Source organism: Tachypleus tridentatus, chromosome 9 (genome assembly GCF_004210375.1).
Source record: "Tachypleus tridentatus isolate NWPU-2018 chromosome 9, ASM421037v1, whole genome shotgun sequence".
Taxonomy (NCBI): Eukaryota; Metazoa; Arthropoda; class Merostomata; order Xiphosura; family Limulidae; genus Tachypleus; species Tachypleus tridentatus.
Genome location: NC_134833.1, coordinates 121,033,835 through 121,176,894, shown reverse-complemented (window position 1 = coordinate 121,176,894; position 143,060 = coordinate 121,033,835). Strand labels below are relative to the sequence as shown.

Here is a 143,060-nt window from a genome sequence, read left to right as displayed (position 1 = left end):
GTTTAACATACACAAACAACAATTGATTACCCCCAACCCCTTGTTTACTTGTAGTTTAACATACACAACCAAACGTACACACGTAGCCAATTCGTTCGCTTGAAACACTAAATACAACAAAACGTAATAAACAAAACGATATAATAACAAATGAACGCACACAACAAACTTGCTTGCAAACAATGGAATTAGACATTAATACACACTGTTCGCCTGTTCTAGCATTGTCACATGTGAGTCTGATTTAAAGCATATATTATTGTGTATTTACAATTATGACGTATGTGACTTTATGTTAGCCTTGCTGTGTACTTGTAACGATATTTGTATCTTTAGTTTGTTCAAATATATATTTGTTTTTATTTATTTTCTTATTATCCATATTTTTTCTTTAAGTCTATTTATCATTTTGTAATCTATAAATATTATTTTTTCATTTAACGTTTATTATTTTTATTAATAACGAACTGAGCATTTAATATTTTAATTCATCTGACTATTTAATTGTCTCTCCAAGTGACTATATTTACATATGCCTGATAAATCATCCATCTCTACTATCTTGTTAGACGTATCTATCTACTTTGTTTTCCTATCATATCTGCGTATTTTTATGCTTCCTTGTTTTTGTTTTTCTTCCTATCGTTGTTCATGTGTTCGTATGTAAACTCTCTGTCTGTTTATATGGTTCGTGTACAACTGCAGTTCATGTAACTTAACTGAAGTGTTTTATCACTTTGTAATATATAAATCACAAGAACGTCCTTGGACACTTTTCGGTAAAAACGCATTTCAGTGCAACAATTATCTTGAATCCTGCAACTGAGGTGATAGGTGTCACCAGTGTCAACACGATCTAGACAGAAAAAAATAAAGTAAAAAATTGTAATTTGTTCAAGAGACACGTTACTTGCTAAGAGAAAATATGTTAAATATCTATATAAATGTATATATAATATACATAATAATACTATTGCCTATGAAAACAATTACATATACTTAATTATTTCTTCACTTTTATTATAATTGGAGAGTTACATATTTCAAGTCAGAAAGCTAGAAAATAGCCATCTCTTGTATGCTACAAGTTACTGTTTAGGGGTCTTTCTGTCAATACCAGAGAGATAGCTGTGAAGGACGAACGTGAAACAAAAGAAACCTCCTACAGTCTAGCCTAATTCTTACTATCGTTGATAAAACTGTTGGTCCCGTTGTTAATGTTGTTTAAGCTACTCGATGGACTCTCTGTTTTCTGTCCGTCGCGAGGAATTGTACTTGCTCACTTCAATTTTGTAAACACATCTTTTAACGTTATGTAAGTAATGTAATGTCATCGAGATTTGATTGCTTTTGGAAAAGGTATAAGTTTTTCCGAAGTAAAATATTTGTATACGCAGATTATTATGGTGAACTCAGATCGAATATTTACAATTTACAAAACTGGAGTATTACTTGTTCGTAACGTCATTGCAAACAAAGGATTATGGATCAACTTGGAGTACTGGGACCATCTACAAAGAAACCTGCAACAGTATCGTACTCTAACTAAGGTAAGCAAAGTTCGACGCTTTGTAACAGATGAGAATCCACGAATACAAAGTTCGATGGAAAAAGCCGTCCACGTACAATAGGTAACAGTGCGCAACATATTCAAGAAGAATTTTCATCTGTAAAACAACAAAAGTAACGCGTACGCAAGTTGCTTCCACGACATATGTGTTCAACTTTGGCCTTCCTCAAGCAGCTGGAGAATAAAATGAGTATTCATGTTATTTAATAAGTGCGATTGAACTGTTGAATTGGGTGCTGGGAAATTGTCGTCTTCCCATATTAAATGGGTTATGGAAAACGTGCTTGTTCGTTTCTTTTGAATTTCGCGCAAAGCTACACGAGGGTTATCTGCGCTAGCTGTCCCTAATTTAGCAGTATAAGACTAGAAGGAAGACAGCTAGTCATCACCACCCACCGCCAACTCTTGGGCTACTATTTTACCAACGAATAGTAGGATGTACCGTCATATTATGACGCCCCCACGGCCGAAAGGGCAAGCATGTTTGTTGTGACGGGGATTCGAACCTACGACCCTCGGATTACCTGTCTAGTGCCTTAACCACCTGGCCATGCCGGGCCGGAAGTATGCAGGGAGGAGTTCTGTGTATCAGACATTCCAGCTTCACAACAGAGATATTCACAATGGAAACTACACTGCAGATTATTGTCTATATAATCAGTCGTCAGACAGAACAGGACTGGACTTGACAACATGGACGGTAACGACATAATTAGGCCCCAAAACCGTTTTAGTATAATCCATTCAATTTCTGTAGAACCGGAAACATTATCGGCCGAAACTATTGTAAACAGTGATGGTATCCAACTGATGTACGAATACATCCTAATCTTTATAAAAAAAGAACATGAGAAAAATACATTTGAATATTCATTATCATGTGAAATTTTAAAACCTCTCTGTGTAAGTGGCTTCTTCTGAGAGGGAGGTAATATTAATTATTGGTTCTATATATATTTCAAATCCCCAATATGAAAATGTAAGTCAACACAAAGCATAAATAAAACATAAGAAATCATCAGAAGATTAGATTTTAGTTTTCTTACGTCAGTAAGACGGCGTTACAGTTTCAAATCTTTACGCTTGTATCGCATAAGTCTCGACAATATATATACGTGATTTTCCCATAAACTGTCTAAGTGATGGGTTTCATAGACGTGACGTGAGGTCTAATAACGTTTAAAGTGAATATTATAACAAGTAATATGGCAAAAAGCCGAAATCAGCAGTTCGAAAGGCATCTTCATTTTTTCTTCAATTTGTGAACTTCAAAATATAAGCTTCTTTTCTATACGATAAAAACAAACAGACACTAATCTTGGATAATAACAGATATAAGTTTGTTGTTTGCTACACGAACTACGTTAAAATACAGCTTTTGTTTGTTTTTGAATTTCGCACAAAGCTACTCGAGGGCTATCTGTGCTAGCCGTCTCTAATTTAGCAGTGTAAGACTAGAGGAAAGGCAGCTAGACATCACCACCGACCGCCAACTCTTGGGCTACTCTTTTACCAACGAATAGTGGGATTGACCGTCACATTATAACTCCCCAACGGCTGGGAGGACGAGCATGCTTAGTGTGACAGGGATTCGAACCCGCGACCCTCAGATTACGAGTGGAACCCCTTAACACGCTTGGCCAAAAACAGTTTTTCTCAAATCGTATTTTTCGTATAAATATACATTAAGAGAAATAAAAAAAAAAAGTCTGCGATATTTCACCAATAGCTCATTGAGCTTTCCAAGTACTCCACAAAATAGTTATTAGAGGAATCAAGAACTTATGATATAAAGGAAGAGCTAAATGGGTAGGAATAGATAAAAATGAGAGTTAAAATAAGTAGATTATCCAGAAACCTTGTTTAGATGCTCTCGGGATAACGAAAAGTGTTTACCGTTGATTCAGTTACGTGTATCCATGAGATTAAAAGTAACGAGAAAAGATGACGAAAATTAATTATCAATGTTAGAGTAATCTGATTTACCCCTGTTATTGACTTCGTATTAATTCCATGTGAAGAACAGGGTTTCATTACATTTATCAATTTTTAACCTGTACAGAACGAAAACAGTTCTTTAGTAACGCTACGTAACAAAATGTTTACTTTTTCTAGTTTCTGGGTAGAGAGTGTTATTTCCCAATTGCTTATGCCTAAAGTAAACGGAAAAGACCTATTTTTCTCTTCAAGCTTTGCTTTTGTTACATGGATAATGAAAATTTTCAAATTTACCCATTTTCCAGAACATTCCAGGTAGATTCAGCGCTGAATAGCTGATATAGAATTTTCTCGAACTTACAAGAATTTTCTAGAATGTTGTAGAACTTTTAGAAATTTCTGGAACTTTCCATAGTGATATATATATATACAGGGACTCACCACTCACCACTTCAGTTTAGTTCTAGTTGCCTAAGTGAACACATAAACCTACCTGATTTTATCATAGATGGTATCAAGAAGCTAAAAGCATTCTCCATACGCATTCTGCTATGTATGTGGTAAATTTATCACAACGGACCGAATTCTCTGTGGGGAGGCCAATGTCAAGTATGAGCCGCCAGTGGACCTCCAAAAGGTGTTGTTCCCACCATTGCACATAAAATTGAGTTTTATGAAACAATTTGTCACAGCTCTTGATAAGGATTTTGCAGATTTCAAGTACCTTCGAGACTTCTTCCTTAAGCTGTCCGAGGCAAAGGTCAAAGCTGGTGTCTTCGTTGGACCACAAATAAAGAAGATCCTAGAGTGCACAGAATTTCCCAAAAAGCTCAGTAGGAAGGAAAAATGTTTGGGGCAGCTTTGTCACGTTGGTTCGGGGCTTCTTGGGAAATCACAAGGCCGAAAATTATGTGGAACTGCTTGAGGCTCTGATGAAGAACTACGGCAAAATGGGCTGCAGAATGTCCCTGAAAGTCCATATCCTTGACGCGCATCTTGACAAATCCAAGTAGAACATTGAAGCATACTCAAAGGAGCAAAGTGAGCACTTCCACCAAGATGTACTGGACTTTGAACGGCGCTACCAAGGAGTGTATAATGAAACCATGAGGGAAGACAACATTTGGAGACTGATACGTGAAAGTGATTTACATTATAGTCGCAAATCTCGAAAAACTACTCACTTCTAAACATTTTTGTTCATTTTTTTTATATAGCTTTAGTATAAGTACATATACATTTTGATTTATATGTTGTTTTATTCAAACCTTATGCAAATGATAATGTGCAAATTTGCCCGTTTTTGGAGTTTCGAAGCAAAACATATTATTTAGATATTTTCATTAGGTTGGTGATAAGATGTTTGATTTACTAACAAAATAAGTTTACTTTGAACATTCAGGCGAAATGCTTTACTTTCCCCACGCCCATTCTCGCGAGCTTGTGCAAATGTGCATATCGAGTCGAAAATTCAAATCAAACACACTGTTTTCAACACGGTCGTAATCGTAAGCTGATGTTGAAGAGCGTTCCACTCACGAACTACTATCTGGATTGTAAGCTAGACTGAATACAAGTTAAAAATCATTAACATCACGCGTATGCCTTGCGGATTTTTCTTTTTTAAACGCTGTTTCTTAGTTGTTTATAATTCACAATATACCCGTGGTCATGGTATTAGTTATGATAAACAACGTGCAAGTTAAATTAAAATAATTAATACTTAATATAATTTATAGTGTCGGAGTTAAATCATAGAGTTCTGGGCTTCACATCATTGCATTTATTTTGTTTTTTTTAGAGCTAAGCCATATTGAACTATATGCTGTATCCAATTGGATTTTTTCTTAATAATTGTAATACCATAAAAACTTTTATCACAAGAATGAAATATTTTTTCGTTTAATGTAAACATTTATATGAGATCACTGTTTTATCCATATTTAGGTAAATCCATTAATCTGCCCTGATTTGTTGTCATATCACGAATAAACAATCAAAAACCTTTTTCGCGGTTTATTTTGAGTTAGCATCTTCAAAACTAATTTAAAAGAAATCAGAATCTTTTAACCACGTCTTACAAAGGATAAAACATGACAATACCCATTAACAGATAAAATATATAAAAGACCATTTCGTTTGTTTGTTTTTTAATTTCGCGCAAAGCTACTCGAGGGCTATCTGCGCTAGCCGTCCCTAATTCAGCAGGGTAAGACTAGAGGGAAAGCAGCTAGTCATCACCGCCTACCACCAACACTTGGGCTACTCTTTTACTAACGAATAGTGGGATTGACCGTCACATTATAACGCCCCCACGGCTGAAAGAGCGAGCATGTTTGGTGTGACCGGGATTCGAACTCGCGACCCTCGGATTACGAGTCAAACGCCTTAACACGCTTGGCCATGCCGGGCCAAATACCATTTAGAACTGAAAAACATGAAAATACCTTTTAACACAGTAAACAATTTTAGGCACGCACATACAATGACACAAGTAAACTTCAGAAGAAGAAAATAAAATCCAGAGACGCACATCGTGATGATCTGAGAAGGTCGAAACGTTGTTCTGAACTCTCATTTAATACAAGCTGTAATAACCAAACCAGCCATACCCCCGCTGGTACAGCGGTAAGTCTACGGATTTACAACGCTAAAACCAGGGGTTCTATTCCCGTCGGTGGACTCAGCAAATAGCCCGATGTAGCTCTGCTATTAGAAAACACATACATACACATACCATACCAGTCGTCTTGAGATACCAGAGACTCATTGTCCAGCACTAAAGTGGACATTTCACCGTGAGAAAATTAATCACAACACTGGATTAAAAACAGAAACGATACCGAAAATTATTTAATAGTTCTTGGCACTGGTTTAATTTTATTTAATTTTCAACTTTACCAAAGATGTACGCCGATGTGGTACTGCTTCTTCAAACGAAAAAGGGCAGCACAGCACGACAGCTTATTTACTGGAATCAATTAAAATCATTAACAAAATGACAAAAACAAAACACAATAACATCAAATTCATTACAAAAAGTACACGCGAATGATGTGATAATACAAAACAAACAAAATAAAAACAAAGTTTTGTTAGTATACCCGCACATGTACAAGCAAAATGATAGAACATCAAGTTCAATACACAGGCTCGAACCAGAATTTTGAAGTGGTTTCTAGTTTCTGAGCTCGATCAGCAAAGAAATCATACTAATGCCACTAGAGGTATGAGCGAATATTCTCCACCAGAAAATGTATAACGTATGAGTGCTATGGGGTCAAATCTGGAAGCAATTTTGCATGTTGATATAGCTAAAACAATTACACGGCTATTCACTTAAAATCGACAAAGATCCAACAAAAAGTCAACAAATCACAGTTGGGTTTATCGTCGACTAACTAGTGACACATTGATAATAATATTAGATTTGCTTGTAATATTATTGCTGTGGTTGAAATTACGGTGTGAACAATCATTTACGTTCACTCTTAGTGACGTTAGCTCTTTACAGCGTAGTTCTTCTAGAGAGACACCAGAAACAAAAACAGGGGACTCGGCCAATCCCCCTCTGAGTATTTTAATTTCATTCCTTGTTCTTCCTCTCTCTTTCTCTTTCAAACACACTCATTTGTATGAAGAACGAAGGTACCAACAAAATTTACTACTATACTATATTTTGTTAAGCCTCACTCGCCTATAGCAGGCATTCGTGATTACAGAGGAAGTATTGCTCTAAATTAACATAAAAAAATGAAAATCTATACTGAAAAAATTACCGAAAGGAAGAAAGAAATTATAAAAAGTACTAGTTCTGTTAAATCCTAAACTTTGCATACTTTCTGGAATAACTCAGTTATCAGATTCGAATAGCGAGGCAAGAGCCATATCTGTTTCTAACTTGGAGCTGTAAACTACATTGGATAGGTTGGTAGAAGATCTGATATTCTTCGGTGTTCTCTGGTATTTCCCTCTACACCAGACCAGGCATGTTAGATCTAGCTGTTGAAATAGTCAACGAGACAGGGAGAATTTCAGAGGTTCACTTGGACTTTAAATACCAAAAGTCCGAGTTTGAACATAAAGATGAGCTGTGTTCCAACTGGTCAGAGGTCAATTTGAGAATGTAGATTAAATTAGTGGTTCGTAGTGTCTATTTATAACCGAATCCTGGTACTGGTCGAACGATATGTCTTCAAGTGTAACGTGTGCTCACAATCTTCTTTGCTTACAGAATATGTGGCTGACGAAATAGAGGACTTTCCAATCACCCCACTTTCCAGAATATTTATCTGGTCATGCCACCCACTAATGTACCTACCAGATAGACGATAAATGATGCATGCCAAACTCTTTCTGATGCAGTTTTCCATAGCCTACTGTTTGGTGTCCTGCTGACAGAGCTTGGACCCACAAGTAAGAAAGGGTTTAGGCTTCACGGGTTTGGATATACAAATATTAACTTTGACCATTAGCTTTCACCCACGTCTCTCTTGTATTTTCTTGGAAACTTTCACCCATTAACAAAGCATGTAATAGTTTTGGCGCAAATAGATGAATTTTCCTCTCCTTTATCACAGTTACAACTAGTACTTCCATGCTTTAAAACTGTATTTTGAAATAGAACCACATTGAGAAATCATTAAATATTGTTTGTTGATATAAAACATCAATTTGTTTTCTGAAAATCGAGTTAGAAGAATTGTCATTAATGCGTGAAATTCACGTAAAATGCTTTAACATCCTATTAAGTATACACATGTTGCTCACAGTGTTTTATTTCATTGTGATAGGATATCGAACCATTATCTGTGAATTTGTGAATTCCTCTAACTCACAAGTATTTCAACTTGATAAAAGTTAGAGTACCTTTACAACATGCACTTGAAGCACAACAGGTAAAACTATGTTATTGTAAATCATAGCAAACCTATAACACGTCTCAATATTGAAATTTTAGCATTTATCACACAGCCTGTATGAAACTTCTACATTTGCAGAATACCACACAAAAAAGTTAAGTGACTTCTGCACACCACTATGTACGTCTGCTGCTATTACATTACGTTAGGTTATTCAGTACTTACAACTCACCTTCAGCCTTGGCACCCTAATAGTGTAAAAGTTATCAGCCAAGGTTAAGGTCGGTGCCGATGGTAGTGTCATCTAGAGATTGTCAAACTCTACTTCATGAAGCCTGGATCAAAAGGGTAAACAACCATTAGCAAAACTCGAGAAATCAAGATTTTTCAGCTAAATAAACAAACAAAAACTGGACTTCACTCTCAACCTATATTTGGTATCTCCCCCCATGAAGATCAGTGTAGAATCCAAAGAGCTCTAGTTGATACACTCACAAAATTCTTATCACTCGGCCAGAACTTCTTTCCTTTTCTTTTGTTACTTTTTGGATTGATGATGACCGTCGTTCAAAGTTAACAAACAAAATATTCTGAGAACTTGTGAAGCTTGTGAGAAACACTAACAAACCAAAGCTTACAATTCTTGGTTTTTTCCCTGTATCTTTGCTGCTATAGAGTACATGTAGTAATTTTCGATGATATACTTCAAATGAACAACTTTAAAGTTAAAAACATGTAGGATACACTTATGCCCATTTTACGGAAAAAAAACTTTTAATAATATTATTGAAGCATTTACAATTATTTCCATATAAATTATACAATATATCACAAAAACTGACCAATTAACAAACAGTAATTTAATATGAACTTTAGTAAATCAAAGTGAAATAAATAACATGAAGTACTTTTAAAACTGTGATATTCAAAAAGTGGAAAATAAGGGGCTCGATATTTTAAAACAATACTACAACACAACAGGAAACATTAAATCTCAATTTGCCTCTATTTTATGCAAAAAAAGAAAATTAATATTAATTCAAAAGTACTTGAAAACTCCTAAGACAAGTTAACTTAACCAGAAATGTATGCACTCACAGACAAACATATCCTAGCAGGAATTCTGAGAGCACAACTGAGAATTTGAAGTGTTGCTGAATTGTTTTAAAGAGTAGGGTTTCAAATATGTTTTCCGAACGAGATACTTGAAAATATAATTGGTTAAAATGCTTCTTAAATGGTTCAATGAATAACTCTTGTCGATGTCTGAGAGCACCCTTTAGCAACACAAGAAGAACTTCTCAAAAATACTTTTAAAGAAACTTCTGTTACATGTCAAATACAAGACACAGAATTGCTAGTAGTTGTCTATTGATTTAGAACGATGCAAAGTTTTCTAAGCAGTATCGTACAAAGGACATTAAAAGGACAGAGTATAACTGAGAAATAATAGCACTTTCAAGCATCGTGAGACAAGACTTTTCTGTGTATATGGAAGGGATATTTGGAGGAAACTATGGGGGTTGTGAGTTATTTCTGGTGCACATAGTGTAAAAACTAATAAGAAGCAAGCAGATCCTCATTTATTCCTATTCAGTCAGTCTTATCAACCCCTAAAGTCTAAAACTTAACAGTGGATTATAAAATGTTAACGTATAATAGTATATTACGTTTAGTTTTTACTGTAAATACCTAAATCTATTTTAAAGCTGAAACACTTTTCATTTCTAACAAACAGCAAGGAAGGTGTTGAAACAGGTGTGTCTTTCAATTATTGTAGAGAAATATTTATGGCTGAAATAAAGGTACCTTTGAGACATACACGGAGGATGGCAGGAGCTTGAGCTCCCTCCTCTCTGCACGTCATTCTTTCCCAGAAAGATTGAAGTTCTTTATGTTTGGTTCATTAATGTCAAAGAAGTGGAAGTTAATTAATGTGTATTCACTAACATCACTAAAAATAATATTTAACAATGTTGTATTCATGTGTGTGTTTGTGTTTTTCTTATAGCAAAGCCACATCGGGCTATCTGCTCAGCCCACCGAGGGGAATCGAATCCCTGATTTTAGCGTTGTAAATCCGGAGACATACCGCTGTACTAGCGGGGCGCATGTTGTATTCACTCAGGCGAAGAAAGATAAATTAATTACTGTGTTCAATAATCCTATAGAAAAAGAAATCAATGTATTTTACACATAGAATGATACTAAGGATGATAAATTTCATTAATGCTGCCCCCAGTGGCACAACGGTATGTCTGCGTACATGCAACGCTAGAAACCGGGTTTCGATATCCGTGGTAGGTAGAGCACAGATAGCTCATTGTATAGCTTTGAGATTAATTTCAAACAAACAAACACAATCATTAATGTTAAGGCGTTCGACTCGTAATCTGAGGGTCGCAGGTTCGAATACCCGTCCCACCAAAAAACATGCTCGCCCTTTCAGCCGTGGGGGCGTTATAATGTGAGGGTTAATCCCACTATTTGTTGGTAAAAGAGTAGCCCAAGAGTTGGCGGTGGGTGGTGATGACTAGCTGCCTTCCCTCTAGTCTTACACTGCTGAATTAGGGACGGCTAGCACAGATAGCCCTCGTCTAGCTTTGCGCGAAATTCAAAGCAAACCAAACAAACATTAATGTTATATTCAGTGATTCGTAGAAATATTAAGTTGATTTATTGTATAAACATTAATTTCATTTGTAAAGTAGTATTGTCCTTGTAATGGGTGTCACAAGTAACACTATCATATACATATTGATTTTAAATAAGTTCAATAATTTCGGTAATGTTTTATTTAACCAATCAAATGAATATTAAATTGATGACTGTTGTACACATTCGTATCAAGTCTGGCGAAGTTACTTAGCGTTGGTGAGTTTATTCAGCCCACGGAAAATGGAAGTTAGTCAAACATATATAGAAATAAAAAAGCGAGTAACACTTGTATCACATGTTGGATTTAACATAAATTAAACTGGATATAGAATGTTGTAACTTTATTACCTTACCTTCCTACGAAAAATGTCTCTTCTATATTTAGAAGCATCTGCAAGCTGTTCCATCCTTATTTTTAGCTAACGTAGCATCAAGTGACTTGGGTTACAAGGGCACTCCAAGAGAAGTAACTCTAGCGTAATAAGTACAGAGGGTAATTTTTTTTATATTAAATAGGTTTTACATACGTTGCAATACCTGATAATGCTTTATTTGGTGGATGAACATCTTACAACAGTACTGTAACAGCCATACAACTGTCACGTCCAAAGGTCACAATGCCTCCCTGCACTTTTTCTATAATCCTTGTACTAGAATGCGTTTTTCCTACGCCATCTTCAGGAGTCTAACTAAGCAAAAAAGCCAATAGCCCTGCATCTAGTGACTTGACCAGTATTTCTTTTTTAGTTGCTTAAAGTGTACAAAAGTTGACCAGTGGGTATGACTGAAAACATTATTAGCGTAAGCACATACTCTGTTGGTATAATTTTCATATGGATATCTTTCTGGATTGTATTGCATACTATTACCTGGGATGCATTAATGGCTTTTGTTACTGATTTTTAAATTTGTGGATTCTCACAAGAGGCTGCATTTTACTTTTCTTACCGTGTCTGGGGTGGCTATTGAAATACGAATTACATCGATTATTGTAACTGATAGGAGGGAAAGCAGGTATTGGTAAGTGGTGTAGAGGACCACTTTGGTAAACGAGAACTTTTATGCAAGAAGAGGCATTCTGTTGAAACCATTATGGATTATGGTAAACCATAGGAATAAATAGAGCTGGAAGATTAATATCTTAAAGCACCTTATTCTTCTATCACTTATGCAAATGTACAATTCCTTAAACACAAACAATAACCCGTCCATGGACTTGATATTGTAAGTATCATAGCTGTGTGAGCCGAAACACAACAAGACGTATGACATTACTATCGTTTACAGGCCCCTATTTAGTGAGATGAAGAAAAATATTTTATAATGTTCAATAGTATAGCAAAGAAAGTTTTCTTAAATGTTTCAGGTAAATCATTGCTTGGAATGGCTGGCCATATATATGGGTAATGTGCTGTGTGATAAATAACTTTTCATTTGATATTAAGATCTTGGAAGTGAATTATCATAGTTACTGCAATGTAAGTATGGATGAGTAGCGCAGATGTGAAGGATGATCTAATTATCTAAGTATTAGAGGTAATGACGCTTTAATGGTAGAAGTATCATAGAAATCAGGTTTCAAGTATTAACTTTTACAATGTTTGAGTAGAGAGAAAACCCCCAAACAGCAGCTGGACTGGCTGGACTTCAGTCACATCTTCATATAAAGTTTTAGTTCCTGCAATGGCTTCTCAGTAAAACAAACATCAAGTATCTTCACATAACTGATCTAGACACCAGTAAATATCTATGAGTTTCTTAATGTTTTCCAATGATCATTGTACTTCAATAACTACTGATAATACTCTAGTTACCACTCTAGATAGCAGCTCCAAGGCATGCACGTTTTTAGTGTGTTGTTTGGCCATTATGAACAGACTAAATACTTCTTGCTAAGTGAGAAAACTCTTCATGAAATATAAAAAAAATAAAAGCAGGCTATGGTTGTCACTGCTCTAACTCCAGAAAAAAATAAGACAAGTTAGTCGTTTGGCCTCCAAACTGAGGGGAAGTAGTATACTGGTGTAAGGACCCAAGTTTCTGATCGGAGTGGGAGCCATAAAAACACTATCTATCTTTGTCGAAGGACTTTGTGAATCCACATAACTAGCCACTTGCTACTAATTGCATTCTAATAAATAATAATCAACTAGATGTAGATGGAGAGGGATGTCTTGTACACCATTTTGGTGCTGTTACCCCCCAGAAATTCTATAGGAATTGTCAGCTGGTTTTACCACCAAATTTTGCATGTAAAACATCTGAATTGTCCAAGAACTGTGGATTGTTCCGTAAAGGAGAGTTTTACAGTAACTCTGAATGTACATGTAATATTCTGTTTCTGTTCTGTGGTGCACTGCATATTCAATTTTGTATGTTGTTGCTGCCCGGCATGGCCGAGCGCGTTAGGCGTGCGACTCGTAATCCGAGGGTCGCGGGTTCGCATCCCAGTCGCGCTAAACATGCTCGCCCTTTCAGCCGTGGAGGCGTTATAATGTGACGGTCAATCCCACTATTCGTTGGTAAAAGAGTAGCCCAAGAGTTGACAGTGGGTGGTGATGACTAGCTGCCGTCCCTCTAATCTTACACTGCAAAATTAGGGACGGCTAAGGTTTCTCCTCCTGGTTGGGGGTTGTGCGGTAGGCTAACAATCTGCTCACTTAAAAAACCAGCCTGTTAATGAATCCGCAAGTGATTGCGGCCCTATGTTCCTTCATGGAATCGAGAGGCAAAAATAATAATAATAATAATGTTGTTGCTATCTCCTAATGGTACCAATGCTCGAAACACACTATTTATTACTCATCTGATGAAATAGTCTTGCTTCTGATCTTTAATTACGAACATTTGTCTATTCAGCATTTCATCATAATGGTGAGTAAAATAGAAATAGCTGTACAGTTAAAATTACTTTGGTTCCATCATATATAACTAGCAAATGTATGACTACCAGATGATAGGTTGATGGTTATTCACGCGATTTGTATTCAACATAGTAACGAGATTTCCATGAGTAGCTGGTTGAATGTACTAGTTTGCTTATGAAACCATGTTTTCATTTGAGTTCCAGACAAGTATAGCTCATCATATATAGATACAGGTATAATGATAACTTCCCTGGACAACTAAAGATATAGCTAGAATCATGTAACCTTCATAAAATATTTATTTGTATCCAGAGGTAGCAACTAGAGAAAAGGAAAGTACATTAAAACACTATGTTGATTTTAGATGAGTAGACACAGATACTAATATCGATGCCTTCTGCTACTATGGACGGTGTCTCCTGATTCACCACGTTAGACCTGATTACGGATACGGGTCATAAGAGCTGGACAATGAGAACATGTACAAAATAAGTTTTGTTTCTTGGGATGGCTTGTACGAATTACATGTAATGCTATTTGGGCTGTACAGCATAAATGACATATTTGAGTGGCTGATGGAGCTTACACTGATAAGACAATGTAAGAAAAAATGCTTAGTTTATGGCAATGACGTGTTGATATTTGATTACAAGTTTCGGCCTGCTGTTGAAAATATGGACAAGGATAAGAAAGACAGATATGAAACTTATGTCAGAGAAGCGGTTACTTATGTTTGTGCATGTGTAATGACTCAGACATATTTTGGAGAAGAGTGGAATTCCGATCACGCCTGAAAATACTTCAGTGGTCAGATACTGGCCATGACTTATAATTATATAAGAGATGGACATATCCCTACGTTTAGAGTCATATTATTTGTGGATAATTTCTCTAAGACGCACTAATTAAAACTAAATGCATTTGATACAGTGGCTTATTTTTTCAGTTGTATTGAAATTCTCTTCTTGTCGACCTTTTTATTTACAGGTAAGTGTTATTCTGCATTAGGTACATTCATATTGCCTGTATGAGATGAACTGATAATATAGAACTTACCGAAATGTTCATGTAGTTTAGTATTATATAGGTTTCAATACAAAACGCTTGGTCTAGAACCGTTTGAGTTTTTCCATTCAGGCGTGACTTTGTTTCTATATTTTCATTCTTTGGATCGAATTTCCACACTCACTCTCGTCTTCCTGTGGAAATGCGGTAATGTCCTTCCGTAGTGAATCTCAGTTATTACCGTGCAAGATAGACCAGTCACGAGATCACGCCATTGTGAAAGATCCAAACGAAAGTTTCCTATTTTAATCAATGCTACTTGAGTATCTTCTCCAAGACGCCATGATTTGGTTTCTAGCTAGAAGAGTCTCTTTTGTGTGGCATAGCGGTATGTCTGCGGACTCACACCGCTAAAAATCGGGTTTCCATACCCGTGTGGGCAGAGCACAGATAGCCCATTGTGTAGTTTTTGCTTAATTCTAAACAAACAAACCATTGTTTCCTGATGAAGGTTTCGGTAATGTGGCCAAAAGCTTGCAAATAAGAGTATTAAATTTAACGTATAGGAAAGTCCATGTATAATTTCTACATACAAAGTGAAAGTTTTGGTAAAACAAAAACGTTAAAAAACAGTCAATGCGCTATTATTAACTGTACATATAGATGACTATACAAATAATTGCTACATATATCTGAAAAATTAGAATATAAAGTTAACATATCAATTTAAAAATGTGTTTCAAGTGACTGTTGGTAGACAGAATGATACAACTGTTCTTACGAAATAAAAACGATCAGTTATCCTAGTTACACATATAATACAAATATGTTACATTCTTAGCTTTAGTGTTGCTGCTTCGTAAACTTAATAACAAAAAACGAAGAATCACATCGCATGCTATTAGTATGTATTTATTATGTAATTTTAGCCAAAGCTCAAACTGACCTCGAAGTTACCAGTAGATAAAAAATTGTGTTTAAAAACTGCTATATAAACTCATAACAAGCAGAATCAATCCATAAAAATACTGTCAGTATGTTAAAGGCTCAGTTTAAAAACTGTCACATAAACTCATAAACAAGCAGTATAATTCATATAAAATACCACTAGTAGTTGATAGGCACTGCTTAAAGAACTATTATGTAAAGTGTTTCTAACAGTCTAAAGTAAAGGCCATTCCTATAACACACGTAACAGTGTTAACAAAAGGCTACTCCAGTAAAAGAAGGGTATGCTCTAGTCCTACTATATAGAAGGTCAGTCCCTATAACCCATAATAATATGTCTGTTTTGTTTTCCCCATTACACTAGTGTGTTTAAAATTGAAAGTCAGGTCTCTTATTTATGTGGATTAAGCAGAAAAATAAGTTTGGAACCAAAGTAATGTTTTAACAATAAGAAATGTTTATCACTTTAACAAAATTATCCATCTTTTCAAAGGAATTAATTTAATATATTTATTATTTCTGTGTATTTGTAGTAGAAAAAAATAGAGTTAGAAAACTTCAGAGAGGACCGCTGTCTCTTCCGTAGAGAAATTAGACGTAAACAAAATTTTGATAATATATAAAGAGCAAATGATAAGAAATGAAAGTTTCTGTTCAAATATTCAGTTTCCATAAATGACAAGACCTTTAACAATTCGTATGTATATATATATATATATCTTGTGCCACAACCTTCAACGATATACATACAATGAGAAAAAATATATCTGTTATATTTTATACAATAAAGTATGGAGCTCATGGATGAAGATACATTATATGTATTATTGATTAGAGGAATTCAAGACATATAAGATCATCTGTAAAATAAATATTTGAAAGCAACACCTCAGTAAGTGAGTAACCTTTGGTAAACACAACCTTCATCGTTACACCATGGACGCTTGAAGAATAACAAATGGTTGTGGTATTTATTAGTCACGCCAATCTCACAGAACTTAGAAATCTATCATTATTCAGAGAAGGCAAAACGAAGAAAACAATAGGCGTGATTCCAAAACAACCATATCGTTTGGATGGTAGAGTAAATATCTTCAAGTTGTCTAGTGTATTATCTTCTATAGTATATTCAGATTCAGAGATGTTTGTATGATTATTGATTTTATGTGACTTCGTTGTAGACGTCAATGTTTGAAAGAACAACAGATACGAGACTCCAAGCTTTTCATCGAGCAGAGATCAATAGGTAAAGAAAAAACAAAACAATGTTCACTGAAATGTTCTAGAAACATTGTCACAAGTTGACAAATAGGTGGGTAAGATATGTAGTTATAAGCCCGTGAAACTGTGTTTATGAAAATAAAGAATTAAAAGTTAGAAAACCAAGCGTGGAAAGCAAAATATATGTATTGTTAAGTGGAAGATACGTAAAACTATGTAATTCAGGCGTGGTTTCAAGAAAAGCATATATATATATGCAAGAAATCAGGCGTGAATACAAGAGCAACATATATATATATAAACATACATGTATATAAGTTACTAAACATAGTGTAAAAGAGAAACCATTCCCTGTATTTATTAATTATATATAAATATTCTTTACAGAATAGTTGTAGAAACATTTTAAACAATTCATTAAAATAAATAAAATATAAATAGATAAAAATGTTATTTGGAACTAGAAACAAGGATAATATAATTATTTAAAATAATACAAACAGAAACGATAGTGAACAGACGTAGCTATAAAAGAAATCCTCAATTTTATACAAAATGGGAGAATCAGTGACTGAGACACAGAGTGAAGAAACACTCAAACCTTATTTTAAAAAAGAATAAAAATATCTCAGCAAAATGTTAACAGAAAAGCATGAAAAGCGGTATCGAAGACAGAAGATTAATCTTAACCACAAACTATATTGACAAAAAGCAGGTTGCAGTAACTCTACGGATTCACAACGCTAAAATCAGGGGTTCGGTTCCCCTCGTTGGACTCATCAGATAGCCCGATGTGGCTTTGCAATAAGAAAAAAACACAAGCGCACAAAGGAGAAAAAACAATGTTAGAAACAGTATGAAAACGTTGATGGGAGATAAAGGAAAATAATTCGAAGAGAAACACTATTATAGAACGTGAGGTAAACGTAGATTAAAAATCAGACATATTGAAACAAGCGGCTAGAGAAATGTATCATACAGCTGGCCTCTGCTGTGTACTGGTTTAGAGAAATGTATCATACAGCTGGCCTCTGCTGTGTGCTGGTTTACAGAAAATGTATCATACAGCTGGCCTCTGCTGTGTGCTGGTTTACAGAAAATGTATCATACAGCTGGCCTCTACTGTGTACTGGTTTAGTGAAATGTATCATACAGCTGGCCTCTACTGTGTACTGGTTTAGAGAAAATGTATCATACAGCTGGCCTCTACTGTGTACTGGTTTAGAGAAATGTATCATACAGCTGGCCTTTACTGTGTACTGGTTTAGAGAAATGTATCATACAGCTGGCCTCTACTGTGTACTGGTTTAGAGAAAACAAAAGTCTTGCAAGCTATATAATTCTTCATTCCTTTCATATTCTGAAATAACAGGTGTATTTTTTTTATAATTATGAACATAAAACTAATTTTCTCGCCAAAGCTCAATCTTAGCTTGAAGGTACCAATAAATAAAAAAACAAACAAACTGGTGATTGGCTTATACTGGTTCTATCTGATTGACTGATATTGGTTCTATATGATTGACTTCTACTAATTCTATCTGATTGACTTATTACTGGTTCTATCTTGTAACTTGCAGTGTACAAATACTGATGTATTGTAATACTCGAAGGCTGTTTAAACTCAGTCGTTCTGCCTGAGGAACTTGATACACTAGGGCTATCAGTATTCACCAACGAGAGCATTAAGGAGCACATACTATAGTGAAAAATCGTTTAAATGAAGATATATTTCTCGTCAGACAACTTAGCAATTCAAATATATAGATTAGGGATAACTCTCCCAAATTCTCTACAAAAACTTTTGTAGCATTTAATAGGGAAAATGTGAACACTATGAAATTAGCCTAAAAACTAGCTGTTCAAAAGTTTAAGACCATACTGAAACGAAGCGTTAATCCGTAAACACGTAACGAAATTTAGTCATTTGTGTTCAATCTTTAGTGTTGTCAACATCTCCCACTAACATCTCCTGTGTTACATTTGGTAAAAACATGGCAAAGGCTAAAAAGTTGACAGAGTTTGAACGTGGCAGAATTGTCGAGCTGCAAAAGTAAGGTATCTCTCAACGTGCCATCGCTGGTGAGATTGGGCAGAGTAAAACTGCTGTTGCAAGTTTCTTACAAGACCTTGAGGGATACGAAACGAGAATTTCAAGTGGTCGGCCCAAGAAAATTTCGCCGGGGTTGAGCAGGAGGATTCGAAAGGTTGTCTGGCAAGACACCAGCCGATCGTCGAACCAGATTAAGGCTCTTACGGACGCAGAATGTAGCTCAAGAACAATAAGACGGCATCTACAAAAGAAAGGTTTTAAAAACCGTAAACATCTTCAAAGGCCACGCCTTCTTCCACACCACGAAACAGCTCGGTTAAACTTTGCTGAGAAGCACCAAACATGGGATGTAGAAAAGTAGATGAAGGTTTTGTTTTCCGATAGAAAAAAATTAACCTGGATGGTCCAGATGGCTTTCAACGTTACTGGTATGATAAGGATATCCCACCAGAGACATTTTGTACACGATACAGTGGAGGAGATTCCATCATGATCTGGAGTGTTTTCTCCTTACATGGAACAATGAAGCTTCAGGTTATCCAGGGACGTCAAACAGCAGCTGGCTACATTGGAATGTTGGAGAGAGCATCCTTATTGACTGAAGGTCCTCGCTTGTGTGGAAATGACTGGATCTTTCAGCAGGACAACGCTGCAATCCACAATGCCCGCAGGACAAAGGACTTTTCATGGCGAATAACGTGATTCTTTTGGACCATCCAACGTGTTCGCCCGAACTGAACCCCATTAAAAATGTTTGGGGGTGGATGGCATGGGAAGTCTATAGGAATAGACGTCAATTCCAAACAGCGCATGATCTTCGTGAAGCCATCTTCACCACTTGAAATAACATATCGACCACGCCAAAGCGAATGTTTTCAGTTATTCGCAATGACTGTCGTGCAACTCACTACTGAGACCTTTTATTTGGCATTTCCTACCCTGTTTAGGACTTCTTTTTGGTATGGTCTTAAATTTTTGACCAGCTAGTATTTAAGCTAATTTCATAGTTTTTACATTTTCCCTATTAAATGCTAAAAAGTTTTTTTTTTTTTATTTTCCTTTTCTTATTTTCATCTTTCGAAGCTGTACTCAAATAAGTGATTGAGTCTACCAATGCAAATGCATATTTTTTCTTTATGTTCATTGGCCTTAAAATTTTGACCAGTGGTGTATATGTTATCACTTTGACATAAGAAACTATAAAAAAAGTAGGGCATAAAGATGTCTATCAACATATTAACACTTCCGTTACACCTCAGTACAATGTATAACCTCATATGTTAACATTATAACACATCAATTACCAGACACCCACACACATGTGCATGCAAATTACAATATTGTATGCTTATTTCTTAGTGTGCATTAGTTGTATCATACATTTGAGTTAAAACATTACCCGCTTACCCGGCATGGCCAGGTGGTTAAGGCACTTGACTCGTAAGCTGGGGTTCGCGTGTTCGAATCCCCGTCACACTAAACATGCTCGTCCTTCCATCCGTGAGGGCATTATATAGTGACGGCCAATCCAACTATTCGTTGATAAAAGAGTAGTCCAAGAGTTGGCGGTGGGTGATGATGACTAGCTGCCTTTCCTCTAGTCTTACACTGCTAAATTAGGGATGGCTGGCGCAGATAGCCCTCGTGTAGCTTTGCGCGAAATTCAAAACAAACCAGAACCATTACAATTATAATGTGTCAGTACCTCAACTTTTTCACACCTTTAAATTACAACAATGATATGTCAGTGTGTTAATACATCAGTTGTTGAGCACATTTAAAATAGAACAGTACACGCTAATCTGTTAGCACCTCAATTGTTTCACACATTTAAATTACAATAATATATGCAACCAGTTGTTTAGCACATTTAAATCACAACATACAAAATAAAAGTATGACATTTAGCAACAGGCGCATCAAAACTTTGAGGTCTTAAGCTGTTTGAAAACTTTAAATCTTCTACCCGCTAACTGAATATAACCTGTAAGTGTAAAAGAAATACCATAGTTCATATTTCATATAGATGTAAATTAAAATGTCCCTATGTTACTCAAAGTCAATTTTATTCAGTTGCATACCAGGAAAATGAGATAAATTAATGTAATAATAAGAAACAATGAATAATAAAAAAGCTAGTTCTAAATGTTCTTCTTCTTACATCACATTATTAAAACTTAAATTTCCTTAAGAGAACAATGTAACGTAATCAGAAACGTTTATAGTTATAATATATTCGTTACATAGGAGGTTTAAAATATAAATTTATTCTTCTTGTAATTAAACATAGTTCACGTGCACTGTTCTAATATATCCAAATCACATGCTAAGCTATATAAAGTAAGTGAGCAGTTTTGTAATTGTTGAGAGAAATTTAATATTTATATCTTTTTTAATGAAAAACAGGAACTAACAAAAGCTTTAGAATTAATAGTAACAATAAACTCGCATGTCTTTGAAGTAGGTGGATTCCTTTTCTATGTTTTAAAAACAATTCAAATTGTTTAGTTTAGATTAGAAAAATATGAAAAAGCAAAATAATTAATTCAAAATCTTGTAAATGAAACGAATAATAGATACGATAAATTTAAATTCGTCTGAGCATGACTAAGATTTATAAAAATAAAAATTACACACTTGGGTAAAATAAAGTATGGTACTTACATCCGTTTCCTTAACACATGTTTTGAAAACACTTGATATAAATATCTTTCCTCCACCTCGAAACATATAGTAATTAAATTTGAACTACATCCTCGTTCTCCCTAGACAAACATAATAATTACACTTGAACTATATCCTCGTTCTCTCTAGATAAACATAATAATTACATTTGAACCATATCCTTGTTCTCCCTAGAAAACATAATAATTACACTTGAAGCACATCCTCGTTCTCCCTAGAAAAGCATAATAATTACAGTTGAACTACATCCTTGTTCTCCCTAGACAAACATAATAATTACAGTTGAACTACATCCTTGTTCTCCCTAGACAAACATAATAATTACACTTGAACTACATCCTTGTTCTCCCTAGACAAACATAGTAATTATACTTAGAGCACATCCTCGTTCACCCTAGAAAAGCATAATAATTACCGTTGAACTACATACTTGTTCTCCCTAGACAAACGTAGTAATTACACTTGAACTACATCCTTGTTCTCCCTAGACAAACATAATAATTACACTTGAACTACATACTTGTTCTCCCTAGACAAACATAATAATTACACTTGAACTACATCCTTGTTCTCCCTAGACAAACATAATAATTACACTTGAGCTACATTCTTGTTCTCCCTCGGTACACATAATAACTGTACTTGAACTACATTCTTGTTCTCCTCGATACACATAACTGTACTTGAACTACATTCTTTTCACTCCTTTCTAGATGTGCACATAGAATCATTTTATAAAATTCTCAACTCTTCTTGAACAGCCAGGAAACATAGCCGGAACGTTACAATTAACTTAGTTTTGTTTTTCTCTGTAGTTAGATAAATAACGATCTGCTCTGATCACTGGTGCTCTGAATAATCTATAAAAATACTTTAGAAAACACCATGGTACAGCAACCTAAAAAAATTATTTAGAATACACCATGGTACAGCGCCCTATAAAATACTCTAGAATATACCCTATTCTAATTATTGAACTACATCCTCGTTCTCCCTAGATAAAGGAGGGGACTAGTACAGTGACTAGGAAAAATATACCATGGTACAGTGACCTATAAAATATTGGGATACACCATGGTACAATGACCTATAAAATACTATAGAATACACCATGGTACAGTGACCTATAAAAACACTATGATACACAATGGTACAGTGACCGATAAAAATTCTAGGATACACCATGGTACAGTGACCTATAAAACACTAGGATACACCATGGTACAGTGACCTATAAAACACTAGGATACACCATGGTACAGTGACCTATAAAAACACTAGGAAACATCATGGTACAGTGACATATAAAAACACTAGGATACATCATGGTACAGTGACCTATAAAAATTCTTTAAAATACACCATGGTACAGCGCCCTGTAAAATACTCTAGAATATACCATGGTACAGTGACCTATAAAATATTGGGATACACCATGGTACAGTGACCGATAAAAATACTAAAATACACCATGGTACAGTGACCTATAAAAACACTAGAAAACATCATGGTACAGTGACATATAAAAACACTAGGATACATCATGGTACAGTGACCTATAAAAATTCTTTAAAATACACCATGGTACAGCGCCCTGTAAAATACTCTAAAATATACCATGGTACAGTGACCTATAAAATATTGGGATACACCATGGTACAGTGACCGATAAAAATACTAAAATACACCATGGTACAGTGACCTATAAAACACTAGGATACACCGTGGTACAATGACTATAAAAATACTAGGATACACTGTGGTACAGTGACTATAAAAATACTAGGATAAAATGCACAGTTAGTTGATTAATAAACTGAGCATTTAATAAAAGAAGATACTCCACAAACTTTCATCTGAGATTCTAAGCACATTTGGCTTCACTTGGACAACATAAATTATCAGGTTTCTAGTAAACTGCTAAAAGATACTGACATTCACGGTATGAAGTCTCATAATTAGGAGTGTTTGGTCACTAGGAAACAGCTGAAAGAGAAATTACAATACTCACTGTGTGAATTCTGATAACGTGTTTTGTCAGGTCACTATGAAACAGCTGAACCAGAAATGACTTAAAATTCACGGTGTGAAACCTGACAATGTACTTTGTCAGATTGCTTGGAAATGGTTGGACAAGGAATCACTAACATTGACGGTGTGAACTTTAACAATATGCATTTTTAGGATATAAGTAAACAGCTGAGCTAGAAATTTCTAATATTCACGGTGTGAAATCTTGCAACGTGTTTTGATAGGTTACTAGTAAACAGCTGAAAGAGAAAGTACTAATTAATATTCATGATGTGAAATTTGATAACGTGCTTTGTCAGATTAATATTGAACAGTTGAACTATATCGCTTACTTTCACGGTGTGAAACCTAACAACGTGCTTTGTTAGGTCATTAGTGAACAGCTAAAAAAGAAAACACTAATATTCATGGTGTGGCTGGTTTGGTTTGTTTAGAATTTCGCGCAAAGCTACACTAAGGCTACCTGCGCTAGCCGTCCCTAATTTAGCAGTGGAAGACTAGAGGGAAGGCAGCTAGTCATCACCACCCACCGCCAACTCTTGGACTACTCTTTCACCAACGAATGGTGGAATTGACCATCACATTATAATGCCCTCACGAATGAAAGGAAAAGCATGTTCAGTGTGACGGGGATTCAAACCCGCGACCCTCAGCTTACGAGTCGAGTGCCTTAACCACCTGGCTATGCCGAGCCTTTCATGGTGTAAAAACAGACACCAGATTGTCAGGAAACATCTTAAGACCTAACAGGAAATTGCCAGTCTTCATGGAATGATAAACCTAAAACAGTTTATTCACGTTTATTAGTTCCACCGTGGTTCTAGCGGAATGAATCGCAACATGTCCTTAAGTTTGTTTTTGTAACACTCGAAACACTCAATGTACTCTTATTGACAATACATCTCTTGCTGTGACCATCGAGCAGTTTATTCTTTTCTTGTTGTTTCTATAATTTATTTGTACTGTTTAATTACTGATTAAAAGCGTTTCAGAATAGCACTGATGTTATCACGTTCCTTCCTATTGAACAATTATTGGAATAATTATGTTGTATTGAATACCATCCTTTACCGGACGTGTTTGCCCTTTCACCTGTGGGAGCGTTATAATGTGACGGTTGGTAATGCTGACAAGCTGTCTTCCATCTAGTCTATCATTGCTATATTAGGAACGGCGATTGAAGATAATCCTCGAGAAGATTTACGTGAAATTCAAAAACAAACAAACAGACAAGTATTGATTACTTTGTGGTTCAGGTGATATCGATCAAGCAATGGATTAGTAAAATCAAAGTCAAATAATTGACTAATCATATACACCTCACTGCAACAATCAAATTCTGAAGTACATAGATTTAAGCCTCGATTTTATCATTTAGCTGCCGGGGAACACGAAAAGTAGCATGAACCTATATATATATAATGGTACTGTTTGTTGTATATCCATGTAACTAATTCTTCACAGGGTGTGGATGGATTTTCACCCAAATTGGTATGGCTGTTCATTAGGTTCATGCGAGAGTACATACAAAGTTTCAGTTTTGCATTTTAGGTTTTGCGGTTCTTATGGTTGTTTTTGCGTTTTTAATTGTTACTTCGCCCCCTGTAGATGGACCTTCAAGAAATTTAGTGTGGTGATTTAATGGGTCCATGGAAAGGTTCGCACAGAGTTTCAGTTTAGTGTTTTGCAGGTTTTATGAGCGTTTTGCGTGTTTAGAATTACATATAAGGGAAGCAACTTTTCATGTCCTAAGAAAACCTTCCATTAATCACGAATTTAAAGAGGGAACGGGTACTCCAGCTAACAACAAATAAAATTCATATTCGCAGATAAACACTAGTGAGCATAATATTCCCAAGAAAAACCTTTTGAGAGTTAGAGGTAAAGTTAGTTAACATGTATGTGAAGAATAAACAGCAAATACCTGAACTTTATTCTCGACATCTGTGCTAGTAACATACACACACACACATTCACTATTTATTTTATGTGTGTGTGTGTGAAATAAACGTTCGTAGTTTGGTTGTAGAGATACAATAAGTTATTCAACTCGTATCTACCGGGGCCTGGCATGGCCAAGCGCGTAAGGCGTGAGACTCATAATCCGAGGGTCGCGGGTTCGCGCCCGCGTCTCGCTAAACATGCTCGCCCTCCCAGCCGTGGTGGCGTATAATGTGACGGTCAATCCCACTATTCATTGGTAAAAGAGTAGCCCAAGAGATGGCGGAGGGTGGTAATGACTAGCTGCCTTCCCTCTAGTCTTACACTGCTGAATTAGGGACGTCTAGCACAGATAGCCCTCGAGTAGCTTTGTGCGAATTTCAAGAAACAAACAAACCACCGCTGGTTTGCTTAACGCTAAACTTGTGGATTCGATTGTTTGTTTGTTTTGGAATTTCGATGCAAATGACTATCTGCACTAGTCATCCCTAATTTACTAGTGTAAGACTAAAGGGACGGCAGCTAGTCATCACCACCCACCATCAACTCTTGGGCTACTCTTTTACCAACGAATAGTGGGATTGACCGTCACATAATAATGCCCCCAAAGCTAAAAGAGCGAGCATGTTTGGTATGAAGGGAAGACAAATTTTCATCAGAGAAAAAATTATTAAATGCTTCATATTAATCGATGTAACATACATACGTATTTAGACCCTTATTAAAAACAAACTGGTTGAAGCAAGTAACACATTAGCAGAACGAAAAACTGAGGAATGACATAAAAAAGGAGATGATTATTTTGACATACGACAGTTTTTGTAGAACTGATTTACCAGAAGACTTAACTTGAGTTTCTTATCATTCCAACTACATCTATTACTACAGACAGCAACTTATCTGTTCATTCACTCAATAAACTAGAAAAAATAAAACGTTGAAATTAGTTTAAGTTTCGGCCATTGTGTAGTTAATAGAATAAAAATGGGAACAGATGGCTAACTTAAGTTAGCAATATTGTATTTGACTAGTGTTCGTGTAATTAGTAGGTGTTGAGGTATTCAACTGGTTTAATGTATTTAATAAGTATCACTGTATTTATCCAGTGTTTATGCATTTAGTAACTGATGCTGTATTTAACTAGTGTTAAAATATTTAGTTAACATCACTGTATTCAACTAGCATTAAAGTATTTAATTAGTGATGCTGTATTTATCTAATGTTGATGTATTTAGTAAGTGTCGCTATATTTAACTCGTATTCATGTATTTAGTAAGAATCACTGTATTTAACTATTGTTAATGCATTTAGTTAACATCACTGTATTCCACTAGTATTAAAGTATTTAATTAGTGATGCTGTATTTATCTAGTGTTGATGCATTTAGTAAGTGTCTCTGTATTCAGTTAGTATTGATGTATTTAGTTACTGTCACTGTATTCAACTAATATAAATGTATTTAGTTAGTACTGTTGTATTTACAGTCATGTGAAAAAGTTAGGACACCTCATGAAAACCTGTGTATTTGTATAACATTTTTGGATATATAGATATTTAATCTCAATTTTAACAATACTGAGAGATTATAGGAATATAACTAAACAATTAAACCTGAAGAAAAGACTTTTCAGGATTTCTGTAAATGTAATTCTACAAAAATGCATATTCTAACTGAGGAAAAAGTCAGGACACCCCACATTTATTCCCACTTCAAATGGCTCAGCTCACACACAGGTGTATCACACCAGGTGCACATTATTAGAAGATCGTTACTCAGCATTTTGAATGAGGCTTGCCCTATTTAAACCTCAGACATTTAGTTTGGTGTGCTCCTGACTGTTGAAGTGAGAGTGAGCACCATGGTGAGAGCAAAAGAGCTGTCTGAGGCCTTCAGAAAGAAAATTGTAGCAGCTTATGAGTCTGGTAATGGATTTAAAAAGATCCCAAAAGGTTTTGAAATCAGCCATTCCACTGTCCAGAAAATAGTCAACAAGTGGAGGGCTTTCAAAACAACTGCCAACATGCCCAGGTCTGGTCGTCCAAGCAAGTTCACCCCGAGGGCAGACCGCAAAATGCTAAAAGAGGTCTCCAAACACCCTAGCATGTCATCACGGTACCTACATCAGGCTCTGGCTACTATTGATGTGAAAGTGCATGCCTCTACAATCAGAAAGAGACTGCACAAGTTTAACTTGTATGGGAAATGTGCAAGGAGGAAACCTTTGCTCTCTGAGAAAAACATCAAGGCCAGACTGAAGTTTGCCAGAGAGAATGTAGACAAAGTCCAGGACTTCTGGAATAATGTTCTTTGGACAGATGAATCCAAAATTGAATTATTTGGACACCAGAACAGAGGACATGTTTGGCGTAAACCAAATACAGCATTCCAGGAAAAGAACCTCATACCAACTGTGAAGCATGGAGGTGGAAGTGTCATAGTTTGGGGTGGACAGCTCACAATAATAGAATCCACCATGAATTCTACTGTGTATCAGAGGGTGCTTGAGGATCATGTGAGACCATCTGTACGAAAATTAAAGCTGAAGCGGAACTGGACCCTGCAACACGACAATGACCGAAAACATACCAGTAAATCCACCAAGGACTGGCTGAAAACTAAGAAATGGAGAGTCCTGGAATGCCCGAGTCAAAGCCCAGATCTTAATCCCATTGAGATGCTGTGGGGTGACTTGAAACGGGCTGTACATGCAAGAAACCCCTCAAACATCACACAGCTGAAAGAATTCTGCATTGAGGAGTGGGGCAAACTTTCTTCAGACCGATGTCAGAGACTTGTAGATGGCTACAAAAAGCGTCTCACTGCAGTTATTTCAGCCAAAGGGGGTAACACTAGCTATTAGGGGGTAGGGTGCCCTAACATTTTCCTCAGTTAGAATATGCATTTTTGTAGAATTACATTTACAGAAGATCTTGAAAAGTCTTTTCTTCAGTTTTAATTGTTTAGATATATTCCTATAATCTCTCAGTATTGTTGAAATTCAGATTAAATATCTATATATCCAAAAATGTTACACAAATACACATGCTTTCATAGGGTGTCCTAAATTTTTCACGTGACTGTATATACTGTTTCTTAATGCGGCGCGTTGGTTTGTAAGCGTTAAGCGAATTTCTAGAAATTTCAGCTGGTCCAACAATACTAACGATGCATTACATATACGTAAAATATATATTGTTGATTCTTACACCAAGAATCTTCTATTAATTTAGCGAATAGGCGGAAATTTCGTAAATCACATTTAATCGTAAAAGTTACGTGTATTTTTAAATATACATATAACTGAAACAAAACATCTATTTTGAAATTAAATATACAATAGTAAATCCGTTGTACACACCATTAGTCATTTCAATATGCAAACGGACAACGCTAATAGATAGACCCCCACAGACCCGTTTATTTGCGAGTTTTAACGAAAAGCTATTTGCTTTGTGTCTGCCGTGGGAATCATGCCTAAAATTTAAGTTTTATAAGCTCTGAAGCTTACCACCAAGCCAATGGGTCGGTGGGTGGGGGAGTGTTAGAAAGATACAAGCTAAATATAAATAAAGTATGTTATAAGACTATTTGGTGCTTGTTGCTGATCTGCGATGCATATATATATATATCTTAAGTCTTGAATATCAACTTGGAACTGAAAAACAGAAACATCCAACGGTTTACCATAAATTTCTATAACAATAAAGGAATTCTATTTGTGACTTGTTTAGCTTCAAAACTGTTATAAATAAAAATGTTTAAAAGTTTAAGGTCGTTATTTCTTTTAATTTGGGGTATTTGATAAACAAATGCTGAAAGCAATGTTACTGGGTTGTAATCCTACCTGATTTATGTGTGTGGGGAGGGTTTTGTAGCTCTGTCTACCGAGAGGAATCGAACTTCTGTGTTTAGCGTTGTAAGTCCGCTGTCCCAGCGAGAGACGTCTGATTTTAGAAAAAAAACAAAAAACACTAGAACTTGCGACTGGAAGACCGTTTATGACGCCGGTTTGAGCGCGTGCATGATGTAGATTTTAAGAGCTTTTTTTCTAACTATTTAATCTCCTTGAGTGAATAACAGAAATCGATCAACTAAGCAGAGATAGAAGAATTTTCTTGTACAAAGTTTAACTTTGATTTCAGGTTGCATGTTTTGCTTTAGTGATGATAAGTACTAGACTCACGAGTTCTATACGACTGATGATTCTTTGTTTAAACATCATTTTATTCGTAAGTATAAGTTCTTAACAACTTATTGCTTAGCACTAAATTTTCTAAAGGTACAAAACTCTATTGGGCGTTCCATTATATAGTTGATTCTACAACGGCTGTAAGTCTTTACATTTTTATCAGTTGTATTGACATATTTTTAAGGCATTATATACTAAATTTAGAACTGATCGCTTGTATCTTAATCGAAATATTGAAATTACAAAAGTTTAATAGTTATGAAGTAGCTGGAGTTGAACGAACTAAGTTCGTTTGAAAAACAATTAGTGTGAAATTCTCTGTAACGTTCAATTCTGTGCAACGTTGAAGGTCATGCAGTTATTTGTTTTGTTCACTCACAACTAACAACCTAAAGTACTCTAGGTGTGTCATACTGTCGCGAATAATTATTCAGCGAACTAAATGGTTGTTTATCTATTTCTTTGTTCTTTATTTTTCTTCAACAGAAAACGAACTGCAGTGAAGAAAAGGTGACGGAGAGGCCTATTTTTTCTGCTAGAACAAACTAATTTCACAGTATTTACGGCTGATCAGTACTGAATGGAAGAGTGGAAACAATATGTACCTCTACAAAGTAGCTGTGGTCTACTCTAGACAGCACGAGAATGTAAAATACAGCTTTATAGACATGCGCAGAGAGTACAAACAGAGAAATAAATGGACCAGTATGTAGAGTATAAATTGAAACGTGGACTAACACAAAAGAGTCAAAGAAGTAGAAAGCTTTATAGAATTAGGCAGAGAAATGTACAGGCATATGCAAAATAGAAAGACGTATAAATGCCAGACAGAAAATTTTACATGCACATTAATAATAAAAAGAGAAATAGAAAAATATACAAACAGTCAGAATTACGAAAAACGATTTTAGGTACACAAACAACCAGAGATTAACAAAAGAAAAATGAAAAAGATAGATTGAAACACAGGCGATTATAAAATATATCTGACTGTTAAGTTTACTTGTTTTTAAGCACAAAACTACAGAATAGACTATCTGTGCTCTACTCACTACAGGTATCGAAACCTCATTTTTAACGTTGGAAGTCTGCTTACATACCGCTCTGCCACTAGGAGAGTCGGAGTGTTCAAGAAATAGACATTTATAAACTAACACACAATTAACGAGTAGGCAACTCTCTATATGAAATGGTAGCCATACTTTACGAAAAGAAGAAAATATAAGATAAATAAACAAATGGAACTACACAATCAAAATATTAAGTAAAAAGTTATCTGAATATTAACAGATAAAGTTTACAGTTATAAATAAACAGACAATATATATATTTATATAAACAACTGTTTATATGAGATGAAATCCAAACATCAACAAGTAATGTGTAGATAGCAAACTAAACAGATAAAAATAAATTGTTAAACGGATCCTTATAAGAAATGACAACCAAACAGTAAGAGTACCCACATAAATTAAAACAGAAAGAAGTTCACAGATAAACAAAATACTAATTAAGAAGGCCCACAAATAATAACAGATGAAAATCTCTCAAGCAGAGAGAGTTACAAAGCATGAATAACTTCTCATCTAATAAGATAAAAACCGACTATAAGAAGTAAGCATGTTTTCTCGTGCGCAACGTCATTGAACAAAAAAAAATCGTTCAAAAATCAAAAGGTTTTTAAGCGAAACAAAAACCCCAGATAGCCCACAGTGTATCTTTGTGCTTAAACTACAAACAAACAAATCGATAGAAATATCTAATAAAGATTTTATCTTTCACTGTGCATAACAAGTTGTTTTTCTTTCTTACTCTTAATGTCACTAATATAACGTTCTTCCTGGCAGCAGACGACTTCCACCTGTCATGTAGGCCTAGCAAGGTACCCCTAGTTTACAATAAATAAACTTTCCTTTATTAAAAGTTTAATATTGTATGATCTGGATGAAACTATTTTGAAATATTTGATCAAGTTGGGGTGGTTGTCGTTTAAGAATACGTTTGCCTATGTAAATAAAATTAGATTAGTTTGTCTGGTTTGATTTAAATTTTGCGCAATGCTAGACGAGTGCTATCTGCGCTAGCCTTCCCTAATTTTGCAGTGTAAGACGAGAGGGAAGGCAGCTAGTCATCACCACCCACCACCACTCGTTTACCAACGAATAGTGGGATTGACCGTCACTTTGTAACGTCTTCACGGCTGAAAAGGTGAATATGTTTGGTGTGACGGGGATTCAAACCCGCGACCCTCGGATTACGAATCGAGCTCCCTAACCATCTAGCCATGTCGGGCCTAAAGAGCATGAGAACTACCATCTGTGTGTTAATACACGATCCTGAAACACATGTGGATATAGGTAATAGATGATTTAAATATCATTTATAGTTTTCATCTGTGGACAAAAACTTCTATTATTCTTGAAATTCAGTATAAAACTTTGTTTACTTGAATACTGAACAGTAAAGCTTTTTCTTATGATATACAGATGTAAAAAACTGATTGCACAGGCCTGCAATGGTTTTATTGTCTTGAAATTGTGTACGTTATACAGCAATGAATGAATCCGAAAATTATATCTATTTTTATCCATCACGAAAGATTTTTCACAAAACGTCGTATATGTAAACAAGTAAATACTTTCCATTGAAATTTGGTCACATTTTGTTATGCTTAAAATGTTGACAGCCACTGTCTATAGATTTCTCTAGACTAAATGCGACGTGAAAGTTTTATCGATCGTTCTAGAACCGAAGTATAATAATACAAAATGTTCATCATATTGTGTGTTTTCTTATAGCAAAGCCATATCGGGCAATTTGCTGAGTCCACCGAGGGGAATCGAACCCCTGATTGTAAATTGTAAATACGCAGACTTACCGCTGTATTAGCGGGGAACGTTCAACGTAGTAAACGAAAAAAATAATTTGAGCTGATAAAGAGGTTTGTTTCTCCCGATTTATAAAAAAACATTCTTGTGTAATAGAAAAAACAACATTATTTTTGAAATTTGCTGAATTATGGAAAATCCTTCACTAAAACAAAAAACAACATTATGAAGTTTACATTTGTGGGCCTGTATTATCTAACTTGTTGATTTGAGTGCCAGCAAAAGGCAAGTTACCATTTTTCTTAATTTCACAAATAAAATTACTGATAGCATGTTTGAATTTGAATAATCCAAAAATCTTTTGATATGATTAGAGCTTCGAACGAGTTAAACATACCTTTAACCTTTAAACGGCGGTCAGTTCAAATAATTACTAAATTATTTCTCTCAGGAATGAAAACTTTGTATTCAATGATCAGCTTTCTGACAAAATAAATGACGTAGCAAAGAGGTCACCTTCTGGGTCAGAAAACTGACCGCTTAATACAAACCGGCTTCATATTAACACTTAATTCCTCTTTACAAAATGTCAGAACTTCAGATTTTAGAATTCTTTATGTACATAATATTTTACTTTTCTCAATATAGTTTGCTTTAGATGGAATATGTACATTCCGTAACGTTCAACAATTAATGTTTGTTACCGTTCATACACATGTAAAATGTTTGTTGATGTTGTCGTCTTACTATTGTTCATCACCTAATCTACTCAAAGTCTGATCTGGGTCGATATTTTGATCGTTGAGCGCGCAACCTGGGAGGGCTTGACTCAGTTCAGACCTTCTTCACTGTGTTTATTAAAATATCAAAATACCATAGAGTTACGGGGCTTGAACACATCGAGCGAAACACTGCTTCTACTTCCCTTTTTAGGGACGTCTAATCAGATTAGATCTCTGGATCGAATTTTAGACACTTTTATCAGGTTTAAGTTACACACTTGTAAGTCACTGATAGAAATCACTTGAAGTAGGTCTGCCAAATTTGACTTCGACCAAAAACTAACATCTCAGTAAAAGACTCGCGTTTTTACTAAACTAGAAAGCTCAGCAATCGAAAATAGGAACATATTCGCATTTTAAGCCAGATAGTGTTAAATCTGATGATAATTGACAAGATACGCAGAAAAGCAGACAAATCGTCGTCCATCTTTGAATCTGTTGGTCAATTCGCTTTCCGAATGATAAATTAGTAGATTATTTGCATCTATAATTACAAAGGAAGTTTGATATGTATGTCTAATAGTTTTACTCCATTTCATACAGACTCGAGTCTGTTTATTTAGATACAGAACTTTTTACTTTTCGAATTGATTAAACGCTGCTCTCTGATAGAAAACAAAGATCCAACAACATTTAGGAAAAGAACTCACAAACAAGAAATAGCACTTTAATCGTCGGAACAGATTGAAAATTGTATCAAGACTGAAATATGTCATGTTTCCTTTTTTAAAGTGAAAAAAAGTTATGTAGTTGAATAAAAAATATAATTATATCACACACACACATACATACATACATACACTTAAAAGAAGTGCAACGTTAAAATAAGTTATTAAAAACAGGAACCAGCAGTACAGGAACCAGTCGTACAGGAACCAGCCGTATAGGCACCAGCCCTAGAAGAACTACATGTTTGTGGTTTTTTTTTTATATAATCTTCAGAAGTAAAGCTGCTACCTCGTCTTAAACACCCAGAGTTTATAAAACTTGTGTCCAGTACTTAGTTTATTCTAAACCTTTTTGTTCCGCACAATATCTGTGTTTCATTTTCTACTTTTTCTCCGACATTTCTACACTTGGTCTCTAGTTGTACAAGTCTAGATGGTGTCAATAATATATAAAATAATAGTGCTGTTATTTATGTCTTGATCAAACGCCAACTTTTGCTTATGAAAATGGTGGCGTAAGAACACTGTAAGATGAAGTACTTTTGGGGTTGGTCTCTGTTTTTAATAAATTATTTACTGTGCAAAGTTGTATTTCTTTTACGTGTACGTATATATGTGTGTGTGTGAGATTTACCTATCCGTTCTATTCAGGTATATAACCTAAGAATTCTTTCACTTAAAAAAACAAAGACAAAAAAAGGAAAATCTTTGAAAGTTCTTGAAATCTACATTTAAAAAATTAATGCAAAATATTATTGAAAATATACGCATCATAACTGAACATTTGGAACTCTTTATTCAATAAAAGAATGTGTTAACAATTATTGGAGTATAACTCAGATAAATATCCGACAGTTACGTTTTGTGACTCTCTACAACCAAAAGCGACTTTCTTTACTTCCAAACTAGAGTACAAAATATTTGTAGTACCTATATTATTCTATTAACTAAACAAAACAGTTTAGTTTGCAGTTTGATATATTGTTAAAACGCAAAATGTTTAGTATATCGTTTTGTAAATAACAAAACGTACATGTACACACCTAAAGTAACTACACATTTGTAACTGAAAAAAAAAATCCGCTTTTGTTTAATAAATTAAAAAACAAACCAGTTAGCGTTAAGACTATAGAATATATTGATTAAAGAGTTCGCATGAAATTATACTACAATCCAATCTAAAAGGCACACAACTTATTTTTAAGTAAGCTTAAAGAAACTTAAACTTCTAAATTTATTAGTCCAGTAGGAATGTTTATAAATATTAAAAAATACCCAAAAATAGTGCCGGTAAGTATAACAATAAAAAAGATGGCGACTAAAAGATGGGGAATCAAAGATGGCGTTGAAGCGAGTGTAGTGATGACAATAATTATAATAATTCAGGAAAACACAATGTTATTATACATCATACTTCACTAAGGAGTCTATAACACAATGTTACAATCCGTGTTTAATTTAGGAGACTATACTACAATATTTATCTAAATGGTCACAATTAAAGTTTTTATTGTCTTCTACAGTATTACTTTCGAGGTTTTGGTCGCCAATATTGATTTTATATATTTTAGTCGCTGCATTTTGTTAAACTGTTTAATTCGTTCAAAGATCGTTAACTTTTAAACAGTGGAATACACAAGTGACTGTCAGAGGAATATCATACCTTGCTGTAATGAACAAAGCCTAAAAATACATATAAATACAAGTGTGAACTGTAAATACATGGATTTTGCACGCACTTACATACGTGGATCTACCACGTCAAATAGCATTTGGCTTATTTATCAATTTAATGTACGCCGTACAGAGAAGCTATAAACTACCTTCTAAGGGACATAGTACAATACTGTATTTATACCACATAGATTGTAGAACATCTTCTGCAGTGTTAGGCCTAGACACTCTAGTCCATTGAAATTCGATAAAATTCACCTGACGACAATTTAAAAATTAATGTCAGGGGAATTCCTACAAATAATTTCACAACGATCCCATTTAATATTTCTCCTACAAACCTGAATGAAGAGTATACCTCAAAAATCAGTTGTTTTATTGTAATAGTTAAACGTTGTGTTTGTTTCTTGAATTTCGCGCAAAGCTACTCAAAGGCTATCTGCGCTAGCCGTCCCTAATTTAGCAGTGGAAGACTAGAGGGAAGGCAGCTAGTCATCATCACCCACAGCCAACTCTTTTACCAACGAATAGTGGGATTAATCGTCACATTATAACGCCACCACGAATGAAAGGGCGAACATGTTTGGTGTAACGGGGATTCGAACCCGCGACCCTCACATTACGAGTCGAACGCCTTATCCCACTTATCGTTGTGTTTAGTTTGCACTAAAGATTGTACAAACATAGCGTTACAAGTATTACAAGTAAAGCTCCGTAAAATTTGATGCGTAGAAAAAAACGATGAAGAAAATTTGACCAAAATTTGTATCAAAAACTTTAGTTTTTTAGCCTTCACGGAATATTCTTCGAATTTGAAATACGAGATAAGCAAACTAAGAGGTAATACAGGCGACAAATTGTTGGAAGAAGCACAAAGGTAAAGGTAGCCTGAAACCATATTTTGTATATCCCTGTAAAAAAACACATTATATCATCTAAACTCTAAAGCGTTGTTATTGATACATTGACATCTCTTGGTTAGACAGTAACATTTCATTTTTACCAAGATTGCGCAAAAATAACTTTCAAAGAGCTTTAAAAGTTTACTATTGAGAGTACAAACTTAAATAGATTAGAGCAGTGGCGGCCTGAGGGGAGTGTGATAGGGCGGTCCCCTGCGGGTGACAATCAGGAGATTTAAGATTTTAAATTAAATGACAAACTCCCCAATGTAAGAATAAACATTTAATATTCAAACTATTACAGCAGCTTAATATTAACTTCCATTATAAATGTTCATTTTTATTGGCAATGCGAAATTCACGAATAAAAAATTTGATTAAAATATATATCGATAGACGAATATTTGTTTACGTTTCAGTCATTAGGTTGTGGAGCACAGCCAGCTGGTTGTACCTACATTTTAACTGTATTTTATTAAGTAATTATGATAAAACAAAGTGCTAATGTTTATAACAATATCATGGTACTAATGCTAGTGTCCAGTAATTTTTGAAAATATGATATCACAGTGATGTTTAAAAATACACCGTCGTGATGATATAGAAATTCGCGTTCATGAAAGATGGTCCCAGTGTTCAGTAAAAACAAGACACAAAAATGTCACACTTTGCACTAAAATTTAAAGTCCACTTCCCTCCCTCCAACAATGACGATTTTTGTAGATTTTTTTTTAATGATGATGTGTAGGTGGCGAGATGATTACTTTTTTTTGTTTTTTAATGGAACTACATGATGTTAAGACAGGGAGGATGATATTGTAACTGCATGCAAGAGGTATTTACACTTAACACCATTTGAAGTTTTCACCAACTACAGTACTATTCTGGATTAAATAAGTACTACCGTCTATTGATTTAAAGTTATTAGTTCCAGCAATTTCACAACACGTACATTATATACACGGGGTTACAGTTAAATCCCCCGTCCCATAAAATAAGAACAGACACTTTGTTCACTCAGTGAATTTTAAATCGTATTAGTTTAAGTTTGTTATGAATGTTTATATTTTAACTTTTGCAGCAAACATCCATATGTAGCAAAATCAACCCAGAACGGCTGATATGGGTATTAAACGCTTTTAGTAAGAGAGCAGAGAACAACGTTTTGACCTTCCTAGGTCATCTTCTCCTCAAAACAAAGAAGCCGCCGCGGGCACCAAATACTTCAGGTACGCCCCTGGATCAGAGCAATTTTTTCTTAAATATAGATGAGAGTTATCAACTAAATATATAGTTTTCTAAAGTTCACAATTAAAATAATTGAAGTTTTATTAAGGTATAGAACACACAAATTTAAAATACTTCAAAACAGTTACTACATCCAATTTCAGCTTATTAATAATAGAAGGAAGTTATTCCTAAAGTAACAAGAATAATCATCTTTAGTGACGACCCCTCGACGTCGACAGTTCGCATCTCCGCTAAGAAACGCAATAGTAGTGCCATCGTCTTTGACGACCCCTCGACATAGACAGTTCGCATCTCCGCTAAGAAACGCGATAGTAGTGCCATCGTCTTTGACGACCCCTCGACGTCGACAGTTCGCATCTCCGCTAAGAAACGCGATAGTAGTGTCATCGTTTTTGACGACCCCTCGGCGTCGACGTTTCGAATTTTCCCTAAGAAACGAAGTAGTAACACAGTCATCGTTGACTTCTAATAGACACATTAATATTTCGTATAGAGAGAGTAGATAGGGTGGTCGCCTCACCATCAACTACTTAGCGAAGTTTCGTGTGGAGTTTATCACATGACTGTAGCATGACTTTAGGAACAAAGCACCTCATTATTAATTTACTAGAAACAAGCTTATATACATAAAAACAAACAAAACAATAACACCATACAAATTAAAAGCTTACTTCCCATTATCATTATGATAATATAACGAAGACTTTTAATAAAACTAATTTAAAATGAACCACAACAATACAACTAAAAATTAACACATTCATTATCTCGTCATCCGGTATTTATAACACGAGCGTTTGATTTATCCTAGAAGCTTCAGAATTGCGCATGCTCAGAAATATGCAATTTCATACGCTAACGAGAAGAGTCCTAATATGAGCGCAAGCATTGTTTAATAAAGGGAGAGAAAGTGGATTGGTGATCTGCCGTAGCACAAGTAGGACCTCTCCTATATGAATACAGGAAAAAAAATTCAAACAATATTCAAATTATTTAATTTACTTACTAAATACCTTATGTGTCACTTACTTATTATTAAGTATTTTTAATGTAACTCAAGGTGCATAAAACATAAATTCACGTTATGTAGATTTATTGCTGTTGTTTGCTTTAGAACAATGTCGCTTCAGACTATCTGCTGTCTTCAGCGTATAGAATCTGACGCCGCAATTTAGTGTTGGAAACCCTTAACTTTGCCACTTATCCACAGAGATGCAATTCAGTATATAATTAAAAGGCATTGTATAAATTAATGTAATTTATGAAATTAAATGATACAAACTATATGACTCCGGTTCAAGATAAGTTTGAAACTTACGATATAATAGTAATTAAAAAAAATATGTTAAGTCACGAAATTAACTAGAAATTTATGTTTGAAGTGTAGGAAACGTTTGGGTTCTGAAATGACAAAACTCTGCTAAGTGAGCTCTGACTGGAGAAAAAATATACAACGCACCTACAGGAAGGAATAACTAATACTGTGTTTTATGAAATGTTTTAAAAACACGGGAATATATTTTCCACCCGAAAATACTGCATAATACACTTATATTATTATGAAACATGCTTTATAGTTCGTTCTTTGTTTAAGTACCTCAATATGTCAGTAACATACAACAACCGTTTCTCTGGTCTTCTATTATTTACCTAAAGTTCAACAAATTTATTATTTGTCCTTAATGAGTATTTACATTAAAAGTAGTTCCCTCCCCCCAAGTAGTACAGCAGTAAGTTTGCAGACATATAACGCTAGAAATCAGGCCAGATAGCCCAGTGTTCAGCTTTGTGTTTTATTACAAACAAATAAACATTCAAAGTAAACACTATTGAAAAATTCCTTGGACCTGACATGGTCATTTGGCGAGAGCGCTATATTGTAACTCTGTGTATCGTGGATTCGAAATCCCTATCATCGAACATGCTCGCCATTTCAACTGTTCGGACGGTATTAACTTTAGTCTTACACTCGTAAATTAGGGACAGATAACGCAGTATACCTCGTGTAGCTTTGCGCGAAATCAACAAAACAAACAAACAATTTTTCATTTTCATACAACTTTTAGGTGGCGAGTTAAAATAAAAGATATATATAATTTCCATAGAGCTATTGTGGTTTATAAGTTAACTAAGTGATACTAATACAAGCTAGCATAACTGTTGTTTATATTGTTAAAAGTACACATCTTTCCCAGTCCTCTACTCTTTTTGATTTGATTTCACTTAATATTTGAAACCTATCACTTAAAGCTAGTAGTAAAACTACGAGGAGTTCTTGTTGTAAATAAAATCAAGTTTTTGTTTATTTATGAAGAGCTTAAGACTTTAAAAGAACACATGACAAGTTGTAGATTTTAGAAAAATCGAGAACATCTATTTCAAAGAAAGACTGTAGTGGTCTTTAAAGTTACTAGAAACAAAAAGTATACTGGTCTATAGAGTTACCGAAAACAAAGAATCCACTGGTCTGTACAGTTATTGATAATAAAGAATATACTGCTCTGTGCAGTCACTGAAAACAAAAAATCTACTGGTCTGTACAGTTATTGATAATAAAAAAATATACTGCTCTGTGCAGGCACTGAAAACAAAAAATCTACTGGTCTGTACAGTTATTGATAATAAAGAATATACTGCTCTGTGCAGTTACTGAAAACAAAAAATTTACTGGTCTGTACAGTTATTGATAATAAAGAATATACTGCTCTGTACAGTTATTGATAATAAAAAAATATACTGCTCTGTACAGTTATTGATAATAAAAAAATATACTGCTCTGTACAGTCACTGAAAACAAATAATCTTCTTGTTTGTAATTATTGACCACAAAGAATCTACTGGTCTGTACAGTTAGTGGAAACAAGGAAACTACTGGTCTGTATAGTTATTGGAAACAAGGTATATAGTGATCTGTACAGTTACTGAGAACAAAGAATCTATTGGTCTGTGCAACTATTAGAAACAAGGAATCTACTGGTTCCAGCAGTTATCGGGAATTAATCTCCATCTCTATTTGAACCACGTGTTTAACTAATCAAAACAATAAATGATAGATATTAGTGCATTGAAAGAGTTTTGCAAGGATACTATCCAATATCAATCTATAAGTAAAGTGGTTATTAAGTTTTTCAACAGTAACAACCTGGAGACAAATTCGTAGAAAATGAGGTCCTATTAGTGTCGTTCTAGAAAATGCATTACTAATACCTTCTGACTATAACAGTGATATCTTAGGTGGAAGATAAAATGAAAGAAAACGTCCTTTGGCAGCTAATTACTGCTTTCCAAGAGAACAGTTATGAAGCTAAAATTTGTGATTCTGTATAACCAAAAGCAACCTTCATTCTTTCCACACTATGATACAAATATTAGAAGTGTTCCCGTTGGTTTAATAATAAAAAGCAAATAGTTTCGTTTAGTTTGTTCGATTTATTGTTAAAATGTAAAATGTTTAGTAGAATTTATTGTGAATAACAGAACACATATCACACTTAATTAAGGTAATAAAGCTTTGAAATTGAATTGTAGAAAATCCGTGTTTTTTAAGAAATTGAAAGACAACTAATAATATTTAAATATATGAAGTGTTTAGAGGTAAAGTTCACATAAAGTTATATTCAAGGTCAGTTTAGAAAGTATACCACTTTCACCGAAGTAAACTTATAGAAACTTAAGCAAACTTCTACATTTGTAAATTTATTATGAGTGTCTATAATTATTCATTACCAAAGTCAATTATATAACTCATTTTCACCAAAATTACCTAAAGTACTATAGTAACTAGTCTTTAGACGACCATGTAATTATTATTTATTTTTACTTTTTGTCTGTTTTTGAATTTCGCGCAAAGCTACATTAAGGTTATCTGAGCTAGTCGTCCCAGTTTAGTAGTATAAAAATTAGAGAGAAGACAGCTAATCATTACGACTCACCGCCAACACTTGGGCTACTCTTTTACCATCGAATGGTGGAATTGATCGTAACATTATAACGCTCCCACGGCTAAAGGGGCGAGCATATTTGGTGTGATGGAGATTAAAACCCGCGACCCTCAGATTACGAGTCGAGCGCTTTAACCACCTGGCTATGCCGAACCGTATTCTTCTTTAACCACCTGGCTGTGCCGAACCGTATTCTTCTTTTTATTCCATGGTGGATTAGTCGTAAACGTAAATGTTTATAAAGCTAAAACTGGAGTTTCGATCCCAGTGAGGAAAGGGAATGTATAGCGTATTGTGTGTATTTGTGTCAAAACTAACACAAATTTTTTTTTCGTTTTGAGTTTACTCACTGATAAAGCTGTAAATTGTAATAGAATCTTCCTTTTTTTCCCAATTTACCACTTTATTAACATTAGAGCATCATTTCTTATAACTTTCATATTTTTTCTTCGTTTATCACAGTTTGATTTTATCTGCCATCATCACATACATACTTTTTATCCCAGTTTCAGTGTTCACAATAAATTTTGTTTCACCTAATCCAATTACTAAATTCAGATAAAAAAACCTAATATGCTATTTCCAGTTTATCTCAATAGCAAGTTAGATATCTAATTAGTGCTTCGTATCTTGTAATTGAATCATCTGTGTAGTTTACATTTTAAAAGAAACTCTCTTACCAGAGATTAGAATAACCACCTTATCATTATCCTAAAACATACATAGATTCATCTATAATGCAAGATACAGTGTGTAACAGATTTACTGTTGTACACTTATTTTAGTGCCTACGTTTGTTTCAGTGCAGTTTTGTGTTTTTTTACCTATGACGTATATTGTTGGCTGTGTATTGCGCAAGACTCACCTGTTCTCGAAATTTACAGAGGGTTCTTGAGTCTAAGAATCATCAATACTTGTTCTACGAAAACGCTGGCGTGCTCGATCATTGTTCAAAATTCTAGAGTCTCGTACTAAGAGACAAGTAAGAATATTATTATTGGTCAGCTGGAATCAGTGTGCTATAGGCTTTGGAAGCTATAATTAAGGCCCGGCATGGTCGGTCAGGTGGTTAAGGCACTCGACTCGTAATCTGAGAGTTACAGTTTCGAATCCCTGTTACATCAAACATGCTCGCCCTTTCAGCCGTGAGGGCGGTATATGTGACGGTCAATACCACTGTTCGTTGGTAAAAAAGTAGTCCAAGAGTTGGTGTTGGGTGGTGATGACTAGCTGCCTTCCCTCTAGTCTTATACTGCTAAATTAGGGACGGCTAGCGCAGATAGCCCTCGTGTAGCTTTACGCGAAATTGAAAACAAACAGTTATTTATACAAGGGCATCAAAAAGTAAAAGTCAGCTTATAAGCGGCGTTAGACCAACCGAACCAGCTAGCTTAAGCGAGATGTTTGTATCAACTTAAAATTAATAAAAAATCATATCTTAAAGCATCTGTGACCACAGGTATGAAAAGCATCTACTTAACCATCACGTTGTTTTGTTCGTTTTGTGTTCTCAATTTAAAAAAAAAAATCAGCAACTGGTTTTTGTCGTTTAAAAATATTTATGTCTATCGTCACGCTTTTTCCTATTAAATACTTTCCTTGATTTAGTTAATGTCAAAGTTCAAGTTCATTCTATAATTAAAAATTCTGCCAAAACCAATGTGCCCAAGAAATACCACAAATGCATAAAACATGTTTTGAAAAATTTTACTTTAGAAAATATCTTAAATATTTGTTTTTTTTTAATTTCGCACAAAGCTACTCGAGGGCTATCTGTGCTAGCCGTCCCTAATTTAGCAGTGTAAGACTAGAGGGAAGGCAGCTAGTCATCACCACCCATCTTAAATAAAATTGTTCGAAAAAATATATATATACACAAATTAGACGACTCGAATACAAATGATTTTTTAATACCTCAAGTGTTTGCTTACAACGCTAAAATTCAGATCTCGATATCCGTGGTAGGGTCTTATGTGCTTAAAGGTAAATTTTCAACAAATATAGTTAGGTATAATTCCTATGTGGTTGCCATATTTTTAAACACTTTAGTTTTTGAGTAAAAAATGAAACAAAATATGTGGGTTCTCGAACTCAAGTTCTTCTCGGTCGTTCGACTGTTTCCGTGACGTTTTACAACTATGACGTAATAATTGCCAAACACACTCCGTTGCGCGCCGACCATTTTGTTCCATTCAGTGCTGGTGTTTTATGTAAATCTTTCGGTGCTTTATTCGGATTACATACTTTGTGAGACTATTTTTTCTCTTGATATTGATACTTTATGTTTGTTTTATGATAGCATGGTTTACTGCGTTGCTTATGGTTGTATAAACGGTTCGGCATCGGGCAAAAACTTCCTTTCGTTTCTGTGCAAAGAGAAGGAACCGGCAAGGTGGCGACAGTGGGTGCGGATAGTCAATAGGAAGAACTGGACTCCTTCGCACCATGCAAAGCTTTGTCAAGATCACTTTGAACGCTCATGTTTTGTGTAGAATCCCACTGTTTTGGATTCCGTGGGTTTCAAGCCAGGCAGGTTGAGACTGAAAAACCATCGGCAGTAGACAGGATTGTCCCCACCATCTTTCCTCGTGTAGAACTGAGGACTGGTCTCACTCTCTCCTGGTTGGCATCTGCTCGCATAAACCACACCTACACCTTGCACAAACGTACGGAATATGTCATATAAGTTATACATTTATGGTAAATATTAAATTAACTATTAAGACTGCTACATCTAGTTTGATTTTCTAGACAGAATTATGACGTATAATTAAAATTCATTTTGTTACGAGTCATAAATACCCGGCACAATGATTGTGGAAGGGCCGAGTATTAGTTACTATAGTCGGCAAAGTATAAACAAATAAAACCCAGTCTGAGATACCAATAATTTATAAACACCAGACAGGTTTCGAGATGCTTAAAATTGGACGTGAAATAATACAGACCATATTTATTGTCATGACTTAGGCTTACCATTCTTCCACTGGAGGTATGACCGACTCGTAACCGGCCTAGGCGCTATCAGTATCACTCACAGTTCCGCTACTCTCGCTCGTGGAACTGTCCTCATCACTATAACTTGTCAGATTTGTATCTAAAGTAACTGTTCTAGGTTCGTTCAGAGTGTTCGAATTGATATAGCGCTACTCGATACTGTTCAGAACACAAAGTCAAAACAGACTCCTCGTCTGTTTCTCCGTATGCACCGGCCATGTTTATTTACATTCAATGCGCTGGCGTTGGCGGTTTGTTTGGCAACTATTACGTCACAGTACTTTTCCTAGCGGCAAATGTAAAACTAAAACATTCGAATTGTCGCTCGGAAAGGGCTCTTTCTGCACCAAGTTCTATGTTTCATTTATTAGCAAATATTTTTTATAAAAAATGTGAACCTGCAAAATTAATCAGTATGAGTAGTTCTTTTGACTGCAAAGTTTACTTTTTTCTGTAAAATTCACCTTTAACAATAAACCAACCAATAAACACATGAAGTATGTAAAATAAACAATAAATTAAAGACAGTATAAATCGTGATGCTCATGATATAATAAACACAGTGGAAAGTTCGCGAATCATGGAAAAAGGAGACAAATGATGTAGAAAAACATAAAATACAAGAGAAATTGGTTCTCAGTTACCAGTTTTGACATTTCACATGATAACCATATTTTATTTTACTAAAAACAGAAATACTGCTTTTAAGATAGGCTGTGATACGTTTAGCCCGGCTGAGTTATAAATTAGGGGGAAGGCCTTCTGGATAAATAACTAGTAACAAACAAAGAATAGATCTGAATTGGGGTAAAAAGAATTTTGATTACACTGGTTTACTGAACAGTGTAGAGTAAAGTTATAAGAAATTTGATTGCACTGGTTTACTGAACAGTGTAGAGTAAAGTTATAAGAAATTTGATTACACTGGTTTACTATGTTAAACCGAAATGTTCATTTAAAAATGGTAAAACAAAAGAAGATAATTAAACGTAACACAGAATGAACATCACTAAAATAGAAAATAGAATTCATATACACATATTCATGGGCTTGCAAAGAAATAATATATACGGTTACCCTGTTCCCAATAAAAAAATCCATTTTTAACACATTTTTAAAAAAATAGTATGATGCTTATTACCATTGTAACCAAGCTAGAAATAACATAACTTTTAATTAATGTAAATATACCCAAGTTGCGTTTGTTAGGATCTTTATGTGTTGTGTTTTAATTAATGTGAATAAACTCAAGTTGTGCATATTAGGATTTTTATGTTTTGTGTTTTAATGAGCGTGAATAAACTCAAGCTATGTTTATTAGAATCTTTATATGTTGTGTTTTAATTAGTGTGATTAAGTTCAAGTTGTGCTCATCAGAATCTTTATGTTTTGTGTTTAATGAGCGTGAATAAACTCAAGTTATGTTTCTTTAGAATCTTTATATGTTGTGTTTTAATTAGTGTGATTAAGTTCAAGTTGTGCTCATCAGAATCTTTATGTTTTGTGTTTAATGAGCGTGAATAAACTCAAGTTATGTTTTCTTAGAATCTTTATATGTTGTATTTTAATTAGTGTGATTAAGTTCAAGTTGTGCTCATCAGAATCTTTATGTTTTGTGTTTAATGAGCGTGAATAAACTCAAGTTATGTTTTTTTAGAATCTTTATATGTTGTGTTTTAATTAGTGTGATTAAATTCAAGTTGTGCTCATCAGAATCTTTATGTTTTGTGTTTAATGGGCGTGAATAAACTCAAGTTATGTTTTCTTAGAATCTTTGTTCTGTGTAAATGTTTCTAACCATTAGGGCTAAACCTCTTATTTCCAGCTAGCTCAATGATACATATAATACTATATTTTAACTTAGGTATAGCTCTGACCATTTGTTTAGCATACCACCTTGTGTATGTATAGATATCACTCGTCTATTGATAGATATATAGAAGTCTGAATTGATTTAACAGACATACGCTTATGATCACGAGTTTCTAATAACTGGATGTATTAAAAGTTGAGATTGGCCTACACACAACGTTATATCACATCTCTTGATTTTTAAGATTGTTTTCGTGTTCCAGCAAGGATGAGAGTGAACCTATTGTTCATGTCGCATCTGACTAAATCGATTTAAATTTGAGGGACTTTTTTTATATTCGTATAGATTTTTAGGTTTCTATTAGGTCGTGCTTATTTGAATTTATATGACACACATCTTATAACTTGAATGATATTTTGTGCAGTTCTTAGACCACCAATGCAGCTCAGCCGACACACAATATTAGAACACTAATTAACTATACGGTTTGAAGCCCGACACTAGTCTCTTTCACTAAAAACAAACACTGAGTCTCTCCAATTTCTAAATGGATAAATCCAGTGTTGGAACACTGTAGGTCAAGGAGTAAGAGTTAATTACTCTTGGTTTTCGATTTTTTAATAGTTTGGTTAGATCAAGTTTCGCACATATCAAGTTGAAATGAAATATGCTGGTATGTTTAAAACATAACCTCCCTTAACTGTTTGTCTTTGCTACTGTTAATTGTTTCTTTGCTAGCTGCTACGGAGAGAACACAATGTGGTATTTTGAAGGTAAACAACCAGTATCGTATCATAATAAGTCCTGAGATATACATACATATGGCACTCCATTATTTACCAGACTATTGCAACAATTTAGGGAAGACATTTAAATCAGTAAATAACTTAATACGTTTGATATTTCTTTGACTGCTTTTGAAAACTTTCGATTCAGAGAAACTTACTACAGCAAGGAACTGAGTAAGTCGGAAAACACCAAACTGATTGATATCAAATATGGCCCAGAAAGGTTAGAATTTGTTTTCCTTTAAGGTCTCTTCAAACTGTGTGAATGCATCGACTCTTTTCTCGTTTTGTATTATCAAGTTCACTTCATTTTCTACCAACTTTATTTTCAGTTAAAAATTACGTAACAAAAGCAATCGAAGGTTTTCATACGACTTTAGAAACAGTAATAATAACTTCCGCATCTTTTAGTGTTTGTGTTCATGTATTCGTTTTATCCACGTTACCTGAATCACATCCAACATAATCATAGCTAACATGAATCTTATACCTTCTTGGCCTGAGGACTGCGGGTTCGAATCCCCGTCCCACCAAACATGTTCGCCTTTTCAGCCGTGAGGGCGTTATAATGTAACGATATCAGTCCCACAACTCGTTAGTGAAACAGTAACCCTAGAGATAGCGGTGGGTAGTGTTGACTAGCTGCCTTTCTTCTAGTCTTTCATTGCTAAATTAGGAATAGCTAGTGCAAATATCTCTCTCGTATACGTTTGCGCCAAAATTCAAAACAAACCAAAACTTGCCTAGTGGCTTTGTTTGTTAAAAATTCTTCACCAGTATAATTTTACTAACTTATCGGTAAGGAGCAAGATGCAAACCACGAGTTATTACAACATTACTTATTAATTGTTATTATTAATTCATTATGCATTATAGGTATACAGCTGGGCAAGTCTCTAATTATACATATGTTCTAGTAATTAGTGGTCATTGCTCTGTTTCAACAACATCTTGATGAAAGCTGTCAAGATCCTTTTCTTCGTTATAAGATGCAAGCGCATAAACTTAGATGATAGCCAAAAACTGCTTAACAATAATTAATGTCTCAGATAGACTAGAAGCCTCTCACAGAGTTTAATTCATCTTTCACTTGAACACTCAGATATTAATATCGTCTAGTTCACAAGCTTTCTGTTTGCTTTTCCTTTTTAATTCTAATTTCAGTTTAGTTAAGAAAAATAGAACTTAGTTTAAAATATGATTACAGTAATTGACAATAATTAAAAATAATAGAAATAAACAAGTAATTGAAATAATTGCTCTTAGATACATTTAAGAAATTTAATTTTAGAAACGTAACTTTTCGGTTTTATGTCTATAATAAATGTAGTAAATATGTGTAATATTGTGGGATGAGGTGGAAATGCACGTGATATCTTTATATTTGTTAATTTCTTATCATCTCATTTGATGCATAACATGGAAGAAGTTAGACCCTACTACTGCAAATACCTTTATACTATACAATAATGCATTCTATGTTCTGATTCTGCGTGTAGTTATTTTTGTTCTATTTTGTACAGTATAAGCTCGTAAATATATATATATATACACGTAAACACATATAATACTAGTTAGTTTTTTTATTATTAGGAACAAACAGATAGATAGAGAAATTGCCAAGCAAGTTTGCTGTTGTATATACTTTTGAGTTTATAAGTTTACCCAGAACTATCGCTGTTTCGTTATACCGTAAAGCTTGCTTGTGAAATTGTTTATTTGTGTAAATGTTTTTCGAGTGGTTGGTAATCAAATAAAAAAGTCCAAGAGAAAAAAAAACCTTACAGAGAAAACTGGAAATAACATAAAGTACCACAAACAACGTTGACGTGATTCGTATTGAATTCTAACAGACAATATTCCCTATTACCTAAAGTGAAAACTTACACAAGAATAATATAAAAGAAAAATCTATAAATTCACAAAGTATTACTCCTAGAATAACTATAGAGAATCGAGAGAGCACGACACCATGCACGTGAAACTACTCGCTGATGTAGCTTCAGAGTTAACAACTCCGAAGACAGTTCGACAAATTGACAAATGTAAAAACTAAAGAAATAACACAACAAAAATTATACATTTTGTTTAAAATCCTTGGTATTGTAACTGATCGTTTGTTTCTGTTAATTGAAAATTTAAACAGTTTAAAATATTATAAGTTTTTTATTAAGGTATCTCTAGTAGATTAATAGTTTTCATATCAACTTTTGGGTTAATCTAAAGAAGGAAAAGATTCATACGATACTTTTCACTTCAAGTAGAATCGTGATAAAATTACGTTTAGACACGGCAAAGAAATGTCTAAAAACACGTCTAAAAACAGTAATTGTAGATGAAACAGCCTTCCGGTGGTGATAACTGTGAACAAACTAAAGATATTGTGTTTCCAACAATGTAGTAACCGCGAAAACTGAAGATGACGTGTTTCAAACAATGTTGTAGCTGTGACCAATCTCAAAATGATATGATTCCAACAATACGTCATCGTCCTCTGTATATAAAGGAACATTTCTGTTAGGAATACAAGACTCTATAAAACATCATGTATACTTTTATATATCGTATTTTGGTGTCTTTCCTATTATATCTCACTGTGAATTACTTTTACTGAAAGTTTTCCTTTCCTTTCAAAACAACGAGCTATATATACAATTGTTATCCATAGTGTTTGGACGAATGGAACCATTTATTTCCCTTTGTAACAGTAGTCTATATACTATACTTATCATTAGTATCTGGACGGACTGACACAGATGATTTAGTTCCCTTTAAAAAACAAAAGAACAGGCTATGTACTATCCTTACCATTAATGCTGTTAAAGTGAGGGGTGGTTCTAGCGATCAGTTTGTTTGTTTTTAATAAGAAGTGTCACCACGTTTGACCTTCATAATTTATTCTAAAGAATATTGTTTTGATACGCTATGGTAGTGTCCATTAACCGAATAATTGGAATGTTAAAGTTCAGTATCCTGAAGATATGTGTTACCAATCGTGATCTGAGAAATTGATTCAAGTGATCAGTTGTCCTGTACAATGTGACGTGGCATAGTTCTTGACCTGAATAATTAATTGTAGTGGTCACTGTCTTAATATGACCTAAGTAACTGCTGTTATTCTGTGTGAGATGTTTTAATAAGTTAATTGTCTGGTGCAGTTTGACTCGGTCCAGTAATGACGGGTTAGAAGAGTGGGATCTGATCTTTAGAAAAACTCAATGGTTTCAAACTTGTTAAAGTCTGAAGTTCATCTTGGCATTTTGAAAACAAGCACGAGTTACTTGCACTTTATTGGAGAAGCATTGTCTCCAGATGAAACAGCACATTAGATTGCTAACCAAAAATCTCTGCCATGGTCCATGGAACGTGCTAATGTAAGATCACTTTTATGCGTGGACATATAGACTTGCAGAACTTTCGCAGATGCACCTAATGTTCAATGTCCAGATAATGTTCCACATCATACCACCACCAGAGCTCTACCCAGATGTTACAGTACAATCATAATCAAGTTACTTAGAAAACTGTTTCCAGACCTGTATCAGATTATCGCTACAAAGTGGATGAATCACCTTTTATCACTCCACAAAATTCTCAACCATTAATTTATGTTCCTGTGCTGAAGTAATGAAGTTAGCGCAAACAAAACGATGCTAGGTATTCTACGTGTGGTGTAAGGTTTGTATATCTACGCCTTTCAACGTATAGACGTACTCTGTGTAATTACACCTTCTATTTAAAACACTATACTTATATTATACAATTACTGTAGTATATTGTTTAAAACAATATACAGATATACTGTATATAGTAATACTATCTGCTTAAACTAAAGTGCAGATAAATTGTACATGTATGTTAATACCCTCTGTTTCAAGTAATTGGCAGCTATACTATATATACTAATAGCTCAAAATCATATACGCTTACACTATGTGTTTCAGATAACGTATAGCTGTAGTGAAATTATTCATACTTATATATATGTATATATTCATTCTTTCTCTCAAAAAAATAAACTCTAGTTTATCCAGTCTTAACTTATTCTTCGTTAACCTTTAACCAAATGGAGATATAAATATCTCTACATGGATATATATATCAATCAGCACTAATTTTTACAAAATGTCAAAGCATTTTTTTGTCTGTATAAATCAGTTTCTAAGGAATAATCTACAGTCAATCATCTACCGTAATTGTTTTTTTGTTTTTTATAATTTTGTGCAAAGCTTGTTTGTTTGTTTTGGAATTTCGCACAAAGCTACTCGAGGGCTATCTGTGCTAGCCGTCCCTAATTTTGCAATGTAAGACTAGACGGAAGGCAGCTAGTCATCACCACCCACCGCTAACTCTTGGGCTACTCTTTTACCAACGAATAGTGGGATTGACCGTCACATTATACGCCCCCACGGCTGGGAGGGCGAGCATGTTTAGCGCGACGCGGGCGCTAACCCGCGACCCTCGGATTACGAGTCGCACGCCTTACGCGCTTGGCCATGCCAGGCCGTACGTGCAAAGCTACCCGAGGGCAATCTGCGCCAACCGTCCCTAATTTAGCAGTGTAAGACTAGAGGGAAGGCAGCTAGTCATCACCACCCACAACCAACTCGTCGGCTACTCTTTTTAACCAACGAATAGTAGGATTGACCGTCACATTATAACGTCCCCACGGCTGAAAGGGCGAGCATGTTTGGTGTGACCGGGATTCGAACTCGCGACCCTCGGATTATGAGTCGACCGCTTTAACCCACCCATCTACTATAAAAGGTTAAATAATGAATTATATTACGTTAGATGACACAAAATATTGTTTTGCACTTATTAGAAATTCTCAATTCAATTTTATTTGGTAAGCAATAAATAAACCAGGCGAATAGAGAAAAAAATGTTAGCGGAAGTCGTACAGAATAGTTTCTGCTTACATCATCTACTTGGTTTCTTATGGTCATTCAAACTATCATAAAGTTGACAATATTTTAAGGAATAAGTGGTGTAACGGAATTGCTGTTGTACATTTATTTTAGTTCCTTGTTTCGGTATAGTTTTCTTTTTACACGTGATGTATGTTCTTGACTGTGTATTATATAAGTCCCGCCTGTTTTCGATATTTATATAAGATTCTTGACTGAGAATAAAAAAAAAAAAAAGTACTAGATGTGTATATAATACTATTGTCACCAAGCGAACTTTGGTGAATGTTCTAGAGTCTAGCGTGATCGGTATATAAAAACTGACGCACCGAGAGACAAATAAGAATATTATTATCGGTCAGCTACAGTCAGTGTGCAATAGGCCTACGAAGCTATAACTGTGGTTAATGCCTATTAATCGGAAAACTACAGAGTTTGGTCAGGAACGTTTATAGATTTCGAAAATTACAAACCTTTCAACTTCAGTGAATTACTTTGGACGTTAGAATTTCTATGAGTACATGAAATATATTCATCAGTAAGAAGTGAACTTGTAAGTGGCGTGAGGCCAATCAAGAAACTCCAGCCAGCTGGTTTAAGGGAGGTGTAACAATATAAATTCAGAATTAATTTGCTCGTCACAGACTACGATCGTCGATAAAGTATTCAGTTCTAGACTATATATAAGATTCGGTACCATATGTAATTTTGTAAAACTCTTGTATATAAAATATCATTTGTAATAATCGTAACTATAAATTGTGTTGTTTTCTTTTGTATGTTAAAATAAAATTGTGTGTATCAATCTTGTTAGTAAATATCGCAAAGTTAGTACTTATCAACATGTAATTAACTTCTAAATTCAAATTAATATTTCTAGCTATTTGAAATCATAATATGTAATGTACGTAACATAATAAACTGGGTGCTCATGTCCGAGATCTGAATCAGAGACAAAATTCGATCTAAATTAAAATACAAATCTTAATTCAATTTATATTAATCAGTGCCAACAAGGGTTGATCATGTCTGATTATCAAAGTTTTATTGAATTGCCCTCCTCAAATAATTAGAAAAATATAACAAAAGTGAATTACCTAAAACTGGCAAAATTTTAGAATTAGAAATTTAAAAAATCAATGAGAAAATGAACTAAAAAGTGCATTGTTGAAATACTAATCGACTATGATTTGTTGTCTGAAGAAATCGTAGAGGAATACTCTTGTGTCTCCACTAGCCAGTCAGAGTTGAGTGAGAAAACCAACTTAGAAATCCAATTAAAATTCAACACATCGAGCTTGAACAAGCTCTTATTGAAACCGGAAAAGAGAAAGAACTAGCCTGTATCGAATCATAAGGAGAAAGTAAACCTTTCGAGACTAAATAAGCCTGTATCGAAGTCAAGAAAGAAATTAGGATGAAAGAAATGGAAATTAGACTCAATTCTGATTGAGCAAGGCAACATGACAACTTTGAACTCAATCGATATATTAAGGTAACACCATTTAATGAAGATGAAGTTGCTATTTCCAATATTTAGAGAAAGTTGCCCAACCATGGACGTCTGTCTTCCTGGAGCCACAGTATAAAAAGGTATAATGTACAACAGATTTAAATTATTGGATGGAAAAGAATTTGACTACAATTTCGTGCAAGATCACTGATGATCGTGACTACAAACAGCGATGTAGTCTTCGTTACGTTATAGGAACGTCCATTGGTTCGGGGAGAAACAATGCTGCCGAAATACAAAAAAAAATATTGATGACTTTCGAAGTTGACGCAACCATATCATAATGCTGTTGTATCGCATGGTTTTAGACATACGTTCTGGCTTATATATTTCTTTAAATTTAAATCTCAAATGCAATGGTTCCTCCTTCAAACCTACAAGCAACACCAAAGAGAAGAATCCAAAAAAATGTAAAGTTGGCCAATAAATTAAAACAGTAAAATGTATCTAATTTTGAAATAAGTTGATCATTAAAACAAATAAAGTATCATAGTGTTTATAGAAGTTTTATTTATGTTTTATTATCGAATTCATTATGTATAAAATTTGAAAAGTAATATGTGATCAACATGCCTAGAGTTTTCAGGGAATGGGGGCCCCTTAGCTACGCCTCTGGATCCGACATTTCCATACGTTTTTTTTAATTAAAGATAAGATAGTGCTTCGAGAAGGAGAAGGTATTTTGTTTAGCCTTTATCAACCATATAGTAATGGTGTGTTATGTTTAAGTTGTTTTTCACCACATTATTCCTGTATATTCTTTAACAACATACATTTAGTAAAGTTACACTTTCTATCCACGTCCTCATGTTGAACCGATGGATCAGAAAAATAAGCAGCAAGTCGTCATCATCGTTTGTTTTGAATCTCGCGCAAAGCTACACGATTTAGCAGTGTAAGGCTAGAGGGAGGGCAACTATTCATCACCACTCACCACCAACTCTTGGGTTACTCTTTTACCAATGAAAAGTGGGATTGACCGTCACATTATAACTCTCCCTTGGCTAAAAGGACGAGTATATTTGGTGTGACGCGGATTTCACCCCGCGACCCTCAGATTACAAGTAGAGAGTCTTAACCACCCGGCCATGCCAGACTCCCGACATTATCGTATGCCAACCCTTTAATTACGTTAACCATATACTGAGAGTTTACCTTTATTTTTATCACACATCCACAGCCCCAAAAGGTTAGAGCAAATTTTTGTTTCTTTTCTTTTGTGTGTGAGTGGCAACTAGACGCGAGTCATATATTCTTGGATTCACAAAATGTACACAAACCCTTAGGTTGTGTCTGAGGTCACTGATGAAAGTCAGTATTCCTTGGAATTGACCTTACCAAGTGACGGGTGTTGCTTCAAATGATGAACAGGGTTTAATGTTTCTTTTTCACCGAAACTTATAATTTGATGGAGAGAGAAAATTTTCATGCTGGTATCTATGCAGTCCTGCCATCTAGTTTACTTTAGAAGTACTAACTTTCCTAACACCCTGGTATCAAAAGAAGTTATATTGTTTATCCACTTTCACTGCTTCATAATATATAACACAATTAAAAAAGCAAAAATAATGAAATATTACATGATCCATTTTTATTATCAACTAATCATATCATTGTAGATATCATACATGATTGTCAATATTGTTCATTTCCAAAAAATAACAGAAGTAACTTGTATATGTTTGTGTTTCCGACAATACTTAACACATCTCATAATCCAAGAATATATGTTTCTGCACTTACCATTATCTTACATGTTGTTTGAAGCTATTAGTGATTACAGAACCTAATGTCAGGCTTATAGAGGAAGAGTGTCCATGAATAATATTTACTTAGGATGTATTTGTACAAACGATACATTAACAATACAAATAAGTAAAATTATTTGAATACCCTAAATGATAACTTTAAGTAATATTGGGTAAAATACTTGAGTATTTCATATTTATTTAATTACCTAGTGAATGTGATATTTTGATGTAAAAGAATATACTTTGCCAAAGTTAAAATAATATATCGTAAGATGGCAGCACAACTGCAAAGCTTAATTTTATCGGGCGGGTAACCAAACGACTCGCAACCAGAACAAGACAAAATTCAAAACATATTATTCATGAAAGTCTCTCTGAAATTATTAGAACATTTTACATCTTTATATATTTTATTTGTCAAAACAGGATACATACGAACCCGCTTGGAAATAGACCAGTGTTTTTATGTTGCAGAAGGTTGGAAATTCGGGGAATAACCCTGAAAATTACACGCCCATAAGTCTAACAAGCAATCTAGAAAATTACTTGAAAAAATCATAATTAGTAGACTTATAAATTACCTTGAAATTAAATTAATTATCCCAGAAATACAAAATGAGTTCCGAAAATTAAGAAAAAAAACATATAAAAGTTATAAAAAATATTTTAAAAACTTTAAAAAAAACAATGTACAGTCGCATGCGTCCTAGATGTGAAAAAAACGCAAGATAAAGTATGTCATAACGGACACAGGTACAAACTGTTCAAAATGGGACTTCCCACGAAAACTGTTCGCTGGGTTTCTAACTTTCTGGAAGTTGTTGTTGTTGAATTAAGCATAAAGCTACACAAAGGGCTATCTGTCCTCTGCCCACCACAAGTATCGAAACCCAGTTTTAAGCGTTGTAACTTCGTAGACATACTGCTGTGCCACTGGAGGGAACTTTCTGGAAGATGGGAGGCATCAGAATGAATGTTCAGGGTACCTACTCCAAGTGTTACACTCCGGAGGCGAAGGTTTCTCAAGGAGGAATATATAGCCCTACTCTTTTTATCATGTATGTCATAAACATGTCTCTCAACTACCCAAACCACACTTGTTGCTCACAGTTTGCAGATTATGTTGCAATCTTAAAGTGTCCCAAATCCAACTATAGAAACATGCAATATACAATCACTACTGAACAAAATAGAATTGTACTGCAAAATGTGGAGAATTAAAAGTTAATATTCACAAAACAGACGTCGTATTATTTACAAAATCATACAAAACAAACAAATTAATAATGCAGTTACATGTACACTGGACTCTCTTACAGTTAGCAACATCAGATATAACACTTGACTCAAAACTAAACTCGATATCACACTTTAATAGCATAAAAAACAAGAATATGATAAAGGGCGAGTTAACCTAGGGAATTTGAATGGCAACAAAAAAGGAGCTTCATCAAAAAACGTATTAAGATCTATAGAACATACATACATAAAACAGTCGTAGAACATGCCTATACAACATGGATAAATATATCAATAAACACATATCAACAAACTACAGAAAACACAAAACTATATTTTAATGAAAGCACACAGAGACCCACGATTAACAAACTGGATATTTCTACACAACTATTTAAACATGATAACACTATCAGACAGACTCCTGGATAACTCGCTTCAATATTATAAGAAAAATCTTGATAAAAATAAACTGATGAGCAAACTAAAGGGTTACATAATGCATTATATAAACCTAGCTCCGAATACCCCTTCCCTCTAAACATTTTACAGAACAAACAGTGCTAGGTTAACTGAATCCTGGCCACGAACATAGTAACTCCATTTTAAAAGGGTTTTGTATATAAAAATAGGATTATGTTTGTGTGTGTGTATGATTGCATAAATGAAACTAGTGAAAATATACGAGTTAATATTATCACACAAACTGAATGTGGCAAGATAAGGGTGCATTAATTAAAATTGTGGACAATGGACAAAATTTAACAAACTCTGAGTAACGCAATAACAACGTAACAAGGGTTATCACCACGGATTCAGTAAGAATGCAAACAAAATATCGATTCCAGAGAGGAAAAAAAAGAGGTCAACCTGAACCCTTCTGGTCCAAAACACGGACCGAATCCTGATGAATAAGAACGAAAACTTAGCTTAATTACAACTTTGTTCAAGCAAAGAAGATAAGGCGTAAGCTAATGTAACCAATGCAGCTCGTACACTGTATTATTGTGCATTTTATGTGGCACAAGTATACGTATTTCTATCTAGGTGTAACAAAACGAAATTTCCTGATTTCGTTTTATTTAACACCAAAAAATCACCTTGGAATGACGTCATCTATTTTGAGAATATATATAATAAAACAACGTGTGGTGAGAAGGCTTTTTTCATTTAATTATAAACAGACGTATTTTAATTCGTTATTTTGCGTCACACACACACACATAAAACACACGCTTAAACGTTTTTTGTATCAAGGTGAAGGTTAGACGATTAAAAGATGGCAATGGAACAACAGAACATTTACTGTAGTAAATTATTTTTCCAATGTTTTCATACTGAAGAAAGGAATATTAGGCTTAGAATGATTTGTTTTGAATTTCGCATAAAGCTACACGAGGGTTATCTCCGTTAATCGTCCATAATTTAGCAGTGAAAGACTAGAGGAAAGGCATCTTGTCATCATCACCCACCGCCAACTCTTGGAGTACTTTTTATCAACTAAGAATGGGATTTACCGTCTCATTATAACACCCCTACGTTTGAAAAGGTGAGGATATTTGGTGTAACAAGGATTCAAACTCACCACACTTAGATTGCGAGTCGAGCATCCTGACCAACTAACCATGCCGGGCTGCTTATAACAGAAAAAAAAATCCTCTCAAGGAAATAAACACAATTAGCGTTCGAGGCTTATACTCTAAAGCCAGAATAATTACAAAATATATCAATTTTGTATTGGTAAAACAAGATAAATGTATAGAAGGTAAATCGCAGAAAAATCGTCGCTAAATAACGTGGAGATATGTGAGAACAGGTTGCTTGTACGTTTACTACAGCTGTTACTTTCAAATTATCCAGTTTATCATTTGTAATTTCTTGTGCATGTTTTTCTATAGCCCAACTTCTCTAAATGAAACGAGTCGTGTTTGCTGCTTAAGTAGATGAAACAACAACTTATAAGTATTAGAAACTTATACAGTGTTTATGTATTAACCACGGAGGAGATGGCAAGTCTGGTTAAATAATAGATGTGACAGATCTGGTTCACCTCGTGAAGTTCAGCTTGTTAAAAGTAAACTGATCCTTAAGCAATAAAAGAATCCACAGATCTCTTCGCTATTTAAATATGCACTCCCAAAAGATGGACTGAAGAAAGTACCAAAAGTTTAATTTTGCAAAAATGGTGTGTTATGATAAAATAGAGACCACAGAATGTACCAGCTTCAAAGGACAGGGCTGTAGTCTATCAAATTATTGTTCCACAAGTATATTTTTCGGAAATATTAAAAGTTGCATATAACATCCCATGCGAAATCACCTAGTTATTAACAAGACATGTAACAAAATTATGAGGTATTTTTTGCCCAAAATCAAGAAAAATGTTTCTCACCTTTGTTTTTTTTTTTAATTTCGCGCAAAACAACACGAGAGCTATATACGCTGGGTGTCCCTAATTTAGCCATGTAAGACTAGAGGGAAGGCAACCAGTCATTACCATCCATTGCTAACTCTTGTGCTACTCTTTTTATCAACGAATAGTGAGATTGACCGTCACATTATAACGGCCACACGGTTGAAAGGGCGAGCATGTTTGATGTAACAGGGATTCGAACCAGCGACCCTCGGATTACGATTAAAGTGCCTTAACCACCTCGCCAAGCCAGGCCTACTAAAGAGTGAAAATGAATATTTCGTGATATTCAGATGCATGTTGGATCAACTGTAAGAAAAGTTAGAATCAGAAAAAAAATCCAAATTCCGATATTCGGTGCACTATAAAAAATGGGCAATAGTTGATCAAGAAAACATTTCTGAAAGTGCTCAGAAAGAAGTGATAATATCCTGAAATGTTTTGAAACGTTTAGATGAAAATAAACTACGAGCTCTAAATCTAAAGTTTTGATAACGTAAATAAATGTATTTTGTGTTTTTAACATAAAAGTGAAACGTAAAATGACTAATCTAGAATAAACATCTCAGTGCTCTACTTGTCTGATTTAAACTAAATACACACAGATGTATATTTAGTGTTACTTCTGAAGGAAAATATATTTTCTACATCATCAGACATTTATAAAGCTTCAGTAGCTATGGAATAAACAAAGAAAACATACACTTATTAAACATACAAGAAAATGTAACATTAGCTGAGTGAAGAAATATGGTTTCTAGCAAAAAAAGAACGCGTTTAAACCGGATAAGCTCATTCGTGTGTTTCTTTTTTTAAGAAACGGAACATCTTTTTATAAGCGACCTTAATCACACCAAAATGGAAGTAAATATGGAAATATTATATGCATAGTCTGTGTTATAGTCTATTGCATAGCAGACAAAACAGAGGCAGTTTATAGCACAGCTTCACGCGAAAGCAAAAAAGAGCAAATACAGGATGTTCGGAAAGTCACTGTGCACTTACACATTTATTAACAGACAAAACTGCACAGCGACTTTCCGAACATTCTGTAGTATTGAAAAATATCGGTAAAACATAGGCTTCTTCATGTTCATGTGTAAAGTACGTGTGTTAAAACACTGTTTTTAACATAAAGAACCTGACATGATTCGTCATACCTTGCCTGACTTCTTCATGTTCATGTGTAAAGTACGTGTGTTAAAACACTGTTTTTAACATAAATAACCTGACATGATTCGTCATACCTCGCCTGACTTCTTCATGTTAATGTGTAAAGTACGTGTGTTAAAACACTGTTTTTAACATAAAGAACCTGACATGATTCGTCATACCTTGCCTGACTTCTTCATGTTCATATGTAAAGTACGTGTGTTAAAACAGTGTTTTTAACATAAAGAACCTGACATGATTCGTCATACCTTGCCTGACTTCTTCATGTTCATATGTAAAGTACGTGTGTTAAAACAGTGTTTTTAACATAAAGAACCTGACATGATTCGTCATACCTTGCCTGACTTCTTCATGTTCATATGTAAAGTACGTGTGTTAAAACAGTGTTTTTAACATAAAGAACCTGACATGATTCGTCATACCTTGCCTGACTTCTTCATGTTCATATGTAAAGTACGTGTGTTAAAACAGTGTTTTTAACATAAAGAACCTGACATGATTCGTCATACCTCGCCTGACTTCTTCATAGATGTTTAACTAATGTTAAACGGTAAACATCAGGAAATAAATAAACGAAAATATGGATAAGCAGACAATAAAGTGAACGAAACATTCTGAGGGTTTTTGAAAGATGTATTTGCTTCTGATTAATGAGCTGATGCTTTATAAAGCTGACCTAATACAGCAGTTCAGTAAACAGATTCTCCAAGCCACTAGTGAAAAAATAAACACTGCCTCAACTAGCAGCTTATAACACCGTCTCCAAGCTACTAGTAAGGTAACAAAACTGCCTAAATTAGCAACTTATAACACTGTTTCCAAGCTGCTAAAGTGATACAACATACACGGTCTGAACTAACAGCTTATAACACCATCTCCAAGCTACTACAGTGATGTAACAAACACTGTCTGAACTAACAGCTTATAACACCATCTCCAAGCTACTACAGTGATGTAACAAACACTCTCTGAACTAACAGCTTATAACACCATCTCCAAACTACTACAGTGATGTAACAAACACTGTCTGAACTAATAGCTTATAACACCGTCTCCAAGCTACTAAAGTGATGTAATAGACACGATCTGAACTAGCAGCTTATAACACATGTTCAAGCTACTACAGTGATTTGACAAACATCGAAGGCTAATATCAATAGGTAGAATTATGAAACTATGACTCAGGGGTAGGTTGGATGCTACACAAGACCTTTGTAGGGAGTGAAGGGCACAGTATGTCTCCTATAGTTTGTATAGGTTAAAGTTTACAGAATGTTACATATGGATTATAAAACGTATAAGAAACAGAACAGATCAGAGGGGTTAAAAAATACAAGTACTAACTATATACATTTTACAACTTGAAGGATAAAAATTCACTCCATGGATTGGAAAAGCTAAGAAGTGTTATGTATACATTGTACAATCTGAAAATTTAGCAATAACTAACCGAACTTCTGTTTCAAAATCAACAATATTAAAACATTAAACATAAAAAATGTAGTGAAAGTATATTGATGAAAAACTTCTAATCTCTTCAGATAACGTATGGTAATAATTAGATGCCAGTGTAACATAACATGTAGAAACATTCGTTCCAAACGTTGTAAGACAGAATTGCTGTTTATTTTTACCAAGTTTATTGAAGACAGTTAGCTGTGATCAATCACTCTGAACTATACGTAATTAACATTCTGACTTAGATATACAGACTACGTGTTTGACTGCGTACAGGATACGTACCGAATATGTGAATATATAAAACATCGTACTGAACAAAATGTCGTGTAATCTTTAGCACAAATCATCTATTATATTCGACATATATATGCATAAAAGATGTAATGACATCACAACTATAGAATGCTACTACATGTAATAGTCGTTTAGCGTTTCTCGTTCATCTACTATTGGAGTTTCTTCACTGCAAACGTAAGTTGGAATAGAAATGTGTGTATATAGTACAAAGGAAGACATTACGTTAATATCTTTTATTTACACCATACGTATCTACATACAAACAGTAGCTCAACACTAATTAATAATATTAAAGCGAAGGTTTGACGGCCATTAATTAAGTCATTAATTTTCGTCCCTTTAACTTCATTTTTCTATTTAGTAAGCTGGCTTTTTATATTCACCACACCCATTCTGATCACATCAGTATTTACCCTAACATGAACTAAGAACATCGGTTTCTCCAATATCTGACCTAATATAATTACATATGAGTTATTCTTTAACTGAATGACGTTGTTGTCATTTTTTTGGAATTTCGCGCAAAGCTACACGATGGCTATCTATACTAGCCGTCCGTAATATAGCAGTGTAAGACTAGAGAGAAGGCAGCTAGTCATCACCACCCACCGTCAACTCTCGGGCTACTCTTTTACCAACGAAAGTGGGATTGATCGACACATTATAATGCTCCCACGGCTGAAAGGGGGAGCATCTTTGATGCAACGGGGATTCGAACCTGCGACCCTCAGATGACGAGTCGCACGCCTTAACACACCGGACCAAAACTGAATGAACAAGAGTAATAAACTCTTAATTACATTTATACATGTTTCACAGAGAAACACGTTTTTCCATTTTATTCTTCTTTCTTTCTTCTTCCAAACTTTTTAACCATCCATCATTCTTTCATATCTCGGTGGATTAACTTGAAACTTGGTACGATTATACCTTAATCCAATACACCCGTTTGTTAAACATCAAACATATGGATATTTTGGGCTCCTGTGCGGTCATGTTTTGAGCAATCAAAATGAATATTGGCACAAAAATACGTATTCATGCTTCCAACGCATTGACATGCAAAGAAACTGGATTCATTCGTTTAAGCCTTTTAGGAGAAGTGGTCAGAGCTCACCCAAAAACATAATTGTGACGATTATAGTCAATTACTCACCCATATTTATTTATATAGAAAGACAAGTTGAATGAATGAAATAGCGCAGTTCACTCAGTAGTAAAATCATGAGCATCAGCTGTTTGTGGTCTTACACTTGGATTGTGGCTGCTATGACCATATAATTGTGTAATAATGTTATCTGTTGGTTTCAGATTTAGGTTACTGATGGATTGTGTAAAGAGAAGTTAATCGACACATGACAAGCAACTGACCTATCTGCTATCTGCACTAGCCGTCCCTAATATAGCAGTGTAAGACTAGAGAGAAGGCAGCTAGTCATCATCACCCACCGCCAACTCTTGGGCTACTCTTTTACCAACAAACAGTGGAACTGACCAAAACATTATAATGCCCCCATGGTTGAAAGGGCGAGCATGTTTGGTGTGACGGGGGATTCGAACCCACAACCCTCAGATTACGAGTCGAACGCCTTGACCCACCTGGTTCACAATATTATACTGTGTACTTATTTAAAGTATGAACTATAAATACTGAGCCTGTATCGTATTGATAGGAGAGAAAATACTCGAAAACAATTTGTTTTTGCCACATGTATTTCTTTCAGATAAGGTTATTTAGTCAGACTAATGTTTCATGAGTTGCATATTGTCCCCCGCTGGTACAAGGGTAAATGTACGGATTTACAACGCTAAAATTAGGAGGTTCGATTCTCCTCGGTGGACTCAGCAGATAGCGTAATGTGACTTTGCTATAGGAAAACATGCGAACGTTACAATATTAGTATATTATCAAAAAACGGCTTCATTATCTATAAATACTGAAAAAATACACTTTTAATTGAAGAGGCAACATTCACGGGCGAATGCAAAATGTTTTCGCACCCAATCCCAACATCACCAATTTTCATACCAGAAAAATTGTGAAAAAAGTTCCCATGTAAATTGGCCGAAATACGATGGACTAATTATGAAATTCTTAAAACCTACGTTTTTTGTGCCTCTTATAATTACAAAGGTGGTCATGTCCAACATTTTTCTTTAGAAAGCGCTACTGAACTTTTACTCATAATGTAGATATCCGATTATTATGGGGGAAAAGTACATATTTTATGTTCGTATGTAAACTTCGAGCCACAGTCCTGTTTATTTTGTAATAAAGATATTTCGGTCCTTTTGAAATACATTGACTCCTAAAAATGGTTCCACTAAGCCACTTTCTGTTTTCAATATCATACAAAGTAATGCTGGGTAAATCCGGGAAAGTCTACAAAGGTTATGTTAGATGTTGTCGTATCATGAAATTTTGTAGTTTCCCTGCAGCTATTGGGTTTGCTTATCATCCTTTCTAAACCATCTTCAATATGTTGAAAACGTACAAACAGAGACGGGGCGAAAGTACAGAATACGTAGAAAAATAAAATATTTACCAATCTCGTACATGTCACGTACCTCTGAAAAACGTCAGCTAACGGCCACACACAATTTACCTAAAGCTATTAGTCAGACGTGATTCAAGTTTATAGATCGTGTTTTCCTTCTTTTTTTTTTAAAGGAGGACCTAAATACATTTTTTAAATTCTTCTGTACACTTGATGTAATATTCGTTTGAAATCGCTGTAAATAAATGTTATGAATATTTCTCAAAGCCTAAAGTTTATCTAAATTGATGATAACATACGACTCACGAGGAATTGAGGAATAATTTTGATATTAAAACAATACAAAATTTTGTGTTTTATTTTATTATTTACATTTTGTCTTCTTATGTTCCAGAATAATTTAGACCATGAAGCAACTGTGACCTCGAAATCCCATCACAGCCTCTGATTTTGTAGCTTATATGTTATCAAGACAAACAAACTACCCAGGTAAAAATAAATATTTAACTATATTTACCCTTAAGTAATGCTTAAGTAGAGGGTATAACTTTTGGCATGAACAAACACGTTTGTCTGTGATTATAATTTTTATCTCCAATCTTTTGTAAGTGTTTCATTAATATAATACACCATCAAACAGTCATAGAAATACTTTCAGATATCTGTGAATAATTTAAGGAAAATAGTTGTTGTTGTTTCTTGCGTGTGAAAACAGAAAATTACTCTTCTCAAGTTGGTGCTTTCTTTTGGCATGCGCTCCCTAGTGGCACAGCGGCAAGTCTCAGGCTTAAGATGCTAAGAATCGGATTTTGTAAACAGCAGAGAGCCCAGAGCAGATAACTCAGCTCATTTCATAAATTTGTGCTTAAAAACAAACAAACATTTAGCATGTATGAAAAACTGTTTCAGACCAAAACTTACCCTAATTGCGCACCAAAAGACAGAGAACTTGTTTCAAACCTTAAATTCATTTGCAGATAAATTTACAAATGAAAGTTATGTTCTGAACTAAAGTTTTGGTTTGTTTTTAATTATGCTCAAAGCTACACGAGAGCTATCTGCAATAGCCATTCCTAATTTAGCAGTGAAATACTATAAGGAAGGCAGCTAGTCTTCACCACCCACAACCAACTCTTGGGCTACTATTTTATCAACAAATAGTGTGACTGACCATTATATAACGCCTCCACGGCCGAAAGGGCAAATAAGTTTGGTGGATCGAGGTTTCGAATGCAAGACATAACAACCTGGCCATGTCGGGCCTGTGAAGTAAAGAAATAAATTTCAGGCCATATATATTTCCAAGGCCCAGGAGAATCGAACTTTGAATTTTAACATTGTAAGTCTGTAGATTTACCGTTGTCCACCGGATGACTAAAATTCTTCTAATGATATACTATTTCTACAATATGTGCAGATTTTAGTTTTTATAAATATGCAAAAGGATGAAAGAGTGTGTAACTTAAAGCAATTTGTTGTGTAGAAGCTGCAGGAACAATGATTTGACTCAGAGGGTTTAAAGAGTTCAATGAAGGAGAGGACCCCATTGCTACTTAACCTGACCAATGCAATAATAAGAAAGAACATCAATCTAGAATTTTGCTGGCTGAAAGACTTGCAACAACAGATATTCCACATCCCTACATACAGTTGTTGGTATTAAATGAATTTGATTAGCAACTAGGATGGTTGTAACACACACACACACACACAAATGGCGTCTTAATCCTTACTTTGTGAGGGTTTAGATGCTTATGTGAATTGTGAAGGTGACCTTTTGGATAATTTAAAATTAGCTTCTTTTTTCTGAATGTTTATTGACCACGAGATATATACATAATACAGTACCACATTTCCCTTTTGCCATGATCTGCACTAGAAAGATATGTAAGAATGAAAAAGTTTCCAACAGCAAATGTGTATCTGAACATAATTTTATTATTAAATTGTGTCTACAAATAACAACGTAGTCGGTGAGATAGCTAGTTGGGTGTGTATGATAGTAGTTGGCCAAGGCAATAACTTTTAAGCTTTAGAGTCCTGTTACTGTATTCACGTTATCTTTACTCTAAAGACTACACTTAAGAAACACTAACGAACGAAAGTTATTGCGGTAACACTTGGATTTTGACGATCATTTTAATTTTATTCTTGATAAAATAAAATGTTAGTACGTTTTTGTTTGTTTGTTTTTTAAATAAATCAGCAGTTTTAAATAATGTGTTTTATTAAACTGCATTACAAAAAATATCCAATTAATATACTATACCGCCCTGCTTTTTTTACATTACTGTGATATTAATGCCAAAGAAAAACAAGAAGTCAGCTACTATGTATGCAGCGGAATCAGGAGTGAAAAAAGGTTGGAATCTTATATAATCTTTGATCCTTTCAGATGCTCTACCAACTGGAACATCGAGTAACACTGGACGAAACTCGTGTCTGCCAGATGGAATATACAATAACACTGAACTGAACCAGTGTTCTACCAGTTGTAGTATCCAGTAACACTGAACTGAACCAGTTTTCTACCAGTTGTAGTATCCAGTAACACCAAACAGAGCCTGTGTTCTACCACAAGAGTATCTAGTAATACTAAACAGAATTGGTGCCTACCAGTTGGAGTATTGAGTAGCATCAAATAGAACCGGTTCTCTGTCAGTTGAAATATTCAGTAACACCAAATAGAACTGGTACTCTACCAGATAAGTATCTAGTAATACTAAACAGAATTGGTATCTATCAGTTGGAGTATCCAGTAACACCAAACACAGTTGATACTTTACCAGTTCTAGTATCCAGTAACAATGAACAGGACCGATGTTTCATTTTAAAAACCAAAATAGGAGACTAACTATGTTTGTTTTTAATGTTGTATTTGATGATTTGTTCTATTGTGTAATTCCTTATGTTCCTGGCTTATAAAATACGACAAAAAAAGACTGTAAATAAATAGAAAGGGTGTTTAAACTTCCAATTGTAGGTAAATATATTTTTTTAGCAAGAACAGAGTTGGATATAGTCTTAAACCAACTACTGTTGAAAAAAAAGAGGTTTACAATGTAGAATACATGAATTGTGATAATCTCTATACAGGGGAAACTGGTAGAAATTCAAGTACTAGAACAGTAGAACATGGATGTGCTCCATCATGTCTACCAACATTTTAAAAATATAAAAACTGTATAGAAAATAAAATTGTTAAACTTATATGTTGAGGAACAAGTATTAATAAATATAAAAAAACTATTTCTATACAAAAGTACAAACAATAAATAAAATACAAGGAGATAGTTTACACATAGCTCACGGTTATGTTTGTGACGTTACCAATTGGGTGTATTTAAATGTAATGTACAATTATGCTGAGAAGCTGATGATACTATGGGTGGCGAAGTGTTGTTTTTAAATCATACATTTTTCTATACCATTTCAGTTCTTTTCTGAATTATAATACTTTAAAACACAACTGACAACACAAATTATTCTTCCCTCCTCTGTTAAATTACGATACTCTCTGTAATAGTTTACCTTAAAAACTGTTACAATACACTTATTATAGCTAAACGCATAATCACACAGTTTATATCCATCTATTTAACTAAGTATCTGAAACTACATTTTGGATACGCATATATAGCCTGACAGAGGCCTAGAACATTCTACACAATACAACATATTGTGTTGCAATACAACTCAATTAAAACAACAAGAAAACTTAAAAGGTTCTAATAACATGATGCAATACTACAACAATTGCCAATTCACAACAAATGAACTACACCACCTACGATATGAAAATAGACAAGTAAACATACTTGCGATAAGCTATCACTTCTAAACATAAGTAAGTTTAACACACACGCTCTACTTAAATTAAAATAGTCGTGTATAAATAGCAATAAGGTCCTCTTCAAGAAAAATATTTGCAATGTGTTTATACTATATACAAATACTGTTTTCAGTTCATGCACGAAGTCTACTTGATAGTCCCAATGCAGAAGTGTTAGTTCTAGAGATCAATGCCTACTTCATGATCCTTACACTGTTAATTTTACACTTCTTGACCATATTGGATGGTAAATATTATGGCCAGGTACTCTCGTTCAATCAAAGAGTAATTCTTCTTATTACTCGACAGCTTTTTATTGAGGTACATTATAGGAAACAGTCCATCTACATGTTTTTACAAAAGTACTGCTGCAATTCTAACATCTGTTGCACCGGCCTGAATGGTGAATGTGTGTTGAATCTGGCATTCTAAGAACTGACAAACTCACTAACACGCGCTTCAGCTTCTGGAATGTCATCTTTTGTAGTCGTTCCCAGTTTACGTTGTTGGATTAGCCTTTCTTAATCAGGTCAGTCAGTGGTGCAATGACTTCAGTGTCTTTGGGATGAACTTCCTATAGTATCCTGCTAACCTCAAGAACGATTTGACTTGTTCCTTGATCATTAGAGCTGATGAATCTTGTATGTGGGTTAATTAATCCTCATCCATCATTATCTGTTGATCGACCATCTTGTGTCCAACAAAGTCCAGTGCAGAATAATTGATATAGCACTTAGATGATCTGATGGTTAGACCTGTTACCCTCACTCACCCAAACAGCTCTCCGAGTTTCTCCAGGTTGTCTTTTTATCTGATCGTGTGATTCATAATGTTGCCCACATAATGTTTGATGATGGAGCTTTGTAAAACATCTTCCTCATCATGTGGTTGAATGTTACTACTATAATGGCTAATCCAAACAGCATTCTCTTGAACAAGTATCATCCACCTGGTGTTATAAAGGCTGTCTTCTCTTTATATTCTGTGTTTATCGAGATCTGACAATAATCTCACTGATGGCAATCTTGGTAAAGAACTTGGTTCCAACTAATTTCACCACGAGATCATGTGGGTTGCTCATAGGTTTGGAGCCCAGCTTTGTTACGAGGTTCAGCTTCCGGAAACCTATTAAGAAATGGTTTGAGCCATTAAACTTCTTCACAACTACCATTAGCGAACATTTGGCTGAATTTAAAGGCTCAATGATTCTGGCTTTTAACATTACCTCGACTTCTTGCTTGATCAGGTCTGTCGTTGCATATAGCATCTGGTAGGGTTTAACCCTGAGTGTATCCTTCACTGTAGCTTCGATTTTGTGTTGTGCAAGATCTGTCTTATTTGGTCTATCTGCGAAGATCTTGTAGCTCTTTCTTCTGCTTGTCAGTCAGTTCATCATTAATGTTGACACCTTTGTACATCTCATCTCCACCTTGTAGTCTTAGGTATTGCATGTCTGCCTCTTCTATGATAAAGTTACCATCTACTGGTTTTGTGTCTATGCAGCCATATCATAATCGTCAGATATAAGTTTTTCTTTAATGAATATGTTTATCTTGAATATTTAAACATTTTCCACATTTGATCAGTGTCTTCAAACAACTCAGATCCCCAGCTCACAACTGATAGTTTTTGTCCCATCCTAAATGCTACACTCATTAGATTTTCTTCGCTATTTAAATACTTCTTCAATGAACTGGTGTGGTAGATCTAGGTCTTCCCATTCACTTTCACCTTATTGTTTATTCTTTGACCATTTCTTGCACTTTAAAAGATTTTTTCCACTGTAGAGTGAGTTTTTTGTTGTCTGTGGTTAAAATCAAGACCTGTCCAACCTCGAAACGGCCCTAAGCTGCACACAAACTTTCCACTCAGTTAACAGATCTCTTTACTAGGTTTCTGAGGCCTAAAACATACTGGTCTGCATTGGATTCATTGGATGCTTGTGTTTTCTGCCTACCGTCTTTTCCGTTCGTAGATGTTCGCCCACAATCGCCATTTGAGTCAGCTTCATCATTTGAGTCCGGAACAATTATCTGTTTAACGTCACCAATATAATCACATTTATAGATCCAGTACAACACTCACTTCCAGTCCTCCATTTGATATATCCTTTCCCTTTTGTATCGTGCTCGGCATGTCACCTTTCAAGACTTGCAGGGGGCTTGATGTCTTGCTTGCTTTCCTTTTATTGAGTTCTTGTGGTGACTACAGATGCCTCATCACTTCTCTTTCTGTCTGATTCCTCCAAACTCTACTATCAGATATATTGCAAATTACCAAGTCATAGATGGGTGCCTTCATACATATGTCCTAAAGATCTCCTACATTGGAAGAGTGTTCACCTTTTTTTTTTTTTTTTTTTCTGTGGGAAACGTTCTCACTGTCCCATCAATCAACACACACAGATGTACCTTGCCTGTCATATGGTCATCAGATACTAGACTGGTTTTCATTGCTGTATCTACTTCACGTCTTTTGATGCTCTCTTCTTTAGAAACAGTAACATGTCGGTTGAACACCAGATCATGAACTATTAATGTATTAGTAGATCTGTCATTCTTTCAAACCTATCTTCACACTTTGCCATGTGAGTCCACCTTGTAAGATATCGTTGTAGATATGGCACAAACTGAAAGAGTGTTTAAAATATTGGGTTTGACTTCGCTGAACATTCAACGAAAACCTTCCTCAGTAAATTCATAACATTTCAGGAAGGCCACTTTCAACTTGTCATGGTCCATGGCATCATCTGATGTCGTGTTCACATACACAATAGGCCTTTTCTTGTGAGAAGAAGACTGAGACAGACTGTCCAATTGCCTTTGTCCCAGTTCTGACTTTGGGTAAATCTTTCATATCTCTCCAGGAAGACATCCATGTTGTCTTTTTTGTTCACCAAATTTGGGTACCTTTGGTAAGCTGGTCCTGACTCCATTGACATTCTTGTGTTCTACATCTTTCTGTTACGTGAGCTCAGTATCTCAACACAAATTGAGATTGTAAACTGAAATATATTAACCAAAAGCTACACCATAAGTTAAATTGCCTGAGTAAGACGATACACATTGAATAATTATTATATTAATCGAAATAAAATTATGAATTAAGGATGACTACAGAATGTTCTATTCAAATGATTTTGAATATGCAAATTGAGAAATAGTACAAATTAAATTCCACAGATAAAGTATCAATATCAAGTATCTTGATAAAGTATCAAGATTTTATATTAAATAAAATTTTCAAAAAAATTAAATATAGAAAACAAACTTACAAAGAAAAATTTCAAGCTGGCTCGTTGTTAAGCATGGTATCTCACAGTGCTAAATTTTTGAGCAAAGGAGATAACTCATTGTGTAGCTTTCTACTTGACAGCAAATAGATATGATAAATTATTGTGCTAAACTTTTATACAGTACATATTCTATCCATAAAACATTCTAAACACAACACCAGGAAGACGAATGATTTAAAAACCTTTTCTACAAGAAATATTCTCCAATGATTTGTTCTAATTATAGTAAATGTATCACGTAATTATATTTTATAATGTGATTTACATTTATAGTAAAATATCTAATTATCCTTCTGTAGTGTAGCTAAACTTCACTATTTCAAAACACTTTACAAAATATAAAACTGCACCTGGTTTCCATCCACGCCAAGATCCTACAATACGTACAGACACTGAAATAAGCTTTTGAATGTACGGTGTTTGATAACGTCAAACAAGCCTGTTGAGAAACTACTTAATATCTGTGAAGAAAATCAGATATGGAAAAGGATTTAACATAAACTTAATTTACTCGATTTAAATTTCGCGAAATTTTAGCTTCAGTTGGGAAAGTGCTGCGAATAAAAACATTGTTTGAAATTAGCTTAATAGTATATTGTTTACAAATTCAAAAACATTCACAAGAAATATTATTGTTCAAAATACCAATTATTTGATATAACGTTGTATTTTACTGTCGAGTGCAACTTACTTTTAAAGTTGGTTCATTATTAACGTTTCAAGAATGTCCAGATAATTCGACGTAATCTTAGAATAGAGAAAAAAAAATTGAGTTTATAAGCGCATACTACCGTCCATCACGTAGAACATACTCTAAGCGTAACCTATAATCTCGTAGATATGACTGAAGTCATTGGAATTGTATTAAATTAAACAAAAAGTCTCCCTAACAGAGAGAAATATTTCCAACATAAAATATAAATTTGAGAGTGTCGATGTTTTAATTTTTAAAGTTGACGAGGATATGACGTCATATCATTGAAATTTAAAAAAAAAACACAAAAACTTCGTTGTTTTTATATTGCTCAGGAATAACATACTTGGATTTTATCGTATTTGCCACCTGCAACTCACCTGGTTTCCGTAATGCTTCAGCAACAGTATTACTCTACATTAAACTGAAATTGCAGTAGTAGAACATTATTATCATGTACTCCTACAGAAATATTTTCAAGGAAGGCCAAATATGTACATAAAAGATCGGTTTTTACAGTGTCAGTCAACAGACGAAACGGATATGTTCTGTGTGCTGAAACGCAAACAAAATTTACATTTTTCCTTAAAATCACTAAAAAATACATGTATTTAGTTTAATTATAATGTTAAGTTTACATCATAATATGTGCAATTTTTTTGTGAAATGTAAGGGGCAAATGTCCCTCTTGCCTTTCCTGCTAAGGCCCATGATTCCTTTAGTAACTTACAGAATAGTCATATAACATAAAATATTAAAATATCTGCAAATGCATTCAAACAACAAATGATTAATTATTTTAGTGAACGTATGCAGCTTAGCTAATTTAATACAGCTGCTTTATGTTATTCTTATCTTTATTCGCTAGCCTAAAGACAACAATAATGGTGGCAAAACCAGTGGATTTTTTAAAACTTTTAAATAATTTATACACTATAACTTCTTTCAGGATTATGGAATATCCAACTGTGAGAAAGTTCGTTAATGTTAATTATTTGAGAAAATTTCAGTTATCATGCCTAAGTGTTTCTATTTCTCGAATTTCTTAACAATAATTACGCCCGTGACTCAGAAATGAGTTTGCAAACTACAATGCTTATATCGGAGTTCGATATACACGGTTGGTGCAGCACAGATAACCCATTGAGTACTACTGAATATAAACACAAACGTTATAATTGTAAATAATGCTGCGTGTTATTTTTTATTTCGGATGAGTCTCCGAGTTATTATGTTACATAAGGTAACGTATTAATATTTCAAATAACCAGAAATTTGAATTTGAATTTAGAACGACATTTAAATGTTAATATGCATAAAATTTATAATATTTACCAACAAGATTGATACACACAGTTTCCATTTTTAACACAAATATATTTTAATATACAAACATAAAAACAATGCAGTTTATTTTTACGGTTATTAATAATTGTTATTATGAATGATGGTTTATATACAAGAGTTTGTTTTTTACAAACTTACAAACAACAATGGTTCTTATATCCGGTCTAGAACTGAATATGTTATCGATGTTCCAGGTCCACGATAAGCATATTAATTCTGAGTTCATAATGTCACACCTTGCTCAAGCTGTCGTTTCTTGATTGGCCTCATTCACACCGATTAGAAGTTCACTTCTTACCGATGAAGATATTTTATGTCGTCCTAGAAATTCTAATGTCCGAAGTAATTCACTGAAGATGAACAGCTTGTAATGTTCGAAATCTATAAACGTTCCTGGTCACTCTGTAGTTTTCTTATAAATAAACGTTAATCACAATTATTGTTTCCGAAGCCTCTAGTATACTGTATGTAACTGTCTAATAATATTAATACTTTGTCTCTCGGCTATCCGCGTTTTTAACGAATTATACGAGTTTGTAGAAAGTTAAAATGTTCTAGAAAGCTTTCGCAAAACAAATATAATTGATTCTTACTTTCAATTATCTTCTCTAAACTCAAGAATATGTCACATGCAAAAAATACTATAAGAAACAAGCGTAGCAACTAACATAAACGTATAACGGTAAATTTATTACAATAATTTTCCACGTTAAAAAAAGGAAGAAAGAAACTCGAATTTAAGATAAAAATAAAGCCTCCTACAAAACAAACACTTGTAACCCCTCAACTTTAAGAATTGGCCGTTAGAGAAGTGCTGAAAATGGACTTTTCAACCTCAACGACAATTCTGAGCTACTGATCAAAAGGGAAGGCAGCCAGACAGAAACATTTATCACCACAAGGGTTCGCCTCTTTGAGCCAAGAAACGATTTACTTTCACTTTCACAACAAGTCCACGAATGAAGACGTTCTACATTTTCAGCAATGTGACGTCTTGAGCTCTAGACCTTTCTATATGCAGTCCAACACGATAACTATTAGGCTACAAGCGACATAATAAAAGTGCTAACAAAAGTATTACTAAAAATAAAACGACAAGAAACAGAAGTTTATTTTTGTAATTTATTTAAAAATAATGAATAAACGAGTAGAAAAAGAGATAAAGAAACGCACTAATAAGTATTTTTTCCTTAGAAGAGGAGATACATAACAATGTTGCATGTTATTATTAATACTACTGAACACGGTCATATATAGTGCTTTGTCAGTATCAACCCGCAATAGTCACTTTAAGCATAGTATTACCGATTGGTTTTGGTTATCACAATACAGTAATGTTTTGAGAAACTATATTGAAATAAATCTTTGGGTCAGGTTGTTAGAGTGTTCGACTCGTAATCTGAGGTTTGTGTGCTCCCCTTTTCAGCGGGGGTGACTTTGTCATGTTCGGTCAGTCCCACTGTTCGTTGGTGAAAGAGTAGTCCAAGAGTTGGGGGTGGGTGGTGATGACAACCTGCCTTCAGTCTAGTCTTACACTGCTAAATTAGAGACGTCAAGTAAATAACACTCGTGTAACTTTGCGCAAGATTCAAAAATAAAAAAATCTTAGGTTTCCTACCATTGCAATTTAAATATTTTGAGCAAAAACTAATTTCGCCATGGTTAGTTCTTTATATCCTACCACAACATTTTAACAAAGTTAGGCGCACGCGATACAAATTAGAATCATCTTTTTTCTCTCTCTTTAAGTATCGAGATGTTCCAAGAACTCTTTAGTATTTTGTTTAAATACATACTTGTATTTCATGTCTCTATTTCACTGTTAATATTGATTGAAACTTTTTAAAACTTATTTTCTTTTTATTTGTTTTTGGAAGCGCATGGTTAGTGGTTAATGCTCAAGACTACTTATCATATGGTCTGCGTTTCAATTTCACCCACGTTCGCATAAAAAAAAACACTAAATTATTTCCTTCATACTACATAGTTACTAGCATTTGACTAATGAATATAAAATTAGCTAACTAAGTGATAGCAGTGTATGTTTTAGACGTGTGCAAGATAAGTTGTATATAAATACAAAATAACAATGAAACTTACAAATAGGTAAAAGCAACAACGCAAATTGTTCACATAAAAAAGTGGCAATGAAGATTGTAAATAAGTAAAAAGCCATAATAGAAATGTTAAAACCCTTAAAAAGTAATGATGAAAATATTAAGCTGGCAAAACGTAGAAAGGAGTTCGTTGTGAACAAAGTTTACTAAACGTTTTGTCCATAGCGCTAGACTTGCAACTCCAGTGACATACGGCTGAAATGGCATGTTCAAACCGTTCTTTTGTGTATATTTAAATAATATTAATGGATTGAACGAGTGTAGATGATTATGTATGCAAAGTGTAACGATGTTTTGTTTAAATAATAGAAAGTGTCATATTTTAAACAAATTACGCCAGTATTAATCTTACACGGAATTTTCCAATAGCTAATGTACCAAAGGATCTCCAAGAAAAGTAGTATTGGCTATAAACGTATTTCTGAAATTTTAAAATATAATATGCGAATACTATGTTAACTATGATGATATCAGACCTCCATTTAACTCAAATAACGGAAATGTTCTAATAGGTTTAGATTAACATCTGAAATCAAGTATAATATTATCGTATCCAATCCAGTTATATAACTGGAATAAAACACATTCTGCTTCATTTAATCAATAGAAATGTAAATAAATTATTTAGATTAATGTTTACAGTAACATGTAATTAATTGTCTTAGCTAACCGAGAGCAAAACAACTACCGTTTCGTCTAAACAGTAGCTACAGCTAATCTGTTTAGATTAATATTTTACCTTAAAGTACAAATTTGTCTAATCTAGTATCTGAACCGGAAGGATAATAACATCCTTTTTGTCGATTTAGTTTGTATGTTTTGATCTGAATTTTGTGCAAAGCCACACGAAGGCGATTTGCGCTCTTTTCGTCGAACCATTGCTCTTATATCTAATCTGTTTATATCATTATTTCACCTTAAAGTACAAACATATCTAATGATGTTAGTTAGTTGAGCAGAATAAAACTTACCTTTTGTCTCTGAGTGAGATCAACTTAACATTTAAGCTTACTTCAAGCATCATTTCCATAAGTTATTCAAAAACATGTGTTATATTCTTTTATAATAGAAAAAAAAAATTAAAATATCCTCTGCAATTTGAAAAATATAAATCTGACTTCCACCTTATCCTAGCTAAATAAAATAAAAACATGTCAATGCTGCTTGACTTCCACCTTATCCCCGACAAATAAAACAAAAACATGTCGATGCCGCTTGACTTCCACCTTATCCCCGATAAATAAAATAAAAACATGTCGATGCCGCTTGACTTCCACCTTATCCCCGATAAATAAAACAAAAACATGTCAATGCTGCTTGACTTCCACCTTATCCCCGATAAATAAAACAAAAACATGTCGATGCCGCTTGACTTCCACCTTATCCCCGATAAATAAAATAAAAACATGTCGATGCCGCTTGACTTCCACCTTATCCCCGATAAATAAAACAAAAACATGTCGATGCCGCTTGACTTCCACCTTATCCCCGATAAATAAAACAAAAACATGTCAATGCTGCTTGACTTCCACCTTATCCTAGCTAAATAAAATAAAAACATGTTGATGCTGCTTGACTTCCACCTTATCCCCGATAAATAAAACAAAAACATGTCAATGCTGCTTGACTTCCACCTTATCCTAGATAAATAAAATAAAAACATGTCGATGCTGCTTGACTTCCACCTTATCCCAGATAAATAAAACAAAAACATGTCAATGCTGCTTGACTTCCACCTTATCCTAGATAAATAAAATAAAAACATATCGATGCTGCTTGACTTCCACCTTATCCTAGACAAATAAAATAAAAATATATCGATGCTGCTTGACTTCCACCGTATCCTAGATAAATAAAACAAAAACATGTCAATGCTGCTTGACTTCCACCTTATCCTAGCTAAATAAAATAAAAACATGTCGATGCCGCTTGACTTCCACCTTATCCCCGATAAATAAAACAAAAACATGTCAATGCTGCTTGACTTCCACCTTATCCTAGATAAATAAAATAAAAACATGTCGATGCCGCTTGACTTCCACCTTATCCCCGATAATTAAAACAAAAACATGTCAATGCTGCTTGACTTCCACCTTATCCTAGATAAATAAAATAAAACATATCGATGCTGCTTGACTTCCACCTTATCCTAGACAAATAAAATAAAAATATATCGATGCTGCTTGACTTCCACCGTATCCTAGATAAATAAAATAAAAACATGTCAATGCTGCTTGACTTCCACCTTATCCCCGATAAATAAAACAAAAACATGTCGATGCCGCTTGACTTCCACCTTATCCCCGATAAATAAAATAAAAACATGTCGATGCCGCTTGACTTCCACCTTATCCCCGATAAATAAAACAAAAACATGTCAATGCTGCTTGACTTCCACCTTATCCTAGATAAATAAAATAAAAACATATCGATGCTGCTTGACTTCCACCTTATCCTAGACAAATAAAATAAAAATATATCGATGCTGCTTGACTTCCACCGTATCCTAGATAAATAAAACAAAAACATGTCAATGCTGCTTGACTTCCACCTTATCCTAGCTAAATAAAATAAAACATGTCGATGCCGCTTGACTTCCACCTTATCCCCGATAAATAAAACAAAACATGTCAATGCTGCTTGACTTCCACCTTATCCTAGATAAATAAAATAAAAACATGTCGATGCCGCTTGACTTCCACCTTATCCCCGATAATTAAAACAAAAACATGTCAATGCTGCTTGACTTCCACCTTATCCTAGATAAATAAAATAAAAACATATCGATGCTGCTTGACTTCCACCTTATCCTAGACAAATAAAATAAAAATATATCGATGCTGCTTGACTTCCACCGTATCCTAGATAAATAAAATAAAAACATGTCAATGCTGCTTGACTTCCACCTTATCCCCGATAAATAAAACAAAAACATGTCAATGCTGCTTGACTTCCACCTTATCCTAGATAAATAAAATAAAAACATGTCGATGCCGCTTGACTTCCACCTTATCCCCGATAATTAAAACAAAAACATGTCAATGCTGCTTGACTTCCACCTTATCCTAGATAAATAAAATAAAATCATGTCGATGCTGCTTGACTTCCACCTTATCCTAGATAAATAAAATAAAAACATATCGATCTTGCTTGACTTCCACCTTATCCTAGATTAGTGGTTTCCAATCTTTTTTATGCCCCACACACCTAAAAAATTTTAATATGTTTTCACACCTCTCACAGTAATTATTTATTTAAGAATAAAGGTGAAGGTGGCCAAAACAAATGTTATCTCGCACCCCCTCGAACGCTATGACGCACCCCTGGTTGGAAACCACTGTCCTAGATAAATAAAATAAAAACATGTCGATGCTACTTGATTTCCACCTTATTCTAGCTAAATAAAATAAAAACATGTCGATGCCGCTTGACTTCCACCTTATCCCCGATAAATAAAACAAAAACATGTCAATGCTGCTTGACTTCCACCTTATCCTAGCTAAATAAAATAAAAACATGTCGATGCCGCTTGACTTCCACCTTATCCCCAATAAATAAAACAAAAACATGTCAATGCTGCTTGACTTCCACCTTATCCTAGATAAATAAAATAAAAACATATCGATGCTGCTTGACTTCTACCTTATCCTAGACAAATAAAATAAAAACATGTCGATGCTGCTTGACTTTCACCTTATCTTACCTAAATAACACAAAAACATGTCGATCCTGCTTGACTTCCACCTTATCCAAGATAAATAAAACAAAAACATATCGCTGCTGCTGGACTTCCCTGCGCTGTTCAAAGCTTTGGTTTACTCTTTAAAGGTACAGCTGTAACTGAATTAGTAATACAGTGACAACAAATATCCTCCTAAATTTCTAATGAAAAGCTTGTTTTCTCCTATTTGTGACATTCGTAGACTTTTAACAGTTGTCACTCACCTACAGGATAGCCACATGTGTATAACAATATAAAAGATAATTTTTTCTTAAAGATAAAAAAACAGCTCCAAACAAAATATTACAAGACATAACGATAACGTGGTTATCAGTCACTGAGTTCTGCTTTTACCGTTCTACAACATTCAATAGATAGATAAGAAACTGGACGTTTTTACAAACAACTCAGCAAAATTATTATGATTTTTTCTCTGTTGTGAATTCTCAGGATTAGTGTCCTTTAGAAATATCTACCAGGATCTGATGGTTCGGGTACAGGTGCAGGTTCGAATTTCATCAAAGAGCAGGTAAGATGTGACGGTCATTTCCACCTATTCCGAGTAAAGATAAATTCAAGATCTTTGGATGAGTAGTGTTGATTAACTGCTAAATTTGGGACGGCTACTTTGGATGAGTAGTGTTGATTAGCTGCTAAATTTGGGACGGCTACTTTGGATGAGTAGTGTTGATTAGCTGCTAAATTTGGGACGGCTACTTTGGATGAGTAGTGTTGATTAGCTGCTAAAGTTGGGACGGCTACTTTGGATGAGTAGTGTTGATTAGCTGCTAAAGTTTGGACGGCTACTTTGGATGAGTAGTGTTGATTAGCTGCTAAATTTGGGACGGCTACTTTGGATGAGTAGTGTTGATTAGCTGCTAAATTTGGGACGGCTAAGGTATGTAAGCTTTCGAACAGCCTTGCGTGAAATTCGCCAAAAGAAACAAACTATTTTTGCTGAACAAACTTATTCTGCAGTGAACAGAGATTTGTCGGGGCCAACTTATCCGCTACGGTCAGAAACAAACAAGACCCGTTAACTGATTAACTTAATAAAAACTTACTTCTTATTGATTTCAGCTAAATAGTTTCAAACATTTAGAAATAAAAAGAAGCAAAAAGCAGCCATTTAAACTTTAGTTTCTTTCAACAAATGTCATAAGTCAGTAGTTTTGTTAACTTTTATTGTCGTTTTATTAAGATGTCGCAGTACGTTAGAGTACCACATACTTTCTTGCAATTACAACTCAGTGGTTTTATCTATTTGTCGTTTAATTAGAACGTCATAGTATCATAAAGTTTCTGGTAATTTCCCGTAGAAAAACAAACAAAGTAGATAATTAAGTACTAAATTTCAATCAGACTTGAAAATCCTGCTGGGTATTATTGTTCCAGACGTTAGATTAAAGATACTTACGATCTAGTCAGTGAGATTGTGAATTTGTAAAACGCGTGACAGAGGTAAAGAAGTCAACTCAAGTTCGTGATCTGTAGCTTATCACGTAACTTCCGTTAGTTTTTCATTGTGACGTCATTTATTTTAGTTGCCATCGAGTGCTTGCTCATGTACAAGCCCTCCTCCGGTAGCTTAACGGAGAGTCTGAAGGGTTTTAAGGCTAAAAATCGAATTTCGATTCTCGTAGTGAGCACAGCACAGATGCTCTGTACGTAGCTTTGTGCTTAACAACAAACAAACAAAATGTAAACTAAAACTGAGCATGCGTCTTTTTGGTCATATACAATACTTATGATTAACCAGGTTTCCTCAGACAGACACACTTTTTTTTCTATTGTTTTGTCTTGTTTCATACACTTTTCAACTAACCGTTGTCCCTTCAGTTCCCTGCGGATTGACTAGAATATCGATAGGGTTATACTATGGTCTAATACAGCCAGGTACATTTCTTTCATTTCTCTATTTAGACATTTCTAACACTTTTATGGAGAGATAGATCAAACAAACAAAAACAAAATGTATATTTTTGACTACTGTATGATTATATTTACAGCTATCAAGATGAAAATTGAAAGAAATATATATTTCCATGCCTCCAGCACATACAATGACATACAAAAATTGGATTTGCAATTTTGAATGTTTTAGGAGGTCAAGAGCTAAAACAATAGTGATATAATTTTGTGACTTTTAGTCAACAGCCATATTTTGACCAGTTTACATGAAATTAGGTACAAAGATGCTTTTCTAAACAATAATGATGAACTTTATCAGTAATTATAAGGGGTCAACATTCCATAATAAGTATAATTTGAAGGCCTTTTGACAATTATTCTACAATAATTCATCCAGATTACATTATATTTGGTACTTTTTTTTTTACAGGTCCCATACACACGAAAATGGTACAAAAATGCCAATTTTTGGTCACTGTAGGGGAGATGTGGCAAATAGTTAAATAAATTCACAGTTTTATGTGTTTTGGTCAATTATTTAGGCTTGTTTCGACCATTTTGCATGGAATTCAGTACAAAGATAAATAACTGACGATTTTCAATTTTTATTAGTTGCTTAGATTTTCAGTGAGGAAAGTACAACTTGGGGTTTTCGTGACCCATTCATGTGTATGTCAACCCTTCTACAAACGAATTGTGGGATTGACTGAAACATTATAACGCCCTCACAGCTGAAAGGGCGAGCATGTATGGTGTGACGGGGATTCAAACGCGCAATCCTCAGATTACGAGTCCAGTGCTTTAACCACCTGGCCATGCCGGGCCGTCCTCAATAATACTATCATCCTAACGAGGACCTTGAATTTACAAATGCCAAATTAGATGAATATTTTGGTTTGATTTGTTTTAAATTTCTCGGAAAGCTACGCGAAGGCTATCTGCGCTAGCCATCTCTAAATTAGCAGTGTAAGAGTAGAGGGAAGGCAGCTAGTCATCACCACCCACCGCTAATTCTTGGGCTACTCTTTTACCATCGAATAGTGGGATTGACCGTAACATGTTAACGCTCCCACGGCTGAAAGGGTGAGCATATTTAGTGTGAGAGGGATTCGAACCCGCGTAAACGTTTTGAAACCTATAGTAAAATACCGACATCGTTCGTATTTTTTGTTATATTTAACTGCTACAAAACTCCTAGAATTGAATGACTATTATATCTATATTTATGTGAAGACGTTTTTTTTCTAAAAACTCAGTTTTCTACTCAATAGACTTTTTGCCTATATGGTTAGTTTTACGGAGTGCAACGGTAACTGTGCTTTTTGATTAAAGGGTATAAATTAACTCAGTTATGTACAGTTTCATATTGTGTAAAAATAAATCGACAAGTATTTGAGCAAAGTAAAAATAAATTAAAAGACAAATGGCATGCACCTCATTTAGAATATTAAGACAAAAGCAACCAATAATACATTTAATTAATAGATTCTATAAAATATGTCCCATGGTTTATGAACAAAGGAAATTCTTACAAACAATCTATTTTCCATCTAAGTATCTGACGCTGTTCATAATTTTGAATTTTTGAACTAAAAGGAAGGCAACCAGCATGAACCACCCGCTGCCAACTCTTGAACTACCCTTTTACCAGTGAATAGTGGGAATGACTGTCAAAGTATGACACCAATAGAGCAAGCATGTTTGAGCGCCTTAACCACCAGGCCATGCTATGTCTCTTAAGAATATAACGAATTTAATCGTAAGTAGAATGTATTAACTATTCTTGCAGCTCTTCAAGTTTAAGAAAACATGTATCTCAGTGAATAACAACATTGCAAACACCACATAGAATTTAAAGTATTTTATACGCTAAAAGAAATTTCAATAACATTGCTTGTTTGTTTTTGAATTTCTAGCAAAGCTACACGAGGGTTGTCTTCGCTAGTCGTCCCTAATTTAGCAGTGTAAGACTAGACGGGAGGTAGCTTGTCATCACCACCCACCGCCAACTTTTAGGCTACTCTTTTACCAACGAGTAGTGGGATTGATCGTAACATTATAACGCCTCCACGGCTGAAAGAACGAGCATGTTTGGTGGGACGGGGATTCGAACTCGCAAACCTCAGATTACGAGTCGAGTGCCTTAACCACCTGGCTATGACGGCCCTTAATTTTTAAAATTTTAATAAATAACCAACCATTAATAACGTAGTAGCTTTTCAGTTATATAGTTATTAAAGTAAAGACAGAAAAGAATAATTTAAAAACGTATTTGGAAATAAGAAAATATTTAATTAAATTGAATATTCAAATGAAGTCTTCGAGGGAGTATTTAAAAAAAAGAAAAGAAAGAAATGCATTATTTCCATTATAGGTTCGTTATATATTTAAAGAGGTAGTTTTGTTTAGTACTTTTATTTTTCTAAATAATATTATGTAAGAGAATAGCATTTCTTACAACAACCAGCAGAGAAATTTTATATTACCGAAAACTGCTTTGAAATAACAAACATATCGAGCCCGGCATGGCCAAGTGTGTTAAGGCACTCGACTCGTAATCTGAGGTTTGCGGGTTCGAATCCCCGTCACACCAAACATGATCGCTCTTTCAGCCGCAGGGCGTTATAATGTGACAGTCAATCCCACTATTCTTTGGTAAAATAGTAGCCCAAGAGTTGGCGGTGGGTGATGATTAGCTGCCTTCCCTCTAGTCTTACACTGCTAAATTAGGGACGGCTAGCGCAGATAGCCCTCGAGTAGCTTTGCTAGAAATTCAAAACACACATATTGTGACGCCATTCTTTGACAACAATTAGTCGAATAAACATCAAGAATTAAATTGATGTTTTAGTTTATCTGTTTTACTTTGCTAAATTCCTAGAGAATTAATCGATGTTCCTTTTCTGTCTATATGGATGAATAAAAGAGAGGTTTCGTAAAAATAAAAACGATGACTTGCCGTAGTTTTTCTGCCTCTCTATGTGAGATAAAATATTTTTTAAACAAGTTGATTTGATGTTGCTTTTCTATTTCGTATGAAGTAAAATATTTTGTGCATGAAATCAAGATTAGTTTATGCTGGATATAAATATTATTAACTCGTCTATTACATTCCATGTGAGTTTGTAAATCTCATTTTACAAAGTCTAACAGGACGAGCTAATATAATGACGATAATATTTTGTAAAAAAGGCTTAGTATGAGTATTTTCTATCACATAGTCGTTACTGTTGTGGTAAAAATCATCGTTAGAGAAAAAAAAGGAACAGATTTTTTAACTAGAGTTATTTATCTTGTTAACTTGTGTAACAAAATGGAACATGGCTATATACACGTAGAGACAGATAAGAATTATATAAATAGCTTTGACTGCCCCATGATTTTCACTCTTTTTTGAGGAGAAACAGGATGCAATAGATATCGAAATCCTCTGTATTTGAGCTTTAGATTTACACTGTTTTAAAATAATTCACTTATAACAATGCGAAATGTATTAACGTAGTTTTTTACAGTATAAATAAAACGGTTCTTCCAAATTTACATTTTTGGAACAAACTTGTGGCTCAAAGTTGGTGATAGCAGTTACGACGTCGTCCCACCAGAGACGTAACTAGGTTTCGAATGGCCCTGGTACAAACTAATAACATCAAAATTTCCCATTTTATTTTCCTTCTCAATTCCAATAGTAACATTTTAAATATCTCTTTGGGGCCCTAGGACCAAAAACCCCCGCCTAATGCTATGCCACTGCATAAAACAAATTATTGAAGTGAAGACAATAATTGGTCACTTACCGAGAATAATTATCTGAACTCGTTAGAAATTTATAAACAGAAAACTAACTTAAATGATGTTTAATAAACATCTGTTTAGCTTAATCTGGTAATCATTTTCAAGAAACAACCAGACGTCGTGTTTAAGTGCTTGCTACAATCACGCTCAACTTTTCAACAGTAGCGCTTTCTGGAAAGGTGAAAATCTTCTAAAAACTAATATTTTTTTCTATCTGGAAGTAAAAAAAATAATAATAACTGGCGTTTATATTGTATTTGCCTTTTCCTAAGTTATTCTGGGCCTGGCATGGCCTAGCGCGTTAAGGCGTGCGCTTCGTAATCTGAGGGTCTCGAGTTTGCGCCCGAGTCGCGCCAAACATGCTCGCCCTCCCAGCCGTGGGGGCGTTCTAATGTGACGGTCAATCCCACTATTCGTTGGTTAAAGAGTAGCCCAAGAGTTGGCGGTGTGTGGTGATGACTAGCTGCCTTCCCTCTAGTCTTACACTGCTAAATTAGGGACGGCTAGAACAGATAGCCCTCGAGTAGCTTTGTGCGAAATTCCAAAAACCCAAACCTAAGTTATCCAGTAAATGGAAGTATTCTGCCAGTTTTAATTTAGCTGTAATGCACGTTCTTGTGGAATTTCAATTGGTCGACGGTGAGATGGCGTCATTTGCTACAATATTAATTGGGGCTGAGACTTAGAAGTAGGGATGGTCTTAGATGACGTCAAACCGACTACAGAAACTCTCGTGCGTATGATAAACTTCTGTACATCCAAGAAGCCCGTCCCTTTCCACCCTCGAAAGATCGTATCTCTCTTCTGTGGGTTATTTATTCACAGATCGTGAGTCGTGAATCCACTTCACTAATCTGATGATACAGCGCACCATAAGTAGAGGCATGCAGGTAAGCGAGAAAAACGTTAGTTATTTATATATACAAGATTACTCGAAATTTAATATCGTATAAAAATTATATTTTGTAAACATATTTGGGTACAATGGATGCCTCGAAATCAATTTCATATAACTACACCCATCATTATAACTAATGAAATACATGTTTTACTGTGCTGTTTTTTCGTAACCATCTCATAGGACTTTAAAACGAATTATTTTGTTCAAATCTTTGAGCACTTTTATTAGTACTAATTTCTCAATTATTTAACACCATCAGAGGCGCTCTAATGTTTCTCGTTCTCTAACCCGCTTGAAGTTTTTACCTTTAAGTTAATGAGTGTCTTTGCTTTTGCATATTTCATTTCTTATTAATAGCTGCATGTAAAGGATCCGTATATCGTGTTCGATCTAATTATATAAAGTTGAACCAATTTTCTCTCAAATGTTTAGAACGCGTGTTAGAAACCAAACTTGTAGTTTTAATTAATAAATGCTAGTTTCAATACATAGCTTATTACGATGTAAAAATATATAGAACTGGAACAAGTTTCTCTCAAATATTTGCAATATACGTTAAAAATCAAACATAAAATCTTAAAATATGTTACTATGTGCAATGCCTTATTTATTATAATCTAAATATATAAATCTGAAACAAATTCATTTCAAATGTTTGAAACATATTTTAAAAATCCGACACAATTTTTAACTATTAATTGCATTTCTCAATTTGTAACTTATTAAACAATATAGCTCGCAAAAATTATGTGGAATAAGCAAACCATTTATGATACTAATAAGTCGCGCAGTACTAGTAGCGCGTTATAAAAGTTACATTATTTAACTTTTTCCCTTGAAATATCTTCTGTTTAAAATAGTAGTATTCTATTGATCTGGTTTAATAATGACTAAATCGTGGTTATTACTCAAGCTGTGGAAAGCTTCTAATTCTTTTTCTTTTTAAATGCTCTCTCTATATTGAGTAAAATACTTATTAAGAAAAACAGTAACTTTTGAAGATTCTAAAATAGAATTTAGGAAAATAAAACCATTTTTAGTTGAAATATACTTCCATTTATCTGATAATGAACAAATCAAATGGCAAAAACATTGTGACAGCCTTATAATTTTGCCCTCCAGTGGCACAACGGTATGTTTACTAACTCATACTGTTATAAACCAGGTTTCGATACCCGTGCTAGACATAGTGTAGCTTTGTGCTTAACATCAAAAAAACAAATTATTATCTTAATCCATGTACTCTAGTTAAACAAACATAATCAATATAAGAAATCTTCTACAATGGTTCAGCGGTGTAAGTTTACGGATTTACAACGCTAAAATCCGAGGCTCGAGTCTCCATGATGAACAGAGCGTAGGATAGCTTATCGTGTTGCTTTGTGCAGAACAAAAAAAAATTAAAGATCTCATATTCTAGTTACAAGTTGCTTTTAGCATTGGTTTAGACAAAATCTTACCTAAATCAGTTTTACATTGTGTTTCGCTTTGAAAACACCGTAATGTAACCATTTTTAAATATTTTTATTAAAGTTTTGAGAACTATTTGAATAGAATCATCTTAATATGTTAATTTACAGTAACATGAGAAACTGAATCAGTTACGTTTCTTGAATATCATTACTTGTAGCAACAATGAAAATTTTAAAACCGGAGTTTATCATAAGTCTACTTTTGTGTGACTGATCATATTATATACACAAGATAACTTTAACACTTTCATATTAATTTAATTGTTTGTTTGTCTTAAAGCAAATCCATCTTGAGATTTCTATCTTGTCCATTTCAGGGAATCGAACCTCGGATTTTAACATTGTAAGTCCATAAACCCACCGGAAAATTTAAAGTTAAAATATTATATTAAATTCTGGTTATAGCACTGATAATAATTATGTAGTGATTCATAGGAGGCTAAATAAAACCATAATATTTGGTGCAAAAATTCGAGTTTCCTTATTTTGACATAGATAAATATAAACAGTGTATAGAGGAAGACCTTAATGAAGCTATCACCCTGGTAGTGGCGACAGATTAATGTTTATAAAAAATGAGTAGTTAGCTTTACTGTACCCTTGACATTTCTCTACAAATAACTTTTTTCTTCCATATGCGTTCTGTTGTCCCCTAATATCAACAAAGGCTTAACCAGGTAAGGGGTGGTATGAGAGTACTACAATAGTATTTTATGGCTTTAAGAGGTTAAGTTAATCTTGGTATTTAAAACACGGGAAAGAGCTGGGAGTGCTGAATATGAAAATACTTCTGTAGTATAAACCTAGTAGTTAGGGTTTGGTTTGGTTTGAATTTCGCGCTAAACTACTCGAGGGCTATCTGCGCTAGCTGTCCCTAATTTTGCAGTGTAAGACTAGAGGGAAGGCAGCTAGTCATCACCACCCACCGTCAACTCTTGGGCTACTCTTTTACCAACGAATAGTGAGATTGATTTTAACATTATAACAACTTGTAAATACAAATATTTTTTGAATTCTATTAATATTAAAAGATTTTTGTTGTTTATTCTAACATTCATTCAAAATATTTACATTTATCTTAGTTTTATACGTTTCAGTCTCATGCGTTTAGAACGTTTAGATTAATTCTTCACAAAATTCTAGCATCTGTAATTCATTTTCTAATATTTAAAAATTTTAATGCTTCTATTTATTTTAATGATGTTAATTAGATATTATGGCATTTAATTTTTTCTATTATCCATATTTCAACATCTTGACACTTCTATTTCTTTTCTACTAATTTCTCTCTCCCTCCAAGATTTTGGCTTCCAAAATTTAACTTTATAATTCTAGACCTCAGTTCCTTATGATCCTGTTTGGACCTAAATCTAATATAATTTTTCATAAGCAAATGGACGAAATATTTACAGGCTTTTCCTTCAAATTACAGATTATGTCTATAAATTTTAGTTTAGTGTGTTGCAAAAGACTAAATACATTCATAACAATTACAAAACTGTAGTACTTCATTAAATTACTAACTTGTAATCAGAACAGGCTATCTTTTTGTTTGTTTGTTTTTGAATTTTGCGCTAAACTACTCAAGGGCTATCTGCGCTAGCTGTTTCTAATTTAGCAGTGTAAGACTAGAGGAAAGGCAGCTAGTCATCATCACCCACCGCCAACTCTTGGGCTACTATTTTACCAAAGAATAGTGGGATTGACCGTCACATTATAACGCCCCACGGCTGAAAGGGTGAGCATGTTTGGTGTGACGGGAATTCGAACCCGCAACCCTCGGATTACAAGTCGAGTGCCTTAACTACCTAAACATGCTGGACCTAGGGGTCAGGGATGGGTGGTACTTCCAAGAGGAACACATTTGAAAAGTGTGAAGTATATTTCTGACGCTAGTTAGTTCGTCTACAGCTATACTTAAACACCTTATTAATATAAAAGTTAGACAATTAGCTGTTCTTTACAAGATAAAGTTTAAGTATCTTTAGCTAAAACGTATGTCTTAAAATAATTTGTTAAGACTCATTCCTTTTGTATAGAATATTTAAAAGCTTATTTTTTATATTAAAGAATAATATGCCCAGAAGGCTTATCTTCGAAACTTTGATGACATATTCATATATCTAACCACTGAAAAGTAGCCAGACATGTTTAAATGAGGCAAAACAAATTTTAGAAGACAATCTGCTGCATACGTTGGTCAGTTTTATCGTCATTTATCTTATCGTAATTAGCAGACCAGGGTGGAAATTATAATTATTCGATACTTTATTGGCTGAGAACGAATCACGAGGTGTGCTGTGAAGAAATCGATGGGCTCATCGGTCGAGATAACTTCAAAGATTATGAAATATATAGTTTTTGCTTTTACATAATATAACACGAATTCCTGTAGTTCCACAAAGAACGAATGATTGATTTTACGATAAACATATGGATTTTTACCCATATTGATTGTTTGTTTTTAAACACAAAGTCACATTATAGTCTATTTTTTTATTTTTAGCATTAAAAGCTCTTAGACTTAACGCTAAGCCAACGGAAGTCCTTAAGACCTGGGGAAGCAATTGCTCTCCTTCACTTTTAACAATGTTTATGAGGACTTGAAAGCACCGATTTCTTTTCTTCATTTCTATCAATGTTAATGAAAAATTGAAGGCACCAAATGCTATTCTTCATACCTAATAATATTTAAAAGGGCTTGAAGGCACCAATTGTTCTCCTTCATTTCTAATAATGTTTTTTAGGACCTGAAGGCACCGATTGCTCTCCTTTTCCACTGCTTTTCAGAAGGACTTTTCATCACTTTCCCATAAGATCTAAACGACATCTATCTTCTATAAATTTATTCTCTGTGTTGTCTTTGTTCTGTTTAATAAAACAACATAAGTACAATAATCCAGTACTACGTAAACAATTACGACAAATTGATTTCACGTTCTTTGTCACTCCATAAGTCCCTTTCCTCACTCCTCTGTCAACAGTAAAATTGTGGCATAGTTTAAGAGAGTCATCAGAAGTTCTTGTGTTTCCAAATCTTAGACTGTAATAATAAATGTTTACCAAATGATTGTATCATGTATTATTTGTAGAAATCGATAACTTGTTTGTGCCTCACAAGAATATCTAAAATAAAATGATCTAAACATAAAAAAAAATTGTAACACGGTGTAATTTACATAAAATGAACATAGAGTTAATATAAACGTAAAAGATAAATAATACAATGCATTGACCTAATACAAAACATTCCACAGACTTGCAAGCCACGAAACGTTACCCTGTATAACTTCTAATAATCATGCTTAGGGATATCTATGAGATAGTAGTTATACAGAGAGTTTTTTAATATAGTAAAAAAAATCAAGAAAATCGAATTTCTTGTCAGTAATTGTGCTCCTTGTTGAAACTTAAAATTATAAATTTGAAATGACTTCATCTATTTGTTTTGTTTTTTCTTGTTGTTGCTTAAAATGTCCAATTGGTAATGGTACTGAACTCACGATATGTGGGTCACAGCTTCAAATCTCGTTGTCTCTAAGCATTCGTGCTCTTTCAGCGATGAGTAAATAAGTCCCCCTGTTCGTTGGCAAAAATCAGTTCAGGAGTTTGGTAGTTCAAAACTGGGAATGGTGAAACTCATCCCTCATATACCTTTGCCAAAAACTAAACCTTTTCTTTTCAGGTAGAGACCAGGGAATCTCATGAATGATGAAGTAAATATTTATAACGTTTTATATTAATCTTGTCTTTAAATGTTGTTGTTATTATCTTGATATTATGTAAGTACAAGATCTCTGTAGTTTCCAACTGTTGTAAAACATCTTGTACATCATCTTATAACAGTTTTCCTTTAGAGTGCATCACTCTATTGCAGTTGGAAAGGGATCATACCAACAAATCGGGGTTTCGTTATCTGTAGTGTTTTTTTTTTCTTCTAAACTGATCATGGATATGTAGAACTAGTCTTGGTTGTATATTATTTTACAAAACTTAACCTATTCGAATGAAACAGCACTAGAAGTGGCTTATTTTCGGCACAATCTCATTTGTCGTAAAACTTGCTGTCATGACGTCTATTATAAGTTAAAGTTCGTGACACTCGTTACTTAAAGATCGTCAGAAGTCGTGGCTCTGAGATTCAGTTTAAGAATGATGGTCAAGTTATTTTATAGAACCTTCACAGAACCAATAGATGTGTTTGTTTGAAGTTAAACACAGAGCTACACAATGGGCTATCTGTGCTTTGCCAACCAAAGGTATCGAAACCCGGTTTTAGCGGTGTGAGTCCACATACGTACCGTTGTGCTAATGAGGAGGGCTTGAATAACACAAAAAAGCTTCGAAAGCATAACTAAATTTTTACTTATCATAAATCTGTGTGATATACGTTTAAATTAATTTTCACTTAGTCATTTTAGACGTTTTTACTGCTATTGTTCAAAAGTTGTTTTAATATTTCGTATATTTTGTAAACCCACCTCTGTCAAAACTAGAAGATAATCAAAGCTGCGATAATTTAGCAGACAGCATTTCTCAGTTTATATATGTTACTTTTCCTTTTGTACTGGTTCATGACCGTTTCAGAAACGTTAAGCACTTTCTACATAAACACAGCTCAACTCACACTAAGTTACAACCAATATTCATCAGTGAGGACCTGGTCTCAGGTGCAGTGTAATTCCGTTAACTCTGTGGGTACCATGTTTTACACATCTTTAATAGACATTATAGAAAACGAGAAAAAGAATCACTAGAGTTTGTTCACATGACAAAAATGTTTGTTATTCAACTAACAGAATGAGCATTTAAAGGCAGAGCCTTGTCGCTCAAGAAACTGTGTGGAAGTTAGGAAATCTTGTAAATAGTGAATAAAAGGTGTAGAAATAATCTCTCGGCTTATTCTAAGCTGAACAGTAAAACCGGATATTGAACAACGAGTGCTTTTGTTTGTTTAATGTAGTGCAAACCTACTATTTACGCTAGTCATTCCAAGTTTTGAAGTGACAGACTAGAGAGAAGTTTGTTTGTTTGTAGTTAAGAGTGTTCTTTGTTCTTAAAGGAAGTCAATACCACTCACCGCTTACTCTTTCACCGACGAACATTGGGATTGACCGTCAATTATAACGCCCACCCAAATGTTGTTTCTAAAAAATAAAATTCATACAAATTAGATCACAAAAAAGACATAATGTCATTACTGGATTATGTGGAATAAAAAAAAAAAAAAAAGCTTCCCAAACACTTTAACTTATCATAATTTTCCATTTGTTTTACCAGCTAACCAGCATGGTCAAGTGGTTAAGGCATTCGACTCTAATCCGAAGATCGCAGGTTCGAGTACCCGGCATACCAAATATGCTGTCGGGGCATTATAATGTGACGGTTACGCCCACTATTGTTTGGTAAAAGAGTTCGCGGTGGGTGGAGATGACTACCTACCTTCCCTCTTGTCTTACACTTCTAAATTAGGTACGGCTAGTGCAAATAACCCTCGTGTAGCTTTCCTTGAAATCCAAAACAAACTAGTTTTTATAGTTAACATTCCTACCCTAACAGCATATAATAGAACAATGAACATAACTAATATGTCAGTGTTTTGATGAACTTAGTTCTTCCATTCTTATGAGTGAGGTACAAAAACAAATTATTTTCAACATCTTTTTCTAAATAACTGTTATTATTGAGAACCATTATACATGGAAATGAGATGAAGTGAATAACAAAATAAATCACAGTGTGAAAAACTGCAACTTTATAATATCGCTGTAATAACATATTTCTTTCATGTAAAATTAACGTATCGTTGATATTTACTTTCTGATCCACCTTGAGCCACGACCCACAGCACAGAGAAGACTGACTCAAGGAATTATACGGTGTAATCTCTCGAGCTGATTCCGTTAACCTATAATTCATGAATAAGGTGATAAACAGTCAAGCAAAATGTAAGAACACACAGATTAATTTTTCACATAGAGCGAAAAAGTCGTGACTTGGTATCCTAGTCTTTATTTGATGTTTAAAGATCGTTAAGGATAAATTTTATTTGTTCTTTAAGATAGCTTATGTTTATATTTCAACACTGCTGAATGCCATTTGTCTATTCACTGTTCTCCATTCACCCATTAATAAGGAATGATATATTTTCCGTAAACGTTCAGGTTATTGGATGTTTTGTTTTCTGATTTATTTCTGATTCCAGATCATTTTTAGTATCATGAGTGTGTAATTCCAAGCTAGCGCATTCATGATACTATGAATATGTTATTTCCTAGAATACCGTGACAAAGCGTTAAAGTTATAACTTTTTGTTCTAGATTGCTCGAGCAAAACCACACAAAGAGCTGTCTGCGCACGTCCGTTTCTAATTTTGAGCTAAATGCACTTAGTAAAAAGCACCCGTCGCCATCTCTTATCTTATGGAATAATGGGATTTGATCGCCATTTTTACAAATCGATTTTATGGCAGCAGTCCACGAACCACGAACCCTCAGAATCATAGTATAAGTACGCTAATTACTGGACTACATCTGTCCCTTTTTTTTTTCACCTTAGTGTCACATGTTTCCTAAACATTCCGGTAAAATATATTATTAAAAAATCCACTTCATTACAAAGAGTTTAAATTACGGCCTAAAGTGTTTTCCTTATAGATAAAATGTATAAAAAGTGCTTTAAGGTTTAATATCTGTGTGTGTTTGTTATAGCAAAGCCACAGAGGGCTATCTGCTCAGCCCACCGAGGGGAATCGAACCCCTGATTTTAGCGTTGTAAATCCGGAGACATACCGCTGTACTAGCGGGGGGGCTTAATATCTGTGAATCCTTTAACTTGTGTACTAGTTTCTTTAAATAATGCATTCCTTATTTCAACTGGAGCAGCTGGAGTATAGTCCTTTTTAACACTCGTTTTGTTTGTTTATTATCAATGGTTAATCCTCATAGTCTGACACGTAATCTCCATATTTTGTATATCAATTTCCTTTTCCTGTCGTCCTTTATAAACCGTTCGTAGTTCCTAAATAGTTTTATCTAAACTTCTGATAATGTGAATTTTACGTTTCAATTGAAATACCTTCTGTTCTGTAATTTACTTCTATTCTGAGTGAGCAGTTGTCTAATTAAACAGTTGAGTCTCTCCAAGACTTCCTTCAGGAGATCATGTTCCTACAGCATTTGATGTGACAATTCTCTAATTATTGGATTGTGCTTTCACTTCGTCATCTGCCACTTTAATCAGTGCAAGATCCATCGTCAACTGAAAAGACTTTCCTTAAGTTTAATTCTCATAACCTCCTTTATTGAAGCATCTATAATTTAGTAGTACACCAACTAACCCATCTTTTCATGTAGAGGGTTTTGATAAGAGAATTGTACAATTCTTTCCACACTTGCAAGAGATTCAGGCAAAGTATCATTTCTCCTCCTTACTCTGCTCCAAAATGTTATTGTAGAAAGTTTCTTTTGTTGTGACACTCCAAATCTATTTCATAAAGCAGATAACAATGTTTGATAGTTGTTATGACTTTCTGCTGGAAAGTTACTTCATATTTTTAAAAGCCGTTCTTTTTTAAAAGCAACAAGAAGAACAGTATGTTATTCACTACTCGGCCTATTTATTTTGTAAGATATTTTCAACTGTGCCTTATAAGCTTCCAATAGTATCTTTACACCAAAATGTATTGATTTTGCGATTAAGAGATTTCTTTGAGTTTGCCTACTAAGTTTCACAACTTAACGTGATAAGATAATTGTGTAGTTGGAGTTGCCAAGGTCCTGCAGTCATGGATGTCATAACAGTTACATTAATTGATTTAGACCAAGCGGATTTTCCTATTTCATGTAGCATGGCTAATAATGTTTCAGGTTGTCATTTCTGAGCAGACATGTCGAAAAATGAGACTAAATTAATTCTTGCATCTGTGAATTTCTCAATGTTTGAAATTGACATCTTTTTTTACTTTTTTAATTTTGTTCTTATAATACTTCCATATCTCTTTTATATCATTCCGTGTTTCATCTTTTCTTCGTATTTTATATTTATCTTTCTAATTTGTTCATGTAACTTCATACTTTGTTTTGTTGTTATAATTCTGCGATATAAATTTTATGATTCCCTAGGTGTTGTCTTTGTTTCAGCTGGTTTTGTTTGCTCGTTTTTCGTTCATCTGTAAATCTCATATCTTGTACTCATTTATTCATTCGTTTGCTTTGAGAATACAGTTATACAATGCACTATCTGGGCTCTGTCCCCCATGTGGAATCAAAACCGAAACTGTATTATTGTAATTGTATACATTTACTTTTAGCCTTGTCCTGGGAAGTTCACTTGTAAGTTCCTATCTATTCTTGTTGTTTTCTTTATCTTACTTCTTCGTCCTTTGTTTACTTTTCTTTAACTTTCGCATCTCAATGGCACAGCCGTATATCTACAGAATTAGAATGACAGAATACGGGTTTCGATATGTGCTGTTTATTTTTAAACAAACAAGCAGTAAGTTTATCCTTACTTACATGTTACTCTACTTTTTCTTTCTTCTTAATCTCATTTTAATTCTCTTTTTTCATCTAACTACTTCAACATTTATATTAAATGTACAAGCTCTTCTCGAGTACATGATGTTATCTTAAACTTCAATCTTGATTTTAATTTATTTATAATAAAATAATCTAACTTCTCACAAGGAAAAGTATTGAGCGAATTTTGGGGGATTATCCAGTAAAAAATAAAAAGGCAAAATCTATTCCCCTAAGTGCTAATAAAATCATTTTACTTCTTCAACTACCAATTACTAAAATCCCTTAAAAGTCATAAGTTCACAATAGAAGTTAATTCAACAAATTCACCTACTTACTGATTCTCTCTCAGACCTAAGCCACACCTTCTACACCTAAACTCACTATTCACAAAACTGACTTAGCTGACTAGCTGGCTAACAGTAATAAACATACTGACTGTCATATTAACTAATTAGTTATCACTTGCTCTAGCCTACCTTACGTTTCTGTAATGCTCAAACATGTTCATCACGTGACATCAAATTTCTCTGTCTAAACGAGGAAACTGTTGTCTAAATTAAAACACATAGACTAAAACTATAACTTGCTGTTCTTAATTCGTTGTAACTTATGATTCTTATGATTCATTCTCTCATTATTAACTTTACTATGCCTCATTACTCGATAACTTACTGTTCTGTAGCTCACTACTCGATAATTTACTGTTCTATGGCTCATCACTTGATAACTTACTGTTCTGTAACTCACTACTTGATAATTTACTGTTCTGTAGCACACTACTCGATAATTTACTGTTCTGTAGTTCACTACTTGATAAATTACTGTTCTGTAGCACACCACTCGATAATTTACTGTTCAGTAGCTCACTACTCGATAATTTATTGTTCTGTAGCTCACTACTCTATAATTTACTGTTATGTAGTTTTATAATACGGATTTATTTGACTAAAAACGTATAGTTCCAAATAATAAGCATTCATTAGCTGTTTTTAAACTTGAAAATTAAGATCCGATAACAGGTAAAGAAAGCACTGTTCTTTAGGGACAAAAGGTAAAGCACTGTTCTTCAGGGACAAAAGGTAAAGCACTGTTCTTCAGGGACAAAAGTTTTTGTTGGGGAATCCCTCTTCCCGTACACCCTTTGAATTCCAAACACCAACAAGTCTATATTTAAGCCATATGGTTTCTGTATATTTTATCAAACCTGAATTTTACTTCCTTTTTCCAACTTCATATACCTTGTAAATGGAAAGTTCTCGATTTAACACTAGGGCCTGGGTATTCTGTAACGTCATGCAATACCTACTAATTGACCCAAATATTGGCATTTTTAACATAGCATAATATAAATAAGATTTGAAGATTTCTAAGTTTTGTACTAGCAAACTAAAGCCAACCATAGTGTATAAAAATGGAAACGTTCGTATTTTCTGTTTCTCTTGAACATGAAGCTCATTCATTTCACTGTCAATATGTTTCGCTTGTGTAATAGTTTTTTGTGATTTGTTTTCAAGACTACTATACCATACACTGATGTTTAGTGTACTAAAAATAAATATGAACCCTCATCTATCATTCTATCAGCACGTATCACTGTGATATACCGATTTCAAGGAATTCCACCATCAACTGCAACCCTCGATAAGAACAAATCGACAACCAAAACGAGATTAAGCTTCTCATAGTGGTGAACTAAGTGTTTTATGTAGAATAATAAATTATTAGTACCAATGCCTCCTATTCTTCAAATTATATTTGGAAATAGGTTCATTGTGATGTACAGCTAGAAATACCATACATATAACAGATTTGTTTGGTGCTTAGTGACTGCTAAAATGGATTTTCTTGTAGTCCATGATTCGATATTCGTTGACTACTATCTTATGCTTTCATGTTACCCATGATATGTTATTTTGTTACTGCTGCTTTAGATGTGTGTTACCTATACGTCATAGTTCCATGACTGTTACATTGAATTTTCTTGTTACCCATGGAGTGTCATTTTAATACTAATACTACATTAGATTTTCGTGTTATCCGTGATTTGTTTTGTAGCTACTAATTTCGACTTTTTGTTTAGTCCATTGTGTGGTTTCGCAACTGTTCAGTTAGATTCTCGCTGTGCCCTTCTGTTAAACTGTCATATTTACCTGTATCTACTTTTCATGCTCACTTATAACTACACTTAACGATTTTAATTTATCTGTCCTACAAATCTGGATAATGAACTTCTCTTTTTATCCATTTTCAAATATTCTAGAGCAATGTAGAGAAGTAAAACCATACCTTTAAATCATGTTAATTGCAGTTTTCGAACCTATACCTATTTGTCTAAACAGATCTTTATAGGTTACAATATTGCAGGGTGTCCCATAAGTCTGAACTCATAGGGAGAAATATAATTTTTGTTCAAACTGCAAACAAGTAGCAACCATACATATATCACTTTTTCGTATACTGTGCCATCAGGGTATTTTCTTTCTTAAAATATGTACAACTGACCTTGCAAGTTTGTTTGTTGAACTTTAAGAAAATAATATCTAATTTTCCTATGTCCAGACGTCTGTGATACCCAGTACTTTTACTGCCTCATGTTTAAGTATCCTTTTCTTATCTTCATTTTAGATCAGCTTTTTGTTACATATACATTGGCTAACCACTTTATTAAAAACCCTTAACATACATTTGTAGAACACTCCATATATTGAATCAGCTAAACAGATTGATCATGTAAGAAATTGTTGGTCTGCAAAACAATGAGTAAGAGAATAGCTCTTCCTTTGTTTTCCCAAACACGTAATAGTGGGTCCTTGTCTAACACAAACATTAGTATCGAATATTGTTTCTTTCACATAAGCCATGAGAACCATTCAGCAATTGCAATTTGAAAAGAGACACCTGTTAGTAAGATTCAACATTTGTTGATTGCCGAAGTTGAAGGTGTTTGGATGGAGTTGAAAGTTGTAAAGACATCAGATTATGTATCAACTGAGAAGTTTCTTCTACATTTGTTAGGATTTGATTATCTCATGCCAATAAAGCGAGGGACACTATCAAATCTGTCATATGGCAGCTATGAAAAGTATTTAAAATGCTTATATCATATAGAAACACAAAAGACCAATTTCAGTAACGTTTAAAGCGAAACTGTGAAAAACGAGCAACTGGAATCGTATAATAATATCTGATAACAGTGTAACAAAACTCAAAGACAACCACATGAAACTTTTGACCTTTCTTGTGGCGTCACAAAATTACACAAACGTGTAGAAATTTCTTGTGGCAGGTTTTAGATCTTTTGGTTTCTTTAGAAGGGCAAATAAAATTCAAAATTTACTTATACGATAATGTCGATCATGTGCTCCCCATATTGCTTCTTTTCTTCTTGGTAGACAAAGATGATAATGCAACAATCCATTATAGTTGTATTCTTCAAAACTGTCCTGACGAGCAAGACAATGACTTTAATCATCTTCCTTATAATGCAACTTGAAAAGTGGGCTATAATCGAACAATGCACTCTCCAGAACTCTATGGTTTGGTCTGTTTTGAATTTCGCGTAAAGCTACTCGAGGGCTATCTGCGCTAGCCCTCCCTAATTTAGTAATGTAAGACTAGAGGGAAGGCAGCTAGTCATCGCCACCCACCGCCAACTTTGGGCTACTCTTTCACCAAAGAATAGTGGAATTGACCACAACATTATAACGCCCCCACGGCTGAAAGGGCGAGCATGTTTGTGATATAAATAACATTTTCGTTGCCATACATTTTACTGTTTTAGTAGTCGTTGTAGTAGGTGTTACTATTCCATAATGCAATATCATTTCATATATTTAATGTCATAATTTACTATCGTGTTATTTTTACAATATATTTACTCCAAAATGCAGTTTGCACTCCAATCCTCTGTTAAATAATTTATCCAGTGCACGATATATTATACGAGTTATTGACCTGTAACTTACTCTCATATTCTTATTGGACTAATTCATTCACGTGATTTGTTGCCCTCTAAACTCTACCACAGTAAATATTTACAAAATATGGTTTGCGTCACTGGTATGTGCTTACTGCTCTCAGTACAACTTACTCTCCTGGTTATCATAATCGTTCAAGTGATGCACCGCCATTTTACTTACTGTCATCGTAATTGGCATGTGATTTGACGTTTGTGTTTTACTTTCAAGCGCTATGTATAGTTCTATCACAGAACTCACTAGTTTAGCAGTCATTTCATGCGACCTACTATCCTGATATTTATTCTCAGACGACCTTTACCTTCTTTATTAACTATTGCACGATTTTTTAAAAGAAGGGTTTGTTTTTTCCCGCTATTCTGATTTATTGTAATTGAACGTATCCATAATTTATTGTATACGTGACTAGCGTCAGTGGTTTGAGATTAACTGTCATGTATTCGTGCACACTTTATAATTATGCGATTTTTGTCCAGCCATCAAAACCATAACGTAGTGATCCAATATCGGCCTTCCCTCTAGATTTTCACTGTTCTATCAGGGACGGCTAAGCGCAAATAGCTCTCGTGTAAAATTGCGTGAAATTCTAAACAAATCAAACAAATGTATGGTATTATGCCAACCTACGATCTACTTTTTGTCACCTCCATCTCAGGTGATCGCTTCAGAAATGAATACTTTGTATTAGCTACGTTATTAATTACGTGTCAATTCCATAATCGCTCAGCGCTCTTGATTGGTACGTCGATTTGAAGCAGCGCTCCCTGCATTCTAAACTTAAATAAAACCATAATTCATCGGTTTTTGTTGGAGCTTTCGTTCGATGTTTCTTAAAATAACCGACCCATTTCAAATTTGCCGCCTTAGTCAGCTGTCTACTCTGATTATGCGAAATTACTGCCCTGATTGTAACATGTTGACTGAACTCGTTAAAGAAACTTGATTACATGATGAATTGAGAAAATACGTCATCGCTTTACTGATTGACAATACGCTCGGCCATAACGCTTTGCTTCAATTCAGAATCGAAATTTCTACTGCGCGTTGGATCAAAATACAAATTCTGCCCGAATTCTTACTCCAGATCGCAGTGATTTTGTAATCCGTATTTTGGCAAAAATTGTGTTCTTTATTTATATTTCTCACAGTGCTATTTTTCCTTAGAGAAGATTAGTTTTGTCCGTTGCTGGAATATTGTTAAAACTGCCTTTGAATGTTCCAACTGTATTACTATCAAAATATTTTATTAACTTGGCTACTCACATAAAATTAGTGTAAGAAAATAATTTGGAAATAATCAATTGAAGCGAACAGTTATTCTGATTAATGTAAATTATAGTATATTTCGGGAGATTACATATTAAAAAGAAAGGAAAGTTTGCAAGCCTAACTGACGGTAATTCAACCATTCACACAGCACTATTTCTTCAAGTTTATACAATATCCTACTCAGTAAAAACAAACTAATTTCGTTGTTTGACTTAACGCTGAGGTTAGGTTTAATTTTCCTGCCCCAGAATGCTCTCCTGAGTGATATCATCGCTTGGCTACTAGAATGAAAATTCATTAGAGAGAGTCTTGCGCCCCCCCTCCAGCAATAATCTTATATCACTCTGCAGTGGAGTTTGAGAAATTGCTATTACTGTAACATTTACTCTACCTTCACGTAGCAAGCTTTACGAGAATATACGAAATGTGTTTAAAGAATTACAAATACCAAGACACAATCAGCAATAACAACAAAAATGTGTGTTTCACATTAAACAGATAATAAAATCCCGTGTGAGAACTGGAGTATGAAGTGTTGTTTTGTTACGTAATAAATTTTCACGTATAGCGTATCGTTTCTAGTTTTTCACTCCATTTTAGTTTTATTGCCTAGTAAAATTGCTTAAGCAAATACGTAACCGGCATATTTTATTTAACCTTCTATTGTATTTTTCTTTTCTTTTTTGTCATCCACGAAGTTTTAAATAAGATACAAAAACTGAGTTTTTTTCCTTTTTAATTTATTTACTAATCTTGTTTTTCCTCCAAAAGAATATAAAAGCTGACGTATTTTGTATTTTTTCACTCTGTTTTCTTTTTTGTTTGTTTCCACTGAATATTAAATGTGTTACAAAAAACACTAGAAAAAAACATCGTATTAGTCTCTTCTTGTTTCTCCTGGCGGATCATCGATGAGTCTCTAGACTTACAATGCTTAAATCCGTGGTCCGATTACCGGCAATGACACAGCAGATATCCCATTATGGCTTTGCTCTAAGACAAACAACAACCTTTTTTTTTTTCTCTCTTTCTTTAGTCATTAAATTTTAAATATGGTGCAAAAGATAACATTTTTCTCAGCCCATCTGTCTCTGTTTTCTTTGCTCACTGAACGAAACATTGAAGTATTTCTGATTCAAGTTGGCTACGTTTACACCTTATTAATCATTGAGTGTCAACAAAATACAAACGCTGCCCTAATTCTTACTCCAGATCGCAATGAGTTTGTATTTTGTACTTTGGCAAAAATTGTGCTCTTTGTTTATACTTCTCACAGTGCTATTTTTTCCCTATGTTAGATATGGTATTTTTATGACAGACTATGTGGTTGTTATTCTAAAAACAATTAAAATTATAAACTTTGCTGAAAGATAACCAGAGGTTACTAATTACTCTGGCTTTTGAAGGTAGGAACGATTAACGTTTTACAAACAATAATTTATTGTTAAGTGTATCATAAGAGAAAATACACTGTTTCAAACACTGCCCTTTTAACTAGTTGGTATAAAAACAGTGTTTTATAGTGCATTTATCATGGTCTGCCGGTTGATCAGTTGTACGTTTATAGATTCACAACGCTAACATCCGAGGACAAACACGGTCCATCATGTTGCTTTGTGGCTAAAAACAACATTCGTTGTGATTAATAACGTTGTGCTATTAGCAGTTTTGCCGTTATTATTATTTTCTATACTGCTTCTGACTGAAGACATAAAGCTAAGTGCGCAACTGGTTTTTATCTGCTATATCTCCATATCTGTGGGGTTGTAGCTAAAAAAATCATTGCTACATCTCCTGCGCGCAACAAACAATGAAAAATTCAACGCAAACACCAAACTTGCACGTGGGGAAGGCAGTGAAAGATATCAGAACCATCATAAAGCAAGCGCAATGAGTGACGTGAGTCAGACACTAGAAATACAAGCACTTTGGTAATTGAATATCATTGGGAAGAAAACATTCGTCTCTAATTCTACATTCCAAAATGAGATAAAACGTAGTTTGTTTTTGGAGGGAAACGCTGCACACTCCACTGAGCAAAGCCACTACACAGTTTTATCTCAAAATCGATCTTGGCTCTTTCTGTAAAACGTCATTTATAGAAATAAATTTCATTCATAAAGCCTATTAGGAAAATGTAATATATATTACCAGTAACATACATATAAACTAGTGGATGTTCTATTCTTGTCTTGCTTTTCGAACGATGCACCTGACATTAATATATTAGTAAAGGGATTAGTCTTATATAGATTACAAGGATTATAACACTTGATATTTTTGTATGTACTTATCTGCATATATATATATATATATACATACACTAAACACACACACGTACGTAGCGTACATTAGTGTATTTAAAAATATTTTTTTATTTCAAATAAAAATGTAATAACATCTTTGCATTAATTTACTTAATATGTGTGTGTGTGTGTATATATAAAGCAAAAAAGTGTGTATGTGTTTGTCTGTTATTTTACTACTCCTAAATCGCTGGGCCGTTTTCAACCAAACATTGTGAGATAATAGTTTTAAACAAGGTGCACGTTAATGAGTGTTTAAAACCCTTTCTATCTGCTATTATTGAATATTTATTATCTTTGATGTAAGTTACTGCTAACTATATCCATAGATGGCGACACGTCCTTATACCAAAAAGAAAACAAAAAAATATTTTTTTTATAAAACAGCATACACACAGTGTAGGGGAAGGGCACACGAACATCTTATATATCTTTGAAAGTGCATTAGCACTCTCTACGGAGGAATGCAAGGAAATAAGTGGCTGTTGTTATTGTTATACTACATAAACGCAGTTGAGATTTCAACCCCAACAGCCCCTCAGTGGCTCAGCGGTACGTTTGCGGACTTACAACGCTAAAAACCGGGTTTCGATACACGTGGTGGGCAGAGCAGAGATAGCCCATTGTGTAGCTTTGTGCTTAATTCAAAACAACAAAATCTACCCCAACAGCCACCATAACGCTGATACGAGTAGCCGTTTATGCGTTACACCCACTTTCAACTTCGGACCTTAACACACTTTTGTGGCCATTAACCATTAATTAATTAATCACATTAAACGCTCTGAAAAGATATTATGAGCTGTGTGTTGAAAGAGGATAATATGATAAAAAAGCACCCCTACGGCCACTTCTTTGGCCACTGTCTCTTCCTAAAAAATCACACTGACCATCACACGAATATATCGTGTTTTAAGTATATCCAACTCTTGGGCTATTCTTCTCTTATCGATAATAGTATTTGATCACCACTCTTATAACTCAACCGTGGTTCTAAATTGCAAAAGCATTTGTACAGCAAACGATCGCGAATAAAAAATCTTAAGTTTGCAGTCAGGGCACACAACTCTACGCCACTCTCACCCTTATTTAAATATTATGTGAAACTATGTGCATCATCATTATAAAAGACAGGGGAACGTGCTCCCCAATTTTTAAAATCTGTATTGTGTACTCTAAGTGGGACCTTGACATCTAAAGGATGGCCCGCTCAGCAACAAATAGTAAATGAAATTTCTTATAATTACATTTCACATTACAGCAGTGTTTGTTCTTGAAAAATGACAATGCATCTTGGTCTACACCATTACTATGTCTATCCCAGTATTGAGCTAAAGTTCTCGCTAACAGTGAATATAGTAGATGTAGTGTTGTCCGCATATTATAACATACTTTTTTTTTACTTTCAATCGTGAGTTCTTAGAGTACATCAGCACTACTCCAGTTAATAACTTATTTATACAAATATTTATTCATCATTTAGAATTGGAAAGAACTCTCAAGAAAAGTTTGATCTAAAAGAAAATGTAAAACTAAACGAGGTTGACAAAAAGCGTTGAAGACATAATTAATTACTTATTTGCTTACGTTGCAACTTTAAATATATGACAAACAATAAGCGTGCATGTTAGTTTGATTTTTGAATTTCCCGCAAAACTACACGAGAGCTATCTGCACTAGCCGTTCCTAATTTAGCAGTGTAAGACTAGAGGGAAGGCAGCTAGTCATCACCACCCACCGCTAACTCTTGGGCTACCTTTTTACCAACGAATAGTGGGATTGACCGTCACATTAAACCGCCCCCACGGCTGAAAGGGCGAGCATGTTTAGTGTGACGGGGATTCGAACCCGCAACCCTTGTATTACGAGTCGAGTGCCTTAACCGCTGGGCCAAACAAATTGTAAGAAACGTATGGATTGATAAAAACTTGTGTTGAAGCAAACATTTTATCCAAATTAGTCAAGAAAATTCACTAGTTGACACTTTTGTGTGAATCTTAACATTTTGGTGAACATTAGCAATAAATTTATATTTCATTTTTCATTAAAAATCACTACTTTAATTCCAAGATTTTTTTCTGCTCAGATAATTTTAAATGGAAAAACCTCGCGTTATTGAGATGTCTGAAAATTTCTAGTCTGGCTCAACAGTTAGTGTGTCCGATTGTATGATTTCAGATTCCGGTCGCGTTTGGTACTGACAATCTGTTTCCCTTCTAGTTAATCGCTTCAAAATTAGGGACGCCTAGGGTATATAGTTTTCGAATAACTTTACACGAATTACCTCAAATAATTTACCATATTCTTGGTTATCCTGGTTTTAAAATGTATTCATTAATAATGTTATGTTAAGTTTTAATAATCATATTACTTATTTATATTTTAAAAACTTCATATGTTTTTATAGGCACTAAATATTTCACTAAAATAATTTTAAAATGTTATCATTTAGGTTTCTGTAGCACCTTTGTCCTCAGTCGAAAGGAATAAAAATATTACAATAATCTGTAAAATTAAATTTTCAGAAGTAAAACATTGTGCTTGTGAAATATGTTGTACAAACGGGATTAATGTTATTACTGCATAAAATGTGGTAGCCCGGCATGGCCAGGTGGGTTAAGGCGTTTGACACGTAATCTGAGGGTCGCAGGTTCGAATCTCCATCACACCAAACACGCTCGCCCTTTCAGCCGTGGGGGCGTTATAATGTACCGATCAATCCCACTATTCGTTGGTAAAAGAGTAGCCCAGTAGTTGGCTGGCGGTGGGTGATGATGACTAGCTGCCTTCTCTCTAGTCTTACACTGCTAAATTAGGGACGGCTAGTGCACATAGCCCTCGTGTAGCTTTGCACGAAATTCAAAAACAAACAAGCATAAAACGTGATTCAAAGTTGTTTAAGGGAAATTTATTTAATCAACGTGAAATGGTTGAAACGAGAAATATAATAAATATATTATATGTAAAGCAGTTTTTGTGCATATTCAGGCAATATGAAACTCAGTGTCGTGTATACAGTCACGTGATATATAACACTTGGTTATTTTGTACGATTTAAAGAGTGTGTCGTCGTCTATATATGTCTTTGTAATAAAAATCTTTTCACAGTTAAGCCTATTTTACACGAAAATCTTTAGTTTTTATGAAAGTTATATTTTGTATTATATACCTATCACATAAAAAATTAGTTATTAACTGCGACCTATATAAGTTATAAATGTACAAGTCGTTCTTGTGTACGAGTAATTTTAAACAAGTAATGTACAAGAAAATCTATCTGAAACACAAGTTTTTGTTTTTGTTTCTTTCTTACAGAGAATGTTAAGAAACGGCTCCTTAGTTTTAGGGGTTTGCCTGGAACTTGTATGTGTTCTTTATTCAAGTGCTCACCCATTATACAGGCAGGTGGCGTTGCAAGACCTCTCACCTGCGGATCCATACTGGCATTCTATTATCGATGGTAAAAACCATCTTATAGGGTACGAAAATCGTCGTCTGGGGACTGCAACTGCAAACTTGGCGAAGAAAGAAACGTCACATTCAACAAGAAATCCTGTCTCTTTGGAGAACTTTTATCACCCTGTAGCCAAGGGAGATATTAGGAAGTTTCTGAATACTTTGGTAAACCAACGTCCCATGAAAACCTTGGATGAAAATATCCCTTTGGATAAAGATGCTCTCTATAATTCTTACATGGATATCGATTCTGATGTTCGCGAACGACGAACATTTCCGGAGATCGACTCCCGTGGATTTGACGAGGACGTCTTTGATGAAGGCTTTGGTGACTGGTCTCCAATGAAAAGAGGAAAATAATTACACTCAAATTTATATTCTTTGTTTTGAGTTATTTTATGTACGATGATTACAACTTCAACTGATCAATATTTTTGTTGTTGTGTTTATTATTGATAAAACTATGAAAATAAATTAACATTTTTGGTGAAAATTGACAAACTTACAAAATTAAAAATAATTAGAATCAGATAATTATTCTATATATAAACTTTTTCTAGGTGTGTGTGTGTATATATATAAATATATATATATAATTAAACTCTGATACTTATAAGGAACTAACTATTGTTCTGTTACCTCCTTCAAAGTTTCGTAAACTGTCATTTTTTAAAATTCCAATTATACTTTATAAGAATTTTGTTCATAAACTACATATTAAAAATTTACTGGTAGTTTGCAAGGCAACAAATTCTAAGCCATTTCTTAGTTTTTATTATTGTTGTATTAAATGTTCACTTCTCAATACTCAAAAACTAACCATAAACGGTTGCTATCTTTTGACAATTTGTAGTGAAAGAAATGATATAAAACAATTAGCTAGTGAACTAGAAACGCTATAAAGTTTTCAATTTATTCTCCTTTAGACACTCTACCCCACCCAGTAGTATAACGATATGTCTGTAGGCTTACAACGCTGGAAAACGAGTTTCGATACTCCTCGTGGGCAGAGCACGGATAGCTCTTTCTATAGCTTTGTATCTTAACTTCAGAAACAAACCTTCAGTTCATTTACACAGTGAGGTGATACATCATTTTATATTAAAGCCCTTAATATGAACTATGTATACAATACAAAGGTGTAGATACACTGGCCTCTTCTTCAGTGCAGTTCAAGTAAAGCTCTAATTATTAAGTTTCGAATTGAAAAAGCCAGAGGAAAGTGATAATAAACTTCATTCTCGAACCTGTTCCACGGTAGCCCTATTCATTATAAAACTCCATTCAAACCAGATAAAATGCTAATCAGAAAAGTTGTTCTAACGTACAAATATCTTCAGACTTAAATAATGCACAAGGGAGTGTCTGGAACACTGTCCACGGTTGTCTCAAGACAACATACTCAGTTGACTTAAAGAACACAAAAATTACTTCTGTGTGGAATTCAGTCACGTAATACAAATTGAGCTCCTTTTAATGAATTGAAATGCACGGATATAAGTTATAGGTACGAGGAAGCGACGTTACTTTGACAGTTCACAGTATTTCACGGTTTAAACACGGGTTCACTTTGACAGTTCACAACATTTAATGGTTTAAATACAGGTTCACTTTGACAGTTCACAACATTTAATGGTTTAAAAATAGGTTCACTTTGACAGTTCACAACATTTAATGGTTTAAATACAGGTTCACTTTGACAGTTCATAACATTTAATGGTTTAAATACAGGTTCACTTTGACAGTTCACAACATTTAATGGTTTAAAAATAGGTTCACTTTGACAGTTCACAACATTTCACGGTTTAAACACGGGTTCACTTTGACAGTTCACAACATTTAATGGTTTAAATACAGGTTCACTTTGACAGTTCACAACATTTAATGGTTTAAAAATAGGTTCACTTTGACAGTTCACAACATTTAATGGTTTAAATACAGGTTCACTTTGACAGTTCATAACATTTAATGGTTTAAAAATAGGTTCACTTTGACAGTTCACAACATTTAATGGTTTAAAAATAGGTTCACTTTGACAGTTCACAATATTTAGTGGTTTAAACATGGGTTCACTGACAGTTCGCAACATTTAACGGTTTAAACTCAGGTTCATTTTGACAGTTCACAATATATAACGGTTTAAACACATGTTCACCTGGACAGTTCACAACATTTAACGGTTTAAACCCGGCTTTGCAGTAGATCGTCAGAACTAATTAATACATGTATCATCGTTTTACTCAACCTTTAGTTCCCCGCTGGTATAGCGGTAAGTCTACGAATTTGCAACGCTAAAATCAAGGATTCGATTCCTCTGGGTAGACTCAGCAAATAGCCCGATGTGGATTTGCTATAAGAAAACATACACACTCTACCTTTACAAAATTAACGTTATATATTATATTCCGTCTTTTATAACTGATACACACTACTGTTAAATATTTAAAGCAATTAATTATATCCTCTCTCTTTATAACAAATGTTACAACTTTCTAATATCACAATGTTTAGTTCATGTATATATAAGCCAGGTGTCACTCGGTCACACTCGATTTCTCTGAATTTCGTGAGTTACACGAGTCTAATTCAACTTTTTCTCCTAAAATACTTCCTCTTTTGATTGCCTTTTTCCATCTATTTGAACTTAATCGCCAATATAGGAGTAAATAGTTCCTAAGTTTTGGAAATTTATTCTGCTATATAAAAGTCAACGAAGGAATTTCCAGGACTAATTCAGGCACAGTGTTATATGTATCATCATGACGTCAAACAAGGTAGGATCCAAATAAGAAAACCAGACTCCTGTGATCCAGGTAAGTGCATTTGCATCCTATGGTTGTTTGTAAAAAATAAGTAAAAAATTAACACAAATGTACGCTTGGTAATTATTGCGAAAACACTTTTGTTAAAACAGACTGAATATACTAGTCAACTGTAGAAGAGACACTTTTTTCTTAGAAGACGAACAGGTGTATGTATTCGCATGTTTTAATCGTTTATCTGAAGGCACCAATATGGAGCATGTTTGCTCAGTTATACGTAATGGATTCAGGAGTAACATGTATCGTGTTTCATGAAAAGGAATTTTGTACTTCTTTTATATATTTTATGTATTGCCAGTTTTATACAGAATAGTTTTGGTTTCCCGTCCTTTTTGACAGGTTTTTACGCTAGTGTTTTTTGCTGTTTTATTTTTAACTACTAGATACTAATTACTAAATAGTTTCCACTAAAACTAGTAAAGAACACTTTTCAAACATGAGGTAAATGTATGGATGGATCAATCCTTCAGAAACAATAGAAACCAGATAGTGTGGATGGCATTTGCTATTATGTAGCGATGATGCAACTGCCATCCCTACTACCTTGATTGCATTGTTTTTAAAGAGTTGATATTAGCAATCCATACATTTAAGTCGTGTTTGAAAAATTTTCCTTTACTTCTTAGTTTTGTTTTTTAATTCAGTTTTCCAAAGATATAGGAAGGTTGTATTTATATCCAAGTTCTGAATACAATGAGGTTACAGCTGTAATATTTACTGTTTATCTATTATCGGCTGGTAATTCTTGTTTCACCCTGTACTTATGTTTTTAACACGTTGGCTCCCAAGCCTATTTTATCGATACTTTCCAGGGTCCCACTAGTCATTTTATAATTACTTTTTTTTAGGAAGAGTATTTATGTAGCTGTTGTGTCCCAGCCAATAGGTGGCTCTTTAAAAAGAAACTTGAGCACGATTCACCAGTGGGTTGTGTGGAAGCCAATGTGTTAATGGAACACAAAATTACTGTAGGAAAACTAACTTTAAGAGGAAATGACAATATCGTTTACACTAGAATCATGATTTTAAAAAATCATTACAAGTTATTAATAATACTATTTGAAACTATTACCTCAGTGAAATTAGTTGACACCACTGTTTTCGTTTTGGAATAATACTGTAATAAAAAAAGCAGAAGAAATAAGAACAAGAAATTCAAACTTTTTTGCTATGATATTTACAAACAATTCCGAAACTTGCGACTCAGTCATTACATATACACTGTTATAAAAGTAAAAATAGTAAAGTCTTATGGCCTTTTTCAAATACAATTTCTATGAACAATTCGAGCTATCCCAACATAAGTAGTGCTACCACCTGCATAAGTAAGTGCTGCCACCTCCAGGGAAAACCCAAAAAATACTAGATTCCATCCTGGGTCATCTCGATATAGGAGTTAGTGCGCTATTCACTCACCTCTACTACCATGTTATCAAGAAGACGCAGAATCGGAACTTCCGTGACGATAACACATTAGCAGACGAAACAGGACAAGATTCGAGTTAATACTTAACAGTGAAAAAAATAGTAAGAAATTGATAATTAGCGCTATCAAATTGAAAATCATCATAACTTTGATATGCAGGCACACATCACGTTTTTATTTATATGTATTGCAATTTTAACATAACATGTTTGCCAAGTTAGAAAGTTTTTACGTTATTTTCGCTCTAGTTACCTATTCTTCTGTGCTATTCAGTATGGATAATACTTTGTTTGCCTGCAGGGCAGTTACCTGAGAAAATAGGCAACAGTTTTCTCCATCAATATTTTTCCCTTTTTTTTCGAAGACATTATTACATGTAACATATCAGGCTATTAATGCAATGTTATAGAGCCAACAAAACCTAGCTATTAGAATAGCATATCGCCTTCAGTTCATATCTTGCCTGCTATTTAAATAAAATAAATAAAAAAATGGGTAACGTAGAAAGTAAGAGGAAAGAAGCTAGAGACACTTTAAACATTATTTACTTAAACTACAACCCCCTCTTTCGGCTTGATGCTGTTACCTAGAATTACATTTGGTGGAGTAAAAATAGGGACTTGTAGTTTCAGTAAATAATATCTGTGGTACCTTCAGCCTTATTTCCTTACTTTTCTTTACGATTTCTGTTTGTAAATGTATAGATTTCCAATGTTTTATTTATCTCGTTTTCTGTTTGTTTTTATGCTCAACTATGGGCAAAGAACTACATGATATATGAAGTAACTTTATACATTGTAAAGATAATAAACACGGCTAATAGCTAACTGATACAGTTCATGATGATTGAATTATTGATTGTTGACTATTTGATCGCATTATTTCAAGACGTAAAATGTTAGGCTCAGCTGAAAATTGTCATTGAGATTTGTTTAAGAATACAGTGAGCATTTGTAGTTTCTGTGTAACTAAATTTTCTATATATATATTGCATATCAATCGGCAAACATACGTCTGGACTGAAATACAAGTCACACAACCCTCACTAAATGCATGCAAAAGTTTACCAGTAGAAAACCATCCTTTTCAAATAAAATATATGCGTCTAAAAATTGTTTTAAATAAACTTTCGTGTCTTTTAAGTTAATTATTTTTACAAATGTGTTAATAACAGTTTATAATGTATTAATTTTTTCACTCTTTCACTTCATACATAATACATATATTGGCTCTCTAAAGACACCGATTGTATAGTGTACAAAACATTGTTACAGTCATTTAATCTTCATTTTATATTGGCTGGTGATTTCTGGTTTACACTACACTTAAGTTTTTGAAGGAACACCAGATATTTGTAAGAAAGCTAACTTCAACGGGTAGAGATAACATTGTTTACACCAGAATCATCATGTTTTTAGCCTATGTAAAATATCGAAGAAACAAATCGACTTTTCAATATCGCTAACCGTCGCAGTATCTTATTTAGTATCCTACAAAGGGTTTAGGTGCAATACACCAAGCCGGTTTTTTTTTTTTTTTGTAAGCTGGTAAGAGAATAATAATATGAAGTATTACAAATGGGCTATGATGAGCAGATTTTCATTTTCTTGGAAGTCTCATATGCGCACTTTTTATATGTATACAATCTTAGCAGTCAATAGTAGAGGTTTTAATGTGCGTTTTTTAAACTGAATTCTTACTGCTTTTTGCCCGAACGTTCTACTTGAGTTTTGTACAAGTCCTTGCAATCCCTATTATGAACCACTATCGTTAAGATAGTAGTTCATAATATGGATTTATAATTTGGTTTGGTACGTTTGTTGTCAAACACTGAGCTACACATACTCGTAATAAATAAGTATAGGTATCCCAAGCATTATTACAGTCTCTACATCTGTGGATTAGATGTTTCTGTTCGCAGGGTGTCTTTGACTAAGAATAAACCATAAGGTGTCTGACAGAGTAGAGTAACATTGTAAGCCCTAAGAACAATAATTGCACGCAACCTTCCTTATAAATTGCCCTCCTGTGGTAGAGCAGCATGTCTGCAAACTTACAACGCTAGAAGCCGGGTTTTGATAATTGTGGCGGGCAGGCCACAGAGAATTCATTGTGTAGCTAAGTGATTAAATTACAAAATATAACCGTTAAATATTTCTTTTAAATTGGCACCGTGTCATTACAACTTTTTTCCTCTGTAAATACAATAACCTCCCAACGTAATACGTTAAAACTAGGCAATGAGATGTAGCGCCTAATTATTATAGCCAGCCATAGTATCTGTCTCACTTAATTTTAGCTAACAATAAATCTAACAAAAACAAGTTACCGAAATAAATCAAAACTAAACATATATACCTAACAGTGAACGTAGCTAATTATTTAATGCACAAACTATATGACGCTGTTTCATCTGTTCGTTACCCTCACTTTTAACGATATTTTCTGTTGTAAATCGATATATCTCACGAGATTTGGCCAGCTTAGAACTTTAGCATATTCTAAATCTACATACTTAGCTAACAACGCAAAATAATTATTATAAACCGTAATTAGCCACAATTAAAAATTAAAGTAGATATATTAAACATTCTATTAACTTGTTAAAGCCAATGCCTAAGCATAAACTTAATTAAACTCCTACACTGTGATTGCAGTTAGCTAGGCCAGGTTAGTAACTTAGATTAGCTCTAAATCTGTAAATTAAATTAAAAACGTGAAATAATTTTTAAAGTAAAAAAAAACTTAAGTTAGCAAATATAAAATAATCATTATTGTAAATTACTAAACATTAAAAATAAAATCCGAATAATAAAAATACATAAAAGCAGATACAGTTTACTGTAGTTATCACTTGTTTAGGCCAATGCCCAAGTTATAATTACCACATCGTTGTAAAAATTGTACGTAGCTCTACTGGCTCTGTAGTTTTAGGTTAGTCCTAAATCCATAAACTAAATTAATTAAGAGTGAAAAATAATGCCTTCTCACATTGTAACTTAACTACCACAGTACTGTACTAACACAAACCTGTCGATCAATGGTATGGACACGAAATTGTTTAAATTAACTTATGTGAGAAGAAAATACAATGTATCGATTTTGCTTCTGCCATATAGTTCTGAGGATTTTAATTACAATCCAAAAGAACTATGTAATCAACTACTAGGCTGAAGCGAGTGTATTTTTGTAAGTTCAAACTATATTCATGAAGTCTGTTCCCCACCAGTTTTCTTATTAATATTCATCTCAACTGCATATGTACTGGCAATATATAATAGTCACCTTATACAGATTACTATTATAATCAAACACAATTGGCCTTTCACAACTTTGTTCAAGCTATATCATACTGGACTAGTTGTCTGTTAAGAGTTCACAACGTTTTCCATTGTGGACCCAGATACACCAAAACTAACTTCTATTTGCCTCATTGTCTGCCCATTTTCCAACATTTGAAGAGTTCCAACAGTAAGTTACACGAAAAAATTTCTACCTGCCACTACCAGGTAACACTGTCAGTCAGTTATATAGACGTAATAACGAAAAATGTATCAATTAAGCCATTAATTGTTCAGATTGGAGGACAGAAAAAGTTGGGGTACTCTTGTTCTAGGGTGATCAACACAAACTATGCCAAAACAGTAGTTCATTCTGAAATAACTAAAGGTTTACAAAACTTTGAAATTTAATTCAAGTGTAATCTCCCAAATCTTATTACAAGTTTAATTAGTGAAGATACCACTATGTAAATTAATATAACAATAATCAACTTCTTAGAAGTAAATGTTAGATCATATTCCTGCTGTGAAGCTGGTTATCACTCTTCATATTAAATTCTTCCTGTTTTCTTGTGTGTATGTAATATATATTATGACCCAAACTAATATAGAACATGAATGTATCTCTTACCTATGAGTTAACACACAAAGTGACATCCAACAAGTCTTAACGTGAACAAAATGCAGTTTTATAAGAACATTTTACTTTGAAAATTCTTCTGAACATTACAGAACTGTGTTAGATAAAGAACAACAGTATAAAAACATAACATAACTAACTACTTCACTGATATAATAAGCCAGACTGAACAAAAACCCATGGTTTATTAAGTGTTACTTTTTAATTTTGGAAAACTTCAGATGTGCTTAACATGTAAAACAGCAATGGTTAATCATTTTTATCACCATAACAGTCACATATGAACTTGGCATTTAAGAAAAATCCATAAATGCTACAAAGCTCACAAATGTCATGAACAAACATGCTAATAACAGAAAAAAAATAAAAATATATATATATAAACCATAGCAGCAACAAAACAAAATACAGCTTGATATATACACACAGAGAACTATGGCAGCATGAAGGAAATATTGACTTCATGTATATATATAAAACCAATATAGCTGAGGAAAAATACAGCATTACATACACATGAAACCATAGTAATGACAAAAAATAATATAACATTATAGGCATAGAACTAGGACAATGACCACAAAATATATCTTAACAAACATACCAAAATACATACAGATATACAGTGAGCCAGAATTAACAACAGGAAAAATATATATTGAGATATAGTTATATTAAAAACATGAAAACTATATAGCCTGATATAAAGTGAACCACATGAATAATACAAGAAAATATAGCCTAATTTAAAAAATAACCATATTAACAATGTGAAAAAACATATTCTGACATACAGTGAACCACAACAATGACAAGTGAACTATATTAGAAACAACAGAAAATACTGTCTGATATACAAAGAAGTGACTACAAAACAGTAATAAAAAGAAAACCAAAATAGTTTGACGTATATCGCATAACTATGGTAGCAACATGAGAAAAAACTGTCTAATATAGACAAAGAATAATAACAACAACAACAAAGTATAGCCTGATATACTTTGTATACAAAGAAGTATATTGGTTTAATACTGTGGTATTCAGTAACAACAAATATGTAAATGGATATTGTCCTCTAGGATATTCACAAATGTCCAATATATCTAGTTATAAGAATTGATGTGTGATGGTTATATACTGCAAGCATTACTGTTTTGATACAGATGTTGTAACAAAGCAACAATACACACAATAAGTAAAGGCTTCAAAAAATTATATAAACTCCAGATAAAATAAGATATTAAACCAAATAAAGCCCAAGGAAATTTTATTATATTAAGGACCCCCAAATGTAATATATAACAAAAGTATGATTTTGTATCAAACTAAAACTAGGTTTCAATGTTCAATGCAATTCATTTGAAAATATCATCACTTGTCAAAACTAGGTCCAGTAGATAAATCTACATATGTCTAAATTATTAACTTGCACATTTACCAGATCTCTTGTTGTGGTAACATCTAGCTATTGTGGGATTGAGAACGCATCCTGGGAAAAATCACACACAGCCATTGTTTAACACTGGATCAAAAATAATATGCAGCTGTTATAGAATAATGGATTTAGAATATATCCTGGGAAGGATAACAAGGTGTAGCTGCTGTCCTTATAAAAAGTGCAGTATTTTCTGTGATTTTTGTTTTTTTTAAACAAAACTTGTTTAAATACTGAATATTTTGTTATGATTGGTTAAGTAGTTGTCTATGTAAACTTAGATTTATGGGAATATCTGTGGGATTTTCCTTGCACAACATACAAGTTCTTTTCATAAATATGTACATATACACAGGTGAAGAGTAAACATATACAATCTGATATTTTTATTTTATTGATCTGTCTTGGTTTCTGTCACTGTTTGAAACTATAAATATTTAATTAAATTAAAGCTTAAGTAAAATTCATCAAATCCAAGACATTGAATTTTCAAAACTATAATGACTTACATCTTGCATCAAAACACATAAAAATAGATTTTCAACAGTAATAACAGAATGCTTCAAAGCTGCTATCAGCTCAGGAATAGTTACACATCTTTATAAGTTTACATGATAATGTGTGGGTTCAAAATAATATAAATCTGTGATTTATTTGTTCCATATTCTGAAAACAATGTGAAAAGGACACAAAATTAAGCCACGCCAGATTCCTGGTAAGATAATTTTATTTTACTAACTGGCTTATGGAATAAGTTGCTTTTTACAACAGTGGAGGCCAACACTTCACAGAAGGATAAAAGGGTGAACTGATAATATCAGGAAAAACAAAGGGTAGGTTTAAGTTATTTTTTTCAAGGGTACCCTTGAAAAAACTAATAATTCCTTGCAATCTTTATATTATGGTATATATATGGTTACTTCTGAATAAATGAATATAAAATTTAAAAGACATAGATTGCAGGTTAGCAAATTTTCTCAAACTTGTCATTTCTTTATATATAAAACTTTTTATATGTGATCACAAAGACTAACTAATGTGTAGATATCTAAATAATTAGAATTATAAATGTTTGAATGATAATACTAAAAAAAGGGCCACATTTCTGTCGTTAAGAAAATTATGTAAAAGTATAATGTATAAATTTTTAGAATCACTAGTGTGTGAGAAATATTCAAAATTTTTATTAGTTGAAACTGCAGTGATCCATTTCTACTTCAGTAACCAAAGTCACTAAATTATTTTTACATAGCCTAGTTTCTGAAGAAACTTAATTCACTGTTTATGACATGTGTCTTTAGAAACACTGTCTTGTTCATTGACATATTTCAATATATCCAGCATACTTTCTAGAAGAAGATCCTGATACTTGTGTAATATGCTGTGGCTACCATGGGAAAAGCCTAAACAAATTTTATAGTCCTGATGTTGGTGACTTGTAATGCAGCTCTCTACAAATACAAAATAACAATTTTAGTTTATTATTTCTATGAAAATAGGATTAAAATTGATTTCTTGCTATTTTAAGCAACTAAACTGTAAAAATCTAACCAACTAAAACAAGAAAAAGATGCTAATCATAGGCTACTCTATAACTATTTTACATTCAACTGCTTTAAAACCTCTAAATCCAACACATTCCAATTCAGCATTTACAGTTTTAGAATAAGATAGTTTTCTGTCAAAAAAAATGACATAGTTTAATAATGTTCTTATATAGTAAGCAATAGTTCAGAGAAAAAACATTACCCTGATTTTCAAGTATTCCCTTATCATTGTAAAACAAAATATCTTCTTTTGTTAAACCCCAGTGACCAACAAGATCATAAAATGAGTAGCTCTCAATGAAAGGATCTCTCATACCAAAAGCTAACAACACTGGAGTCTTGTTTTCAGCAATTCTGTCAATACATTTTGATGCCTGTGATAAAAATTGGACAATGCATTGGTAAACAGATTTCTTTATTTCCAGTAGTACCCAATAAATGGAACCTATTCAATCATAAAAAGAACCTCCACACCTTGCACTTATTGACATCTCATTAACCAATACACAAATTAATGATAAACATGTTTAGACAACATAAAAAACAGAACTAAAATGTTTATAAAAAAATGCCATAAACATCTTGCTTTTACTTACAATATCTTGTTAACCAGTACATAAATTAATTAACAGTGCTTTGAAAAAATACCATATATATACACTGCTGACCAAAATCTTAAGGCCAATAAACATAAAGAAAAAATATGCATTTTGCATTGTTAGACTCAACCACTTATTTAAGAAGAGCTTCGAGAGATGACAATAAGAAAAGTGAAAATAAAAATAAACAACTTTTTTTAGCATTTAATAGGGAAAATGTGAACACTATAAAATTAGGCTAAATACTAACTGGTCAAAAGTTTAAGACCATACTTAAACAAATAGTTAATCGGTAAACATGTAATGTGTTTAAGCATTAGCATTGTCAACATCTCCCACTGACATCTCCTGTGTTACACCAGGTAAAAACCTGGCAAAGGCGAAAAGGTTGACAGAGTTTCAATGTGACAGAATTGTTGAGCTGCAAAAGCAAGGTCTCTCTCAACGTGACATTGCTGGTGAGATTGGGCATAGTAAAACTGCTGTTGCAAATTTCTTAAAAGACCCTAAGGGGTATGGAACGAGAATTTCAAGTGGTCGGCCCAAGAAAATTTCACCGGTGTTGAGCAGGAAGAATTGGCAGGTTGTCTGGGAAGACACCAGCCGATCATCGAACCAGATTAAGGCCCTTACAGATGCAGAATGCAGCTCAAGAACAATAAGACAGCATCTACGAGAGAAAGGCTTTAAAAACTGTAAACATCTTCAAAGGCCATGCCTCCTTCCACACCGCAAATTAGCTTGGTTAAATTTGCTGAGAAGCACCAAACATGGGACATAGAAAAGTGTACAAAGGTTTTGTTTTCTGATGAGAAACAATTTAACCTGGATGGTCCAGATGGCTTCCAACCTTACTGGCATGATAAAGATATCCCACTGGAGACATTTTCTACACAACACAGTGGAGGAGGTTCCATCATTATCTGGGGTGCTTTCTCCTTCCATGGAACAATGGAGCTTCAAACCTGAAGGGGTGTTAAACAACAGCTGGCTACATTAGCATGTTGGAGAGAGCATCCTTATTGACTGAAGGCCCTCGCTTGTGTGGAAATGACTGGATCTTTCAGCAGGACAATGCTGCAATCCACAATGCCCACAAGACAAAGGACTTTTTTATGGCGAATAACGTGATTCTTTTGGACCATCCAGTGTGTTCGCTCAAACTGAACCCCATTGAAAATGTTTGGGGGTGGATGGCAAGGGAAGTCTATAGAAATGGACGTCAATTCCAAACAGTGCATGATCTTCATGGAGCGATCTTCACCACTTGGGATAACATTCCAGCCAGCCAGCCTTCTGCAAACTCTTATATCGACCACGCCAAAGTGAATGCTTGCAGTTATTTGCAATGATGGCCGTGCAATTCACTACTGAGACCTCTTGTTGGGTATTTCCTACCCTGTTTAGGACTTCTTTTTGGTATGGTCTTAAATTTCTGACTAGCTAGTATTTAGGCTAACTTCACAGTGTTCACAGTTACCCTATTAAATGCTAAAAAGGTTTTTATTTTTATTTTCCATTTTCCTGTTTTTATCTTTCAAAGCTCTACCCAAATAAATGGTTGAGTCTAACAATGCAAAATGTATATTTTTTCTTTATGTTCATTGGCCTTAAGATTTTGGCCAGCAGTGTATATAATGAGAATTTACTTCATAATCTCATTTCTAGTTTTAGGTTTACAGTCTAGTTTTTGGAACATTCAACAACTGATTTTAATTTAATTTGTGTTCTATGCAATTCTTAACAATCAATAAATGCTATTGTTTTTTAGGCTATGCTCTTTCAATTTCTAACTAATTTTTTACACTGAGTTTGAGTTACAAAGTTATGCTTCTTTTAACAGTGATTATGTACAAAACATACTTGATTATAAAGAAGTAATTAATTTGATTAATATATTACTTTACATTTTTTTCTACATTAGCTCCACAACGGTTCAAGCTACAGAGTGGCAACTTAAACCTTACTAGCATTCTGTTAGTGTAAACTAAAGAATGACAGCTAAAACTTGCACAATTTGTTAGCTATTCATTGTTTCAAACTAGAGTATCAACTCACAAAAAAATGCAGATTTTGCAAATTTTCCAATTATTCAAGCTATCAACTTTAAAGGCATGCTTTAATAAAATTAAATTTTTGTCACAAGGTTAATATTTTTTATTATGTAGAAACTTTATTCCTTCTGAAAGAAGTCAATCAACTCACTCTTTCAACAAATACCCCTAACGTGATTCACATGATTTGAAAAACAATTAAACTATGTATTTATACACAACCTAATTTGCCAATAAGTATATAAATAACCCCAAGAATACAAATTACTAATCTCCATTAAGCCATATGCAAATAACCCATATAAAAAACATAGGTATAGGAATTAAACATATTGTTTCACAAGCTCTCATAACTGAATTCTGAGGGCAATGAAAACTAGAAACCCAGATTGAACAACCACTAATGTTGCAGGAGAGGTGAAAGTGTTCCATAATACCATCAGAAGTTATCCTCATAGCACAGGCTATAATGACACAGTATCTAGTTAGAAGCCACCTACCACTACAGACAACATCATATATGACAGCAATGGGTATCATAGATACTATCACATCCTGCTGTTTTCTTTTTTTACACTATTTTTTTTGACAAGTACAAATTACCAGTCAAGAACTTCTACCTGTCTGTACCAATGAACAGCAATTACAAATGGAAAGACAAATTACAAAAATGTAAATTTGTCTTACAAGCACCAGTTACGTGTAGTTTACTGATATCTTTACATTTAAAAACGTAAAACATGTTTGAAGGAAAAACTAAAAATCAGCACTTGAAATGCTAGATTCTGAAAATGTTTATTGCAAATTTTCATAAATATGCCAAATAAAAAAATGCATTAATTTTAAATAGTGAGCTCAACATTTTTCTCCTCAATTATGCATAAAATTTCAGTTTTTTGCTATCATGCAATTAGCAAGTTAAAATGAGAAAAACAATTTCACAATATCAATCACAAATGCCATATAATAATAGGGCAATACATTTTGAAATTTATTACCACAGTTTTAGAAACTAAACATTATGCTTTACAATTGTGCCTCAATGTGACTTTTGTTATGTGCCCAGATTATGAAACATTTGTTTAGGATACAGAAAAAGAAACTCCAGCTACCAGAATTATACTCCATATCCTAATGGAGGAGTGATCAGTACTTCTATAGACTCAATAATTAAATGTTCACACGCCTTATAGATGGGGCCTGACACAACAGAATAGCATTTGAGCCCCATTAATACTTATAATAGCACAAAATGCATAAAACTTTCAAAATTTTATTCAAGGACCTAATGCAACAACAACTCCTGCCCTACCCTTAATACAGCCTTGCCTTTAGTGCAAGGTTACTTACTGCATCTGTATACATCATATACTAAGTCCTAGTGTGATTCATGAAGAACACATTTATATTTCAAATACAACTTAATTTACATTATTTGTTAATGTTTATCTAATACCTTTACAGAAATAAGTGGTCAGTTACAAACCTTTTGAAAATCTATGTTTCCAATGCTGTGAATATCTGATTCTATTACGCTATTAGAAACATTTGCTTTAGCTCGACCGTGGCCCCATCGGAGAAATGGTAGAGCTATAAATCTCAGAAGGGATTTACGTAAGCAATAAGCTCCTGCTTTAATCAACCAATAAGGCTTAATGTATCTGTAAGTAAACACACACAGCATTTACAAGCACTATCAAAATAACGATCTTCCTAATTGTAAGACTAAATTATTCAATGTACTGTTTGAAAGTAATAATGGTATCAAAGAGATTTACCACAACACCAGGCAGGAACAATTCTATACCATTTACAATACTTCAAGTATAGAGTATAAATAAATTTTGTTAAATGTCATAAAATTTTAACATTATTTTAAAACAAAGATACCATTTAATCACACTGTTCACTTCACTACTCCCTATTGAATAGATCTCTTAAAGTTTGGTACCTTCTAAGTTAGTGATTCAACACTGATTAAGAACATTATTTTACACAGTCTGATGTGTGCATATATATATGTTAAACTATTATAAAAGCAAAAAACTTACACCCATGCTTCACGCTTCAAACCAGTTGGACACATTAATGCCATGGAACGAAATGACTGAGGATTCTCTGCTACCAAGTTAGCAGCAGAAAACATTCCTATGCTATGAGCCAGCACCATGTCTACCCTGTTGTTAAGAAAAAAAATATCCCACTAACAGATGTATGAAGCCATACTAACACTTGACTCACCTAACTAAAAATTTATAAAGATGAGAAGTTTGCACCTAGAGATTTCCTATACTTTTGTTTCATTTATCATAATCTTAAGAATTAAATAGCATTCACCCAGTTCTTATGCCACATTATAAACAATCATATTTATGTTTTTCAGATTAAAACAATGAATTATCAACTGTGTTTTACTCAGACAGATAACAGTTTAAATTTACTATTATTGGTCAGATAATTTCATTTTATGTTGAATTATCAAGCAAGAATATATGCATTAGCATAAAAATAAGTTGTCTACTCACAGGAAAAAAATAATTATTTGTTTTGTTATAATCATTCAGGTAGTTATATTCAAATTAATTTTACTAAATTTTCTCTATTTGCCTATTAATATCCTGATGTATGAGTTTAGATTTTTTTTAAGTTATCATACATAAAAGCTTAATATCACCTGGAAATATTAATGCATTCCAAAAAAGACTTAAGTACATTGGCAATCTCATCAGGACTGTGATTAAAAGATCGTGCTGGTTTTACCAAACTTTTACCATAACCTAAAAATAAAGAAGGCAGCATACTAGTAATTAATTCTGAGATATCAGATGAATTATCACAGCATATAATTATCTATTTCACAATTAGAAATCCAATTAAACATTAAGAATTATAAAAAATAACCATCATACATCACTTTTAGTAAATGCACGATTATTTTGTTTGTCTGAAAATTTAAAACTGTTATGGTACTAACTTGATATTAAAGATGTACAATTTTATTAAATTATAAAACAGTAAATATTATTGATCAATAAATATCATTGTCACAGTGGTCATACTACTAACTCAGGTTCACCTGTTACTAACTACAGTGCTAGAACAATCAAGTAATGAGTCCACTCCTATTCACACTTGCTTCTTGGGAAGACCATTCAGCTAAAAGTTATAATTTTTCCATACTGAAAATGTGTTTCTTACAGATACTTCCTTCTTCCCACTAGATTAGCTATTCTTGTTTGGTGCTGCACTCTGTATGCAAACTTTTTTATTTCCTCTTGCCATAGCTCTTCTGCTTTCCCCTATTGGAATCAAATGATTCTAACATGTCTCTCATGTAAATCATCATGTGTCACATCACCAACAGGAGTGCAATATTACTCATGTGACTCCCTCTACATGCCTCTAGTGAATTATCACTTCAAAGTTTGATAGAAGATGTAAGCACTGCAGGAAAAGTAGGAAGTGTGAGAAGAGATAAGTACATATTGGAAATATATTTTCAGTGCAAAAAAATTATAACTTCTGATATGGTACTTCCCTCCCCTCACAAGATTAGCTAGAATCCCATACAGAATAGGAGCAGGAACAGGACAAGAGAATGGCAAAAGTAACTCCCAAAAGCAATGGAAATGAGAGAGTCAGGCTTGAAGATCTGATGAAGGGAGCCACACTACTTCTGGACCAAGTATACTCTTTGCCCATCTGTGAAATGTATAGTAGATAAGGGTAGAAAAAGAGATTAGCACATACAAGTGGGAGAAAACTATGGCAAGACAGTGATCTCAACCATGAAATACATGTATAACTAAATCCCACAAAGTATTAAAGTGGGTAAGTCAGTGGATGTGTCCCTAGATGTAGAGTGGCTAGAGCACAATGGACTGTACTTGGTAAATCAACTACATTCAAAACCAATGCCACTTGGAATGGACACCCATGCAACAGTAGGATGAGAATCATACTGTCTCCACCTCAATTTCAAGATACTGGGAGGATCTAGCACCACTCTGACTCCTGAAAATGACATATGTTTGCTTTGATCTATCAATCCAAGGATCAGACATCTGGTAATGAAAAGATGTTTATATAATATAAATCAACTGCACCAACAGATAAATCAATTAGAACCATCCAAAGAACAATAGCATCCTCACAATAACATACATAAGAAATAGCAAAAAGGACAGAGCCAGAACAATGCCCCTTATCTCTATTGTGACAGAAGTATAATTAAGGGAGGAACAATGACAACCATAAACAAGTGTGAGGGCTTATATTGATTGGTTCTATGCTAAATTCAAAATCCACCCAGATGGTAGTGACATCAAAACTGGGGTATGATGAGATCTCCCAAATATAGGGGTGAACTGCAATTTAACATCTCTCTTCTTTCTGTTTGCATAATGAACACTGGGAGACAACACATCATGTAGCCCATAGCAGACCACAAACATACTCAGCAGTGAATGGTTATAGCCATTTTTGTGTGGAACCATTTCAGAAGGGTGCCTCCATGGTCAATTACCTCAGCAGCTTGGAACTCAAAAGTGGTAAGAACTCCTGTATTCTTCTTTGAAGAAATGAGGGATGAGAACACACTGGAGATTCCAGAGGAATTTAATCACCTGTGACAATGCATCAGGTGACTACAAAACTATAGTTCAAAAGCAGACTGTACTGATTTATTCAATAAAAGGCATCATGGCACAGCAGCTATCCTCTTCTGCTTTACCCATGCAGCCCATGCATGATACAGTTTGTAACAGCAAGTTTATGAAGAAATGATATCAAGAGGTTACTCACCTCCAAGCAATCTTGTGGAACACCCATCTCAACAGTATGCATTGAAAAGCCATGTAATTTAAAGCATGATTCAACATGGCTGTACAGCATGGATTTCAATTTGAAGAATACCTGGACAGGCACCACTCATCACAGAGTAAGATCCATATAATATATAAATAAAGCAAAAGCCCCTGAAAGGAAAACATGAATATAAACTTATCTAGTCAAAGTCACACTGAAGCTTGAAGAACTGTAACAGGTGACAGACAAAAGCCTGAAGAAGAAGAAATCACAATATAATGTAAATAATGGGAGACCAGCATATTAGATGTAATCCACATGCCTGACTCTAGGACTTCTTCTAAAGACTACTGAAAACAAGATGTGAAGGAAAATTGGGAAGTGTTGAATATGATGAGAAAACACTGTAAACATAAAACATATTCCTATAGGAAGAAGACAAGAAAGAATAGCCAACTTAATCAAAAGTTGAAACCAACTGGTGAGGGTAGAAAGGAGAAAGAACACAAACAGAGGAAGACTGTCAAGAGATAAAGTCAGGAACATGTACCATGAAAGAAAGCTTTGCTGGCAGTACAGCTATGAAGGATATGTACTGAATCAAGATGAAAAATAGAAGGAAGGGAAACAGGTACAAAGGAGGAGTTACCCTCCTTAGCTAATGAAGTTTTATGAAGGAAGGAATAATCTAGATAAAGGAAAAGATGGATAGGATGGTAAAGCATTTGTGAAACATCAATGGCAAACAAATCAGACCTTCAATGTCCACAGGCTAAGAGGAGAAAGAAACATGTTTTAAGAAAAAGGTGAAACATGGAATATAACAAAATACATTCCAACAGAGGTAAAAGGAGGGTGTGAAGAACCACATTAATACCCCAGTCCAGATGATTAGGTCATCTGGGGGATGACAAATCCAAAAGACAGTAAGAATAAGGTGCAAAAGCTTTATGGGATCTAAGAAAATAAAAAGTATCAGATAATGCAGCCTAATAGCCTAAGAGTGAGGATACTGAAAACCTTGGTCAAAAAGCCATGTGAAAACCTCAGCCACATAAGCTACAGTAAGGCAGTCAGCAGGGAATACCCAAATTGAATACCAACTTTTGAACAACTTCTCTTGAAGATGATACATTTCCGTTGAAGAAACACACACGGAATGAGCGACAAGGAAGGCTACACAATCTTCTCACCAAAGACCAGATAAAAGACATGCATGAAGACAAAGGACATGGATGACTTGATGTAGAACCAGTGACTGAGGTTGATGAAGAAGGGAGGGAGCAAAATGAGTATTCTGGTGGGAAAACTTGTATGTGCTGTAATTGTGGAGCAATCAGAAGGACCCAACACTGACTGGTATGAAAGAGACTTACTGATGAAGTAATCAGAGAGGAAGATAAATGAAGTTGTGGGATCAATGTGGGCTGAAAGCATTAACAGCCAGAGCACGAGAATGAAGAACCAGGGACCAGAAGAAAGAGGGGTAATATGTGATTGAGGACTATGGCAGATGCATCTACATACGGAAAACCCCACATATTGCAAAGCAATCAAAATATGAGGGTATTTAAAGATCACTCCATCTGATAAATTTTATTTAGATAAGAAAGAGAATCCACTAAACAACTGAAAGCACCTGGAATATGATACATAACAAGATTAATGTGGTGCATGTGTACCCTAATATAGGAGATCCACTGTTTGAAAACAGAGAGATATTGGCCAGATGATCCCTTGGTGATTGATATGTGCTACTGCTGTACAGTTGTTCGAATGAATCATTACAAGCCAGTGTTTGACAAGACGAAGTGATTCAAAGTCAAATGAAGCATGAGGACAACAATATGTAAAAACCTCTCATTGACAGTCCAATAACCCAAAGCCTCCTGATGAGTGACCTATGCACTCCAACTCTGAAGGGATGTGTCCATGAACAGATGTAAATATGGATTAGGAAGAGGCAATAGAATGTCTACCAATGTATGGGTAACGTCTAACTACCAAAGCAGATCTGCCATCAGGGTATGAAAAAGGGTAATGGAAGATTCCAAAGGAGCCCAAGCAGGGTTCCATTGATTGTGAAGAGCTCAATGATGGGATTGAACATGTTTATGACCAAAGAAAACCTGTGACATCACTAAATACCACATCCCAAAAGTGATAGAACCTCGTAAGCAGAAAGGGAATGAACTGAAAGGGCAAGGCAAACTAACAATTCTATGAAACCATATCACAGAGGAGAAGTTTGGGCTCACTTGTGTCTTTTTCAATGATCATAACAGTTTAGCCCAAACTTCTCCTCTGTGACTTTTTTTCATAGAACTGTTAGTTTGCCTTGCCCTTTCAGTTCATTCCCTTTCTGCTTACAAGGGATGCCCTTCCTCAATTCAATAAATCGGTCCACCCAAGCTCCACATGAAAAAGTTGATGAGTATGATTGTCTGACTCTAGTTCAGGATGATCCAGAAAAAGTCAGTCTTACGTATAATGTTGGAATTATAGCTCCAGAGCAGAAAGATGATGAGCAAAAACAACCTTCACCTGCCTGAAAAGGTCCAGCATGTTCAGAAGAAAGTGAAGTAAGGTTCAGAGATAAAGGTTGACCCATATAATATTCAATCTCCTGGCATACAAATGTTGATAAAGTACTTACTGAAAAGATCCAGAACGTTTAAAAGGAAGTGAGGTAAGATTCAGAGTCAGAGGTTGTCCATGTAACAATCAATCTTCTGGCATATAAATTTTGATAAATATCCTGCTGGGTTGCCCAGAACTGAGGCCTGTGACATAAAACTAGTTAAAGTTATGACCACCAAAGTGGTAACATGAACTTCAGAATTCACAAGTTAGAAGAGCCAATCAATAATCAAAAGTATAAACAGCAATGCAACTGTAATAAACTGGCTTAAATTGAAGTTAAGAAACAGCTTAATAAAGACTAAAAGTGAAAATAAACGAGGAGCACTTCTTGAGTATAATAAACATAAATAAGAAACTTTAAACAAACAAAAAAGAATGCATTCAAGTACAAGCACTACCAAATGAAATGTGATATTTGTTAGAGGCATACAGAGATAGTCACCTGCATCAAATGAGTATGTCATGCTCTTATTGGTGGAAAAGTGATGCATGATGATTTACATGAGAGACATGGAATCATATGATTTCAAAATGAGGGAGCAGAAGGCTTATGGCACGTGAAAAGATAAACATTGGCATGTAGGGGACAACACACAACAAAATTAACTAACCTTGAAGGAAGAGGGAAGTGCCATCTCAGAAATAAAAGTATTTTTCACTAGTAACAATATAAAAGCATCATGAAAGAAGTATATCCACACAGTATTTGTAACAAGATTTTTGATGAAACTATTTCTGGTACGTACCTGGAAGATTAGGAGCAACTACCCGTACTCCTTTTTTAGATAAGCCCATGAATGGATCACCAAAGCTTTGAAATTCACTCATTAAACCATGTATGAAAAGTACCAGAGGACCTGACTGTTCACTGTCTAAGTACTCTATTTTTGCAGATGAATTGTTGTCAACTCTTGAGCAGAAAGAGAAAGAAACTGACTTCTCATGTTTCTTTATGAACTTTTGAACTTCAGTCTCAGATGTAGAGAAATGATGAACAAAAATTCCAGCTAACTGAATTAAACAGCATCTTCTGTGTTTGAACACATCAGACCCAATAAAATTGGGTAAAATTAGTTTTGGGCTAAAGAACCTTGGAATTGCAAGCATTTGTACTGTTATGCAAGTACTGTAACATGAAGAGCTTTCATATATCACATGCAGAAAGTAATATCATCACTTCTTGCCAGGTATTCAACAACTTAGGTATTCAGTCTTTATTTCATATCTTGATTTTCCAACACTCTCTCATCTAAAAAAACCTGAAACTAACAATTAGACTAATTATTGTTTTCAATAATTTATATTTATTTATATTTATATTTTCAATTCGAAATGTGCTCAAGTAATCTTTATTTATTAGTTTTTACCAGTGAGATTTTTTCTTATAGTGTAATATTAGAGAATGTGAAAAAATGGTTAAAGCTGAAAGGAAAGATTAAATTCAAAACATTATCAACCTTGCACTTCAATCAATAAAAAACTGTCCTCATGAAGGAGTTAACACAATACTATGTTAATAATATCTCTGATAAATAAATTTATTTACTAAGATACTATTTTCCTAATGAAGCTATAACATTAAACCTAAAATAATAATTTATTTATATTGAAAACTACATTACAACATGTAGTAGCTATTAAAGTAAAAAGTTATAAATAAATAATTTATTTATATTGAAAACTACATAACAATATGTAGTAGCTATTAAAATAAAAAGTTGAGTGTAAAGCTAGTAAAAAATACCTTATTTAAAGATAATGTCAGATACAAGTTATGAAGCACTGTATCGATGCCTCATTCAAACTCATAAATATGTGAAAAAACATGGTTAAAGCATATCAACAAGGTCCTCAAGGGCACAAAACTACATATTATATTTCAACCCAACTATACTTTGTCACTCACATCCAAAATCACACCCATCATTAACAAACAAACAATTTTGCACGTTAGCAATAATTGCATGTAAGAGCATTGCAGTTTTAAAATTTTTACTCTCATTATGCCTTTAAATAAAGCATTTTGCTACAATTTAGGCTTGTCCTGTTTTTGTTTTTTGTAAGTCACATGTAATATTTGTTTAAAACTTGTCTACATATTTATCTATATATCTCAGAACGGCTGGTATTTTTATTTCAAGTGGGTTTCTCGTCATCAAGAATTGTCTATATATTTGTCTTTTACTTTCACAAATGTTACATATAATTAATTCATTATTAATCTAACCATAATACAAACATAAAAACTATTACTTTTTTGGAAGAATTAAATAAGGTGCAATATTTCATAAATAAATGAATAAATCAATATTAAAGTAAGTCTCATTTATACCTGCAAAAAACCTGTGGTAACTACTCACAATAAGTGTCCAGGGTTCAATGTTTTATCTATCTGCATGTTACACTATTTACAATAACATTTCTAAAAAGATAACGTTTTCTTAATGGAAGGAGATAAATTTATCTCATTACACTTGATTTATAAATGCTGTTTCTTTTAAAGATAACAATAAGAACCCTTGTATATATACCTTTAAGCAATCTGATAGACATAACTCTCCAAGATTTATTCCTCAGCTGCTAATTAACTAAAAAAATATATCTTATCATGTAATCTTCAGGAATAAAATTAGAATTATATGAATCCAATTTCTATAATTGGATTTTGCAGCAAACTAAGTTGCCAAGCAATAAAATATAAAAATATTCTACTGTGCATTCTCAGGGAAGAATATTTATAATTATTTGAACCTTACTTCTATAACTGGCCATTTTGCAACAAAGTTGGTTGCTATACAGTGAAATATAAAATTATTCTACAGTTAATAACTGTAAGAGTAAGATCAAAAGTAACAAACATTCAACAAACCTTATAATACTGAGATTTAAATTAGAATTCAATTGTGATTACCTTTTAAAAGAGAAACATGTTTTATATGTTGATCAAATAAATAACTAAGTGAATGGGGGTGTATCATATTTTATACATATAATTTAAGGACAACATGGTTAGTGTTGGTCTATCTAGGCCAGGGGTCTCCAAACTTTTTTTGAGAAGGACCGAGAGGTAGATCCTTTTAAGATTTGCCAGCCGGAGGGGTCGTGGTAAAATTATGTATCAACACATATATGATCAGAATACAACATCACTAATTTATTTTTCACAATAACACATACTGAAAATATTTAAGATGCACAAACGTCTTTTTTTTAACATTAGTGAGAAACATGAAACTGGTGTTTTTCTGACAAAATTTCGCTTAATTGAGGTTCAAAGTTAGTGCTCCATATCATCAGAAGTGATTACAAATGCTCATCAGATAAGGCTGATCTGTAACTATATTTCACATATTTCATCTATAAAAAAATCTTTTCACAGAAATAAGTAGTGTCAAAAACTGAAATAAATCCACGAGCAAAGTTTTTTAAATGAATATACTGATCACTTGGAAGACATTTATGGAACTCTATCAGTTTCCCTTCTTTGTATTTGTCCTTCAACATGTCATTAGATTGCAGATCAATCACTTCCATTTGAACTTCAGGTGGCAGTTCATCAATAACACAATCAAATGGGTTTTGGAAAATTCTTACTTCTGTTGCATTTGCATCAAGATTAGAAAAACACTCATTGAACTGTAGTTTCACTTCAGAAAGAATATCTTGTGCAAATCTGACTGAGAATGGGGATGCCGCTTCTTGCTTGAGCTTTTCACAACAAGGAGAGTGTGTGAAGTAACTCCTCATCAACTGAGACTCGAAAAGGATTAGTTTCTGCAGAAATGCTTTCACCTCGGTGAGCATATTGCAGATAAGCTTGGTTTCACCTTGCAATCTAAGATTGAATTCATTCAGGTACATGGTCAAGCAGTATTCACTGACACACACTGAGATGCACATGTCAAGTGTGGAAAGAAATATGCTGCTTCAGGGCACTGGGATCAATAAGTGAGATGATGTAATACTAAGTAACATGACATCTTCCAGCCAATAGAATAGTGTATCGCACCTACATTGGCTTTTGCTCAATTACATGTTTTTTTGGTTTTACAATATTATATTATTAATTTAATAATAAACTGAAGGCATGAGCCACAGTTTGGAGACCCCTGGTCTGGGCTATCCCACCCACTACACTAAGCTCTAGAACAAAAGACTCAAAGCCAGTCCTCATCATTGTAAAATTATATTGAGTATTTTTTACTAAATGTCAAAATTCCATATACTTTCCCTAATGAACTCTGTGAACTATATATACCACAATCCTTGCTTACAACAAGAATTTATAATGGTCAGGGTTCTTTGTTGCAGTCTGTGTGTAAATTATGGTGACATGTTTAAAATTAATGAGATAGGTGTAAAAATTTGTACTTTTTAGTACTATGGCATTAAAGTTCATATAACTCAATAAAAAATAAACAAACATGAATACCTATGTGAGTAAAGACAGAGGTATAGATTTGGCATATCTAGATTTTCAGAAAGTATTTGACAAGATACCACATAAGAGACTTGTTACAAAAAGTATTATCTCTCAGGTGTGTGGGATAGATTGACTCATTGGATAGAAAACTAGATGGATGGATAGAAGAAAGCAGAAGGATATTGTAAATGAAGTTTTGTGAAATTGGATTAATGTTGCAACAGGCATCCCTCAATGTTAGGATCTCTACTTTTTTTTATTTACATCAATGATATAAATGAAGGAATGGTCAATAAATTATTTAAATTTGTTGACAATATTAAAGTTCTGGGTATTGTTGACTGTAAGGAGAATACTGTTGCTTCATAAAAGAATTTGGAGTATTTGGTGAATTGGGTGAATATATACACAGCAGGTGGATTTTAATTAAAATATACGAGATAATATATGTGGAATATCTCAATTTGAATATAAGTATAATTTTGATGGGAATAGTCTCAACAGTGTTATGGGAAAAAATTATTTTGGTGTTCTGGTTTATCTGTCTTCGTAAGTCATTGAAGCAATGTTCTGTTGTTAATGGCAGGGCAAGTGGAATTTCAGGTTGTACCTACAGAAATATTGAATACAAATTTAAAGAGGTTATACTGTCATTGTCTCAGTCATGAATTAGGCCACATTTATAGTAATATGTTCATTTTTGAGCTTCTTACATTATAAAGAACACTGAATTTTTGGAATGGGATGGAAATGTTGTCATACAAAGATAGATTAAAGTCTCTGAAACTATTCTCTCTTGAAAAAAGGAAAATAATTAGAGAGGATATAACTAAGGTGTTGATAAATATTTTTTGTTGTGATAAATGATGATAATGGTAAGGCTAGGGAACATACATAAATTTTATCAAAGTAGGAGCCATTCTCAGCTGAGACAGTTTTATTATGCTAACAAGGTGTTGGCCTTTGGAATAACTTGTCCTCAGATGTGGTAGATAAGTTAATTAAGAGAGAACTTGATAAATATTTGTGTGATAAGGGTTGGCTTAGTGTAGTAGATAGTGCTCCTGACTGTTAAGTGAGACTGTTATCTGTACATGTGCCCTCTGAACTGATAGAGACACTATGTATTAAATACTTGAATTTTGATTTATCATAATGTAAAAAATAATAATTAATGAATATTGGCTCCCAAACAGAGCAAGCTATGTACTTGAAACAAAGCTAGAAATCAACCTTGCAATCAGTATGGCTAAATAAATATAATTTTCTCATGTTAATGCTTATAAATATTAGAATGCATTGTTTTATCACTTGGGTACCCTCACTATCAACAGAATTTTAGGCCATAATCCCAGTAATCTGTCACAAGACTCAGTTAGCTTAGGAGATTATGGTTAGTCCTACATACATATATTAAACTAACAATGCAGAGCAATCTCTATAATAGTAGTAAATAAAAGAACATTTGATATATTATTAAACAGTTTGACCAATACAATGAATGAAAGTAACAGTATATAAATAATATAGTATACCATACTAATGGATCACAAAAACACTAGCTGTTGGCCCAATTACCATCACAGAATTAAACAAGAAAGGATTCACTTCAAATACTTTACATGTTTAATGTTTAAATAAACTTTATGTGTGATCTTGTGACTACAAACATTATGTTTTCAGATATCACAAAATGGATTAATGAATGAAATAAATAAAAGTGTATACACTTCAGTACTTTTCATAATGGCTTTTATTTTATTTTAACAGATTAAATATGCAAAATTATAACAATAAACTTATCTATTCAACAATATTATATAAACTATGGAATCCTACCACAGAGTTGATGAGAATACCTATTGGAAACTAAAATAAATGAGCATAACAATTCTCTTTTACACATTAACCTCCAATACTCTGCCTTGTTTTCTCAGTAAAAAGGACCAACCATCTTTAATAATGCATTTGTTCTTCTATGTAGAAATTGAAAGTGGTATCAAAATGTTTGACTTACTGTATATTTGTGCATATGGTAAAATGAGGGACAACAAGAGCACCTTTGGTCCTTCATGGCTTTTCAGTTCATTCCAAACCCATCTGCCTATATTGAGCCCCAACTTAGTTATTAAAACATCTCTTAGGTTCTCTCAATCCCATTGCATCTACCACATATACAAATAATCTATTCCATATGCTGATAACCCTATTCAAAAATAAAATTCTTAATTTGCAGATGACAGATGACTTCCACCCTGCCCCATTTTTAAAATCTAGTCCCTTAATCCTACCACTTTCATCATTAAAGAAATACTGTACATAAAATGTAAGTTTAGTGTACAATGCTTATCTAATTCATTTGTAAAGTTCAAAACATCTATGTAAAAGTACCTTCAGATGGAATGAATATCAAAATCTGAAATAGTTACAAGCTTTTAACAATGGCTTCTTTTTTTAGCTTGAAGAATTTGTGATCATTTGTGCTTTAGTCACTTATTTTGCATTTAATGTTAAAACAGGCAAAAACATAAAATTACTCAATACAATATAACAACAGAACCAATGGTTGTGGTTTATGAGCAGCAAACAAACAAGTTGGTAGTTTGTGAATTAAAATATACAGATTGCTCCCCTCCCCCCAACCAAACAGCCTGTGTTAATACAAGTTATAGAAAAATACAAAAGAAATTTTAATTAATGTTTATACATAAAAAGACACCACTCGTTAAGCTGTGTATGTGTTTTATTAAATTTTAATCACTTAGTATCATTGTGAAAATACCATAAAAAACAGGTAAAACACTAGCTGGATTATTTGAACTAATAGTAACATAACACATCTCACACAGAGGATGCTTTTCCAAATGCAGGAAAAATATCATAGAATTAAAAAAGTTACAATTTGAAAATTTATGTTAATAATACTTTGACTTAATAGAAACTAGTAAATTATTCCACTCATTCATGTGGTAATTGACTTTATATATGTCTCTTTTCATATAAAGTTACATATGCAATTATTGCAATAAACTAACTTAGGAGTGTTTTTTCTTGTATAAACTTACATTGTGTTTGGATGTTAAAACATTTTTGACTTTTTTATTTTATGGCTTATCTCCTGTGACTTCCTTTCCAGCCACTGGTTTTTTCCCAAGATATCAGATAGTCTTTGGCCCATAAAATTACTATAAGAGTTAAAGTTTTAATTTTTTATTTTTTGAGGAGGAGGGGCAAACTATTATTATCCTGATTTTAGAAATCTTTTGGTCTAGTTCTGCTTATGACCCTTATTACATTGTTGTTTCATGATTTGATACAGAGCTGTGAAGTTAGAGACAGCACAGAGAGATATTCCTGTACTGAAACCCAAGATGCAAGTACTGAATGCATGAGGGGGGAGGATGTCCAAGAGCATGCTTCCTCCCCCATACAAATTATGAAAAATGTAAGTACACTGTAAAATGATGGCATTCCAAGCAATTATTTCCACTACATATATAAAACTGTAATAAAATAAACACAGGGTTATTAAGAAAAATAGAGCATTTTACCATATTAATTTCCTAGTAATGTTTACAATAAAAATATATAGATTTTATGTCTTGTGGTGCAGGAAAATATGCTTGTCATCTGGAGGATGAAAGGCTAATGAATCCATATAAAGAAAGAGACAGAAAGTTAAAATAGCAAGAACAGAAATAGTTTCATACTCAACTACAAATTTTGGTGTCTGTTTTATAATTTTTATGTAGTAGTACTAGTAGAATAATCCCTCTAGTTGTTGTACCCCTGTCTGCAGTAGTGTAAATCAGCTATTTACAACAGTTTAAAGATGGGAAATGATCATTTCCAGAAAAATAAATGATAGATTTACTTTACCTTTCTTGGGAATGGGTAAAAGGAAAGCCTTGACAAACTAAATAGTTTCTTCTTTGCCTACATGTTAGAGATTTGACATACACTGAAGTAAAAGCTTGAATAATATATCTGTTGAAATTTAATGTTTACATTTAGTGTTTAACTCTTTCAAACTCAATCAGATACTGGCAGCATTCAGCCAAATATCCTGATTTACCCACTGGATGGTGACAACATCAAATAACACTTAATGTCTCTTTGACTGAAAACTAATCAAAGCTATGTTATCATCCACCTTTTATGAACAGACCAGAAGTTCTATGAAGCGTTGTTGTTTGTTTAGAAACATATTTCAGATCAATAACTTGTATTTCAGACCAATTTTTCAGTGTTTTCTTTCTGGTATCTAACAATTTGATTACATCAGTTGTAAAACAAAGATAACAAGTGGAAGCAGGCCACCAAAACAATTTATTGCTGAGGAAGCAATGAGTTGGATCACTCAATTATATGAAAGAGGAAGTGATTAAAATGGTGATTCTGATCTTGAAGAGGCTTGATTGCCAAAAACAACTCATTACAGTCAATGAGGCCCAGTTCCAGTCTTATCAATAAGCTGATCAGAGGTGGACATCAACCAAACCAGGCCAAAAATGTAAGCCCCAACTATACCTGATCCACCTTCTAGATCTACATCTACTACCAGAGCCAGAAATAATGATTGTACTGAAGTAGATTTGTAAAATAGGCAAACAACAAGTAACAACTTTGAGTTTTGCCAAAGAACAGGAGTGATACCAGAGTACAAGCTGAAATCAATAATAACACCAGTTATCTGCTTCAGAACTCTGTTTATAGAAGGTGTAAGTAATGCTCTCATCACTGCTATCAATGAGTATGCTAATGTACAAGTTGCAAAAAAAATGTCTACTCAAAGTCAGTCAAGGTACTTAAACTGAACTCCCTTTACTCACTATGAATTGTCAAAATTTCTTGCAATGACAACATCAATGGACATCAACAAACAACATTTTAACATCCACCAGTCTTTCTACACACACTTCTATCACCAAATGTTCAACAGGAAGAGCTTTAGGCAATTCACTGAACAATGCTTTGTGTGAATATTCCTGATGCTGAAATGGAAAACAAAATTAAGAAAACAGAAATTTTACAAGGTATGGTGATAATTACTAAGACACTGAGAAAATAATTCCTGCAGAACATGCAAAAAAATGATGGATTTATTTAAAGAGTCAAATAATAGAACTGAAAGCAAAAAATTATGGTTTTCAAAATGCAGTTCCAGATTTGTTTTTCAACAAAATCATTTTAATTTTTGTTCTGTCACAATTATGAACTTGTGAAATGATTTGTTGTCATCCTAATTTTTCTTATAATTCTTATTCCAATGTCTGTCATTAAGTCTTTATTTTCAACAAAGTCTAACAAATACACAATTATCACAAAACTTAGAATTCACATCTTAAAAATAATCAAAATAAAGAAGCCAAAATAAATGATAACTCAAAGAATGAAATTAAATATTATTACAAACCTACTGTAATATAGAAACTTATTATAATGCTAGAAAGAGATGATTCTGTGAAGAATGTTTCTTACCCAAAAGAACCTTGACTCTTTTAGAGAATGAGAGACAAAATAAAAAATTACTACTAACAATGAAAAGTGTCAAGTTACACAGCTAAGATATGGACACTTAGGAAAAACTCATCAAGAGGGACTGAAGCACTGGTACTGTTCAAAAATAACATTTAAGTATTCTGTTAAAGCCCATGTCCCTCTGATGAAATGGTAAAAATGCAAAAGAATTTGTGGTTTAAACCATATGTACCATGTACTCACACATACACACACACAACCATGTTGATAAAGCCTCACTGAGAGTAATGGGTCTAGTTTTGATACAAACTAATCATTGAGTATCACATACACATACAGTAAGATCAAATATGTTTGGCTATAACTACACTGTCATTTCATTTGCAGAAATCATCAAAATAGGTATTTACAACAAAGAGTAAGAAATTTCATTAGTCCATTATGGTATCTTCTGTTAAATATTTTGTTAATATCTTATATTATCCATTAAGTTTATTATTATATTTATTTCCATTACTGTGTAATATTAATCTAAAACCATTAGTAAAGTTACCTTTCTTAATTATAAAAGGTTTTCTTACTGTAAAGTACTTTTTGTGAGGAAATAAAGTATATTTACTCAAATTTCAAATTTTGTGTCTCATTTATTTAGTTTATTCTTCAGTTTCCTATACTTTCTGATTACTCTGTGGTACTTTGCTGGGACCCCTACAGGCATAACTGGCATGTAATTTGTCTTTACTTGTTAATAAACATTTTCCAGAATTACTCATTGTTTGTTGTTACTGAGCTAAACAAGGCTATTCAATAAACTAGTTGTACACAGGTATGGAATAAGATAGTCAAAACCTCTTCCTCCCTCCCTAGAATGGTTTAAAGGCATTTAAGACAGTTATTACCATTAATCATTAAACTGCTGTTTCCAGATTTATGAAGCAACAACATGTGAAGTATAAGTGTTTGAAGCTTCTCACACACACAAATGGACTTTTTCTGACTATGAATGAAAAAGCAGAATTTTTCCTTCACTACATTGTTATATTTGCTTCACTGCACTATTTTTCTCATAAGTAATTCTGTACTTTGTACAGATATATATACAATTTTATTTTGACCCATAATAACCCTTTTAAAATAAAACTAATGAGATACGTAACTGTTGGTTGTGGTTTGTGTAATATCAGGTAGTCATAAGATATGCAGTGTGTTAATTAGGCTTAACAGTGAGAGGTACTTAGGTCTATATTCATTAAGTATGATAAAGTTTTCTTGTATACCTAAAAAGGTTTTGGTCTGGTTTATTTTGAATTTTTCACAAAGCTACATGAGGGCCATCTGCACTAGCTGTCCCTAATTTAGCAGTGTAAAACTAGAGGGAAGATAGCTAGTCATCACCACCCACTGCCAACTCTTGTGCTATTCTTTTACCAATGAATAGTGTGATCGACCAACACATTATAACGCCCCCACAGCTGAAAGAGCCACATGTTTGGTGTGACAGGGATTCGAATTCACAACCCTCTGACTACAAGTCGAGTGCCTTAACCACCTGACCATGCCAGGCCATACCTAATGAGCATTTTATTTAAAGTTTTCCAGAAATATAGGAATATTTACATAACTCTGTAAGAATGTTATGCTTTGGTTTTGGAATTTGGATGTTTTAGTCATTATTGTGATTTGAATAGACTGTAGTTTTGTTATGTATAAATTTGCTACATTTATCCATACTAGACAGACACACTCTGCTACTGGTAGAATGTGAATTTTAGAGTTGAAGTATTTTTTCTGTTGTTACTTCCCTGGTGTTGTCAATCAGATGTTTGACACAGTTGTTCTTTGCACTGTTTTATTTCTAGCTTCATTTATATGTATAATACACTTTAACTTCGAATCATACTTTGGTTAGACTCAGAATGACATAAATTCTGAGTAAACAGTCTGGTTGTTTTCTTTAACACCAAAACAATAAATGTCAAGCATCCATACATATATTTTTGTGTAGTAAATTAGCCAGACATGATTACTGCAAAAACACTTAAACGGGAAACTATTTCCAAAGATATATGTAGGGCACTATTACTACTAGTACTAGACAAATGACTATTACAGCTTAATTTTAGGCTACCACTACAATAATTTAATAAGAAAATTCGTGACCAGTATCTCTTCATTTACATCCGCCATTCACTTTGACACTGAACATAAACACCAAATCATAACAACACACTTATTTTATTTTCACAGTGATGTGATATGCTTGTTAAAATACACTCAGTTAAAAAGTCGAAATTTTCCAAGCAGTAGCAGTACACATTATTAGTACTACTAATTTAATCGAAATACACTTAAAACCCACTGATCAAATGAAATAAAATGGACAAAATAGCATCTTGGTCCTTATTATTCTTACATGATATCGAAAAACAAATGTAATCTATTTTTAATTGTCATACATAAAATCTATGAAAATTTTTACTTTTCAAAGAATGATGAACGAATCATTTCAATTTTACAAAATACAAAACAGTAAATTGCGAACACCTAAATCAAGAATTAAAATAAAAAATGCAAAATATAAGTACAATCAAAATGGAAATAACTTGACAATAAAATAACACTGTAGCTCAAAAATAAAAATGGGTTAAATAAACATATTTCCTTTACATATATGTAGATCTGAAGAACATTTCTCCAGTGAGACTACAGTACGCCTTCGTACTTACAACCAGGCTTTCGATACCCGTCGTATTACTGTGTTTAAAATACAAACAAATAAAAGTATGCAACAAAAATTTATAGCTTTTCACATAACTTAAATTATTTTTTCGTAAAAAAATGTATTTCATACTTCTTTGTTAATTGATCAACAATTTTTTAGCTAATTTCCTTTAAAAAAAAGCTAATTAATTTATACGACTAGACCAGAGAAACCGAAAAGTACAAGATCCAAAAATAAACTGAAATACACTGCTGGCCAAAATATTAAGGCCAATGAAAAATGTGCATTTTGCGTTGTCAGACTCAACCACTTATTTGAGTAGAGCTTCGAAAGATGCAAATGGGAAATAAAAATAAAAAACTTTTTAGCACTTAATAGGGAAAATGTGAACACTATGAAATTTGCCTAAATACTAGCTTGTCAGAAGGTTAAGACCATACCAAAAAAAAGTCCTAAACAGGGTAGGAAATGCCCAACAAGAGGTCTCAGTAGTGAGTTGCACGACCGTCATTGCGAATAGGTGCAAACATTCGCTTTGGCATTGTCGATACAAGCGTTTGCAGAAGCCTGGCTGGAATATTATTCCAAGTGGTGAAGATGGCTTCACGAAGATCATTCACTGTTTGGAATTGACGTCCATTTTTCTAGAGACCTCCCTTGCCATCCACCCCCAAACATTTTCAATGGGGTTCAGTTCGGGCGAACACGCTGGAGGGTCCAAAATAATTACGTTATTCGCCATGAAAAAAGTCCTTTGTCCTGCGAGCATTGTGGATTGCAGCGTTGCGCTGCTGAAAGATCCAGTTATTTCCACACAAGCGAGGGTCTTCAGTCAATAAGGATGCTCTCTCCAACATGCCAATGTAGCCAGCTGCTGTTTGACGCCCCTGTATAATCTGAAACTCCATTGTTCTATGGAAGGAGAAAACACCCCAGATCATGATGGAACCTCCTCCACTATGTCGTGTAGAAAATGTCTCCGGTGGGATATCCTTATCGTGCCAGTAACGTTGGAAGCCATCTGGACCATCCAGGTTCAATTTTTTCTCATCAGAGAGCAAAACCATCTAACACTTTTCTACATCCCATGTTTGGTGCTTCTCAGCAAAGTTTAACCGAGCTGTTTCGTGGCCTTTGGAGACGTTCATAGTTTTTAAAGCCTTTCTCTCGTAGATGTCGTCTTATTGTTTTTGAGCAACATTCTGCATCCGTAAGGACCTTAATCTGGTTCGACGATCGGCTGGTGTCTTTCCGGACAACCAGTCGAATCCTCCCACTCAATGCCAGCGAAATTTTCTTGGGCGGACCACTTGAAATTCTTGTTCTTTATCTCTCAGGGTCTTTTTAAGAAATTTTCAACAGCAGTTTTACTACGCCCAATCTCACCAGCGATGGCACGTTGAGAGAGACCTCGCTTTTGCAGCTCGACAATTCTACCACGTTCAAACTCTGTCAACCTTTTAGCCTTTGCCATGTTTTTACCCAATGTAACACAGGAGATGTCAGTGGGAGATGTTGACGACGCTAATGCTTGAGCACAAATGACTAAGTTTCGTTACGTGTTTACCGATTAAAGCTTCATTTCAGTATGGTCTTAAACTTTTGACCAGCTAGTATTTAGGCTAATTTCATAGTGTTTACATTTTTCCTATTAAATGCTTGGCGGTGGGTGGTGATGACTATCTGCCTTCCCTCCAGTCT

At 33.9% G+C, this 143,060-nt stretch overlaps 3 protein-coding genes across 11 annotated transcripts; 1 reads left to right on the top strand and 2 right to left on the bottom strand.

The window, feature by feature from the left end:
• The first annotated feature begins 80,240 nt into the window (after positions 1 to 80,240).
• LOC143227238 (uncharacterized) lies at positions 80,241 to 108,121 on the top strand. 2 transcript variants are annotated; one of them, XM_076458713.1, is made up of 2 exons: positions 80,241 to 80,403; positions 107,340 to 108,121. In XM_076458713.1, the coding sequence occupies exon 2, from the start codon at positions 107,343 to 107,345 to the stop codon at positions 107,838 to 107,840; it is 498 nt and encodes a 165-aa protein (XP_076314828.1). In that variant the 5' UTR covers positions 80,241 to 80,403; positions 107,340 to 107,342; the 3' UTR covers positions 107,841 to 108,121. The 2 variants fall into 2 exon arrangements, with proteins under 2 accessions (XP_076314828.1, XP_076314827.1); XM_076458712.1 differs by lacking the exon at positions 80,241 to 80,403 and adding an exon at positions 86,345 to 86,467 and having other exon boundaries at positions 107,340 to 108,119.
• Positions 108,122 to 117,793: 9,672 nt separating this feature from the next.
• LOC143226217 (uncharacterized) lies at positions 117,794 to 141,602 on the bottom strand. Of its 8 annotated transcripts, none has more exons than XM_076456917.1 (8): positions 141,489 to 141,599; positions 137,989 to 138,150; positions 129,480 to 129,998; positions 123,959 to 124,061; positions 123,336 to 123,461; positions 122,771 to 122,945; positions 118,834 to 119,005; positions 117,794 to 118,535 (listed from the first exon to the last, which is right to left on the bottom strand). In XM_076456917.1, exons 3-8 carry the CDS (start codon positions 129,838 to 129,840, stop codon positions 118,360 to 118,362), a joined length of 1,113 nt encoding a protein of 370 aa, XP_076313032.1. In that variant the 5' UTR covers positions 129,841 to 129,998; positions 137,989 to 138,150; positions 141,489 to 141,599; the 3' UTR covers positions 117,794 to 118,359. The 8 variants fall into 8 exon arrangements, with proteins under 8 accessions (XP_076313032.1, XP_076313031.1, XP_076313033.1 ...); XM_076456916.1 differs by lacking the exon at positions 141,489 to 141,599 and adding an exon at positions 141,305 to 141,452; XM_076456918.1 differs by lacking the exon at positions 141,489 to 141,599 and adding an exon at positions 141,305 to 141,452 and having other exon boundaries at positions 129,480 to 129,992.
• LOC143227470 (general transcription factor II-I repeat domain-containing protein 2B-like) lies at positions 132,091 to 132,633 on the bottom strand. The gene has a single exon (XM_076458914.1). It carries the CDS (start codon positions 132,631 to 132,633, stop codon positions 132,091 to 132,093), a length of 543 nt encoding a protein of 180 aa, XP_076315029.1.
• Positions 141,603 to 143,060: the final 1,458 nt, after the last annotated feature.

Coding starts and splice junctions, on each gene's coding strand:
- LOC143227238 (XM_076458712.1), top strand. CDS start 86,435: ATGATACAGCGCACCATAAGTAGAGGCATGCAG. Junction 86,468..107,339: donor CCATAAGTAGAGGCATGCAG/GTAAGCGAGAAA, acceptor TCTTTCTTACAG/AGAATGTTAAGAAACGGCTC.
- LOC143226217 (XM_076456921.1), bottom strand. CDS start 129,840: ATGCTTGCAATTCCAAGGTTCTTTAGCCCAAAACTAATTTTACCCAAT. Junction 123,462..123,958: donor GAATGCATTAATATTTCCAG/GTGATATTAAGC, acceptor TCTTAACAACAG/GGTAGACATGGTGCTGGCTC. Junction 122,946..123,335: donor TTGAAGCGTGAAGCATGGGT/GTAAGTTTTTTG, acceptor GTTTACTTACAG/ATACATTAAGCCTTATTGGT.
- LOC143227470 (XM_076458914.1), bottom strand. CDS start 132,633: ATGTGCATCTCAGTGTGTGTCAGTGAATACTGCTTGACCATGTACCTG.